This window comes from Scylla paramamosain, chromosome 46, assembly GCF_035594125.1.
Source record: "Scylla paramamosain isolate STU-SP2022 chromosome 46, ASM3559412v1, whole genome shotgun sequence".
Lineage (NCBI taxonomy): Eukaryota > Metazoa > Arthropoda > Malacostraca > Decapoda > Portunidae > Scylla > Scylla paramamosain.
Window position 1 is genome coordinate 1,257,977 of NC_087196.1, and position 144,179 is coordinate 1,402,155.

At 40.3% G+C, this 144,179-nt stretch overlaps 1 protein-coding gene across 1 annotated transcript; it reads right to left on the reverse strand.

The window, feature by feature from the left end:
- Positions 1–4,226: 4,226 nt before the first annotated feature.
- Positions 4,227–79,266, reverse strand: LOC135094758 (glutamate receptor ionotropic, kainate 5-like). Its single transcript, XM_063995116.1, has 11 exons — positions 79,206–79,266; positions 73,427–73,527; positions 73,018–73,108; positions 69,779–69,937; positions 56,390–56,481; positions 56,002–56,177; positions 40,985–41,199; positions 40,396–40,557; positions 40,201–40,307; positions 19,888–20,048; positions 4,227–4,659 (listed from the first exon to the last, which is right to left on the reverse strand). Exons 1-11 carry the CDS (start codon positions 79,251–79,253, stop codon positions 4,541–4,543), a joined length of 1,431 nt encoding a protein of 476 aa, XP_063851186.1. The 5' UTR covers positions 79,254–79,266; the 3' UTR covers positions 4,227–4,540.
- Between the last annotated feature and the right edge of the window lie 64,913 nt (positions 79,267–144,179).

The window sequence follows — 144,179 nt, forward strand, 5'->3', positions numbered from 1 at the left end:
TTTTGGTCAGTTTACAAAATTATCGTTGGTCAGTTTGCAAAACGACCAAGATTTTGGTCAGTTTACAAAATTATCGTTGGTCAGTTTACAAAATGTCCATACAGCAAGCAGGCAGATGAAAAAAAAAGCGAGGGAATGATAAAACGTAGTGAACATAACTAATTTTATTGTGTGTCGACCTTGTTGGAGCAAGAGGCACTGCATTTGCATCTGCTGTTGCATAATACAGAGTTTTTTAAACACTTGCAGCGTCTGGTCATACATGACTTAGTGCAAGAGCATTTAGCGAATCCCTGACCTTGTCCCATTGATTCTGCAATTGCTACTTCCCGCAGACTTACTTCCCGCTCCTGTACAACATCATCAAGAGAAAGGAATTTTTCTAGACATGGAGTAAATTGGTTGCGAGTGTACACTTGTTTAAGCAGGCCGTGTTTTGTACCAAGCTTATATGTGCCATTGTCCAATGCCTGAAAAACAACTGCCTTCACATTAGGAAACTCTGCACGTCCGCGGTCAACTAATGGAACAGGAACCATCACAGTTTCCCCTACCTTGGCTGGTTGAGATCTCTTCACAGAATTATCGATCATTTTTTGGGCTTGTTTCTGTTGTTCTATGTTGGACTTCATTTATTCAGTATGAATACTCTGACTCCGACTGCAGATGGAACAAAGCACAGACTCATCAGCATCGTTATTCCTCATAGAACACGGAGTATTAGAGTGACATGGGTTCTCACACACATTGCACACATTTAAACCAAAATATCTTTTGCCACAGGAGATGCAGTTAATGACAGCAGATGCTTCTTCTTGCTTTTCAACACCTGTCTCTTCCTCCTCTGTGTCTGTGACCTCATTGACAACACCTAGTGTCCATCTGGCTGCTTACTGTATGGAGATTTTGTAAACGGACCAACAAAAATACTGTTTATTTTGTAAACTGACCAAAATCTTGGTCGTTTTGCAAAATGTTGAGAAATTTAGGTCATTTTGCAATGTGACCACGAATTTGGTCTTTTTGCATAATGACCGGCAATTTTGTAAAACGACCAATTTTCCAAAATGGCCGTAACATATATATATATATATATATATATATATATATATATATATATATATATATATATATATATATATATATATATATATATATATATATATATATATATATATATATATATATATATATATATATATATATATATATATATATATATATATATATATATATATATATATATATATATATATATATATATATATATATATATATATATATATATATATATATATATATATATATATATATATATATATATATATATATATATATATATATATATATATATATATATATATATATATATATATATATATATATATATATATATATATATATATATATATATATATAAACAAATCTACATATATACAGGATACTAAAACTCGATGATTAAACCATAGAGTGATAACGAAGTTTCAGTCTGTAAGAAGCTGTGTGTGCGTGGTTAAGCTTGAGTTGTTTTGAGGATCAACTGAATCAGAATGAAGTGTTACCTGATATGCACACCCATCATCAAACCCTTTGTTCACGCTTCAAATGATCGACATGGACGATCATTTGTTTTGAGATCTAGAATTTTTACTTTGTGGTCATGGAGAAATTCAATTACACGATGTGGCCCAGAGAACAATGGATCTAATCTAGAATTGCGATCGTGAACTCTGGTGAAGACAATGTCACCGTCTTCGATGAAAGAATCTGTTTCTCTACGATGTAGTTCAAGCAACATTTCAGTTTGCGATGCAGTGAGGCGATCTGCTAGCATGTGCTAATACGCGATGTTTACCAAGTGAATCCTTTTGTATGAGAACAGCACCGATTCCAAAACCTGAAGCGCCAGTGTATAAGATGAAATTTTCTCAAAATTAGGAAAAGCAAGGACTGGTGCTTGACACAAGGCAGTTTTGAGATGATCAAAGGCATTTTGTTCCTTTTCAGACCAAATGAGTGCATCATTTTTCTCCAGGAAATGAGTGAGAGGCTGAGCTATAAGACTGAGATTTTTGATGAACTGGCGATAAAATCCAGCAAAACCGGTGAATTCCTTGATCTGATCGACATTAGTAGAAATAGGAAAATTTTTCATGTTTACCTTGTCATTTAAAGTGTGAATACCATCTCTGTCGACTTTGTGGCCAAGGAATTTGACTTTCTATTCTGAGAAATGAGCATTTGCTGATCCAGATTTTTAAGCCTAAAAGCATGATAGAACGAGAGACAATGTGTGAAAATGCTCTTATAGAGTCTGTCATGCAATGATAACCTGTTTGAAGATTAATATAGTGAGAAAATTAAGAGAACAGTGAATACATTTTGGATGATTAAAAAGTAAAGAAAAGAGAAAGGAGAAAACAGGAGACCCGGACAGTGAGAAGGCATGTGTCACGGAGTGCGATTCCAAAGACAACACTCCCGACCTTCAACTCAACCCAACTCAATGACACTGACGAAACGAAGCAGCTTAGTTGGCTTTAGTATTTCATGGAGGTCAGATATGGTGGCTGTGAGAGCGGTGTGAGGTTATAAATCAAGTAGATAAAGAGTTAGGATACCCTTGATATATTTTACGGTTAATGTATATTTAAGGGCTAATCAAGTGCTTGTTTACACAGCTCTCTTCCCTCTCATTCTTGCAGATATTTGCTCACTCAGGAGCCTTGTGTGTACGTTTTTATAACCAGTTGTGGCGAGTCAGTCCTCTGGCCACGCAGGATGGTGGAGTTTTGCGTATTGTTATTTCGTCGTTTGAGTCGAGCAGACTCCTTTGCTTTTTTTTTTTTTTTTATGCTACTGGCTTTTTATCTTTGTGAGTGTGATTTAGTAGCTATAGGACTCATTATTATTGTGTGCTGTTCGTATTCTGCCATCTCTTATTTTCTGTCCTGGCCCATTATTTTGTAGGGAACGAGGTGTGGGGGATTTGAGTCAAGTTGAATCTGAATCAGAGTGCTGTAATATTCTGGAGGGCAGTGGGTGGACGCTTTTGCGGGCGATGTGGTTCCAGAATATAAATATTAAGACCTCATTATATGCCAGGAGTTTTGCCTGTTTCTCTTTAGTGCTTGTCTGTTTGATTCCTTTTCAGCAGTTAGGATAAGTTTTGAAGTTGAATATTTCCTCTGCATGCAAGGCCTTGAAGTAGTGGCTGTGTATGATCTACAAGTGACTTGGACTCGTCTATTTTTTTTTTTTTTCTGCACAAAGTTACAAGTATATCCAAAGGGAAGCTTACCTGGGTATAGCGTCAGGTGTTTGAGGGGCTGGTATTTTGAGTTATAACAATATATATATATATATATATATATATATATATATATATATATATATATATATATATATATATATATATATATATATATATATATATATATATATATATATATATATATATATATATATACGAGTATATATATATATATATATATATATATATATATATATATATATATATATATATATATATATATATATATATATATATATATATATATATATATATATATATATATATATATATATATATATATATATATATATATGTATATATATATACGAGTATATATATATATATATATATATATATATATATATATATATATATATATATATATATATATATATATATATATATATATATATATATATATATATATATATATATATATATATATATATATATATATATATATATATATATATATATATATATATTAGAGAGAGAGAGAGAGAGAGAGAGAGAGAGAGAGAGAGAGAGAGAGAGAGAGAGAGAGAGAGAGAGAGAGAGAGAGAGAGAAATTACTTTATTATTGCAGTAATCATATCAGAAGAGGATCCCAAGAATTTGTGGCAATAGCGCTCTATATGAAAAAAAGGAAACCAAAATATATTGAGTAATTAGCTATCATCTCTCTCTCTCTCTCTCTCTCTCTCTCTCTCTCTCTCTCTCTCTCTCTCTCTCTCTCTCTCTCTCTCTCTCTCTCTCTCTCTCTCTCTCTCTCTCTCTCTCTCTCTCTCTCTCTCTCTCTCTCTCTCTCTCTCTCTCTCTCTCTCTCTCTCTCTCTCTCTCTCTCTCTCTCTCTCTCTCTCTATATATATATATATATCTTTGTTGAATAAAATTATACTCATGTCTGTATATTATATTGTAGTCTTTATTGAGTTCAACAAACACGCATGATAAAACTTCCAGTTTGAGTTTTGATTTTTTTCTTTGACACAGAAAAGTCAGGAACAAAACATGCTTGACATTTTATAGCAGTACTGTTTTTCACTGTTGAAAATGAAGTATACTTGATCATAGAAGGAATCAGGAAACCAATAATATATTTCATGAGTTTCTTTGATTTGCGGAATTACGAAAGCATTTTCCAAAAGTCGAACAAGATAAAGATAGGTCCCTGTCATCAGTTTCATGTGTAGCCAAAATTTATTTTATTTTATTGTATTTTATCTTTTTTTTTTTCCTCCCTCCTTATCGTGGTTGCATCTTGAGGTGGTCGCTGGACCAAGGTGTAGGGAAATGTATTTCCTTTAGTCTGCAAGCAACAAAGACCAATTCCACAAGGAAAACATCAGCTGCCAGTAGAAGTCCTGCGTAAAAAATAAATAAATAGATAAATATATATATATATATATATATATATATATATATATATATATATACATATATATATATATATATATATATATATATATATATATATATATATATATATATATATATATATATATATATATATATATATATATATATATATATATATATATATATATATATAAATATATATATATATATATATATATATATATATATATATATATATATATATATATATATATATATATATATATATATATATATATATATATATATATATATATATATATATATATATATATATATATATATATATATATATATATATATATATATATATATATATATATATATATATATATATATATATATATATATATATATATATATATATATATATGCCATGGGGAAAAAAAAACTCCTCTGGAAAAACTTTTGTTAACAATAATTGTACTACTGAAATGAAAAGTTTTTTTAAACTAATCCGCCAGATGTCGTCGCTACTACATGTCCCCTAATGACGAACCAAAATAATGTTAGTGAAGATTGCAGGTGTATACAAATATATAGAACATTGATCATTATGATACTTTCGAAATATCTTGTATGGATGATTTTAAGAGAAGTTGGTCAAAATATAAATATTTTTTCGTGATTATTTAGTAATACTGTTGTCAATATTCTAGATAAGACGTATTACAAGTCTAAAATATATTGATCTGGAAAATGAAAAAAAAAATAAAATTGCACTGCACTATATACTATTCCATTACATACTCAGTAACAGCGTGATATATGAATATAGTTATTTTCGTGGGGATTTTAGCATCTCTTTCACGAAACGAGGGACATGACAAAGATATCGAACACCTAAACAAACATATCTCATATCTTTGGCATAACAGGAGAGTAATACAGGATGCCACAGGTTCATCGAGTAGTGGCATGTACACTGCAGCAGGAATTAGCTGGTTGTCCAACTACGTTTTCGTTAACTTCAACTAAGGAGGGCCAGTTAGTTGTTTGTTTGAGTTAGATATACAGCATTACTGTCGTACACTCGAGTTGCCTAATTTTAATTAAAATTGTTGTTTCTATAACTAGGAAGATGATCTATGTAATTTGAAATTTTAAGAGGCACAGACATGTTGTCATCATTTTTACTCTCGTCTGCATTAATACGCTTCCGATCAATGGTGTACTTTTTTTGGAAACCTCGAGATGACCAAATAAATCTAAATGCCATATTCACTAGAAAATCTACTTAAATACTTTTATTCATGAATAGAGTTCGATTTTACCTGTGTTACTACTTGGAAGGAATTGTGTAGAAAAAAAAAAAAAAACATATTATATAAGCTCATTGCATTTTATGTAAATGAAATAACATTGTGTGAGAACGGGTCATGTCTGGTGCTGCCGCCGGGTGACAATCACTAGTTTACCAAACTCCCCAGTGTATACTAGAAGTATATTTACTTTTTATCCAGAAACTCACCTGCATACCCATTTGCAAAATGATGTTGAGGGTTTCTTACCAGATTTTACTTAATATAAACTTACAATGAAACAAAATCATTAAGATGTTTCATTTCTCCATCACGACAAGAACAACACTACAGGCAAATTAAACACAGCCGCCGCTGTAGTATATACACGCGTAGTCTTTTTCTTCAGCTTTACCAATTTCTGTATGGGGTCGTTCTTCGCCATCAGCCTCCTCCACTCCTGCCTACCTATCCTGTGCCTCTCATTCCGTCATGTTCTCTTGCAGATCAGCTGCGATGCCACCTAAGTCTCGGTCTGCCTCTTTATCTTCGCTCATCCACCTCCATGTTCATGGCCCTTCTGCATACATGGGTCTTTTCCCGACGCTGAAGGTGTTCGAACCATTGCAACCTTCTTCCCTGTACCTTCCTTGCACCACCACCCTCACTGTTCCTTTAATATGCTAATTTTTTACCTTATCTTTCCTCGTACCACCACACATCCATTGCAACATTTTTTTTTTTTTTTTTTTATGTAGGAAGGATACTGGCCAAGGGCAACAAAAATCTAATAAAAAAAAATGCCCACTGAAATGCCAGTCCCTAAAAGGGTCAAAGCAGTGGTCAAAAATTGGTGGATAAGTGTCTTGAAACCTCCCTCTTGAAGGAATTCAAGTCATAGGAAGGTGGAAATACAGAAGCAGGCAAGGAATTCCAGAGTTTACCAGAGAAAGGGATGAATGATTGAGAATACTGGTTAACTCTTGCGTTAGAGAGGTGGACAGAATAGGAGTGAGAGAAAGATGAAAGTCTTGTGCAGCGAGGCCGCGGAAGGAGGGGAGGCATGCAGTTAGCAAGATCAGAAGAGCAGTTAGCATGAAAATAGCGGTAGAAGACAGCTAGAGATGCAACATTGCGGCGGTGAGAGAGAGGCTGAAGACAGTCAGTTAGAGGAGAGGAGTTGATGAGACGAAAAGCTTTTGATTCCACCCTGTCTAGAACAGCAGTATGAGTGGAACCCCCACAGACATGTGAAGCATACTCCATACATGGACGGATAAGGCCCTTGTACAGAGTTAGCAGCTGGGGGGGTGAGAAAAACTGGCGGAGACGTCTCAGAACACCTAACTTCATAGAAGCTGTTTTAGCTAGAGATGAGATGTGAAGTTTCCAGTTCAGATTATAAGTAAAGGACAGACCAAGGATGTTCAGTGTAGAAGAGGGGGATAGTTGAGTGTCATTGAAGAAGAGGGGATAGTTGTCTGGAAGATTGTGTCGAGTTGATAGATGGAGGAATTGAGTTTTTGAGGCATTGAACAATACCAAGTTTGCTCTGCCCCAATCAGAAATTTTAGAAAGATCAGAAGTCAGGCGTTCTGTGGCTTCCCTGCGTGATATGTTTACCTCCTGAAGGGTTGGACGTCTATGAAAAGACGTGGAGAAGTGCAGGGTGGTATCATCAGCATAGGAGTGGATAGGACAAGAAGTTTGGTTTAGAAGATCATTAATGAATAATAAGAAGAGAGTGGGTGACAGGACAGAACCCTGAGGAACACCACTGTTAATAGATTTAGGAGAAGAACAGTGACCGTCTACCACAGCAGCAATAGAACGGTCAGAAAGGAAACTTGAGATGAAGTTACAGAGAGAAGGATAGAAACCGTAGGAGGGTAGTTTGGAAATCAAAGCTTTGTGCCAGACTCTATCAAAGGCTTTTGATATGTCCAAGGCAACAGCAAAAGTTTCACCAAAGTCTCTAAAAGAGGATGACCAAGACTCAGTAAGGAAAGCCAGAAGATCACCAGTAGAGCGGCCTTGACGGAACCCATACTGGCGATCAGATAGAAGGTTGTGAAGTGATAGATGTTTAAGAATCTTCCTGTTGAGGATAGATTCAAAAACTTTAGATAAGCAGGAAATTAAAGCAATAGGACGGTAGTTTGAGGGATTAGAGCGGTCACCCTTTTTAGGAACAGGTTGAATGTAGGCAAACTTCCAGCAAGAAGGAAAGGTAGATGTTGAAAGACAGAGCTGAAAGAGTTTGACTAGGCAAGGTGCAAGCACGGAGGCACAGTTTCGGAGAACAATAGGAGGGACCCCATCAGGTCCATAAGCCTTCTGAGGGTTTAGGCCAGCGAGGGCATGGAAAACATCATTACGAAGAATTTTAATACGAGGCATGAAGTAGTCAGAGGGTGGAGGAGAGGGAGGAACAAGCCCAGAATCGTCCAAGGTAGAGTTTTTAGCAAAGGTTTGAGCAAAGAGTTCAGCTTTAGAAATAGATGAGATATCAGTGGTGCCATCTGGTTGAAGTAGAGGAGGGAAAGAAGAAGAAGCAAAGTTATTGGAGATATTTTTGGCTAGATGCCAGAAATCACGAGGGGAGTTAGATCTTGAAAGGTTTTGACATTTTCTGTTAATGAAGGAGTTTTTGGCTAGTTGGAGAACAGACTTGGCATGGTTCCGGGCAGAAATATAAAGTGCATGAGATTCTGGTGAAGGAAGGCTTAAGTACCTTTTGTGGGCCACCTCTCTATCATGTATAGCACGAGAACAAGCTGTGTTAAACCAAGGTTTAGAAGGTTTAGGACGAGAAAAAGAGTGAGGAATGTACGCCTCCATGCCAGACACTATCACCTCTGTTATGCGCTCAGCACACAAAGACGGGTCTCTGACACGGAAGCAGTAGTCATTCCAAGGAAAATCAGAAAAATACCGCCTCAGGTCCCCCCAACTAGCAGAGGCAAAACGCCAGAGGCACCTTCGCTTTGGGGGATCCTGAGGAGGGATTGGAGTGATAGGACAAGATAAAGATATGAGATTGTGATCGGAGGAGCCCAACGGAGAAGAAAGGGTGACAGCATAAGCAGAAGGATTAGAGGTCAGGAAAAGGTCAAGAATGTTGGGCGTATCTCCAAGACGGTCAGGAATACGAGTAGGGTGTTGCACCAATTGCTCTAGGTCATGGAGGATAGCAAAGTTGTAGGCTAGTTCACCAGGATGGTCAGTGAAGGGAGAGGAAAGCCAAAGCTGGTGGTGAACATTGAAGTCTCCAAGAATGGAGATCTCTGCAAAAGGGAAGAGGGTCAGAATGTGCTCCACTTTGGAAGTTAAGTAGTCAAAGAATTTCTTATAGTCAGAGGAGTTAGGAGAGAGGTATACAGCACAGATAAATTTAGTATGAGAATGACTCTGTAGTCGTAGCCAGATGGTGGAAAACTCGGAAGATTCAAGAGCGTGGGCACGAGAGCAGGTTAAGTCATTGCGCACATAAACGCAGCATCCAGCTTTGGATCGAAAATGAGGATAGAGAAAGTAGGAGGGAACAGAAAAGGGGCTACTGTCAGTTGCCTCAGACACCTGAGTTTCAGTGAGGAAAAGAAGATGAGGTTTAGAAGAGGAGAGGTGGTGTTCTACAGATTGAAAATTAGATCTTAGACCGCGAATGTTGCAGAAGTTAATGAAGAAAAAGTTGAGGGGGGTGTCAAGACACTTAGGGTCGTCGACGGAAAGGCAGTCCGACCTGGGGACATTTATGGTCCCCTCCCCAGATGGGGACTCCGAGGCTGGTGTAGGAGTCGCCATGATTTTAAAATTTTTGGAGTGAAGGGTGTGTGTGTTATTAGGTGCTTGTAGTTTTGTGTGGAGGAAGAGAGTTGTCTTTAGAGGGCAGGCTGTGACTACCCCCTTGTGTTGTGAGACACAAAGGGAAACGTTCAGTGAGGTCACAGCTGGGTTTAATGATAAGTTCACAGCACCCCCTGAACAGTGCTTTAGACCTCACTGGGAGTAATTATCGTTTCGGCAGGTGTCTACTGCCTCCTCCTGCATTTCTGCCACTTCCTTTTCGTTCTTGGGTCATCGCAGTGGAATAAAAAACTTTTCATATTATCAACTCCTCTCCCCTAACTGACTGTCTTCAGCCTCTTTCTCATCGCCATAATGATGTATCTCTTGCTATCTCCTACCGTTATTTTCATGCCAACTGCTTTTCTGATCTTGCTAACTGCATGTCTCCCCTCCTCCCGCGGCCTCGCTTTGCAAGAGTTAACCAGTATTCTCAGTCATTCATCCCTTTCTCTGATAAACTCTAGAACTCCCAGCCTACTTCTGTATTTAATCCTTCCTATGACCTGAACTCCTACAAGAGGGAGGTTTCAAGATACTTATCCTGTAATTTTTGACTGCCACTCTCGACTCTGTTCGGAGACTGGCACCTCAGTGGGCCTCTCTAATGCAAGAAGTAACCAGTATTCTGTCATTCATCCCTTTCTCTGATAAACTCTGGAACTCCCAGCCTACTTCTGTATTTCCTCCTTCCTATAACTTGAACTTCTACAAGAAGGAGGTTTCATGGCACTTATTCTGTAATTTTTTACTTCCGCTTTCGACTCTGTTCGGGGACTGGTACCTCAGTGGGCCTTTATTTTATTGCAATTTTGTTGCCCTTGGCCGGTGCCCCTCCTACAAAAAAAAAAAAAAAAAGGAATATCTTAGCACACATAATACCCGTTGACTGCTTCCAATTTAGCCACGCAATTTGTGTTCTGTGGCTAATTTCAGCCTGCAGGTGCCCGTTTTAGTCCACTTTGGTTCCCATACATTTAAAACTTTTCATTCTCTTCACTTGCTCTCCCTCACTTCCCATCCACAGGCATTCCGTCTTCGTTCTACCGATATTCGTTCCCCTGTCTTTCTCTGTCTCCATCTCCCCAATTTGTACTAAACTCCTTGCCTAGTCAGGTCTACCTGTACGTTGTCATCGGCAAACAAAACGCTCCACGGCATCGGCAACAAACAAAGCGCTCCACGATACCTCCTCTCTGACGTTCGCTGTCACCACATCCATCACCAGATTAAACTTGCATAGGAGCTGAGGGCTGAGACCAACCTCCACTCTGAACTTCTCTGTCATTCCCACAGCGCACTGCACTTGGGTAGTTAACTCTGCATACATGCCTTGTACTATCTTCACATACTCTTCTGAAACCCCTTTTTCTCTCATGCAACGCAACGACTTACTGTCTTGGTATTGTCAAATGCTTTCTCTAAATCGATAAATAGCAGATATAACTCTTTGTTTTCCCATTGTCTGTAAGAAAATATTGCATCCACCGTTCCTTTCTTGAACATAAAACCAAACTGCTATTCACACACACTGGTCTCACCTCGTATTCTCTCTATCACATATTCGTACACATTCACGGGGTGCGACATCAGTTTTATTCCTCGGGAATTACCGCATTCCTGGATGTCAATTCTTATCCTTATAGACAGGGATCAGTGTACTATTTCTATATGCATTTGTCATTCTTCCTTGCCAGAATTCTTGAGCAGACCCCCCCACAGTAAATCTACTTCTCTTCCCAAGCATTTCCAATATTCAACTGGGATTCAATTTGGACCAGCTGCCTTTCCTGTTTTCAATTTCTGTAGTGCTCTCTGTACCTCTTCTCTGTTAACATCATTTACTTCCCTTTGTTATGCATTCCCGTCTTCTGCCATTCCTCGGTCGTTTTCCTTATTTAGTAACTCTTCAAAGTAGTTTTCCACCTTTCTTTTATACTCGTACTTGCTCCGTCTGTTGGTAGTACACTCCCTTGCTCATATTTGACTTGCTTGACGTGTGTTAGGTCTTTGGTCACCTTACTTATGCTCTTCGCCACTTTATACATATTCTTTTGTCCTTCAGTATCCTCCACCTGCTCATAGAAATCCCTCATTGCCGCAACCTTCGCCTGTGTTACTGCCTTCTTTACTTCTTTACGGACCACTTTCCAAGCTTTCTTACTTTCCTCCGATCCATTTAAGTCATAGAATTTCTTGACCTTCTTCCTTTTGATTTTGATCTGCATATCTTTATTTCATCACTATGGTTCCTCATTATTTGGGAGGCCTTTCCCAGATATCTTCCCCAATTACTTCTGCTTTTCCCAGGATAATTTTTCTATTTTCCCCACACTAGCAGATTACGTCGACTTCTAATTTGGCGTTACACGTGCAATACTTTTTGGATACCAGCCTGCTCATATGGTGTCTCATTTATTTATTTTTATTTTTATCATTAATTCTTCCTTTACACTGAAATGCTCTGGAATGCTTGAGTACTTTCTTTCATCCTCTCTTTCATAACTACTACAATGGACTAGTTTCAGGTCCTGTAGAAATTACATAAAATAATAAAATAGACGCTAGTAATCATTGGAATATCGTTATATTTTTTCTGCACTTTGAAATTTCTGAAAAAAAAAAAACGCAATTAAGTTTGAAAATTATCATCAAGCCGTTGACGGTTGCATCTTCCGCTGTGACGACTGGCTAAGGCGCACCTTGCCCACTCAACTTTTTTTTTTTTTTTTTTTTTTAAGAAAGAGGGTCACTGGCCAAAGGCAAAAAAATAAAGTAAATAAATAAATAAATAAATAAATAATAATAATAATAAAAAGAATCCCACTTCGATGCTCGTTCCCAGAGCAATATCAAATAAAATTATCAAATGGCAGATGATAAATTTCTTGAAACCTCCCTCTTGAAAGAGTTCAAGTCATAGAAAGGAGGAAATACAGCAGCAGACAGGGAGTTCCAGAGTTTACCAAAGGCATGAATGATCGAGAATACTGGTTAACTCTTGTATTAGATAGGTGGACAGAATAGGGGTGAGACAAAGAAGGTGCTGCGAGGCCGCGAGAGGGGGGAGGCATGCAGTTATCAAGATCAGCAGAGTAGTTCGCTTGAAAATAGCGGTAGGTAGATATTAAGAGATGCAAAATTGCGACGATGAGAGAGAGGCTGAAGACAGTCAGTTAAAGGAGAGGAATTGATAAAACGACTTAATGACTTTGCCGACTAGATTTCTTTAATTACACCAGTTATTTTCAGTGCTACATGTGTGAAACTTAATATGCTACTCCTCTTAATGATGAAGTATGCTATGTCTGCTTTTGTTGAGATAATTCGTGGTTTTAGGGACTAGTAACAACGGCAAACCTTAAGACAACTATTGTAAGATGATTCGGTAGCAAACAAAAAAAAAAAAAAAAAAAAAAAGAAAAAAAAGAAAAGAAAAGAAAATGTAAATCATAATGAAGTGATTTGTGAACGGAAGCAGGGCGAGTATGTCTGGTAATAATGGTTTCAAGGTATATAGATCCTTGTGATTAAGACGTAATGCACAGGAAAAAAAAATGCCACAAAGGCGAAATGATCTGTTTCAATATACACTGACCTAATTTTTTTACGACAAGATCTCTGCAGATCAACGAAAAACACACATCTTATAGAGCAGGTTAACTATGTGATGTATGTTTAATATAGATTTTATTGTGGCTTTGTCAAGTAAATCATGTCAGATTTGAAAGAAATCAGTTATGGCGTCACCTTCACTTAATCAGCAACTGTTACTGCACGCTTTGCCATAACATGAAGATCAAATATGCCGTTTGATTAGGTTAGTCCCGGCCCTCTGGGGTAGATTGGGGCGGGGGAGTAAGAAGATTAGGTTAGATAAAATTTGATTAGTATACAGTTTGTGGTGGCCCAGGTGGCATTAAGACTTTTTATATTAGCTCTTAAACATTACAACCTGAGATCAGACAGACTTTTCCTAAAACTGTTCAGCAGACTTAGCAGGTAGATTGTTAGAATACTGTGTACATTAGTAGCGGTCAAATGTATTTTACATTTCGGGTGTGCACTCCCTTTATGTTATATTTACATTACTTTAGCGTGGCCTTCTTAGTGATTTCGTGTTTTTAGACATTGTCATGAGTCTTACATTACCGATCTTAGCAAAATAGCTTTACAATTAATCACGCATTAGTGTTTATTAAACTTCTGTTATACTCGGTAATCACAAAGGAAACTCACAATATGTTACAGGTATAATAAATCCAGCGGTGTACTATGATATTCACTCGCTTATACTCGGCTAAAGTGCACCCTCACATAATACAACAATATTACTCACTACTTGACAGCAACATGAGGTGCCTGTGGCGATAGGATCCTGCGCGCCACCACAGCTGTCTAATATTATTTTCTTTAGACAGTAGGTGATTTTTTCTTTTTTTTTCCTGGTGTGGCCTTTGTTGTTGTCGCATCAATGAACGAAACACCAATGCCACCTATGTTCGTAAATGCACGAGATTCCCTGTATAAGTCTATCCTTCGTTAGGCGGCGGTCGCCTGAGTTATGACGTCGGCAGGAGATGATATATATATATATATATATATATATATATATATATATATATATATATATATATATATATATATATATATATATATATATATATATATATATATATATATATGATCGCATAATGTGGGTGCGACTGTCTTTGGATGAATTCCCAGTGAACATCTTCAGTGTGTACGCACCACAAACGGGATGCCCAGAGGAGGAAAAGGAACAGTTTTGGTTGGATCTGCAGGAGGAATTGGAGAAGGTAGACGAAAGTGAAAGGTGCATAGTTGGAGGAGACATGAATGGACATATTGGAAAGGGAAATGATGTTATTAACCGGATCCATGGCGGAAATGCATATGGTGATGGAAATGAAGATGGAGAGAAAATTATAGACTTTGCTTTGGCTTTTGATTTGGTGATAGGAAACACAATATTCTGTAAGAAAAATGAACATCTAATTACGTATCGTAGCGGAGATAGAGCAAGTCAAATAGACTTCCTACTCTATCGCCGGAACAATATCAAGGATATAAGAAATTGCAAGGTCATACCTGGTGACCACGTGACGGCACAACACCGTCTGGTTGTCATGGACCTCTCCATAACTGTTACACGCAGACAGAAAGGGAAAGTAACGACGGAGAGAAGGATTAAGTGGTTCAAACTGAAAGACCAAGATCTTAAACATACCTTTAAAGATAGATTGCTAAGTGATCTGGACATGGAAATAGAAGAGGTAAACGGATGGTGGAATAGAGTGAGTGAAACCATCTTGAGAGTTGGAAAAGAAGTGCTCGGTGAAAGTAGTGGCAAGATATGGGAAAATAAAGAGACATGGTGGTTTAATGGAGAGGTGCAGCAGAAAATACAAGCAAAGAAGATGGCAAAGAAAAGATGGGAAACAACAAGGCTAGATATAGATAAGGAGTATTACAAACTGTGCAGTAAGGAAGCGAAAAGAACTGTAGCAATTGCTAAGTCGGATGGGTATGACAACCTTTATGAAGAGTTGGATACCGAGGAAGGACAACGGAGAGTATTTAAGTTGGCCAAGATGAGAAACAAGAGCACAAAGGACATTACGCATGTTAGACAGGTCAAGGATGAAAGGGGGGTTGTGATACAAAAGGAAAGTGATATTCTAATAAGGTGGAAAGAATATTTTGAGAAGTTGCTAAATGTAGAAAATGAGAGATTCATTAGAGATGATGGAGAACCGAATGAACAATTAGTAGGGGAAGTGACAAGACAAGAGGTTGAAGGAGCACTGAAGAAAATGAAAAATGGCAAAGCAACAGGGCCCGACGGAATACCAGTAGAAGTGTGGAAAGTCTTGGAAGGAGAAGGAGTGGACATGTTGCACCAACTGATCAGAAAAATAATGGAGAAGGAAGTTATACCAGAAAAGTGGAGAGAAAGTACCCTGATACCTATATTTAAGGAGAAGGGAGACATCCAGAGCTGTGAGAACTATCGAGGGATAAAGCTAATGTCTCATACCCTTAAAGTATCTGAAAGGGTGTTGGACAGTAGACTGAGACAAGTGGTGCGTATCGGACGGCAACAGATAGGATTTATGAAGGGATTTGGGACAGTCGACGGAATTTTCGCACTTCGACAGAATATGGAAAAACATCGGGAAAAGCAGAAAGTACTACATATGGTTTTCATTGACTTAGAGAAAGCGTATGATAGGATCCCACGGCAAGAAGTATGGAGAGGCCTGAGAAAAAGAGGAGTGCCAGAAAAGTATGTCAGAATTGTCCAAGAATGCTACAGGAATGTTACAACTAGAGTTCGGAGTACAGTTGGTACAACGGATAGCTTTCAGGTGAAAGTCGGCTTACACCAAGGATCGGCACTAAGCCCACTATTATTCAACATAGTGTTCGATGTCATAACGGAAAATGTCAGAGAGGAACCACCCTGGTGTGTATTATATGCTGATGACATTGTCTTAGTGACCGAAAGGAGAGGACAGCTGGAAAGAAAATTAGAAGAATGGAGAGTTGCTTTGGAAAGCAGAGGAATGAGGATTAGTAGGTCCAAAACTGAATATTTTACGACGGATACAAGGGGCGATCAACAGGCCACAATTAGACTGAATGGTGAAAAGTTGAAGAGAGTGAAAACATTTAAGTACTTGGGATCGATGGTAGACGAGACAGGGGAAATGGAAAAAGAAGTGAACTTCCGGATTCAGTGTGGCTGGAACAATTGGCGGCAAGTTTCGGGTGTGATATGCGATAGAAGGGTACCAGTAAGAGTGAAGGGCAAAGTCCACAAAGCAGTCGTTAGACCTGCTTTGATGTATGGGCTAGAAGCAGCCCCTTTGAAAAAGATTGAAGAGAGGAAGATGGATGTAGCGGAGATGAAGATGTTGAGATGGATGGTGGGAGTCAACAGAACAGACCGAATTAGGAATAAGTACATAAGAGGAACGGTGAAAGTAGTTGAAGTCTCCAAGAAGATCCAGGAGTCAAGGTTGAGGTGGTATGGACACTTGAGAAGAAGAGTTGGCGAAGACCACGTAGGAAGGGAGATCATGGAAATGGAGGTGGACGGAGTTAGAAGAAGAGGACGGCCCAAAAGAAGATGGATTGACTGCATAAACGGAGATCTTGGGGAGAAGAATATAAATCCAGAGATGGCAAACAATAGAAATACGTGGAAAAGGCTCATTCACAACGGCGACCCCGAATAGGGAAAAGCTGGGAAGAAGAAGAAGATATATATATATATATATATATATATATATATATATATATATATATATATATATATATATATATATATATATATATATATATATATATATATATATATATATATATATATATATATATATATATATATATATATATATATATATATATATATATATATATATATATATATATATATATATATATATATATATATATATATATATATATATATATATATATATATATATATATATATATATATATATATATATATATATATATATATATATATATATATATATATATATATATATATATATACTCAGCACATTTACGTTGGTTCATGTTTTTTTGTATATGTAATAGTAAAGAAGGAATGTTACAATTATTAAAAAATTGTGAATAATGTAGTCCCATGAAACTTATTGATCGAGTAAAATACTGATAATGTAAAATACTACAAAGATAATGTTTATACTCGAATCGCGGACTGACTGAGGAAGAATGAAGGCAGCGCCATCAAATCAGTTGTCTGCACTGATTGATACTGCCACAGCCTGTGCCGTGAAAGGTACCTGCGCCAATACGACCGTGCTGTCAGACCTGAAGTACCTTGAACAAAACTAACCATTAACAATATCAAGTACGTGTTGTTCACACGTGATATTCCATAAATGACACAATTTTGATGAGAGGAGAATCTTTCACTATGATTAGTTTGCAAGAAAGTGAGATTAACCTGTGAGTAACTTCCAAAGCTGTAACAAGAAGCGACTTATTCTTTACTATCGTGGCGTATCAGTTAATATCTACCCGAACAGTAGAGTAAATGAACCTGATATTTTCTTTTCATCTGTGATCACTGCTGTTGGTATGCCTATTCGACAAGACATTGACAGACACTGATGGCCATTAATTTTTGACTGCTGGACAACCCTTGTGACAATACTGAGTTAAAAGCGTTTTGGAAAAAGAAAAAAAAAAAAACAATAATGCCATCACCTCTCCTCACTTTCTTATCGAGTCAGTTCTGTGTTCTGAAGCACATGCTCTAATGAAGTGATATCAACCTATCGTGGATGAAGACACTAACTCAGAAGAATTACTACTACAGGTGGAACGATATCAACAACGATCTCATGAAAAGTTTTTTTATTTATTTATTTATTTATTTATTTATTTATTTATTTATATATTATTATTATTATTATTATTATTATTATCATTATTATTATTATTATTATTATTATTATTATTATTATTATTATTATTATTATTATTATTATTGTATTTCATTTTATTTTTTTTTAGATAACATAAGCTTGTGAATTGTGTACAACAAGTAACAAGTGAAAAAATAAAGTGTGAGCTCCAATACAGCCAGAAAATCCAGCAACTCTGTGGGTAATCTCTACTTTCTAGGTCAGGTCACTGACTCGCTAATCACGCGCTTTACCAACAGACGTCTGATCAGAATGAATTTTACTCTCAGACTGACTCATCAGGTCCATGAGCCCTCCGAGAACTGGGGACAGCGAGGGCATGTAAAACATCGTTAAGAGGAAACTTAATGAAAGGCATAAACTTTTCACAGGGTGGAGGAGAGGAAGGAAAAAGAACCTGAATTGTCCGGAGTTTATTTTTTTTTAGTAAAGATTTGAGGTAAGAATGCAGTTGGCAATGATTACATCAGGTTGAAACAGAGCAGTGAAAATTTATGAAGAAAAAAGTTCGTGGAGATACCTTTCGCCAATGTTAGAAGTCAAGGAGAGTTAGATTTGAAAAGGTTTTGACATTTTCTATTTATGAAAGACCTGGTTAATTTAAGAAACAGTCTTGGCCTGATTCTGGGTAGAAACGTAAAGCGCATGATTTTCAGAAGATGGAAGGCTCAAGTACTATTTACAGCCTACCCCTCTGTCATGTATAACACAAGAACAGGCTGGGTTAAAACAAAGTTTAAACTTTAAAGAGTTTAGAGTGAAAGAGGGTGGAAAGTAAGGCAAAGACATCATTACCTCCATTACCCTCTCACCACGCAAAAATGGGTCTCCGACATGGATGTAATGAATCACCATAATACTTATTCAAGTCCCAATAATTAACTGAGGCAAAACGTCAGAGGCATCTGTGTTTCGAAGGACCCTGAGGAGTAATAATTATTTGAACGATAGGAAAAAATACAGAAATTGAGGTTATGGTAAAAGGAACCCAACGGAGAAGACAGAATGACAATAAACAAAATGTTAGGCGTATTTTCAAGATAGTACTCTAGCTTGCGAGGGATATAGCAACGTTAAAAGTTATTTGGCAGGTTCGCCAATGAATGGAAATGGAAACCAAAATTTGTGGCGAACACTGAAGTGTCCGAGAATGGAGATCTCAGCAAAGAAAAAAATGTGGTAGAATGTGCTCTACTTGGAAAAAAAAAACAGTTATTGTTTGGATTAAAATATTTTAAATAAATAATATAGACACGAGACATTTTAATAAACATTTTGCTTCGTGATTTAAAGGCTCCACTGCAAAAATTTTTGTCTTTAAATTCTTAAGAGGATTTTGAAGACTTCATTTATATCCCTTAGCCTGCATTTCGGTTGTCACAATTAATTTGTCTAGTATTTCGATACTGTTCTTGTGATAAAGTGACCGGAATTACGTACCTTATTCGAGATAGGGTGCACAAATGTAGTTGTATAGCGTGACCGGTATGATTCTTAACTGAAAGTTTCATCAGTACAGTGTTGTGCATCAGATGAACTAACTTGAGAAAATTAATAATTAATTGTAAATTGTGCAGCAGTGTCAGCAGTAAGTTTAAAAAGGATGGTGTCTTACCAAGGACGTAGAGCAGCAAAATGCCATAAAAGTCCTTCACCTGAAGTGGACGCTTTGAAGGAATTGCCATGGAGCTCACGGGCGAGATACAGTCAGTGGCATTAATTGTGCGATCAGAGAATGCCTTAGTTATGATGCCCGACTCCCGTAGTCTAACAATTCTGTTGATATAGTGATCACGATATAGTTGTAGATTTGTGTATATATATATATATATATATATATATATATATATATATATATATATATATATATATATATATATATATATATATATATATATATATATATATATATATATATATATATATATATATATATATATATATATATATATATATATATATATATATATATATATATATATATATATATAATGTGTGTGTGTGTGTGTGTGTGTGTGTGTGTTTGATCACCGAACAAAACTTAAAAAAAAAAAATTTACCCTTTTCTTCTTTTGTAGAAAAATTAAGCCGACATGCAACCAAACTTATTGCCGTCTCCAGCGTTGGTCAATAAAAGCTGAAAATTAATAAAGCAAGCAGATTTATTAACAGAGATCTTTTACCTGGTGGGACGGTACAGTGAGTATAGACGGTAAATCAACATTCTTGTGCTAAATGTGTCGCTATGGACGTGAAGGTGCCATGAGAAGGTGGAAGATAATTACTTTAATATTTTTCGTATTGTCAGAGTTTAGTCTCACATCTTGAATCTCCAAATGATTGGTATCTTTGAATGTTGTAATTTTTTTTTAATATAATCTTCCTGTAGGTCAACACACTTCTTCCACTGGTGATGGAGTGCCTGGATCCCGTAGAGAGGTCGAGCCCCGAGATGAGCATTCATGGCCCCATGACCTCACCTTTGGCGTAGCTTTATCCGGCTAGATATTTCTCTCAGGTTCGGGAACGAATGGAAGGCAGAGGGTGCTGATCCAATGGGATCGGAAGATAAGGAACGATCTGGAAGCCATAGTAATAGATTTATGCCATAGCCACCGCCAAAGTTAGGGCTGGAGTATTGTCCTGATAGAGCAATCTTTAGTCACCATTCCTGGCCTCTTTTTGATGTTGTCGTATATGTGTGATATTGTTCAGTGAAGGCGTGGCGTCTTTTTTAGATAATCCACCTAGAACACGCCTCGTGCATCACAGAAAACGAACGCTTGACTTTTCCGCCTTTTTTGGGGAAAGTGATGCCGACACTGCTTCTACTGCCATTTGTTCTCAGGATGGCGGTGATGAAACTAGGACTTCTCCATGGTAAAACAATCAAGCCGGAAAGTTTTCTGAATATGCTTTGAAGAGTTCCAAATTGTTGGTGGAGAGGGTGCACCGTGGGCGCTTTAGTTCCGGGACTAGGAAACTTGGCACCCAGTAGCACAACTTCAACATAACAAGTTTTTCTTCAGAATGCTTCATCCCTGCTCCATGGACATCCCAGACTGTCTATTATTTGACAGATGACAGTCGCCGATCCTCCAAAACAATCCCGAGAACAAGGTGAAGGTTCCCTAGCACTATCACAGTCAATGGCTTCCTTTACTTTGGATCGTTTTCAAAGGCTTCCTTGCTACGTCTTAATTCTCTGACACAACATTTGACCAGACATACAAATTAACGTCTTCTCCCAGTGCTTGATTATGATTTGGTACAAATGAACGTTTTCTCTATTTACTTGACTATGATTTTCTACTTCTCTTGGTTACAGCGATGAGAGACTGTTCCTTGTGGTCTGCTAAGGAGGATGATTGATTGATTGATTTAGTTTCTGACGCCACAATATTGCGACCATATGGAGTCACTGCAAAACTTGAAAGACAACATTGATTGTAGGTTAAAATATTGATATTAAAAACAAAAGTATGATGCGGTAAAAAAAAAAATAAATAAATAAATAAATAAATAAATAAAAAATCACAAAAAATGTGAGTTTGGAAAACGATGATGCGATTTTAAAGAATCTAACATCACTTTCTGTCGCAAATCACTCATTTCTCATTTTGCACCCCCTCCCCCCCGGTACCATACGGCCTTAGAGCCTAGAGGTGAAAATAAGCTAAAATAGAGCCAAATACTGCCTCTTACCAACAAAAATGAATAGCGAGCTGCACTACGGCTGCTATTCTTGTTAGTTAGGTAGTGATGGTCGCCATGTTCTTGATCTTGATCTTGCTGCTAGCATCCTAACCTAACTAAACCTTACCTATTCTAACTAAACATAACTAAACCGGCAAAAAATGAGAGCCGAAAGAAAGCCAATAAATTTTCAAAAAATCGCTGACGTTGTTATTGTTAATTTGCGATATATATATATATATATATATATATATATATATATATATATATATATATATATATATATATATATATATATATATATATATATATATATATATATATATATATATATATATATATATATATATATATATATATATATATATATATATATATATATATATATATATATATATATATATATATATATATATATATATATATATATATATATATATATATATATATATATATATATATATATATATATATATATATATATATATATATATATATATATATATACTCGTATATATATATATGTCTTGTTTTCCAGGGAAGCTCCGAAGTTCAACTTTATTATATAAATTCCTATGTTTCATCTCTTTCTGCAGGCATCTTCAGGCTAAAAAACAATAAACACACTAAGTGAAAGTTGTATGAGATTCACATCTAATGGCAATATACGCAAAGCCAAAACCCCACAAACACCAAGATTACAAACTGGACCAACAGCAAACACACCTTGCCTGTATGGCAACTACAGAAAGACTGAAAAAACTTGGGTTCCTAAACGCTATGATAACAGCATCAGAACGGAGCTCTGAAAGTTATTGTTGCTATGGGGGAATGACGTTGTTAGCACTGTGCCGTGAGTAGGAAAGATGGGCATTGGCAACACTGAAATCAGGAAGGAGTTAGATGGTAATCGAGATGAGATTCGGAGGCGGGAAACTAATTGGCCCGAAGAGCAGCAGCGCGCCAGCCCATCACAGAGGGGTCAACGATAAGGGGCTGTGCCGGTCCCAAGAAGAGAGGAGAAAGCGCCCGTTCCTAGAAGAGAGAGTCTTCGTTCGCCGCCTTTGCCACACTGCGACGCCAGACGAAGAGAAGGAAGAGAGAGACAACACGTTTCCAGCCTACGCAACACCTGTGCCAATAGTCTGCAGCGTGCTATCTTCGTGTGACGCTACGACAATGGTCGCTTGCCACTGCAACGACGTGACTGCACTACGGAGCATGGTGTGAGGTTAGTGTGCCCCGGCAGACTAAGACAGTGAGTACTTGACACTAACTGTGCGACGCGGTGTACACGTTGTGATCTCGTAGTGTGCTGTGCGCCTGGAGCTGTTCTGTGAGGTGAGATGTGCTATCCAGCGACAGAGACGCTTTGTAGAGTGATGGCCGGTGGTGTGACCCTTACTTATGCTGTAGAGTGGTAGTGTGCCTCGTGTACAGCGGTATTGCTCTGTGCGGGTAATAAAGACGTGAATGCTAGTGAGCCTGTGTTTTGTTGCCCCTTTCAGCAGTCTGTTGAGTTTAGACAGGTGCCGCGTGTGCGTGCCTCGCCCCCAGTACCCAAACGAGCCTGACCACAACATCGGTGGTGGATTCCTGTTGTGAGCACTGACCGCCTTGGGCTGTTCCAATGGTAAGTGTGTACCTGAAGGCGACAGAAGGCCGAAAAGGGGCGTGCACAACAGTTTGTTTTCAGGAGACTGGGATTTGTGAGCTGTGCAGCTCATACTTTGGCTAGTGAGGTGCCGGGCGAGCGAGCACGATGACTGACTCAGAGAACATAGCTGCCGAGGGGGTGAAGAACAGTGACCAGCAGTGGCGAGAGGAACTGAAGAACAGACTGTTAGCACACAGGAGAGGAAACTGGATGCGCAGGCACTACAAGCACAGCAAACGGATGAGAAACTGGATGCGGTGCAGGAATGATTGCGAGTTGCGACGCAGAAGGCGAGGCAGTTCACGACAGGAATTGTGGATGGCACTGAGAGAACCTGGCGCAGCAACTGGTTGCAGTGAAGGAGCGTGCCGAAGTCGCTGAGACCAGGGTGGAGCAGCTGAGCGAAAAGGTAGCAGGACTGCAGCGCTCTCTTGAGAAGCAGTCGAACTCCCAACCGGCACCGGCGCAGGTTGTTGATGTTTGGGGGCGGCCCGAGTGTCATGGTTACGCATGAAAGGGCCACCATTACTCCTGGTCGGAGCCTGGAGACACAGAACTCTGTGCAGGTGACAGAGGACAGCATGGTCCTCACCGTGCTCCCAGCCTCCACCTTCCTTGGTCGCGGCTTCTCATCGGGCTGCTGGTGGAGCTTCTGGCCGACACAAACCAGTAGAGTTTGACGGGTAAGTGGCTTGGGAAGCGTACTAGATGCTCGCCCGAGGACAGGGCTGGAGAGCTGAGGACAAGGCGCTACAGCTGGTGGCCAGTCTGTGTGGACCAGAGCTGGAGATCCTGGCACACCTGACGGTGGAGCAGCGGTCGTCCTACAAGAAGGTGGTGGAGGAGCTGAAGAGACGCTTTGGCAGTGTATTCCAGTCGTTGGTGTACCGAGAACGACTGAAGGGCCGAGCGCGTCAGTCAGGTGAGCCGCTCCTGTAGCTGGCTCAAGCTGTGGAGTCGATGGTGCGGCGAGTTTATCCAGCCGCGCCGGAGGACATGTTGGCGGTGTTGGCCCGCGACTTCTTCACAGATGCCCTGGGAAACCAGGTGCAGATCTAAATGAAACAGGCGCACCTATGGAACGTACAGGAGGCATTGACGAAGACCATTGAGTTTGAGGCCTTCCTGTACACTAAGGGGAGAACGGCAGCGTCTAGCCCTGCCTAGGCCACACCCTGCCGCCACTTCCGTGCCCGCCGCACGCAGGTGCAGCCAGCGACACCACGAAAGAAGAGCATCGCCAGCCCTGGTGAGTTCCGTGGCGCTTGCTAGAAATGTGGTCACCGCGGCCACCGCAGGAGTGAGCACCAGAGTGGGCGGAAGACGCGCTCGCTGGATAACTTGCGCACTCGTTTCCCTCCTACGACCTGCTATTGGAACTGCGGATAGCCTGGCCACCGCCGCTATTTCTGCCAGCAGCTGAAGAACGATGTGTTAGTGGGGATAAACGCGACCGGGATGGGGGCGAGGGCCGCTCTTCAGCCGAGTCTTCCAAGGCCCCCATCTGTGTAAAGTGCCGCTGCGCTGCTACACCAGTGGTCCGGGTGCCGGGTGTAAAGGATGGCCGCCCGTGTCGTCTCGTGGTGGACACCGGCACCAAGAGGACGTTCGCCAGGGAGGAGACAGTGGCAGCACAAGACCTTCCTGTATCGGGCCGGCAGTTGTGTGGAGTCACTGGCTACTTTGTGACCCTCCGCGGGCCTGTTTTTTTTTTTTTATGTAGGAAGAACACTGGCCAAAGGCAACAAAAATCCAACAAAATGCCCACTGAAATGCCAGTCCCATAAAAGGGTCAAAGCAGTGGTCAAAAAATTATGAATAAGTGTCTTGAAACCTCCCTCTTGAAGGAATTCAAGTCATAGGAAGGTGGAAATACAGAAGCAGGCGGGGAGTTCCAGAGTTTACCAGAGAAAGGGATTAATAATTCAGAATACTAGTTAACTCTTGCGTTAGAGAGGTGGACAGAATAGGGGTGAGAGAAAGAAGAAAGTCTTGTGCAGCGAGGCCGCGGAAGGAGGGGAGGCATGCAGTTAGCAAGATCAAAAGAGCAGTTAGCATAAAAATAGCGGTAGAAGACAGCTAGATATGCAACATTGTGGCGGTGAGAGAAAGGCTGAAGACAGTCATTTAGAGGAAAAGAGTTGATGAGACGAAAAGCTTTTGATTCCACCCTGTCTAGAAGAGCAGTATGAGTGGAACACCCCCCTGACATGTGAAGCATACTCCATACATAGACGGATAAGGCCCTTGTACAAAGTTAGCAGCTGGGGGAGGTGGTGAGAAAAACTGGCGAAGAAGTCTCAGAATGCCTAACTTCATAGAAGCTATTTTAGCTAGAGATGACATGTGAAGTTTCCAGTTCAGATTATAAGTAAAGGACAGACCGAGGATGTTCAGTGTAGAAGAAGGGGACAGTTGAGTGTCATTGAAGAAGAGGGAATAGTTGTCTGGAAGGTTGTGTCGAGTTGATAGATGTAGGAATTGAGTTTTTGAGGCATTGAACAATACGAAGTTTGCTCTGTCCCAATCAGAAATTTTAGAAAGATCAGAAGTCAAGCGTTCTGTGGCTTCCCTGCGTGATATGTTTACCTCCTGAAGGGTTGTACGTTACACCACTGTGTAACAGTGACCGTCTACCACAGCAGCAATTGAATGGTCAAAAAGGAAACTTGAGATGAAGTTACAGAGAGAAGGATAGAAACCGTAAGAGGGTAGTTTGGAAATCAAAGCTTTGTGCCAGACTCTATCAAAAGCTTTTGATATGTCCAAGGCAACAGAAAAAGTTTCACCAAAACCTCTAAAAGAGGATGACCAAGACTCAGTAAGGAAAGCCAGAAGACCACCAGTAGAGCGGCCTTGACGGAACCCATACTGGCGATCAGATAGAAGGTTGTGAAGTGATAGATGTTTAAGAATATTCCTGTTGAGGATAGATTAAAAAACTTTAGATAGGCAGGAAATTAAAGCAATAGGACGGTAGTTTGAGGGATTAGAACGGTCAACCTTTTTAGGAACAGGTTGAATGTAGACAAACTTCCAGCAAGAAAAAAAGGTAGGTGTTGATAGACAGAGCTGAAAGTGTTTGACTAGGCAAGGTGCAAGCACGGAGGCACAGTTTCGGAGAACAATAGGAGGGATCCCATCAGGTCCATAAGCTTTCCGAGGGTTTAGGCCAACGAGGGCATGGAAAACATCATTGCGAAGAATTTTAATACGTGGCATGAAGTAGTCAGAGGGTGGAGGAGAGGGAGGAACAAGCCCAGAATCATCCGAAGAGTTCAGCTTTAGAAATAGATGTGATAGCAGTGGTGCCATCTGGTTGAAATAGAGAAGGGAAAGAAGAAGGAGAAGCAAAGTTATTGAAGATATTTTTGGCTAGATGCCAGAAATCACGAGGGGAGTTAGATCTTGAAAGGTTTTGACATTTTCTGTTAATGAAGGAGTTTTTGGCTAGTTGGAGAACAGACTTGGCATGGTTCCGGGCAGAAATATATAGTGCATGAGATTCTGGTGATGAAAGGCTTAAGTACCTTTTGTGGGCCACCTCTCTATCATGTATAGCACGAGAACAAGCTGTGTTAAATCAAGGTTTAGAAGGTTTATGACGAGAAAAAAAGTGAGGAATGTACGCCCGGATGCCAGACACTATCACCTCTGTTATGCGCTCAGCACACAAAGACGGGTCTCTGACACGGAAGCAGTAGTCATTCCAAGGAAAACCAGCAAAATACCTCCTCAGGTCCTCCCAACTAGCAGAGGCACAACGCCAGAGGCACCTTCGCTTAGGGGGATCCTGAGGAGGGACTGGAGCGATAGGACAAGATAAAGATATGAGATTGGGATCGGAGGAGCACAACAGAGAAGAAAGGGTGACAGCATAAGCAGAAGGATTAGAGGTCAGGAAAAGATCAAGAATGTTGGGCGTATCTCCAAGACAGTCAGGAATACAAGTAGGGTGCTGCACCAATTGCTCTAGGTCATGGAGGATAGCAAAGTTGTAGGCTAGTTCACCAGGATGGTCAGTGAAGGGAAAGGAAAGCCAAAGCTGGTGGTGAACATTGAAGTCTCCAAGAATGGAGATCTCTGCAAAAGGGAAGAGGGCCAGAATGTGCTCCACTATGGAAGTTAAATAGTCAAAGAATTTCTTATAGTCAGAGGAGTTAGGTGAGAGGTATACAGCACAGAAAAATTTCGTATGAGAGTGACTCTGTAGTCGTAGCCAGATGGTGGAAAACTCGGAAGATTCAAGAGCGTGGGCACGAGAGCTGGTTAAGTCATTGCGCACATAAACGCAACATCCAGCTTTGGATCGAAAATGAGGATAGAAAAAGTAGGAGGGAACAGAAAAGGGGCTACTGTCAGTTGCCTCAGACACCTGAGTTTCAGTGAGGAAAAGAAGATGAGGTTTAGAAGAGGAGAGGTAGTGTTCTATAGATTAAAAATTAGATCTTAGACCGCGAATGTTGCAGAAGTTAATGAAGAAAATTTGAGGGGGATGTCAAGACACTTAGGGTCGTCGACAGAAAGGCAGTCCGACCTAGGGACATTTATGGTTCCCTCCCCAGAGGGGACTCCGAGGCTGGTGTAGGAGTCGCCATGATGATTTTAAAATTTTTGAGAGAAGGGTGTGTGTGTTATTAAGTGCTTGTAGTTTTGTGCGGAGGAAAAGAGTTGTCTTTAGAGGGCAGGCTGTGACTGCCCCCTTGTGTTGTGAGACAGCTGGTCACAGCTGGGTTTAATGATAAGTTCACAACACCCCCTTAACAGTGCTTTAGACCTCACTGGGAGTAATTATCGTTTCGGCAGGTGTCTACTGCCTCCTCCTCCTGTGACATCCAAGATTGCGGTGGGTCGCGTCGAAGAGGAGTTACCAGTCTACGTCGCCGATATGGAGGAACCCTGCTTGCTGGGGTTGGATTTCTTGCTTCAGAGTGCAGCCTGTATCGACTTCGGGAGGATGACGATGAAGGTATGTGGTGAAGACTTGCCTTTGCTCCCTTCAAGCGTTGCTGAACAGGTGGAGGGCCCTATGGTAGGTCCTGTCGTCGACGAGGAAGGACTGGGGATTCGATGCCGAGCCTCGAAGGAAGGAGGCAACGGTAGCGTCACCACATCTGCCCGAGCACACGAGACAGCGGTGAACAGCGGCCCGAGTGGAACGGGCAGCGGCACCGATGAGGTGGAGCGCGCACTGTCATCGCCCTTGGTGGACAGCGGCGAGAAGTGCCGCCAAGCTGACTCCTGGTCAGATGTGGAATGACAGTGAATAGTCGGGACGACTATTTGAAGGGGGAGGATATTGTTGTGAAGGGGGGCGATGACGTTGGTAGCACTGTGCCGTGAGTAGTGAAGATGGGCGTTGAGAGCGCTGAAATCAGGAAGGAGTGAGCTGGTAGTCAAGATGAGACCGGAGGCGGGAAACACTGTAATTGGTCCGAAGAGCACCAGCACGCCGGCCAATCACGGAGGGGTTAACGATATATGAGGGGCTGTGGCGGTCCCAAGAAGAGAGAAGAAAACGCCCGTTCTTAGATGAGAAAGTCCTCGTTCCCCGCCTTCGGCATACTGCGACGCCAGACGAAGTGAAGGAAGAGAGAGACAACACTTTTCCAGCCTACGCAACACCTGTTAGTTAGTTGTTAGTTGTTAGTTAGTTGGTTAGTGTGCCCCGGCACACTGTGTGTGTTAGTGTGCCCCGGCATTCTGATTCCAATATGGACACAGAATTATTAGAGGTTATATATATTAAGCACATAAATCCAGAATAAAATATTACCTTAACATCGAGTTAACTACATGTTGTAAGATAATGCTTCGGAGCTCCTTTCCGATACCATTATCATAGCGTTAGGAACCCAAGTATTTCAGTCACACTCTCTCGTTGCCATACAGGCAAGGTGTGTTTGCTTGTAGATCCACTTTTTAATCTTGGTGTTTGTGGGGATTTGGTTTTGAGTGTAGTGCCATTAGATGTGAATTTTATACAACTTTTACTTAGTGTTTTTTTTTGTTTTATAGCCTGAAGACGCCTGCAGAAAAAGGTGAAACGTAGCAATTGACATAAAATTTAAGTTGAGTTTCCCTGCAAAACAAGCTATCAACACCTTTACAGAATATATATATATATATATATATATATATATATATATATATATATATATATATATATATATATATATATATATATATATATATATATATATATATATACATATCATCTTCATCTGGTCCAGTACCTGCAAACATCATCAAACAGAGAGAAGAACATCATCTAGAACAGTGGTGACAAAAATATCTCTCCGAACAGTGGCTGGCAAAGACTAACTGATGCAGGTCAAGACAACGTGAAACAGTGGTGCCAGCGGTGTTCTGCGAACGAAGGCACACGAACTTCTGACTATCTCAAAAATCCAGTACACACTTATACACGAGTATCATGCCCCATCGGAGGCAAGTTGCGAGGCGTTATCATTCTCACCCTGCTTCAATCCTGGGTCATCACACAACCAACGTGCTTTCTCCCATGCCGCTCCCATCTCATCTTCGCCGCTCCTGACTCATCCCCGTGGCCACACTTGTCTGCTGATACACCTGTCGCCACCTGTTCCTGCTCATCACGCCGAACCTCTTTGCTGGTCGCCGTTACTGCTTCTTCCTGACGTGTGGGTGTCCCTTGGCTCCTTCCGCAAGCCACTCCCACCCAACACCCTCTTTAATCCGAATATTCGCGGTCAAGCCTTTATCGCAAATTTAAGTAAATTTAAGTGATCCAGATTATTCTTGTCTTTCCACTCTTCCTTCTTCTGATAGTAACTGGTATCTATCTGTCTATCTATCTATCTATTTATCTATCTATCTATCTATCTATCTATCTATCTAACTATTCATCTATCTGTCTGTCTGTCTGTCTGTCTTTTTGTCTATAAGTGTATGTATTATTCCCTTCTGCCTTTAATTATTAGTGTGTGATATTCTCTGTTATCATGTTGTGTGCTATTCTGTGTTCTCATAGTGTGTGCCATTCTGTGTGTTTTATATCTCTCTGCATATTATTCATTGATTATCTGTGCGCTTTACATCGCTTATGAAAACACACTCACAGTCTGCACTATCTACATCACTACCTGCCACAATGTCTACGGACACCACCGCAACTCCTCACATCACCTTCATTCACGAATATCATGAACTTTCAATTTTTTTCTGGAGCTGGCACAGAAGCTGCTCATCAATTTATTTTGAGGATTGAGGAGGAATGTACTAGACGTTCAGCAACATCCAATAATGACAGAATATCCATTTTGAAATCACGAATCACGAATCTGTCACGAGCCCTCGAGTCTCGCTGGCCTGTTGGTGAACCAGGTATATTTGCTTCTCTCACTTCTTTTGATGACTTTACCACTCACCTCAGAAAACATTTCCAGAGTCACTCCAAGCTTGGAGCCACCCATTCTCTTCTCAAACTCTCAAAATCTATCACACAGCACGTCCGCTCACACAATATTCCTTACAAGGCAGACAACATTGCTTCCTCTCTAAGCTCGGAAATGATCGCTTAGCTCCAGGACTCACATTGGTTTACTAGTTTTTCATTGTCAAAAGAATGAGTTAAAAAGACTCATAGTTTATCTCTTGTTCACCATCTTCCTTGATGCTCCCAATTTCCAGGTCGCAAGTGACATCGAATTCAACAAAACATATTACATATATATTATGCCTGCAAAGTCATATCTGATAAGCGTCCTCTTCCCAACTCTAAGCCTCTTCAGGTACTCGATGCCTTTTCACCTGACTTTCTCACCTCACCTCATTATCCACCTTCAGTTCTTCTCTCCTTCTCATGGACGTTACACTAGACGTACATCCCCTTCGCCTAGTTATCAGTACACTCGATCGAAATCGAGATCAAAAAATGTCACCTGCAGCCGTTACAAGCTGCCTGTTCTCGCGCAGTGTAGGGTTGTTCTTGATGGCTCAGGAAGACACTCATTTAATCCTGATGCATTTTGTTCCTTCCACAAAAGGGTAGGTCATTTCTTGCAAGACTGTAGGCATTATCATGCACAGTCTCAGGTAGCTCAGCAAACATCGTCGGAAAACTCTTCGCGCTCTTCTCTGGTCAATCCATCATAACATCATCATGAATCCTCAAATCTTTACCTTCTTATGTACCTAAAAATCGACAAAAAAAAACACAAGGTATGATACCTCAGTCATCCTCCTAACTCAGCACTTCCTTCAATTAACATTAGATATACTGGATTATTCAGTGGCATTGTCATAGATGTTACGTGTCACTCTGCATCATACAAAGCTTTCTTTGACATGGGTGTTCCGGTTAACTTTATCAAGATGGATATATTTAGGAGACTCTCTTCTTTTCCTCAGAATCACATCACTGCATTACCTCCTGATATTAATCACAATGGTATATCTGGGAATATGATCTTACCTCACAGAAAAGTATTCTTGTCAATGTCTTTATTGCCCCAGGAACCAGACATTACGTGATTATTTCTATAGACATTATATCAAATGTATATTTCAATGCTGATCTTCTCATAGGCTTCAATACCATGTGCAAGTGTGACATCAGCCTTTTCCCTGCCATCAATGACATCGCTCAAGGGGATACTAATATTCTTACTGTTCTTCCTTCTGATAATTCCTCTCTTGCTAGTGCAGTAATGTCTGTAGCAGCTCTTCCTTCTACTGGCGATCAGATATTATCTACACGGTATTCTTGTGTTACATCATCTAGTTTGTCTGTTTCACAGTCTCATTCTCAGTCATCTTCCCAGTCAGACCACTCGCAACACCTTTACATGGAGATTGTTGTGCATAACAGAGGATATCAGTACCTGATACAGCAGACTTAACCTTAGCGTTTACAACATGTAAAGCACATTCAGAAAGCGTTATCGGCTCTGCTAGCAAAATGTGTTTACAAGGAGTTACACCGTGGTCTGACTGGGAAGATGATTGAGAATGAAGCTGTAAGACAGGTAAACTAGTCTGTGTGAAGTTTGGTTTAGAAGATCATTGATTAATAATATAGAGAGAGTGGGTGACAGGACAGAACTCCGAAGAACACCGTGACCGTGTACCATAGCAGCATTAGAATGGTCAGAAAGGAAACTTGAGATAAAGTTACAGAGAGAAGGATAGAAGCTGTAGGAGGATATTTTGGAAATCAAAGTTTTGTGCCAGACTCTATCAAAACCTTTTGATATGTCTAAGACAATGGCAAAATTTGCACCAAAATCTCTAAAAGAGGATGACCAAGACTCAGTAAGGAAAGACAGAAGATCACCAGTAGAGCAGCCTTGATGGGAGCCATACCGGCTATCAGATAGGAGGTTGTGAAGTGATAGATGTTTAAAAATCTTTTGTTGAGGATAAATTCAAAAACTTTACATAGGCAGGAAATTAAAGCAATAGGACGGTAGTTTAAGGGATTAGGACGGTCACTCTTTTTAGGAACAGGCTAAATGTAGGCAAACTTCCAACAAGAAGGTAAGGCAGATGTTAGCAGACAGAGTTAAAAGAGTTTGACTAAGAAAGGTGCAAGGATGGAGGTGCAGTTTCGCAGAACAATAGAAGGAACTCCATCAGGTCCATGAGCCTTCCGAGGGTTTAGGCCAGTGAGGACATGGAAAACATCATTGCGAAGAACTGTAATAGGTAGCATGAAGTAGTCAGAGAGTGGACGAGGCAGGAACAATCCGTAAACCGTCCAAGGTAGAGTTTTTGGCAAAGATTTGAGCGAAGATTTCAACTTTAGAAATACATGTGATAGCAGTGGTGCCATATGGTTAAAATATAGAAGGGAAAGAGGAGGAAGCAAAGTTATTGGAGAAGTCACGAGGGAGTTAAATCTTGAAAGATTTTGACACTTTCTATTAATGAATGAGTTTTTTGGCTAGTTGGTGAACAGATTTAGCGTGGTTCCGGGCAGAAATATGAGGTGCATGAGATTTTGGTGATGGAAGGTTCAAGTACCTTTTGTGGGCCATCTCTCTATCATGTATAGCACGAGAACAGGCTGTGTTAAACCAAGGTTTGGAAGGTTTAGGTCGAGAAAAAGAGTGAGGAATGTACGCCTCTATTCCAGACACTGTCACCTCTGTTATGCTCTCGGTACACAGAAATGGGTCTCTGTCACGGAAACAATAGTCATTCTAAGGAAAATCATGAAAATGATTTCTCAAGTCCATCCAAATAGTAGAGGCAAAACGCCAGAGGCACCTCCGCTTAGGGGATCCTGAGGAGGGATTGGAGTGATAGGACAAGATACAGATATAAGATTGTGATCAGAGGAGCCCAATGGAGAAAAGAGGGTAACAATATAAGCAGAAGGATCAGAGGTTAGGATAAGGTCAAGAATATTGGGCGTATATCCGATCAGGAATGCGAGTAGGGTATTACACCAGTTGCTCTAGGTCGCGGATGATAGCAAAGTTAAGGCTAGTATACTGGGATGGTCAGTGAAGGGAGATAAAAGCCAAAGCTGGTGGTGAATATTGAAGTCTTCAAGAATGGAGATATTCGCAAAAGGGAAGCGAGTGAGAATATGGTCCACTGTGGAAGTTAAGTAGACAAGGAATTTCTTATAGTCAAAGGAATTAGGTGAGAGGTATACAGCACAGATAAAGTTAGTTTTAGAGTGACTCTGTACTCGTAAACAGATGGTGGAAAATTTGGAAGATTCAAGAGCGTGGGCACGAGAGCAGGTTAAGTCATTGTGCACATAAAAGCAACATTCAGCTTTAGATTGAAAATAAGGATAAAGTAAGAGGGAACAGAAACGGGGATACTGTCAGTTGCCTCAGACACCTATGTTTCATTGAGGGAAAGAAGATGAGGTTTAGTAGAGGAGAGGTGGTGTTCTACGGATTGGAAATTAGATCCAAGACCGCGAATGTTGCATAATTTAATGGAGAAAAAGTTGAGGGGGGGTTTCAAGACACTTAGGCTCAATACCAGAAGAGCAGTCCAAACTGGGGACATTTCTGGTCCCCTACCAAGATGGGACTTCGAGGCCGAGGAAGAGTTTCCATGATAATTTTGAATTTTGAGTGAAGTGTGTGTGTAATTAGGTGCATGTAGTTTTGTGTGAAGGAAGAGTTGTCTTTAAAGGGCAGGCTTTTACTGCCCGTTTGTATTGTGAGACACAAAGAGAAACGTTCAGTGAGGTCACAGCTGTGTTTAATGATAAGTTCAGAACACCCCCTTATCCAGGGGTTTAGATCTCACTAGGAATAATATATATAAGGAGGAGGCAGTAGGCATATATATATATATATATATATATATATATATATATATATATATATATATATATATATATATATATATATATATATATATATATATATATATATATATATATATTGCTACGTACTTTATAGGATAATCACGAAAGAAACGAAACAGAAAAATAAAACAAGGGAAGGTGGAAGAGGCCATCAGGCATACAGCAGGTAACAGTATATATGAAACATACTTTACATCTACCATTTCCATCCATGAATTTGTTTAGTCTTTTAAAATTCCATTTTGATCCAGCACCAACAATCTGATAACTAAGTTTACTCGATTAACCTATCACCCAATTTATTTATTTATTCTCTCTCTCTCTCTCTCTCTCTCTCTCTCTCTCTCTCTCTCTCTCTCTCTCTCTCTCTCTCTCTCTCTCTCTCTCTCTCTCTCTCTCTCTCTCTCTCTCTCTCTCTCTCTCTCCTCTCTCTCTCTCTCTCTCTCTCTCTCTCTCTCTCTCTCTCTCTCTCTCTCTCTCTCTCTCTCTCTCTCTCTCTCTCTCTCTCTCTCTCTCTCTCTCTCTCTCTCTCTCTCTCTCTCTCTCTCTCTCTCTCTCTCTCTCTCTCTCTCGCTTGAACCCATAATTTCTTGCCTGATATCCTGATCACTGATCATAAGGATTTTCTTTGTCATTCATGTTATATCCCTCATACCTCTTAATTTACGCTTCAGTCTCTTTATTTAAGGAATATTTATCATCCTTCACATATTTTCCGTAAATTTCCTTTGTAATGACCATAATAAACCTATACTCTTCCTATAATATGGGGACTGGAATAATCTAGATGACGTAGGAACAGTGCCAAATATAATTAGTTTTACTTTAAGACTTCATCTTTCAACGCTCTCAAAGATTAATCCTTATAAACAATTTGATTTATTTCTGACATTGTTTTTCTTTGACTGAGATGAGAGTTAACTTTAACTCCTAAATCTATTTCGCCTTTTGACCTTACCATAGATATGTTCTTTACTGTGTAGGTACCTAATTATGTTGACTTCCACTAGAAAGCTGAATACTATGCATTTGCTGATGGTAAATTATATGTGTCATCTATTTGTCCATTTGTTCTTCTGATCTGACGTAATTATCTGACGTAATTATCTTTCTGCCAATTCCATTTTGTGGCTTATTAACATATGTTTCTATAACTGATCTCTGTGCTACTCAGTAATTACTTCCGTCTCTCGAATTTAACAACATTAATTGTCCTATAACAAGGAGGACCAGTAGACACCTGCCGAAACGATAATTACTCCCAGTGAGGTCTAAAGCACTGTTCAGGGGGTGCTGTGAACTTATCATTAAACCCAGCTGTGACCTCACTGAACGTTTCCCTTTGTAACTCACAACACAAGGGGACAGTCACAGCCTGCCCTCTAAAGACAAATCTCTTCCTCCACACAAAACTACAAGCACCTAATAACACACACACCATTCACTCAAAAATTTCAAAATTATCATCGCGACTCCTACACCACCCTCGGAGTCCCCATCTGGGGAGGGGACCACAAGTGTCTTTAGGTCGGACTGCCTTTCTGTTGACGACCCTAAGTGTCTTGACACCCCCCTGAACTTTTTCTTCATTAACTTCTGCAACATTCGCGGTCTAAGATCTAATTTTCAATCTGTAGAATACATCTTTTCCTCACTGAAACTCAGGTGTCTGAGGCAGCTAACAGTAGCCCCTTTTCTGTTCCCTCATACTTTTTCTATCATCATTTTCGACCCAAAGCTGGATGTTGCGTTTATGTGCGCAATGACTTAACCTGCTCTCGTGCTCACGCTCTTGAATCTTCCGAGTTTTCCACCATCTGGCTACGACTACAGAGTCACTCTCAAACTAAATTTATCTGTGCTGTATACCTCTCACCTAACTCCTCTGACTATAAGAAATTCTTTGACTACTTAACTTCCAAAGTGGACCATATTCTCACTCGCTTCCCTTTTGCGAATATCTCCATTCTTGAAGACTTTGCTTGAAGGTTTTGCTGCTTTTATGTTACTGTATCAGTATCTTGGCCACCTCTGGTCGGATAGATATTTTTGTTACGACTGTTTTGATGATGTGTTTCTTACCGCTCTGTTGAGATGATGAATGCCACTACTGAATCAGATGAGGAGGCTTGGTGTGGTGATGTCTGATCTGGAGGACCAGGTAGTAGCTTGATATTATTGGTAGCGTGGAGGTCGTAGGTAGTGGTTTGATATTGCTGTTCGTTCGGGTAAAGGACACAGTTTATAAGAGTTCTTCTTGATTTAAAAATGGACAAAAAGTACACGTGTGATACCGACACACATTTGATTACACACGCAACGATACTGACGTGCTCTCTCTCTCTTTCAATTGATATGAACTGAACTGATGGTGGTCTGTTCATGAACTTAACAGGCTGATATGAACTGACTCTCTCAGCAGATTGATATGAACTGACTCTCTCAACAGTTTGATACTCTAGCTACGCGAACGGTTCTATTTACGTGAGAGAAACGGATCAGGATACAACCTCTGAAATGAAGAAATGACCAGTGAGATGCTTGGAAATAGGGTGAAAGGACGAATGGTAGCGGTCTTTATTTTGGCCAATGATCAGGAAGGAAGACAAGAAGACGATTGAAGGAGACTTCAATGTTCACCACCAGCTTTGGCTTTCCTCTCCCTTCACTGACCATCCTGGTAAACTATCCTTCAACTTTGCTATCCTCCATGACCTAGAGCAATTGGTGTAACACCTTACTCGTATTTCTTACCGTCTTGGAGATATGCCCAACATTCTTGACCTTTTCCTGACCTCTAATCCTTCTGCTTATGCTGTCACCCTTTCTTCTTCATTGGGCTCCTCCTATCACAATCTCATATCTGTATCTTGTCCTATCGCTCCAATCCCTCCTCAGGATACCCCTAAGCAAAGGTGCCTCTGGCGTTTTGCCTCTGCTAGTTGTGGGGACCAGAGGAGGTATTTTGCTGGTTTTCCTTGGAATGACTACTGCTTCCGAGTCGGAGATCCGTCTTTGTGTCCTGAGCGCATAACAAGGGTCATAGTGTCTGTCATGGAGACGTACATTATTCACTCTTTCTCGACCTAAACCTTCCAAACCTTGGTTTAACACAGCTTGTTCTCGTACTATACGTGATAGAGAGGTGGCTCACAAAAGGTACTTAAGCCTTCCATCACCAGAATCTCATGCACTTTATATTTCTGCCCGGAACCATGCCAAGTCTGTTCTCCAACTATCCATAAACGCCTTCATTATCAGAAAGTGTAAAAACCTTCCAAGATCAAACTCCCGTCGTGACTTCTGGCATCTAGCCAAAAAATATCTTCAATAACTTTGCTTCTTCTTCTTTCCTTCCTCTACTTCAACCAGATGGCACCAGTGCTATCACATCTATTTCTAAAGCTGAACTCTTCGCTCAAACCTTTTCTAAAAACTCTACCTTGGACGATTCTGGGCTTGTTCCTCCCTCTCCTCCACTCTGACTACTTCATGCTACCTATTAAAATTCTTCGCAATGATATTTTCATGGCATCGCAGGCCTAAATCCTCGGAAGGCTTATGTACCTAATGAGTTCCCTCCTATTGTTCTCCGAAACTGTGCCTCCGTGCTTGCACATTGCCTAGTCTAAATCTTTCAGCTCTGTCTGTCAACATCTACCTTTCTTTCTTCCTGGAAGTTTGCCTACATTCAGCTTGTTCCTAAAGAGGGTGAGCATTCTAATTCCTCAAACTGCCGTCCTATTACTTTAATTTCCTGCCTATCTAAAGTTTTTTAATCTATCCTCAACAGGAAGATTCTTAAACATCTATCACTTCACAACCTTCTATCTCATCGCCAGTATGGGTTCCGTCAAAGCCGCTACACTGGTGGTCTTCTGGCTTTCCATACTGAGTCTTGGTCCTCCTCTTTTAGAGATTTTGGTGAAACTTTTGCTGTTGCCTTGGACATATCAAAAGCTTTTGATAGAGTGTGGCACAAGGCTTTGATTTCCAAACTATCCTCCTACGGCTTCTATCCTTCTCTCTGTAACTTCATCTCAAGTTTCCTTTCTGACCGTTCTATTGCTGCTGTGGTAGACGGTCACTGTTCTTTTCCTAAATCTATTAACAGTGGTGTTCCTCAGGGCTCTGTCCTGTCACCCACTTTGTTCTTATTATTCATTAATGATCTTCTAAACCAAACTTCTTGTCCTATCCACTCCTACTCTGATGATACCACCTTGCACTTTTTCATGTCTTTTCATAGACGACCAACCCTTCAGGAAGTAAACATTTCACGCAGGGAAGCCGCAGAACGCTTGACTTCTGATCTTTCTAAAATTTCTGATTGGGGCAGATTAAACTTGGTATTGTTCAATGCCTCAAAATCTCAATTCCTCCATCTATCAACTCGACACAACTTTCCAGACAACTCTCTCCTCTTCTTCAGTGACACTCAACTGTCCCCCTCTTCTACACTGAACATCCTCAGTCTGTCCTTTACTTACAATACGAACTGGAAACTTCACATCTTATCTCTAGCTAAAACAGCTTCTATGAAGTTAGGTGTTCTGAGACGTCTCCGCCAGTTTTCCTCACCCCCTCAGCTTCTAAATATGTGAAATCAAAAGCTTTTCGTCTCATCAACTCCTCTCCTCTAACTGACTGTCTTCAGCCTCTCTCTCACCGCCGCAATGTTGCATATCTAGCTGTCTTCTACCGCTATTTTCATGCCAACTGCTCTTCTGATCTTGTTAACTGCATGCCTCCCCTCCTTCCGCGACTTCGCTGCACAAGACTTTCTTCTTTCTCTCACCCCTATTCTGTCCACCTCTCTAACGCAAGAGTTAACCAGTATTCTCAATCATTCATCCCTTTCTCTGGTAAACTCTGGAACTCCCTGACTGCTTCTGTATTTCCACCTTCCTATGACTTGAATTCCTTCAAGAGGGAAGTTTCATGACACTTATCCTTCAATTTTTGACTACCACTTTGGACCCTTTTATGGGACTGGCATTTCAGTGGGCATTTTTTTTATTGGACTTTTGTTGCCCTTGGCCAGTGTCCCTCCTACATAGAAAAAAAAATAATAATAATAATAATGACGTTTATCCAACCTAAAACCTTCAAATCAATCCCATGTCCACTAACTTTCTTCAGTAACCTTTTGTGGAGCATCTATTCAACGCCTTTAAGAATTCCTGGTTTATCATCTCGCAACAATGCCTGTTATCCGTTGAACAATAAATATAAGAAGAACCAATGATACATACACTTGATTAAATCTGCTTCGTAAAGGGGAGCCCTTTGGAAAGGCTAGACTGAGAGTTACAGGACCAAGGAAACCTCGAGGCATTAAATAAACAATGCACCTGCCCGTCTGTAATAGAGAAAGATCGTTAGTCTAATGACATAATCCCATCTTTTGTCATATAACCTTCATAGATGAATATATATTGTCGATTTACCATAGAAAAAATAGCATGCATGCCGCCCCGAAGCACCATGTCAAAAGATATACCAGCGTGTCTGCCCCTAAATGTTTCCTCCTTTATGAAGTGTGATTGGTCACTGTAGTACAAGCGCATTTGATCTCTGAGTTTGCCAAGGCTGGAACTGTTATCTGCATTCTGAAAGGAAAGGGAAAGAAAAATGGGAAATCATTATATATATATATATATATATATATATATATATATATATATATATATATATATATATATATATATATATATATATATATATATATATATATATATATATATATATATATATATATATATATATATATATATATATATATATATATATATATATATATATATAACATCTCAAATGTACCAGAATTGTAATAACATATCAAATTATCAAGAAAATACTTTGGAATTTGACTATTATTACAGACATTTCTATTAAAAGAAAAAAAAAAAAGAACTTGTTGGTTAACTTACTAAAGAGGAAATCAAAGCTGCACTGCCATACACCACTAGTGTCTCATATCTAGTGCAAATACTGGGAATGTGTAGTTAAGTGATAAAACTAGGTTCAGTGTCTTACTATAATTTGCTGATGCATTACAGAACTGGTAGTAACCGCAGTTGGGATGTTGGAGTTCGCCAGTTCCTCTAAATTGGTGAAGGGGAAATGAATCCTGGGGTAGATGAGCATAGCCTTGAGGTTAGAGCGATACACCGACCCCAGTGTGAAGGACATCAGCAACCACAAACCCACCAGGCTCTGCGCCAAACCTCCCGATGGTACCCACGTTACACCTATAAACATAAACGGTTGGCATCTGAAAGTTCGGTCTCGATCAGTTTTTTCTCATCTGAATATTGTCCAATTAACCATGCTGGGATATACAAACAAGAAACAGTTGGCTTTGTTAATATTTCATGAAAGTTCGTAGATCAAATGTTCACTCAACGACATTTAAGTGACAATCAGTAATAGGATGTTTGCCTTGTTCCATTTATAATTCCTAGAAAGATTAGAAGATAGGTCATCCGTGACTTCTCTTTGTTGGATGTAAATTCCTATTGCTTTAGCGGCCTACCAGTCCTTCGTTAAGAAGTGCAGACTAGCGTCATCTGAAAAGGAGTGGCTAGGAAAAGAGGTTTCATTGATAAGATCTATCATGAATAAGAGAAGAGACAAGACATTAGAACAGAGCCCTGCCAAACATCACTCTTAATAGGTTTCGAAGAAAAAAAAGATTTCTGGTGCAGAGAAATGGATAGGCACAGAAAGAGGTTTCGGAAATCTAAGAGAAAGCAGTAGTAGACACCTGACGAAACGGTCATTGCACTGGAGTACGAGTAAGTCAGTGCTATGAACTTCTGTCCTTCCTATGATTTCTGAATGTTTCCCGTTGCCTCTCACAACACAAGATGGCAGTCACAGTCAATTTTTAACTCAAATTTAAAAATGATTATTAAAAATGACCAGCCCGTCTGGGGAAGTGACTATAAATGTTTCTAAATCGGAATGCACTTCTGATATAGGCCAAAAGTGTCTCGACACAAGAGTCAACTTTTTTTAACTGCAATTCAACTTTTTTTTTACTGCAACATTCGAGAATGAACAACTTGGTTAAGATACATAACACATATCAATTTAGTTAGAGAATGATATTATAGTTTAATGTTAATAATTGAAAATTCAGAGTACTCAAGAGGGTCGGCACGAGGAAAAGTCCAGTCGTTGCGGACAAATGCAACAGTCAAATTTGATTCCAAAATGAGAGTAAAATAGAAGTGAAAAGATGGACCACTGTCAGTGAACTGGGTTTCAGTGAGGCGTGGAACGTGACGACTATAGAAGGTACCTCCAGGGAGCGAACTGACAAGACACAGAAAGCGAAAATCAGGTGTAGTCCTGAGAAGTGGCTAGGGAAGACAGCTGGGTGTGGAAATTAAAATTAGGTGTGAAGGAATGACCAAGGACTTTTCGCTACTATAGAAGTGAAGATTACGTTGAGACAAAGACAAGGTGATGTGTGATGATGTGGTGAAGGATAACAAGTAGGATATGAGAGGTAGGGTTATGTGTAAGAGAATAATGAGGGAACTAGGCCAAGCTGAGATTGGAGCGAAACAAGGGCCGAGTGTTTATGTGCGGAGAGGGCAAGATAAAGGCATTAAAACTCAGTGCTGATAATGCTGATGAGTCGTACGAATATTTCATTTGTAGATTACATACAGGCAAGATAGAAAATATCTCATAATAAAATCAAAGAAGAGTGACTTTTAAGTGAATGACAGGTAGGTTAAAACATTATATTCTTCAACCTTCAAGAAACTTTTGATGAATTCATGTACTCTTTCGCTCAGGACAATCCATTACAAAAAGAATTATATTAATAGTTTAATTTTTTTTTTTTTAGTTTCAGGACATTAAAAATAGACGTAAGACTTGGGTCCCTATTTCAAATATAGGAAATAACTATTCGGCCCTAATGAATTGTTATATAGGCGCTAAATGAATAAGAGAGCAAAATGTCACGTCTCAAATTCGTGATGAGCGAGTTGCGTCAGAGTGGAATGCACTAATATAAATTTGTGATGTTTTAACCTCAACTAAAATTAATTTCTTATTTAATGCAATTTTCTTCCTAAAAAAAAAAAAAAATCGTACTGTGTACGTCTATGCAGGAGATTCTGGTCAGGCAAAGACAGATGCAATTTTTTTTTTTTTTTTTTACGTATACAGAAGAAGAATAGAGAGTGTATAGACCTATAAAAGGTATCTGGTAGAGACTTTAATTTTTGGAAAGGCATGACTACAACTTCAAGCGACTGTTTTTAACTGTTCTAATTCAGGAAAGAGAGAGAAAAAAAAAAAAAGGAAGTACATGAAAATGAATAGCTGTTGGCAATATATTCAGCTAGACGCAAGAGGCCATGCAGGGATTTACATTTGAAAAAGTTTGACATTTTCTACTGATGAATACTTTTAGGCGTCTGATGAACAGTTTTAGCATGTTATCAGACATAAATATAAAATGAGCTTTACGAGATGAAAGACTCAGGTATCATTAATGTGCTCAGGCACCTCATGTGCAGTAAGAAAATGGGCTCAATTAAAAGAACATTTAGAAGGTTTAAGGAGTGAGAGAGTGTGGAATGTACATTTGCATACAAGGGACAATAATCTCTGCTTAATTACGGTCAACACACATGAAAAATTACAATAACACCCCCTCATGCTCACCCAACTAACATAGGAAAAAGGCCAAAACTATGGAGGATCATGAGGAAAAGCAGAAATGATAGGGCAAAGTTATGAATGGAGGGGTCCAAGAGAGAGCACAGAATGACAAAATATGAAGGAGATTAAATGTTAGAAAAGCGTAGGAAATCTTCTTTCCCTTCTTCTGTAAAGTGCCAATTGCCAATTGACAACTGGCTCTCATATGTAGTTGTGTTAACTGAGTGATTCTTGTGTTGGGCAACTTTCTCCCTAGTTTCCTATTAATACCATTTTGAATTTCATTGTACCTCATTTAGCCTACTTACTTTCATAAATAAAAGAATAGGCTCTTGGTGCTCTACAAATCCTTATTTTAATCCCCGCTACACTCACATCATAGTGCAACTGAATATAACCCACAAAACTAATTCTTTCCATTTACTTGCTAAGGGTGCCTCACTCCAAGTAACATATATTTAACCACTGCTGCCCGTGACACAAGGGGTGGGGGAAAGGAGCAAGATTTTGTGGTGCTTTTTTTTTTCTGTTTTAGTTAATAGGTTTAATTTAAAATTGGTTATTGATTTAAAGTTAGTATTGAAGTTCTTTTGCTTTGGTTAAGTATAAAGTTCACCTTAAATTCTAGTTGCTGTTAGAAAAAAAGAAAAAAAAGAGTAGCTGCCACTAATCATCTTTTTTGTCAAATATTTTTTTTATCTTGTGTTATGACAGCGTTTAGCCGGAGGTCTATAAGGCACTGGAAAATTCCATGAGAACCAGACTGATTTTTATTGATGGTCTTTTTCTCAGTAACAAGTAAAGATTTCATATAATTTTCCTTTCTGAATATACACTGATATCTAAAAAAATAATCTCTGTTATCTTGAAGATGTGGGATCCTTCAACAGGAAACAATGTTACTTAATCAGTTCATAACTTTAAAAAAAAAATTCAAACAATTAATTTGATTGTGACCACGGATTTACCTAAACTTTTGGTAAATGGCATCCTTAAAATAGTGTAGATGTTACATCAATATATGTATGTATCACTGTTGTATTACTATTCCATAAAAAAACAAATAAATAAATAAATAAATCCGAAACATTATATATATATATATATATATATATATATATATATATATATATATATATATATATATATATATATATATATATATATATATATATATATATATATATATATATATATATATATATATATATATATATATATATATATATATATATATATATATATATATATATATATATATATATATATATATATATATATATATATATATATATATATATATATATATATATATATATATATATATATATATATATATATATATATATATATATATATATATATATATATATATATTTCTTTTTTATGTAGGAAAGACACTGGCCAAGGGCAACAAAAATCCAATAAAAAAAATATGCCCACTGAAATGCCAGTCCCATAAAAGATTCAAAGCAGTGGTCAAAAATTGATGAACAAGTGTCTTGAAACCTCCCTCTTGAAGGAATTCAAGACATAGGAAGGTGGAAATACAGAAGCAGGCAGGGAGTTCCAGAGTTTACCAGAGAAAGGGATGAATGATTGAGAATACTGGTTAACTCTTGCGTTAGAGAGGTGGACGTAATAGGGGTGAGAGAAAGAAGAAAGTCTTGTGCAGCGAGGATGCGGAAGGAGGGGAGGCATGCAGTTAGCAAGATCAGAAGAGCAGTTAGCATGAAAATAGCGGTAAAAGACAGCTAGATATGCAACATTGCGGCGGTGAGAGAGAGGCTGAAGACAGTCAGTTAAAGGAGAGGAGTCGATGAGACGAAAAGCTTTTGATTCCACCCTGTCTAGAAGAGCAGTATGAGTGGAACTCTCCCAGACATGTGAAGCATACTCCATACATGGACAGATAGGCCCTTGTACAGAGTTAGCAGCTTGGGGGGTGAGAAAAACTGGCGGAGACGTCTCAGAACACCTAACTTCATAGAAGATGTTTTAGCTAGAGATGAGATGTGAAGTTTCCAGTTCAGATTATAAGTAATGGACAGACTGAGGATGTTCAATGTAGAAGAGGGGGACAGTTGAGTGTCATTGAAGAAGAGGGGATAGTTGTCTGGAAGGTTGTGTCGAGTTGATAGATGGAGGAATTGAGTTTTTGAGGCATTGAACAATACCAAGTTTGCTCTGCCCCAATCAGAAATTTTAGAAAGATCAGAAGTCAAGCGTTCTGTGGCTTCCCTGCGTGATATGTTTACCTCCTGAAGGGTTGGACGTCTATGAAAAGACGTGGAAAAGTGCAGGGTGGTATCATCAGCATAAGAGTGGATAGGACAAGAAGTTTGGTTTAGAAGATCATTAATGAATAATAAGAAGAGAGTGGGTTACAGGACAGAACCCTGAGGAACACCACTGTTAATAGATTTAGGAGAAGAACAGTGACCGTCTACCACAGCAGCAATAGAACGGTCAAAAAGGAAACTTGAGATGAAGTTACTGAGAGAAGGATAGAAACCGTAGGAGGGTAGTTTGGAAATCAAAGCTTTGTGCCAGACTCTATCAAAAGATTTTGATATGTCCAAGGCAACAGCAAAAGTTTCATCAAAATCTCTAAAAGAGAATGACCAAGACTCAGTAAGGAAAGCCAGAAGATCACCAGTAGAGCGGCCTTGACGGAACCCATACTGGGGATCAGATAGAAGGTTGTGAAGTGATAGATGTTTAAGAATCTTCCTGTTGAGGATAGATTGAAAAACTTTAGATAGGCAGGATATTAAAGCAATAGGACGGTAGTTTGAGTTATTAGAACGGTCACTCTTTTTAGGAACAGGTTGAATATATATATATATATATATATATATAGAGAGAGAGAGAGAGAGAGAGAGAGAGAGAGAGAGAGAGAGAGAGAGAGAGAGAGAGAGAGAGAGAGAGAGAGAGAGAGAGAGAGAGAGAGAGAGAGAGAGAGAGAGAGAGAGAGAGAGAGAGAGAGAGAGAGAGAGAGAGAGAGAGAGAGAGAGAGAGAGAGAGAGAGAGAGAGAGAGAGAGAGAGAGAGAGAGAGAGAGAGAGAGAGAGAGAGAGAGAGAGAGAGAGAGAGAGAGAGAGAGAGAGAGAGAGAGAGAGAGAGAGAGAGAGAGAGAGAGAGAGAGAGAGAGAGAGAGAGAGAGGCACAATATTTTTATTTTCATCTGAACATCACATGTAATTAATATATATAGGCACCAATGAGTATTCCCATATGTCCAAAGTGACACGGTGAATCTTGAAGGAAGGAGTATGAAGGAATCTTCCATTCCTTAGGATGGAAGATTCCTTCATACTCAAAGCTGCCACCCTTTTGGATCCAAGATTTCTGAACATACAAATACCAAAGTTGTAGAAAAACGCATAGTCAACCAAATGCATTCAGAGGATGCTCCAAACGCTATAAGTACATTTTACACTGCAGCAAAACCACTCAGCACTATGGTGCCTAAAGAAAAAAAAAAATCTCTTCAGACTCATTTTGATGCCAAAGATGAGAAAATTGTGCAGGTATCATCACATCCATCAACAGGTCGATATATCGAGCTAAAATGATATCTAGAAGAACCTTACATCTCTAGAGAAGATCCTATAATAGAGAAGATAGCGCCATTCAAATAATATTCTTACGATTTTTTTTTTATTATTAACCTAAAGGAATAATCATGAACATAAAAAATAATTTTCTTCTTGGCTATGAAACTCAAATTTTGTATATACTTTTGCAATTAGTAAAACTTTCGAACAAGAAAATTAAGTGATAAATGTAAGGCAGAAGTTGTTAAATTAGATGGTGGTATATGGAGATGAAGGAGGCGCGCACGGAAGAATATATTCCTTGTTTACAAGGCAACTGTAAAAAAAAAAAAAAAAAAAAAAAAGTCACATGAAAAATCCCAATCACAAAATGTTGTAGATTAAGGAAAGATATGTTAGAAATTATATTATTATGTATTTGTAGAAAAAGTTTTTGTTAATATTTAGATAAAAAAAAATATCAATAGACAGTGTTAGAATCCGGAGTACACGGGGCCAGTAGCAAAAATTTTCAAAACTAATTTGTGAATGTAGAAGCGTAATAAACCTTGATCATCAAGGTGACAGTTTAAACGAACGAACAAATCGGAGGCGTCAGACGCTGCCTGAGGCCTTGGTGACAGGTATGTAAGTTGCGCTGTTCAGAAAGCCTTATTATTAAACACTTTGGACATATGGGAATACTCATTGGTGCCTATTTATATTAATTACATGTGATGTTCAGATGAAAATAATCATTTTATGCCTCTCTCTCTCTCTCTCTCTCTCTCTCTCTCTCTCTCTCTCTCTCTCTCTCTCTCTCTCTCTCTCTCTCTCTCTGTATATATATACATACATATATATATATATATATATATATATATATATATATATATATATATATATATATATATATATATATATATATATGTGTGTGTGTGTGTAATGAGTGCAGAACTAGGGCACAGTTAACCTACCTTAATTAGACTCACCAAGCACTCACCACAAGAACCCACTGATTAATTTAAACCTCCTGCTTAGGTTCACAGAAACCCGGGCCACAATTTAAAAATTTAATGGTTGAGTACATAATAAAGAAAGCACAAATGAGTACATAATAAAGAAAACACAAATAAAATATGAGTGCTTAACACTCTTAGAGGCCACACTGCTGGCACTCCAAAATACCTGATCCCATGAGAAAATGGGTAAATCCACATACAAGTAAACAGGAGAAATAAACACTTCACGCACCAACACAAGAAATGTTATATGCCACTGACACTGTCCCACCCTAACCAGTACCCCCAGGACCCTCACACCCTATAGGCCCAACCGCACACCGACCCAACGCGCTGAAGGTACACCACTACCACTACCCTGAAGTACTGCAGCTCTTCCTCCATGCACGGCGGTACTAACACCATAGCAGCCAGGGACAGCAAGTTCCTCACTGCAGCCTCCTTAGTTCACAGTATCTGCTACGGTGCCACCTCACTGACGTCCCACAGCACACTGCCAAGATCAAACTCCTGCAAATCAAATGGCAAATCCACCACTACTCTGCACCCTGTCTCTCTCTAGCTCGCCTCTCCCGCCAAAATCCCCACAACAACAAACCTTCAGGGCCTTAAGACTCGTTTTGGCGGGACTCGCTGACTAGTCTGTGAGCCTCTCGCAGGCGCGCCCACTTCAACTTCTTACATATATATTAATTACAAGACGCTGACTGAGGCCTTGTTGGCAGGTACAAGAGCGAAACATTTAAATTCCCAGGTCAAATTTACTTAGCTCTCTTATTTTTTTATTTATTTATTTATCTATTTATTTTATTTTATTATTTTTCTTTTTTGCGGAATGAGAACCAAAATATTAAAATGTAACATTTACGGTGTTTTTTTTCTTATTTTATTTTATTTATTTATTTTTATTTATTTATTTATTTTTTTGAAAGGTAAATGAAATATGAAAATTAGTTTACTTAGGTGTTTAGGGGAGAAGAGCCCAAAATATAAAATGTATTTTTTTTTTATGCAATAGTAATACAACAGTGATACATACACATATTGATGTAATACCTACACTATTTTAGGAATGCTTTTTACCAAAAGTTAAGACAAACCCCTGGGCACAATCAAATTAATTGTTTGATTTGTTTTTATTTTTTTTTATTATGAACTGATTAGGTAACATTGTTTCCTGTAGCAGGGTACCACATCTTCAAGGTAACAGGGATTATTTTTTTGGATATCAGTGTATATTCAGAGAGGAAAATTATATGAAATCTTTACTTGTTACTGAGGAAACGACCATCAATAAAAATCAATCTGGTTCTCATAGAATTTTCCAGTGCCATATAGGCCTCCGGCTAAACGCTGTCATACCACAGCTTAATTAAAAAAGCAGCAGCACGCAAACTAAATTGTGAAATTAGTCAGAGACATGCCACGAACCTCCTGAGACAAGTAACAGAACACCCTTAAGAATACAGGGTTCAGTGTGGTTGAATATGGATTGGAACATGGATGGAAAAGATGGATTCCCGTAGTGCCAGACAGCTATCTGAAATTGGAGCTGTTGTTGGGTAGTGATGTTCTGGGAAAAGAACTGACTTGGGATTATAAGGAACAAACTTCAGTATGGGGAAATGAGCTCTATCCCATCAGTTTTGTTCAGAAAAGAGGACGAGTAGAGAGAGTGACTCATTCCTGGTAAACCTAATACCATTAACCAGCTCAGGGCTGACCAAAAAGTAAATCTGCCCCCTTACCATACAAAATTAATTTCGATCTATGTTAAGGAAAACCAAGGAGCTACAATAATTGTCCACCCAAAAAAGAATATCAATGTACTCCATTCCCATTTTGCACCACAGTTAATAAGCAACAACAAATATACTTCCCAGGTGAAAATCCAAATAAAACCCATATCAGACTTTCTCCAGGAACTTCTTATTTAAGGTCTTTTGAAGCACGAGTGGTAGATGAGGCAAAGGTATTTTCAACTAATCCCATATAAAATGATTTAATGCCATACATGAACCAAACCTCACTGAACGTTTCCCTTTCTGTCTCACAACACAAGGGGGCAGTCACAGCCTGCCCTCTAAAGACAAAACTACAAGCACCTAATAACACAAACACACTTCACTCAAAAAATTTAAAATCGTCATGGCGAATCCTACACCAGCCTCGGAGTCCCCATCTGGGGAGGGGACCATAAATGTCCCCAGGTCGGACTGTCTTTCTGTCGACGACCCTAAGTGTCTTGACACCCCCCTCAACTTTTTCTTCATTAACTTCTGCAACATTCACGGTCTAAGATCTAATTTTCAATCTGTAGAACACCACCTCTCCTCTTCTAAACCTCATCTTCTTTTCCTCACTGAAACTCAGGTGTCTGAGGCAACTGACAGTAGCCCCTTTTCTGTTGCCTCTTACTTTCTCTATCCTCATTTTCGATCCAAAGCTGGATGCTGCGTTTATGTGTGCAATGACTTAACCTGCTCTCGTGCCCACGCTCTTGAATCTTCCGAGTTTTCCACCATCTGGCTACGACTACAGAGTCACTTTCATACTAAATTTATCTGTGCTGTATACTTCTCACCTAACTCCTCTGACTATAAGAAATTCTTTGACTACTTAACTTCCAAAGTGGAGCACATTCTGACCCTCTTCCCTTTTGCAGAGATCTCCATTCTTGGAGACTTCAATGTTCACCACCAGCTTTGGCTTTCCTCTCCCTTCACTGACCATCCTGGTGAACTAGCCTACAACTTTGCTATCCTCCATGACCTAGAGTAATTGGTGCAACACCTTACTCGTATTCTTGACCGTCTTGGAGATACGCCCAACATTCTTGACCTTTTCCTGACCTCTAATCCTTCTGCTTATGCTGTCACCCTTTCTTCTCCGTTGGGCTCCTCCGATCACAATCTCATATCTTTATCTTGTCCTATCACCCCAATCCCTCCTCAGGATCTCCCTAAGCGAAGGTGCCTCTGGCGTTTTGCCTCTGCTAGTTGGGGGGCCCTGAAGAGGTATTTTGCAGATTTTCCTTGGAATGACTACTGCTTCCGTGTCAGAGACCCGTCTTTGTGTGCTGAGCGCATAACAGAGGGGATAATGTCTGGCATGCAGGCGTACATTCGTCACTCTTCCTCTCGTCCTAAACCTTCTAAACTTGGGTTTAACACAGCTTGTTCTCGTGCTATACATGATAGAGAGGTGGCCCACAAAAGGTACTTAAACCTTCCATCACCAGAATCTCATGCACTTTATATTTCTGCCCGGAACCATGCCAAGTCTGTTCTCCAACTAGCCAAAACTCCTTCATTAACAGAAAATGTCAAAACCTTTCAAGATCTAAGTCCCCTCGTGAATTCCGGCATCTAGCCAAAAATATCTCCAATATCTTTGCTTCTTCTTCTTTTCCCCCTCTATTTCAACCAGATGGCACCACTGCTATCACATCTATTTCTAAAGCTGAACTCTTCCCTCAAACCTTTGCTAAAAACTCTACCTTGGACGATACTGGGGGTTGTTCCTCCCTCTCCTCCACCCTCTGACTACTTCATGCCACGTATTAAAATTCTTCGCAATGATGTCTTCCATGCCCTCGCTGGCCTAAACCCTCGGAAGGCTTATGGACCTGATGGGGTCCCTCCTATTGTTCTCCGAAATTGTGCCTCCGTGCTTGCACCTTGCCTAGTCAAACTCTTTCAGATCTGTCTTTCAACATCTACCTTTCCTTCTTGCTGGAAGTTTGCCTATATTCAACCTGTTCCTAAAAAGGGTGACCGTTCTAATCCTTCAAACTACCGTCCTATTGCTTTAATTTCCAGCCTATCTAAAGTTTTTGAATCTATCCTCAACAGGAAGATTCTTAAACATCTATCACTTCACATCCTTCTATCTGATCCCCAGTATGGGTTCCGTCAAGGCCGCTCTACTGGTGATCTTCTGGCTTTCCTTACTGAGTCTTGGTTACCCTCTTTTAGAAATTTTGGTGAAACTTTTGCTGTTGCCTTGGACATATCAAAAGCTTTTGATAGAGTCTGGCACAAAGCTTTGATTTCCAAACTACCCTCCTACGGTTTCTATCCTTCTCTCTGTAACTTCATCTCAAGTTTCCTTTTTGACCGTTCTATTGCTGCTGTGGTAGACGGTCACTGTTCTTTTCCTAAATCTATTAACAGTGGTGTTCCTCAGGATTCTGTTCTGTCACCCACTCTCTTCTTATCATTCATTAATGATCTTCTAAACCAAACTTCTTGTCCTATCCACTCCTATGCTGATGATACCACCTTGCACTTTTCCACGTCTTTTCATAGACGTCCAACCATTCAGGAGGTAAACATTTCACACAGGGAAGCCACAGAACGCTTGAATTCTGATCTTTCTAAAATTTCTGATTGGGGCAGAACAAACTTGGTATTGTTCAATGCCTCAAAAACTCAATTCCTACATCTATCAACTCGACACAACCTTCCAGACAACTATCCCCTCTTCTTCAATGACACTCAACTGTCCCCCTCTTCTACACTGAACATCCTCGGTCTGTCTTTTACTTATAATCTGAACTGGAAACTTCATATCTCATCTCTAGCTAAAACAGCTTCTATGAAGTTAGGTATTCTGGCCATTGTGTTCTGGCCATTGGCAAGGCCATTGTGGAGCGCCAGCATAAGATACTGAAGACGATGCTGACTGGCCTCTGCAAGGGTACCCTCTCCGCTGGCCCAAGGTGCTGGTCCATTGCCAGACAACACTCAACATGGCCATCAACATTACCATAACCCAACAACCATACTTCACCTTCTTTTTCAGCTATCCTACTAGGTTAGCCGGTTGGTGCTTGCCTAGCATAGAGGGAGATGAAGAAAGAGTGGCAGAAACACAATATCTGATAAGGGAGACACATGAGAAAATATGCTGCTGAGGTAGGCAAGTCTGAAGGGAAAGAATGAAAATATAGAAGTGAACTCCCTAGTGTGGGTAAGAAATGAGACTTCTTTGCTAGGTACGTGTAAGAAATTCAGTATGAACTGGGTCAGTCCATATTGAGTGGCAGAAGTGTTGAGGAATGGTGATGGTTATATTCTTATAAAGTTATTTCCTTGTAAACTTGTTTAGTGGGCAGACTCTCCAGTGCCCTGCAGAGAAAGTAAAAAACATATTGGGGAAGGGGTAGGTGGGTGATGGAACCTCAGGAAATTAGAGTGCCAGAGATTCGGCAGGAGGAAGAAACTGCCAGAATGAGGAGATCTCCCAGAAGGTATATAGAAGAGTGTCATATCAGTTTTAAGCTGTAAGAGTAGGTGGTGGTGGTTGTTAAGTTTGGGTGCATCTCAGCAGACTCCAACCTTAAGAGAAACAAAGAGAAAAAGGGACAAAAAGAAAGAAAAAGAAATCATAGAGGAAAGGTCATAGACCTTGTCTTTTACTGAGATAGAGGCAAAGTGCCAAAACATACATCTCCCCAAGGGTGCATTAGTGAGTGCGTCTTTAGGACGGGTGGACCACTAGGCCAAAATTCTGAGAGATTGCCTGTTGGGGATTAATAGTTGAGTAGAAAAATAATGATCAGTTAATTATATATTTATATATATATATATATATATATATATATATATATATATATATATATATATATATATATATATATATATATATATATATATATATATATATATATATATATATATATATATATATATATATATATATATATATATATATATATAAGAGGGACACTGGCCAAGGGCGACAAAAAAAAAAAAAAAAAAAAAAAGCCCACTGCGATGCAAGACCTAGAACAGGGTCCACAGTAGTAGTAAAAAATTGAAGGATAAGTGTCTTTAAATCTCCCTCTTGAAGAAATTCAAGTCATAGGAAGATGGAAATATAGAAGCAGGAAGGGAGTTCCAGAGTTTACCAGAGAAAGGAATGAATGATTGAGAATACTGGTTAACTTTTGCATTAAAGAGGTGGACAGAATAGGGATGAGAGAAAGAAGAAAGTCTTGTGCAGCAAGGCCGCGGGAGGAAGGGAGGCATGAAGTTAGCAAGATTAGAAGAGCAGTTAGCATGAAAATAGCGGTAGAAGATAGCAAAAGATACAACACTGCAGCGATGAGAAAAAGGATGAAGACAGGAGTTGAAGAGACGAGAAGCCTTTGATGCCACCCTGTCCAAAAAAAAGCGGTATGAGTGGAACCACCCCAGATATGTAAAGCATACTCCATACATGAACGGATAAGGCTCTTGTACAAAGTTAGCAGCGGGGGATTAGAAAAACTGGCGGAGACGTCTCAGAACACCTAATTTTATAGAAGCTGTTTTAACTAGAGATGATACGTGAAGTTTCCAGTTTAGATTGTAAGAAAAGGACAGACTGAGGATGTCCAGTATATAAAAGGGGATAGTTGTCTGGAAGGTTGTGTCGAGTGATAGATGAGAGAATTGAGTTTTTGATCCATTAAACAATAACAAGTTTGCTCTGCCCAAATCAGAAATTTTTGAAAGATCATAAATCAGGTGTTCTGTGGCTTCCCTGCGTAAATTGTTTACTTTCTGAGGGGTTGGACATCTATGAAAAGACGTGGAAAAGTGTAGGGTGGTTAGGTCAGCGTAGGAGTGGATAAGGCAAGAAGTTTGGTTTAGAAAATCATTAATGAATAAAAGGAAGAGAGTGGGTGACAGGACAGAATCCTGAGGAACGCCACTGTTAATATATTTAGGAGAACTGTGACCGTCTACCACAGCAGCAATAGAACGATGAAAAAGGAAACTTGAGTTGAAGTTGAAGAGAGAATGATAGAAGCGATAAGATAGTATTTTGGAAATCAAAGCTTTGTGCCAGACGCTAGCAAAAGCTTTTGATATGTCTAAGGCAACAGCAAAAGTTTCACCAAAATCTCTAAAAGAGGATGACCAAGGCTCAGTAAGGAAAGCCAGATCACCAGTTGAGCGGCCTTGATGGAAGCCATATTGGCGATGAGATGGAAGATTGCGAAGTGATAGATGATTAAGAATCTTCCTATTGAAGTCAGATTAAAAACTTTAGATAGGCAGAAAATTAAAGAAATAGGACGGTAGTTTGAGGAATTAGAACGGTCACCCTTTTTTAAGAAAAGAAAAAGTACTTTTTATGGGCCACTTCTCTATCATGTGTAGCACGAGAACATGTTGTGTTAAACCAAGGTTTGGAAGGTTTAGGTCGAGAAAAAGAGTGAGGAATGTACGCCTACATGCAAGGCACTATCACCTCTGTTATGCGCTCGGCACATAGAGATGGATCTCAGTCACGGAAGCAGTAGTCATTCCAAGGAAAATCGGCAAAATACTTTCCCAGGTACTCCCAAACTAGCAGAGGCAAAACGCCAGAGGCACCTTTGCTTGGAGGGATCCAAACACACACACACACACACACACACACACACACACACACACACACACACACACACACACACACACACACACACACACACACACACAGAGAAAGAGTGTCCCTTAAGTTTCCATACATATGGTATCACGAACGCCATTACAAGCATAAATCGTGATGTGTTTGAACGTGTTTTTCAGCAGTGAAGGACACGCATTAAAATGTGTTTTCAACACAAAGGCATTCATGTAGAGCATATTATATAAATTTTTTTTTCTATATTTCCATAACGTATATATATATATATATATATATATATATATATATATATATATATATATATATATATATATATATATATATATATATATATATATATATATATATATATATATATATATATATATATATATATATATATATATAAAGCTGATACCAACTCTGGGATAGCAGGACGGGCCATGTCCACATGGCAGACCTCTCAACGGTTTTAAGGCATTGGTCGATTGTCAAGGGCATTCCTGCTATCACTTTTTTACCTCCATCCTCTGAGACATCCTGTGTTTCGTCACCCATATGAATATTTGAATCCATGGAGGAAAGTTTTTGTTTTCGTCTTGAAAATAGAAAAAAAAAGTAATGTTTCTTAAGTTGTAACAGAATGACAAGACTACTATTTTAGCATGATAAGATTTTTAGTCTGATTTTGGAGTGTTTCATGCTAACAGAGTTCATGTTAAGATTTAAATATATACTTGGTCTCATTTGAAAAGACTCTGTAACATGTGTTAAAAGCAAAATGTTGATTCAGATTAGTTGGTAACTTACGTAGAAGATCTTTGCACAAAATCGACGCCCCACAGCACAGCCTGAGTGCCAGCAAACACTAGGAGGGTTGTAAGCAACAGCAACAGCCACACCTAAGAAAATGACACTGTGGATTTACATTATAATTGAAGGTAGTTTATCCATTCTTTTATATGTTTATCTATTTATTGGCCTACCTTCGTTGTTCAATATTATTATTCATAATCTACTCACATGCACGAAAACTTTTAAACTACATTGTCATAGAAAGAGAAGGAAAAGCTAACATCATCCCAAAAATAATACAGCTGTTAATAATACAACTGATTCAGAGAAATATAAACAACATTATTAGCTTCGGGGAGAGAGAGAGAGAGAGAGAGAGAGAGAGAGAGAGAGAGAGAGAGAGAGAGAGAGAGAGAGAGAGAGAGAGAGAGAGAGAGAGAGAGAGAGAGAGAGAGAGAGAGAGAGAGAGAGAGAGAGAGAGAGAGAGCTGCCAATGAAATGACCTTTCCTATAGAGTAAACATATTCCATCCAGCTTTTCTAATTTGCTCACCATAATTTTTGAAAAATAGTCGCCCTGCTAATTATGAGTAAAGCGAGGGTGGACTGCGGTGTGTCAACCCCCTCTTTCCCTTCCCTTGTACCCCCTCCATGACAAGAACTTCCCAGCTCGCGCCTTCCTTCCATGAACCACGTTCAGTTAGGTTTCTGGTTGCAGGTGGGACAGACGTATTGTTGCAGGAACGGAATATATATATATTCCATGAAAGAGTTTGCCTAGTCAAACTCTTTCATGCCTAGTCAAACTCTTTCAGCTCTGTCTGTCAACATCTACCTTTCCTTCTTGCTGGAAGTTTGCCTACATTCAACCTGTTCCTAAAAAGGGTGACCGTTCTAATCCCTCAAACTACCGTCCTATTGCTTTAATTTCCTGCCTATCTAAAGTTTTTGAATCTATCCTCAACAGGAAGATTCTTAAACATCTATCACTTCACAACCTTCTATCTGATCGCCAGTATGGGTTCCGTCAAGGCCGCTCTACTGGTGATCTTCTGGCTTTCCTTACTGAGTCCTGGTCATCCTCTTTTAGAGATTTTGGTGAAACTTTTGCTGTTGCCTTGGACATATCAAAAGCTTTTGATAAAGTCTGGCACAAAGCTTTGATTTCCAAACTATCCTCCTACGGTTTCTATCCTTCTCTCTGTAACTTCATCTCAAGTTTCCTTTCTGACCGTTCTATTGCTGCTGTGGTAGACGGTCACTGTTCTTCTCCTAAATCTATTAACAGTGGTGTTCCACAGAGTTCTGTCCTGTCACCCACTCTTTTCTTATTATTCATTAATGATCTTCTAAACCAAACTTCTTGTCCTATCCACTCCTATGCTGATCATACCACCCTGCACTTTTCCACGTCTTTTCATAGACGTCCAACCCTTCAGGAAGTAAACATATCACGCAGGGAAGCCACAGAACGCCTGACTTCTTTCTAAAATTTCTGATTGGGGCAGAGCAAACTTGGTATTGTTCAATGCCTCAAAAACTCAATTCCTCCATCTATCAACTCGACATAACCTTCCAGATAACTATCCCCTCTTCTTCAATGACACTCAACTGTCCCCCTCTTCAACACTGAACATCCTCGGTCTGTCCTTTACTTATAATCTGAACTGGAAACTTCACATCTCATCTCTAGCTAAAACAGCTTCTATGAAGTTAGGTGTTCTGAGACGTCTCCGCCAGTTTTTCTCACCCCCCCAGCTGCTAACTCTGTACAAGGGCCTTATCCATCCATGTATGGAGTATGTTTCACATGTCTGGGGGGTTTCCACTCATACTGCTCTTCAAGACAGAGATTGAATCAAAAGCTTTTCGTCTCATCAACTCCTCTCCTCTAACTGACTGTCTTCAGCCTCTCTCTCTCCGCCGCAATGTTGCATATCTAGCTGTCTTCTACCGCTATTTTCATGCTAACTGCTCTTCTGATCTTGCTAACTGCATGCTTCCCCTCCTTCCGCGGCCTCGCTGCACAAGACTTTTTTCTTTCTCTCACCCCTATTCTGTCCACCTCTCTAACGCAAGAGTTAACCAGTATTCTCAATGATTCATCCCTTTTTCTGGTAAAGTCTGGAACTCCCTGCCTGCTTCTGTATTTCCACCTTCCTATGACTTGAATTCCTTCAAGAGGGAGGTTTCAAGACACTTATCTATCAATTTTAGACCACTGCTTTGACCCTTTTATGGGACTGGCATTTCAGTGGGCATTTTTTTCATTAGATTTTTGTTGCCCTTGGCCAGTGCCCTTCCTACATAAAAAAATGTATATATATATATATATATATATATATATATATATATATATATATATATATATATATATATATATATATATATATATATATATATATATATATATATATATATATATATATATATATATATATATATATATATATATATATATATATATATATATATATATATATATATATATATATATATATATATATATATATATATATATATATATATATATATATATATATATATATATATATATATATATATATATATATATATATATATATATATATATATTAGAGGGCCTTTATTAATTAGTATTACATATGAGTTAGCGGCAGCCACGTCCCTGTTGATTAAGTAGGAGAAACACCAGTTACAGGGCTTGACTGAGTGTTGTGCCAGTTACATTAGTGGTAATAGGAAGCCCCCTTACTCATCCCATTCTGTTGTCTAGTACTTGGTTTATTGTCGTTCATGCCATTAAATGCTACTGGAATTCAAAGTTCCATTGAGAGCTTTAGGAACAGAGAATATAGAGACTCTCTGTTGTGCAGTAGTTATTACTCCATTCCTGGCTTTACCGCGTCTGGGTGGTACTGGGCTGTCATCCAGGAGGCGGAAATTATTACTGTCCAGCAGAAGGATGTAAAGTTCTGTGAGTGTGGCACTAAAAGTTGAAACATTCACCAACTCCAACAGCGGACTCATTAACAATAAAATACAATCAATACAAAACCTATTGCCTAGTGACGACTCATGAAATAAAAGTTACATGAGAAGTAGATAATGGTGGACGCAACAAGTTTTCATCATTCAGAAATCTACATAAGAGATCAGCGTTATGAGATGATCTATTAAAATCAACCTCACTGATAATACTATAACCATCATACATGTTTACCAAGGCTGATAATTCATTTAAGACACCACCATAAATATCAAAATTCATGTCAGTATCTTTATCAAGCATGTACGCTGATATAGTAAATAATTTGGCAGAGTGATTCTGAGCAACAATAGCACACGGGCACCTGGAAGTGAAGGCGAGGGGGCGGGCGGTCAGCAACAGGCCAAGGTCCCACCCCACTGCACACCCGCCATACAGCCTACCAACACGAGAAGAATCACACTCATCCATGGCAGACACCGCATAATGCTCACTGTCAACCAAGAGATTTCTAATTTGTTCATGCTGAAAAGCATGCAGCTACTTCTCTTGAATTAATAAAATATCACACTTTCTAAAAAATATCTTGCAAATAATTATTGTAGTTCCTAAATTTATAACCTGAAGAATCTGAAACAATCTTAAGACTTTTGCCACTGTTAAAGTAAGACTAAAAAAATAAAATAAAATAAACAAATAAATAGATAGAAAATAAAAGCAATAGATGCAATAAAATCGTATTATTCTATGCACTATGAGGTGAATCAGTCGCACTATCATTGCTATTGCAAACACTATCAAGCCCGTGACTGGTGGCTGGTGTACAGATGATTTGTACATTACAGTCCCTCTGTGACGAAGGAGGTGCGACAAACTGCACTGCTCCTGGTGCGCTCTCGCCAGAGTTAACACTGCACTCCTTATGGCTAGAAAGAGTCTTCTGACAAGTAATTTTTCGATATACGTATTTTAAAGTAATCAAACTCTCCATTTTCATGAGAAACTTTTTTTCATTATGATAAACCTTTATTTATTTTTCAATGAAAGTATAAAGGGCGTCAACTGATCCACGTTGTACTCTCGACATTGTTACGACCACAAATCTCTTCCCTTCCCATAGCTGCCTCAAATGGACTAGCTTCCTTCAAGTCACCACCTACATGACTAGGTGCAGGTTACAAGGTCCTTTTTTGACGGTCATAACACCAGGTTACTCACACATGAGGTCTCCAGTTTGTTTCTCTCATCAACAGACAAGGAGGTAATCCACTAACTACTAACTCCAACAGCTGAAAAAAATCGCCAGCCACGTTCTAAGGGAAACCCAGTTACAACAAACGACAGACACATGTAAGGATTATAGTGTTCTACATTATACCACCCTCACTAACAAGAAGACAAAGGCCTCTCACTTTTGCAGAACACTATATCCTCCTGTCCATCTTCCCAGAAGACGAACTCTGCCCCCTGAGAAGAATGACAGCTCGGGGAAGAAAGATACTCTACTGCAAGGCAACATATACTAATCCTGTACGTGCTATTTCTATAATGGATCCTGGCATCATAGTACCATGTAACAACCACAATACACAAAGACAAATGGCCCACAAAACAAACAGGAGGCTAATTCACCTCATATTGTAACCAAACTCGGTTTGCTTTAGTTTCACCAAAGAGTCATATCCGAATATGTAGGAAGTGCGTTTCAGATAACTACACTCCATGGGAAGCTGATATGGAGACTCTTACACTACCTATACATACATATATACATACATACATACATGGGGCGTATAGCCGGTAATTACTCAATTATTCCTTTACAGCAGGGGTTCCCAACTTTATTGTTCCTCTGTACCCCTTGGACATTTTTATAGGTTCTTGTGTACCCATAAAAAAAAATATTAATAAAAAGACGAAATTGTAATATTTTGATGTTATTATATTATGAAATTTGTATGTGTAGGTTGCATGGGAATCTTTAAGGTGACAACATCAATAAAGTAAATTCAAGTAATTTACAATATATTTTAATCGATCACATATATATCTTATAATTACTCATAATGATCATTACGTCCCATATCTGATCATTTCAGGCACAGTACAGATTGTGGCTACGGTTAGTTCCATAATAGTGAAAGCCAAATGGTATTCACCCTATTCTTGATATAATTTAGATGAAAGTTTGCTTACCAAAATGAGGAAATTGTAAAAAACACGACATTGTGCAATCTGACTGTAGATTACAACCCCATGAATTGCAAAATAGTGGTAATTCTTTGAGACCCAATGTAACCCCTTAAAAGTGCTAATGTACCACTGGGGTTACATGTAATCCATGTTGAAAACCCTTACCTCTGAGCAACTGGCCCATCTAACTGTAAAACCTTCCCAGTCTCCTCCACGCTCTCTGCGTTTGTAAGTCTACCTCATGTGGTGGCTGGACGGTGACTGACTCGTGGGTACACCTCACTCACAGCCATCACAAGACTGAGTCACGCAGGAGGGGAGGAGAGGGACGCGGTGCACTCCTCACGCCGCTGCCTCGCCTCACTCAGCGCTGGCTTACATGAATAAAACACTTTTCTTCTGAAAATTCTGGTGACTAAACTACAGGGCGTGGATGACTTCATCGTCAAGGGCAACTCTTCTGCTATAATCTACGTGAAACTCAAACTGAATGAACAACGGGAAATAACAAAAATTACGGGGGGAATACGAGTGACTGAGCTGGTAATGTTATATTAACTTTTTTTTTTTTATGTAGGAAGGACACTAGCCAAGGGCAACAAAAATCCAATAAAAAAATATGCCCACTGAAATGCCATTCCCATAAAAGGGTCAAAGCAGTGGTCAAAAATTGATGAATAAGTGTCTTGAAACCTCCCTCTTGAAGGAATTCAAGTCATAGGAAAGTAGAAATACAGAAGCAGGCAGGGAGTTCCAGAGTTTACCAGAGAAAGGGATGAATGACTGAGAATACTAGTTAACTCTTGCATTAGAGAGGTGGACAGAATAGGGGTGTGAGAAAGAAGAAAGTCTTGTGCAGCGAGGACGCGGAAGCACGGGAGGCATGCAGTTACCAAGATCAGAAGAGCAGTTAGCATGAAAATAGCGGTAGAAGACAGCTAGATATGCAACATTGCGGCGGTGAGAGAGAGGCTGAAGACAGTCAGTTAGAGGAGAGGAGTTGATGAGACGAAAAGCTTTGGATTCCACCCCGTCTAGAAGAGCAATATGAGTGGAAGCCCCCCATACATGTGAAGCATACTCCATACATGGACGGATAAGGCCCTTGTACAGAGTTAGCAGCTGCGGGGGGGTGAGAAAAATTGGCGGAGAGGTCTCAGAACGCCTAACTTCATAAAAGCTGTTTTAGCTAGGCTTCCCTGCGTGATATATTTATCTCCTGAAGGGTTGGACGTCTATGAAAAGACGTGGAAAAGTGCAGGGTGGTATCATCAGCATAAGAGTGGATAGGACAAGAAGTTTGGTTTAGAAGATCATTAATGAATAATAAGAACAAAGTGGGTGACAGGACAGAACCCTGAGGAACACCACTGTTAAAAGATTTAGGAGAAGAACAGTGACAATCTACCACAGCAGCAATAGAACGGTCAGAAAAGAAACTTGAGATGAAGTTATCGAGAGAAGGATAGAAACCATAGGAGGTTAGTTTGGAAATCAAAGCTTTGTGCCAGACTCTATCAAAAGCTTTTGATATGTCCAAGGCAACAGCAAAAGTTTCACCAAAATCTCTAAAAGAGGATGACCAAGACTCAGTAAGGAAAACCAGAGGATCACCAGTAGAGCGGCCTTGACGGAACCCATACTGGCGATCAGATAGAAGGTTGTGAAGTGATAGATGTTTAAGAATCTTCCTATTGAGGATAGATTCAAAAACTTTAGATAGGCAGGAAATTAAAGCAATAGGACGGTAGTTTGAGGGATTAGAACGGTCACCCTTTTTAGGAACAGGTTGAATGTATGCAAACTTCCAGCAAGAAGGAAAGGTAGATGTTGACAAACAGAGCTGAAAGAGTTTGACTAGGCAAGGTGCAAGCACGGAGGCACAGTTTCGGAGAACAATAGTAGGGAACCCATCAGGTCCATAAGCCTTCCGAGGATTTAGGCCAGCGAGGGCATGGGAAACATCATTGCGAAGAATTTTAATATGTGGCATGAAGTAGTCAGAGGGTGGAGGAGAGGGAGGAACAAGCCCAGATTCGTCCAAGGTAGAATTTTTAGTAAAGGTTTCAGCGAAGAGTTCAGCTTTAGAAATAGATGTGATAGCAGTGGTGCCATCTGGTTGAAGTAGAGGAGGGAAAGAAGAAGAAGCAAAGTTATTGGAGATATTTTTGGCTAGATGCCAGAAATCACGAGGGGAGTTAGATCTTGAAAGGTTTTGACATTTTCTGTTAATGAAGGAGTTTTTGGCTAGTTGGAGAACAGACTTGGCATGATTCCGGGCAGAAATATAAAGTGCATGAGATTCTGGTGATGGAAGGCTTAAGTACCTTTTGTGGGTCTTGCCTATTCCTCAGAGACGTGTCAAAGTCTCGTCCCCAGCCTGTCTCTCTTCTTTCTTCTTTCTCTCTCTTTTCTCCTTCCTTCATTCGTTCTTACTTCTTCCCTTTGTTTTTACATCGCTGCACGCAACAATACCATTATGTGTGTGAGAGGTTTTGGTGCGCCCTCCAAGCTCGTCATCGACGCTACTCCACACCGCATCGCTCACCGTTTCCGCCGCAACATCACTGGCTCAAAACCATCATCAGGCTGAACTTGTCCCCTCATACTCTTGCTTTTTAATGTTCATGCCTACGCATCTGACTGTGTCCCCCTAGCAAGAGATTCAACATTGCAATGAAGAAAGTGAGGCTGAAGACAAAATGCTTTTGATTTCGCCCTGTCCAGATCGTTATGAATTGAACCCCCATATATATGAAGCGTACTTCATACATGGATGGATAAAGCCCATGTATAGAGTTAGTAGCTGTAGGGTGAGAAAAACTGGCGGAAACTTAAAATGCCTTACTTCATAAAAGCTGCTTTTAGCAATAGATCAAATGTGAAGTTCCCATTTTAGATTATTAGTAGAGGACAGAGCGAGGATGTTCAGTGTAACTGAAGAAGATGTGGCAGCCATCTTGAAGATTCTATTTACATCTTGCTTGATCTGGATTTACCCTGATCTCAGTGATCCGGATCATGATCTGGGTCCGGAGGTGGGTTATAGCAGACTACAGTTCCTGAAGCTGCTGGCAGCGGCCATATTAGCGGCTGAGCAGCTTCTACTGGGGACTTATTTAGGGAAATACACAGCAAGAAAAAGACTGATATGTCTGAGGAGGAAAGTGAATGGTTATGAATCATTGTAGAATGCTGCTGTGGGCACAGAATGTGAATAGTTGTGGATAAAGATGCCAGAAACAAGGGATACATTACAAGCCTCACCAAGCATTGGTTTAATATCTTCCGATTATAATAATGTGGCCATTATCGCCTCTTTCTACGCCTGCATGAATAGGCAAAAGAAAATAATACTTATTCAGTCGAAAATAATACATCTCTACTTAAGAAGTGCCTTAGTAATGGTGTCAACTGTGTCAGCACGTGGGCCAGGCTAGCCTCACCTTACGTCCAAATATATTCTAATTTTACCATTCTGTACTTCACCACAGCGAGTACTTTCAGCGTGTTGTGTGTAAAGAGAGCTTTGAGTGAAACTTAATTATACAATGTTCATGGCCAGGCACGGAAACCTGGGTAGGCGTTTGGCTGGGACTCACTGGTGGCCTTCTTGAACCAAATTTCTCAGGAAATTTACAGTAGGCTGTAGTCCTCGTTGTCACTTTCTTAGAGTACAGTGGTGAGCATCAACAGTTTGCTGCTTGTGAATGCTGGACAGCGACATGCTCGTGTTGTTATTGTTTTGATCATAAATGGTCGCGAGCGTTCTTTTATCCCAAGCGAATCCAAATCAGATCCAGATCCAGATCAATACTCTAGAGCTGATCAGAATTGTAAACAGTAGACGCTTTTAATAAACTTAGAAGAACAATAGCTGTTTACCACAACAGTAATAGAACACTCAGATGAAATGAAGTTAAATAGAAGGATAGAAATAGTAGGGAACTAAATTAAAGCTTTGTACCAGACTCTATAAAATGTTTTTCATGTCTATAGCGAAACTTTCACTAAAATCCCTAAAAGAGGATGACCACGACTCAATAAGGAAGGCCAGATCACTGGTAGAGCGGCCACGACGGAACCCATACTGGCGATCATATATAACGATAGTGATATATGTTTAAGAAATTTCCGGCTCATTTTAGATAAAAAAAAAAAAGAAAGAAAGAAAGACAGAAAGAAAGGCAGCATATTAAAGCAACGTAGGCAAGCTTCCAGCAAGAAGGAAAGGTAGGTAGGCAGTAGACACCTGCCGAAACGATAATTACTCCCAGTGAGGTCTAAAGCACTGTTCAGGGGGTGCTGTGAACTTATCATTAAACCCAGCTGTGACCTCACTGAACGTTTCCCTTTGTGTCTCACAACACAAGGGGGTAGTCACAGCCTGCCCTCTAAAGAGAACTCTCTTCCTCCACACAAAACTACAAGCACCTAATAACACACATACCCTTCACTCAAAAAATTTTAAAATCATGGCGACTCCTACACCAGCCTCGGAGTCCCCATCTGGGGAGGGGACCATAAATGTCCCCAGGTCGGACTGCCTTTCCGTCGACGACCCTAAGTGTCTTGACACCCCCCTCAACTTTTTCTTCATTAACTTCTGCAACATTCGCGGTCTAAGATCTAATTTTCAATCTGTAGAACACCACCTCTCCTCTTCTAAACCTCATCTTCTTTTCCTCACTGAAACTCAGGTGTCTGAGGCAACTGACAGTAGCCCCTTTTCTGTTCCCTCCTACTTTCTCTATCCTCATTTTCGATCCAAAGCTGGATGCTGCGTTTATGTGCGCAATGACTTAACCTACTCTCGTGACCACGCTCTTGAATCTTCCGAGTTTTCCACCATCTGGCTATGACTACAGAGTCATTCTCATACTAAATTTATCTGTGCTGTATACCTCTCTCCTAACTCCTCTGACTATAAGAAATTCTTTGACTACTTAACTTCCAAAGTGGAGCACATTCTGACCCTCTTCCCTTTTGCAGAGATCTCCATTCTTGGAGACTTCAATGTTCACCACCAGCTTTGGCTTTCCTCTCCCTTCACTGACCATCCTGGTGAACTAGCCTACAACTTTGCTATCCTTCATGACCTAGAGCAATTGGTGCAACACCCTACTCGTATTCCTGACCGTCTTGGAGATACGCCCAACATTCTTGACCTTTTCCTGACCTCTAATCCTTCTGCTTATGCTGTCACCCTTTCTTCTCCGTTGGGCTCCTCCGATCACAATCTCCTATCTTTATCTTGTCCTATCACTCCAATCCCTCCTCAGGATCCCCCTAAGCGAAGGTGCCTCTGGCGTTTTGCCTCTGCTAGTTGGGGGGACCTGAGGCGGTATTTTGCTGATTTTCCTTGGAATGACTACTGCTTCCGTGTCAGAGACCCATCTTTGTGTGCTGAGCGCATAACAGAGGTGATAGTGTCTGGCATGGAGGCGTACATTCCTCACTCTTTTTCTCGTCCTAAACCTTCTAAACCTTGGTTTAACACAGCTTGTTCTCGTGCTATACATGATAGAGAGGTGGCCCACAAAAGGTACTTAAGCCTTCCTTCACCAGAATCTCATGCACTTTATATTTCAGCCCGGAACCATGCCAAGTCTGTTCTCCAACTAGCCAAAAACTCCTTCATTAACAGAAAATGTCAAAACCTTTCAAGATCTAACTCCCCTCGTGATTTCTGGCATCTAGCCAAAAATATCTCCAATAACTTTGCTTCTTCTTCTTTCCCTCCTCTACTTCAACCAGATGGCACCACTGCTATCACATCTATTTCTAAAGCTGAACTCTTTGCTCAAACCTTTGCTAAAAACTCTACCTTGGACGATTCTGGGCTTGTTCCTCCCTCTCCTCCACCCTCTGACTACTTCATGCCTCGTATTAAAATTCTTCGTAATGATGTTTTCCATGCCCTCGCTGGCCTAAACCCTCGGAAGGCTTATGGACCTGATGGGGTCCCTCCTATTGTTCTCCGAAACTGTGCCTCCGTGGTTGCACCTTGCCTAGTCAAACTCTTTCAGCTCTGTCTGTCAACATCTACCTTTCCTTCTTGCTGGAAGTTTGCCTACATTCAACCTGTTCCTAGAAAGGGTGACCGCTCTAATCCCTCAAACTACCGTCCTATTGCTTTAATTTCCTGCTTATCTAAAGTTTTTGAATCTATCCTCAACAGGAAGATTCTTAAACATCTATCACTTCACAACCTTCTATCTGATCGCCAGTATGGGTTCCGTCAAGGCCGCTCTACTGGTGATCTGGCTTTCCTTACTGAGTCTTGGTCATCCTCTTTTAGAGACTTTGGTGAAACTTTTGCTGTTGCCTTGGACATATCAAAAGCCTTTGATAGAGTCTGGCACAAAGCTTTGATTTCCAAACTACCCTCCTACGGTTTCTATCCTTCTCTCTGTAACTTCATCTCAAGTTTCCTTTCTGACCGTTCTATTGCTGCTGTGGTAGACGGTCACTGTTCTTCTCCTAAATCTATTAACAGTGGTGTTCCTCAGGGTTCTGTCCTGTCACCCACTCTCTTCTTATTATTCATTAATGATCTTCTAAACCAAACTTCTTGTCCTATCCACTCCTATGCTGATCATACCACCCTGCACTTTTCCACGTCTTTTCATAGACGTCCAACCCTTCAGGAAGTAAACATATCACGCAGGGAAGCCACAGAACGCCTGACTTCTTTCTAAAATTTCTGATTGGGGCAGAGCAAACTTGGTATTGTTCAATGCCTCAAAAACTCAATTCCTCCATCTATCAACTCGACACAATCTTCCAGACAACTATCCCCTCTTCTTCAATGACACTCAACTGTCCCCCTCTTCTACACTGAACATCCTCGGTCTGTCCTTTACTTATAATCTGAACTGGAAACTTCACATCTCATCTCTAGCTAAAACAGCTTCTATGAAGTTAGGTGTTCTGAGACGTCTCCGCCAGTTTTTCTCACCCCCCAGCTGCTAACTCTGTACAAGGGCCTTATCCGTCCATGTATGGAGTATGCTTCACATGTCTGGGGGGGTTCCACTCATACTGCTGTTCTAGACAGGGTGGAATCAAAAGCTTTTCGTCTCATCAACTCCTCTCCTCTAACTGACTGTCTTCAGCCTCTCTCTCACCGCCGCAATGTTGCATCTCTAGCTGTCTTCTACCGCTATTTTCATGCTAACTGCTCTTCTGATCTTGCTAACTGCATGCCTCCCCTCCTTCCGCGGCCTCGCTGCACAAGACTTTCTTCTTTCTCTCACTCCTATTCTGTCCACCTTTCTAACGCAAGAGTTAACCAGTATTCTCAATCATTCATCCCTTTCTCTGGTAAACTCTGGAACTCCTTGCCTGCTTCTGTATTTCCACCTTCCTATGACTTGAATTCTTTCAAGAGGGAGGTTTCAAGACACTTATCCACCAATTTTTGACCACTGCTTTGACCCTTTTAAGGGACTGGCATTTCAGTGGGCATTTTTTTTTTATTAGATTTTTGTTGCCCTTGGCCAGTATCCTTCCTACATAAAAAAAAAAAAAAAAAAGGTAGGAAAGGACACGGTAGGTAGAGTTTGGTCAGTGAAGATGCAAGCATGGAGGCACAGTTTTGGAAAATAGGAGGATACCCATAAACCTTCTGATAGTTAAGGCCAACGAGGACATGGAGCTCTGAATCATCCTAGGTAGAGTTCTTACCAATTATTTGAGCGGAGAGCTCTGCTTTAGACATAGATGTAATGGCAGTGGTGCCTTCAGGTTGAAACAGAACAGGCAATGCTGAAGGAGAGTTAGAATTTGAAATATTTTTACATTTTCTGTTGATGAAGGGGTAAGGTGTTGCACTAATTTCTGTAGGTCGTGCAGGATAACCGAGTTAAAGGCTAGTTCACCGGGTTGGTCAGTTAAGAGAGAGGAAACCCAAAGCTGGCAGTGGACATTGAAGTCTCCAAGAATGCAGATCTTGCCCAAGGTTTCCTACACTTTTTGACTTCAGAGTTAGTTCTACCATAGAGGCCTTATCTATACTTTCTCTGTAGTTCTCTCTCTCTCTCTCTCTCTCTCTCTCTCTCTCTCTCTCTCTCTCTCTCTCTCTCTCTCTCTCTCTCTCTCTCTCTCTCTCTCTCTCTCTCTCTCTCTCTCTCTCTCTCTCTCATGTCGACGTGATTACTTGGGTTATTAACGACGCTTTTTATCTGCAAATATGAAATCTCGGTGGAAAGAGTGTAATGAACACCATGTACCGCCACTCACCAGCGGTGTGTAGGGCTTGATGAATCCCGCCACGTCGGGACTGACACCCGGGCGCGCATACATTACATTCATTTCGTCGAGATAAATCGCCTCGCTAAAATCTAAGGTAGCAATTCTTTCCGGTGTTGGCGTGAAGAGTGTACCGGAACAATCCATCTCCTGCAACAGACCAAAAGATGGAGACTATATATGCGCAATAAGAAAAGTGGACGATTGTGAAGAAAAAGTAAGAATTAAATTACTTATCTGCATAGTGGGATACTGAAATCTAGCAAACATCGCGCCTCATGGAAATATACCATTTAACGCTGAACAACTTTACTCTTTATTCTTACTATTTTTTTTTTTTTTTTGTGAAAGAAAATAGAAATAACAACAACAACAACAACAACAACAACAACAACAATAATAATAATAATAATAATAATAATAATAATAATAATAATAACAATAATGATAATAATAATAATAATAATAATAATAATAATAACAATAATGATAATGATAATAATAATAATAATAATAATAATAACAATAATAATAATAATAATAATAGTAATAATAATAACAATAATAATAACGTTGCATGCGTTGGTTGAACATTTAGTGTTTATTGTAAGATGATGACTGATTATAATTTTTCATCTCAGTGCGCAACAATTTTAGGAACCTGGTAAAAAAAAAAAGAGAGACTCGCGTTTTAGAGTCAAGACTGCAAATTATGTTTATCTCTTGGCCACGTGAAAGTAAATAGTATTTAAAAAAAAAAAAAATAGATATAACCAAACGATAAGTCTTCTAGTAGGGGCATGGAGCACACAAGAAAATAACATAAGGTATAAGAAACTAAACATAACACAACTAATCACAAAAACCGTCCTTTGTTTCCTCATTGTATCAGGACGGTCTTCACACACACACACACACACACACACACACACACACACACACACACACACACACACACACACACACACACACTGTGTGTGGACACCCACACCCACCACCTCGATACCCCCCGGTCAGCTGTCACCAGGACCCACCGCCCCATGCCCGACTCAGCCATGAGGGAGTTTGGGCAGTGGATGACACAACACCAGTGGACCGAGGTGCTGGATGTGGAGGACGTCCACTTAAAATGGCAAAATTACGTCGCCACCACCACAGAAGCTTTCCACCGCTATTTCCCAGCCAAGAGCGTCACAGCGCACCCGTCTGATGCCCCCTGGATGACCCCCGCATTAAAAAGACTCATGCGTCAGCGGACCTGGGGGTTCCACTCCTGCCTGGTCCTATACAGGAAACTAAGAAACAGACTGATCAGGGAGATTAAGGCTGCCAAGGCAAGTTATTACCCAGACAAGATACACCACCTCAAGCTGGCCAACAACAGACAGTGGTACGCTGAGATCAAAGCTTTGTGTGGCCTACAAAAGCACACTTCATCTCTTCCTTGCACCTCACACCTTCCTGCTAATCTCGCGGCTCAGGAGATGTACGATCACTTTGCTGCTATATGACAAACCTTTCCTCCCCTCCACATCACTCCGCTTCCTGCCTATCTTCCCACTCCCTCCCCTCCCCCCATTGTGCAGGCGATGGATGTTTTTAAGAAAATACTCAAATTCAAACCAAGATCAACCACACCCACTGACCTCCCCATAAAGATTTACAAGGAGTTTGCTGTAATAAACGCATCTCTCTCCCAACACTCTTGCCCCGCGGACTGGAAGACATCTTATGTCACCCCCATCCCCAAAACTTCCAGTCCACAGTCACTAGGTGACCTCAGGCCAGTCTCTATTACCCCCATCCCTAGCCTTATTTGTGAAGATTTTGTGTATGACTGGGCCTACACCAAAATTTGTAATACCGTAGAAATCAGACAGTTTGGAATTATTAAAGCCACCTCCACCTCCTATTACCTGACCAGCTTCCTTGAATTCATCCACAGCCACCTGGACAAGCGAAACACCTCTCTAGCTGTTGCTTTCATGGACTTCAAAACAGCCTTTGATCTTGTTGATCACACTGTTGTCGTCAGCAAGGCAATAAGTCTGGGTCTCTCTCCTAACCTGGTAGCGTGGCTAACCAACTTCCTCACAGGGATGCGTCAGGCCGTTCGCTATCAGGGCTCTGTCTCTAATTTCCAACAGCTGACATGTGGGGTCCCCCAGGGGACCAAGATGGGTCCACTATGCTTCCTCCTCCTCATTAACGACGCCCTCACTGACACCCACCATCGCTGGAAGGATGTGGATGACTGCACCGTGGGCGTCCCAGTTTCCAACAAGAACCCGGACTACTCACCACTACAAGCAATTCTGGAGCGACTGCAGACGTGGACGGAGGAGAGCAGGATGACCATCAACCACAGCAAAACTGTGGTGATGCATTTCTCTACCTCCTCTGTACCAGTGCCCCTTCCCTAGCTCACAGTGGGCCCTCACCCCCTCCAGGTGGTCCGATGTGCCAAGTTTATCGGAGTCACGGTGGACGACCAGCTGACCTGGAAGCAGCCTGTCCCCAGCACCGTAAAATCAGCTACCTACAGGCTGTACATGCTGCGCACACTCAGGTCGCTGGGGACGCCGACAGACGAGTTAAGGGGGGTGTACCTCACCTTCATCCTCCCCAAACTCATGTATGCCTCTCCAGCATGGTCCTCCTCCCTCACACACACTCAACAGCTACAGCTGGAAAGTGTGCAGAAAAGGGCGTGCAGGGTCATCCTTGGCCCTGCCTACACCACCTATGAAGAAGCCCTGATTATCCTGAGTTTGTCCAGACTATGCACCAGGTACCGAGAGGCTCTGGAGAAGTTTGGAAGGGGACTACTGCATCATCCACGTCTCAGACACATGCTGCCGCCTGACGCGCCTCGCCCGGTCCGTGCCACCAGACACCACAACAAGATAACGCCCTTAAGGCGAGCCATCAATCCAATAGTCCCTTCTAGATTTGACTTACCTTTAGGATTAATGTTAAGTATTTCCCCACCCCCTCTGTACATTTTCAGTTTGTTAACTACCTAAATGATAAACCGTTTATTATTATTATTATCATCACACACACACACACACACACACACACACACACACACACACACACACATAGAGAAAGAGAGAGAGAGAGAGAGAGAGAGAGAGAGAGAGAGAGAGAGAGAGAGAGAGAGAGAGAGAGAGAGAGAGAGAGAGAGAGAGAGAGAGAGAGAGACGCAACTAGGAGTGGATACTTACTTGTCGCTGCAGCAGACCCATGATGCCTGTCCACGAACCGTTGGGAAGGAGACGCCCATACTCTCGATGTTTCGATCTCATCAATTGGAAACTAAAACACATGCGTAGATTATCTCACCAAATAAATCTTTCACATGATTGTATGGTGTGAACTTTCAGCATGAAACTAAATATTTGTTCGTCCCTACAGCAAATTATTTTTATATTAGTTTCAGAAGCATGAAGCCGTCTTCTCTTCCTACGGTATAGGTTCAAACATTTTCCGTTATCTTGTTATTAACCTAGAAAAAAAGAAAAATCATTCTTATATAGTTAACGCTTACAATGTACATGTTATTTGTATGTGCGTCTGTCCCATGCTTCTGAACACACAGAGACAATCTGTAACGTTCAAAGAAGGCCAACCTACCACAGACCAAGATGCTTCTCTATGATGTGAAGAATTGTCACCATTGGACCACTGAACGTGTAGTTACCTGGTGTTCCAGAGATGTCCAAGGCATAGATGAACTGTAAAGAATACTATTAGTAGGTGTACAGGACAGCGGAACAGTGAATAAGAAAAAAAAAATGCCACTGAATAGTAGCCGAAAAGTTTGCAAATTAGGAAAACTTCTTTATCGTAGACAATCTACAAGTTCTAAAACACTTCAGCGATGAATACAGTCATTGGGTTCTCGTCATTTCAGTTCACGGACTGAGATCCTATGTTTTCCTCCTAAGACAGCCTGTTTCTTCACAACTGTAATAATCCGTTAATAACATTTTCAAATTTAACTGGCAAGTTGGCGATAATAAAATGTGTATAGGAAATATTTCTCTCAATTAAGATAAACAGAATAATACATAAATAAGTATGGGCATAGTATTTGCGAGTAATTGACTTTTAACTGGCTTTTAACATTACGTGAACCCTTTAGCAAACTGCAATCAATAACGTGAGGAAAACTAAATTTGCTCTATAAACTAATATATATATATATATATATATATATATATATATATATATATATATATATATATATATATATATATATATATATATATATATATATATATATATATATATATATATATATATATATATATATATATATATATATATATATATATATATATATATATATATATATATATATATATATATATATATATATATATATATATATATATATATATATATATATATATATATATATATATATATATATAAACGCGATATAGCCATTGTTTTCTGTGTTGTATGTGAATTTAATATTGGGATGTTTTTAATTAATGATAGTTGTGTAATTTAGGTATGTGTTGAGATTATTAGAATAAAAGAAAGGTGTCTTCAACGTATCTTCTGTAAAACATAGGTTTGTATTCACTAGGGTAATCATTCAGCCAGTTGGTTTCATGGTGACATATGAAAGCATTAGGAAGAGTGGGGCCAAGACAAGAAACCGCGGCCACGCAATCAACTTGAACATATAATTTATTATTAAACAAAAAAAAGTGGAGTTTTGAATTGCTAAGTATAATAAGCTGACAAATTGCTTTTTAGTGTAATTAAGATTAGTGTTATGGTCCTTAAATAGTTCATTGCAGATTACCTGAATGGTTTCATCAAGGGGGATATTACTAAATAGTGACTTTACATAATAACTTGCATTGACAGTATTATTAATTTCTAATTTATTTATTTCTTTAATGAAATAGTAAGAAATTTTCAAGGTGAATCTATTTGATGTTAAAGGTTCAAATATAGGGACAAAATATTTAGCTAATTTATAATTAAAAGTATTAATGGTACTGAGGATGAGCCTAATAGGATTGTCAGCTTTGTGAGTTTTCGGAAGGCCATAAAGGATGCCCTGGGACGAACCATTAGTGAACAGGTTATTAAAGTTATCTTTAGTGATAACATTTAGTTTAAGGAGACTTCTTAGCAGTCTTGCTAATTTACGATAAAATCAATTGTCTTAATTATTAGTTATTATACACGACTAAGACGTATTAATGACTCAAAATTAATACATGATAAAATAAATCAGAATAAAAAAAAATTTGCAGCTCCAGGTATCTTGATCAACAATGGAGTGAAAAAAACAAAAAAAAAAAACAACATCAACCAGAAACTGATGTACTTTCACTGGGAATCTTACACACAAAATTAGTGAACATAAAGGTAATTTGACACGTACTCAGAAACAACTATCTCATCCCCCTTTATCTGCGATAAGAACACGCTCACACGAACATGACCACCCCTTCAGAATATTACATAAAGCAGATGCACATAGACATTAAAATATTAGAAGCTATTTATATTAAACACTCAAAATCTGAATTAACTAACCAGTTATCATCATTATAGCTGTACATTTTATAAACCTTTCCTCAGAACTTTGATTCCTGAGTTAGTAGTCAATCTATCTCTCACAACATAACCCTCTGTCATTTCTCACCTTTCTAATATATATATATATATATATATATATATATATATATATATATATATATATATATATATATATATATATATATATATATATATATATATATGTATATATATATATATATATATATATATATATATATATATATTAGAGAGAGAGAGAGAGAGAGAGAGAGAGAGAGAGAGAGAGAGAGAGAGAGAGAGAGAGAGAGAGAGAGAGAGAGAGAGAGAGAGAGAGAGAGAGAGAGAGACAGGTTGTGTCTCAAGTTAAGATACATACATCGGGATTTGATAGTTCAAATAATTCTAATTTTGCGAGAAATTAACGTGTAATTTGTGTATTGCGGGAATCGCTTCCTGGGGTGGGCCTCTGCTTCCTTCTTTCCTTCCTTGACTGGCTATGTGAGTGGCGACGCGCAGCTTTAAACGATAATTTTCTTTGTACAATCTACACAGTCAAAGCCTTACAGGAAATAGTTTGTGAATGACAGATTAAATTTTTTGTAAGTGTCAATGAGGAAACTGTACAGATAACACAGCAATGCAATATTCGTTAAGGAGGGAGGAGAGGAGATCTAAGCGTGAGTAATGGAACAGGTTTGAATAGTTCATTAGGAGTTGCCATGCCGGTCAACTTGAGCTAAGGTATGCAGGGTGGTGGACATGTAAATTATGGACGGTTGGCCTAGCCTAGAACACTAGCTCAAGAGTTTAGTCTGTTGAGTTTCTGTCGCTTTAAGTCACACTACGGGATTGGGTTGTGTAGCAAGTGGCAAGTGGCTGCATGATAGGTGACAGCAACAAAAGTTCAAGATTGAAAATTTACAGGTTTGGTGAACAAAACAACAACGAAAGACACCACACAATTTCCCTAAAGCCTGTGTTCAAGCTGGAACAGAATGATGACTCTGGGCTCATCGTTGGTTTAGTGACCTGACATATCAGTAGGATCAAAAGTATGTATCCGGTGCCAACCCAGACGGCTGGCCTAAACACTCGGAAGGTTTATGGACCTGATGGAGTCCCTCCTATTGTTCTCCGATACTGCGCCTCCGTGCTGGCACCTTGCCTAGTCAAACTCTTTCAACTTTGTCAACATCTACCTTTCCTTTTCGCTGGAAGTTTGCCTACATTCAGCCTGTTCCTAAAACGGGTGACTGTTCTAATCCCTCAAACTACCGTCCTATTTCTTTAATTTCCTGCCTATCTAAGTTTTTTTTTTCAATCTATTCTCAACAGAAAGATTCTTAAACAACTATCACTTCACAACCTTCTATCTGAACGCCAGTATGGGTTCGTCAAGGCCGCTCTACTGGTGATCTTTTGGCTTTCCTTACTGAGTCTTGGTCATCCTCTTTTAGAGATTTTGGTGAAACTTTTGCTGTTGCCCTAGACATACCAAAAGCTTTATGAAGAGTCTGGCACAAAGCTTTGATTTCCAAACTACTCTCCTACAGCTCCTATCCTTCTCTCTGTAACTTCATCTCAAGTTTCCTTTTTGACTGTTCTGTCGATGCTGTGATAGATGGTCACTGTTCTTCTCCTAAATCTATTAATAGTGGTGTTCCTAGGGGTTCTGTACTGTCATCCAGTCTCTTCCTATTATTCATCAATGATCTTTTAAAGCAAACTTCTTGCCCTATCCACTCCTACGCTGATGATACCACACTGCACTTTTCCACATCTTTTAACAGATATCCAACCCTTCAGGAAGTAAACAATTCACGCTGGTAAGCCAAAGAACGCCTGACTTCTGATCTCTCTCTAAAATTTCTGATTGGGCCGGAGCAAACTTAGTTCAACGCTTCAAAAACTCAATTGCTTCATCTTTTAACTCGACACAACCTTCCAGACAACCTTCCTCTCTTCTTCAATGACACTCAAATGGGCCCGTCTTCTATGCTAAACATCCTCAGTCTGTCCTTTTCTTATAATCTAAACTTGAAATTTCACATCTCATCTTTAGCTAAAACAGCTTCTATGAATTTAGGTCTTCTGAGACGTCTCCGCCAGTTTTTCTCACCTCCCCAGCTGCTAACTCTGTACAAGGGCCTTATCCGTCCATGTATTGAGTATGCTTCACATGTCTGGGGGGGTTCCACTCATACAGCTCTTTCAGACAAGGTGGAATCAAAAGCTTTTCGTCTCATCAATTCCTCTCCTTTCTTCAGTCTCTTTCTCATCGCCGCAGTGTCGTATCTCTTGCTATCTTCTATTGCTATTTTCATGGTAACTTCTCTTCTGATCTTGCTAGCTACATGCCTCCCCTCCTCCCGCGGCTTCGCTGTACAATACCTTCTTTCCCTCACCCCTATTCTGTTCACCTCTCTAATGCAAGAGTTAACCAGTATTCCGTATCATTCATCCCCTTCTCTGGTACACTCTGGAACTCCCATCCTGCTTCTGTATTTCCACCTTCCTATGAATTGAACTCCTTTAAGAGGGAGGTTTCAAGACACTTATCCTTTAAATTTTGACCACCACTTCGTACCCTTTTCGGGACCGGCATCTCAGTGGACTTTTTTATATTTTATTTTTATTAGATTTTTGTTACCCTTGGTCGGTGTCCCTCCTACATAAAAAAAAAAAAATCTTTTAGCACGTCGTCAGGTGAAACACTTGGAAAAGGACTGACACGATCTCTTATTTAAACACAAGATTATGAAAAGAGAATAGTTGGTTTCAACTACTCGCTTGTCAATTTCAACGGTTTCATGACTCAAAACCGGGAAGCTATCTACTTACAAAGTTTCAATGTATGTACTTTAATTATTCTGGTGATGTCTCAGTGAAAAGATTATTATAACCTGTTGAGTTAGAGAAATATAATTTCTTCGAAGATAGAAGGATAATGGTAAAAAAAAAAAAGATGTACCTCATGGTAATTAGTGCCCATAGAGAAAAGAGCTGTAGTTTAGGCCGCACATGTGCTTCTTTTTAATATCTTCTTGAAGTTTTAGCTCAAGACCAACACTATATTACAGTGCGTCATTAGAATTGCAAAAATTTAATTATTTCCTTGTCCTTGCCCTTATGTGATCGGTTTTGTAATGGAATTTTGTAATGCAATTAATTAATGCATTAAGTAATGTAGTTAATTAATGCAATAATAAAGAATGCAACTGTTAATGACAAGAAGGAATTAATATATTCCATATTTGTTTCTGATTCTTATTGTCTACTTTTTTATTTTGCTTCCTCTCCTGTTATCATTAATAAAGAAGTTACCATTGTCTATTACAGTATGAAAACTATGATTTTCATGTTTGCTCCCGGAATCATGCAAGTCATTCACACAGAAATAAATAAAAAAAAAAAAATTATATATAATATATATATATACAGTATATATATATATATATATATATATATATATATATATATATATATATATATATATATATATATATATATATATATATATATAATCAGCAACCCTGACACTTCGTGTAACATACTGAACGTACTGAGGACTTACACAAGTACTATGCATCGCAATTATTCACGCAATATCCATTCCGTTTAGCCATTAAACCAGTCAAGAACTGAAATAATAATAGAACGACAAAAACACCTAAAATATTCCATCTGAGCACACACCACCAATATCCTTTCCTCCTATTTAAAGTGTTGATCATCGTCAGCATTATCATCGCTACACACGACAGTGGAAGAGTCTGAAAACAAGTTTTCATACACATAAGAATTCTTGTTGATGAGATTAAATATTACAATTGTAGGGACTTACTATTTCCACGACTACTTTAAGGCATCTTGTAGGGTTAGTTGCGTCCATTGTTCTATCAGTAATGTTCTGTCTGGTTGTGGTTGCTGTCCGTCGACAGATAAATAGAACGCGGTTCATATATTCACTAGTTTAAGTTCCGCCCCTTTTGCTGCACGCTCCCAGAAGGCCGCGCTATTGGCTGGTGAAATACACGTATGACTTTGAATGGCCAATCAATGAAATCCACTTTGTGTAAAGGAAGTAAACTATAGTTTTCTCACCTAAATGTCAGGATCCATATTCACAAAGATTCTTAGAATTATGTTTAGAGCTACGCATAAAGCTGTGCTGATATTAAGACGGTGCTAAAGTCTGGGTTAAGCATAAAGCAGTGGTGTGTGAATGGTGTCGGTGTAAAAAAAAAAATAAAATAAAATAAATCTTAAATTTCTTTATTTCGTGTTATAAGTGCAGTATTTTTGGTGGGTAAATTATATAAAAAATATTTTTGATTTTGTAAGTATATGAGTCATTTTGGTCTGTTTATGTGTAAATTAGATTCCGCGCAAGGTGCGAGTATTTTGCCTCATTGTGTAAACCAGTGCTTCCATATATGATCAATCTTTTGGTTTACGTTCGTCTTATATATAAAGACACAGTTCAAGAAGCAATTTTGTTTTGTCGCCTCTACCCAACTGCACAACAGGAGAAGACATTTTTTATTTGATCAACAGTTTAATGAAAGACCATGAGACTGAATGGGAGTGCTACGTGGGAATAAGTACTGATGCAGCGATGTCATGGAGCGATGATGGAGCGAGGAGAAACATTAAGGACTTTTAGCTCTTATTAGGATTTTTTTCTCTCAGTTTCCTGGATTCACTGCTGCTTTCACATAATATCTGTTGCCTAAAAAAAAAAAAAAAAGCCAGCTAAGCTGGTCTGTTCTTAATGATTAAGGGGAAATTGTCAACTTTAATGCTAACCTAATAAATTCTAGGATTTTAACAGTTCTGTGCAGCGAAATGGGCAATGAACATAAAATACTATTTTTTGCACACAAAAGTACAATAGTTGTCCAGGGTCAAAGTTCTGCTATGAATTTTTCGAGATTCGATGTGAAGTTCAATAGCTTTTTTTGTGGATCACCCATTCGATTTTTCTTCTCGCCTCTGTGATGATAACTAGATACAGAAACACATGTAATTGGTAGACATTTTAAATTTTGAACGAGATGAACCTTAGTCCGCAGGGTATCAGAAGCACAACGTTCAATACACAAGACAAGGTAGAAGCAATGACTAAAAAAAATGTTTACTATATATAAACGTAGGATTTAAAGAAAAGGTGTCAACTGGGGAGTTCACAGTGTGCTGCGTTGTCAGTGGTCGTTGGCTGTTTAATGTAGGACTTGGTATACGCTCCCACAGTTCTCTGGAGATGCATCATTCTAAAATCATTCTCATGGTACATCTTGATGCACTGCGACTATATCCTACAAAACATTAATCGTAAGAGTTTAAGCTAACAGTTTCCACGTGATTCGGTGGTGTACACTCTACAGAATAGTATTATGAGTTAAATACCGCATCTAGGCTCTCAATGTTTTCACATTTTTTTTTCTATTCTCCTGCTATATATTTAGTTTCAAATATTTTGCCAATGGTTTCTATGGAATTAATGTTTTATCTGGCAAATCCCGAAGATAATCGAGCTAGTATTAATTATGATGCAGGGATGTTGTGACGGCCGAAAACATGCCAAACCGAAAAAAAAACCGACGTTTATCAGGCACACCCACTTCTCAAGAGGGTGAGGGAAAAAAAAAAAAAATGAGGCATGAGGATAGAGTTTGCAATGGTGTTGTTAAAACCCCGGTCTATATATGTGCTGTGGCTGACTGCACGTACATATCACGAAAGAAGAACCAAGGTGTGAGAGGATGGGATTTATTTCCAAAGAAGAAAACGGCAACTCAGAGAAGACATTGGGAGACACGATGCCAACAGGCAATTTTCACCGGTGTCCTGCTAGGATTTCACATCAAATCATGGTTGTTTCTTTAATATGTGCCAGGATTTATAAAGTTGAAAGCTAAATGTATAACTTGAATGAATAAACTAAATTTACATAGGAAAGAAATTGCATTTTTCTCAAACCCAAGATAATGTGCGTTGCATTTACCTTGTTTAGCCACATTTCTTGCTCTCCGCTTGATGAAGGTTACTAAAAATTTCCCCAACATTTTACTAGTCCGTATAATAAACACAAATGACGTATTTTTTTTCCACCATATATATTAGTTTATCTAGGAAAGATGGCCGGGTACACACCTACATAGATGTACAATAATTAACACAGGAGCAACATAAGGTATAATAAATACTCATCATTGCATCTGTTGTGATATGATTTTGTACTTTGTATAACACACCGCATGTTCTGTAAAGTTTCAAACTTTCTTCTTTAATGTGATGGTTCCAAATTAAGTATTCATCGATGTATACACTGAGAAATTTTGTATAAGGAACTCGTGCTATTATTCCATCGTGTAGCATTACCGACGGCAAATAACTTTTCAATATATATATATATATTATATATATATATATATATATATGATATATATATATATATATATATATATATATATATATATATAATTATATATATATATATATATATATATATATATATATATATATATATATATATATATATATATATATATATATATAATATATATATATATATATATAATTGGTCTTACAAATATTAAGCTTTAGTCAATTATATTTAATCCATTCACGTAAAGAGTGCAAATTCAGAACAAATTTAAATACAAAGGAGGAATTTTATATTATTTTATTTTTTTTATCAGATATTAGAAGAGTGGTGCCATCTGCGTATAACGTAAACCTGAATTTAATGCTGGAGTAAATAATTTCGTTAATATATTACGAGAAATAAAACTGGTCCCAAAACAGATTCTTGTGAAATACCTGTAGATATCAATTAAGTATTTAAATATTATGGATTACAGTAAACAGATTGTTCTATTATTAATGTAACTTAAATAGTTGTAATGGCAGTCCTCTGATACCAACGTTTTCTAATTTTCTAAGAAGAATATTATGATTGAGGGAATCGAAAGCTTTAGAAAAATCAATAAATAACCTAATAACATAATATTTCTCACCTAGTAGTTTGTTAACACTGGAAACAAATTAAAGAATTGCTGTTTCTGTGGAATGATTAGGTCGAAAACCATACTGACAAACATAAAGTATATAATTGTCTATATTATTATTTAGAAGTCTTTTAAATAATTATTTAGAAGACAATAATATGTTTTATTATTACTAAACGATGAGTAATAATTTTTCTAGTATCTTACTAAAAGCTGATAGAATGGAGATAGACCTACAGTTGTTATTGTTAGTTTTATTTCCAGACTTGTGTAAATGAATTATTTTAGCTTATTCTGTTTTTTTTAGGGAAAAATTTCTGTTTTCAAGGACAGATTAAATATATGCGACAAGGAAAGTGAAAGCAAAAAGGAAGTATGTTTTAAAACTATCGGCGTGTGTGTGTGTGTGTGTGAGAGAGAGAGAGAGAGAGAGAGAGAGAGAGAGAGAGAGAGAGAGAGAGAGAGCTGTGTGTGCACTATACCAGGAAATTTCATATTGGGGCCCAGAGATTCATTACAAAGCGAGCTAGCCAATGTACCACAGACGCGCAGTTGCCTTTTAACTTAAAAAAAAAAAAAAATGACGAAACCATTGTTTTCTATTGGATGATGAAAGGTAAAAAGATGAAGAAGAATATAATCAATTACTCATGGTTAGTAAGGTATTTTTAAAATAAAGTATTGAAAATGTCACTTAATTTCAATTCCACATTTTATTTTTGTTAGCAAATGGCATCTTTGTAATTGAGAGAGAGAGAGAGAGAGAGTGAGAGAGAGAGAGGAGAGAGAGAGAGAGAGAGAGAGGAGAGAGAGAGAGAGGAGTGAGAGAGAGAGAGAGAGAGAAAAAGAGAGAGATTTAAGATGAATACTTGAGACTTCTGTTGATGAGAGAGAGGAACAGTCTCTGGAGTCTTTGTTCTTTATGAATAAGATGTACAGATTCTACAGAGATATGTACAAAAATCCGAGACTCTGGGGATGAGTTGCTCTCCAATACAAGCCGGTTCGTCACTTTACTTTATCGTGTAAGAGAAGTATGTACCTGGATATTTAATTAAACACTTCTTGTCTTTTAAGAAATCAAAATATCGTGTGGTTATTATTTTTTTTTCGTTTTATTAAATTTATTTTATATGTTCATTATCATTATTATTTTTATTCATTTACTTATTAATTTATATTTTTTATTTCATCTTTATTTATTTCTCTATTTATTTTTTTATATTTTTTTTTATTCTTCATGCAAACATTCTTGTTATTTTTTCAATTCATGTTATTTTTTCAATTCAGACGTTGGCCGCACGTTAATAAGTATATAAATTATAACATAACAGAGAGAGAGAGAGAGAGAGAGAGAGAGAGAGAGAGAGAGAGAGAGAGAGAGAGAGATAAGAAGGCGGAAGCAAATCGGAAGTTAAATATCAATAAATGAGACATGAATAATTAAGTAGACATTAACGGACAGGCAATTGAATCACACACACACACACACACACACACACACACACACACACACACACACACACACACACACACACACACACACACAGACACATGCTGCCGCCTGTCGCCTCTCGCCCGGTCCGTGCCACCAGACACCACAACAAGATAACGCCCCTAAAGGCGCAGCGCACGGACTGGTACAGAGTCAGCGCGATTCCCATCATGGTGCGAGACATCCGTCAATAGTATTTCCGTTCTACATTAGACTTACTTTTAGAATTAATGTTAAGTATTTCCCCACCCCCTCTGTACATTTTCAGTTTGTTAACTGCCAGAATAATAAACCGTTTATTATTATTATTAATACTATTATTACACACACACACACACACACACACACACACACACACACACACACACATATATATATATATATATATATATATATATATATATATATATATATATATATATATATATATATATATATATATATATATATATATATATATATATATATATATATATATATATATATATATATATATATATATATATATATATATATATATATATATATATATATATATATATATATATATATATATATATATATATATATATATATATATATATATATATATATATATATATATATATATATATATATATATATATATATATATATATATATATATATATATATATATATATATATATATATATATATATATATATATATATATATATATATATATATATATATATATATATATATATATATATATATATATATATATATATATATATATAAACATATTATTATTACTATTATTATACACACACACACACACACACACACACACACACACACACACACACACACACACACACACACACACACACAAACAAACACACATACACACACACATGATTTTATATATATATATATATATATAGAGAGAGAGAGAGAGAGAGAGAGAGAGAGAGAGAGAGAGAGAGAGAGAGAGAGAGAGAGAGAGAGAGAGAGAGATGAAGAAGTTCCGAGAGACAATAGAGGTGAGCAGGGAAAGTATCCAGAGTTCTTTCTTTTCTTCACTTTATTACTTGCAACGTTTCACCTTTAACCAAGGCATCTTCAGGCTAAAATATATGATTATATTTAATGCAATATAAAAATATATAATTTAAAAAAAAATAACATGCAAGGGACACAACAAAAAAAAGGTAAAAAAAGAAAAACCGGCATACATATGTTGGTTTCTCGGTTTTACTTCATTATTTTGCCCTTTATGTGTTTTTATTATTTTTTAAATTTTATTTTTAAAATTACGTTTTTTTTTCTTTTTAATATAATCATATATTTTACCTTAAAAATACTTATTGTGAAGATTAAACATTGCAAATAATAAAGTGAAGAAAACAAAGAGCTTTGAATGCTTTCCCTTCTTATCTCTCTCTCTCTCTCTCTCTCTCTCTCTCTCTCTCTCTCTCTCTCTCTCTCTCTCTCTCTCTCTCTCTCTCTCTCTCTCTCTCTCTCTCTCTCTCTCTCTCTCTCTCTCTCTCTCTCTCTCTCTCTCTCTCTCTCTCTCTCTCTCTCTCTCTCTCTCTCTCTCTCTCTCTCTCTCTCTCTCTCTCTCTCTCTCATAAATCGTAGTGTATTCATTAGTTGTAATGATGGGTGACGCTGGAGTAGTAATGATTAATAAGAAAAATATTGCATCATAATGTATAATCATAGGTACCCAATAATATTAAGCACCTATATATTATACTTAAATAGGCGCATTATGTATATATTATATAAAGAATGCACTTAATGCCGTAACCTGTTTGCGTACTTTGATTATAGCAAAAAGGAAACTTTAATCATGGAAAATGTTTTGGAAAAAAATATGATATATACATAAGGTAAAATAATAGTGATAGCAATAGCAAAATTGTGGTGGGATAAAAACAAGTCACTTAAAATGACACGGCACAAGAGGAAGTATAATTAAATCTTAAAATAATGTCGCACGTTCCCCCAAATATATTTCAATAAATGATCAATTGGGACGTTAGGAATGGTTAGATAAATTCATTTCATAAAAAAAAAAAAATAACAATAAAAAAAAAAAAATATATATTTTTTTTTATGTCATCAATGTTCTTTTTTTTTTCTTTTATCTAATTTCATATATAGTAACACAAAAGAAAATTTTTGGATGTACATTTTTTATTGGAAAATTAGATTAGAATTTTGAAACTCAATCTTCTTAATTCGTAGACAGACAACACAGTACAAGAGGCAATGGCAATAATCTGGTGTCCACGCTGTAACACAACACTCTTTAAAAATAGTATCATGTGTAAAGATCCTCAAACATGGAACACTTTAACAACAAATGTTAAGCGTGTTAATGAGAGTTCTTAGGCCTTCTCCTTTTGATATTTCACTTGACCTTATTTTTGTAATGTAATGCTACTGTATTAAAATATAAGGTGCTTTTGTAGATTATTTAAACACGTATTATCGTTATTATTATTATTGTTATTATTATTATTATTTTTATTATTACCATTATTTTATTATTATTATTATTATTATTATTATTATTATTATTATTATTATTATTATTATTATTATTATTATTATTATTATTAGTTATAATTATTATTAAGAACTGTGAATTTAAATTACTGTAATTATTCAAAATATTAATTATAATAATTACTAATTATTAAATATTGTACTTGGTTGTCTGTAATACATATTGTATGTTTACGTATAAATCCGTCTGTCAGGAAGCTGCTACTTGACAGACTGTGCCTCAATTCGGTATTTATATCAATCTTGTGTTAATGTTATTTGGTGATGGCAATCAAAATTATTTTACTTTGCTTTACTTACTTTACATACACACACACACACACACACACACACACACACACACACACACACACACACACACACACACACACACACACACACACTGTATAAATAGAGAGAGAGAGAGAGAGAGAGAGAGAGAGAGAGAGAGAGAGAGAGAGAGAGAGAGAGAGAGAGAGAGAGAGAGAGAGAGAGAGAGTGAGAGAGAAAGAGATAAGGGAAGCTGCAAGAAGCGACCAGGCTTACACGTGGCACTCCCTGTATGAAATATACCTACCTATTTCCATTTATCATCCCTATACATAAACCTGTCTAATCTTCTCTTAAAGCTCTCTAATGTCCTAGCACTAACAACGTGATTATTGAGTCCGTTTCACTCATCTACCACTCTATTTGTGAACCAATTTTTTTTCATATCTCTTTCCTAAACCTAAATTTTTCGAGCTTGAACCTGTTATTTCTTGTTCTACCCTGGCTGATGATCCTAAGAATTTTGCGTACATCCCCCTTGTTATAGCCCTCATACCACTTAAAGATTTCTATCAGGTTCCTTCTTAACCTACGTCTTTCTAAAGAATGTAAATTTAACAACTGATTCTAATAGACCTATATCTTTCCTGTAATGTGGGGACCAGAACTGCACAGCGTAGTCTAGATGAGGTCTGACCAGCGCCAAGTATAAGTGTAATATTACTTCAGGCCTTCTACTTTTAACACTCCTAAAAATGAATCCTAGTACACTATTTGCCCTGTTTCTGTCCTCTATGCATTGTTTTCCTAGACGGAGCTCAGAGCTAACTATAACTTCTAAATCTTTCTTGTACCCCGTACCTACCAGAGCTTGGTTGTTTAATGTGTACTTACTGTGCGGGTTTCCTCTACCTACGCTAAGTACTTTGCATTTATTGATATTAAATTGCATTTGCCATCTGTCCGTCCATTCATTCATCCTATCTAAATCTGCCTGAAAGGCGATGGCATTCTGACCTAATTAATCTACCTATCTTTCTGTCAGCCGCAAATTTACTAACATCACTACTAATTCCACTATCCAAGTCATTGATATATAATAGAAATAACAATGGCCCTAATACTGATCTCTGTGGCACCCCATTAATTACATGATCCCACTCGGATTTCAAGCCGTTTATTACAACTCTCTGTCGCCTGTCGCTAAGCCATGACCCTATCCAGCCTAACACCTTCCCATCTATCCCGTGTGCCCTAACCTTACTCAGGAGCCTTTGATGAGGTACCTTGTCACATGCTTTACTAAAATCCAGATATAAGATATCATAATTATCTCCATTATCTACTGCCTCGTACACTTTACTGTAAGAACTTAACAAGTTTGTCAGGCAAGACTTCCCCTTCGTGAAGCCATGCTGTGACTGATTTATCAAGTTATGTTTGTCTAAATGTTCCCTAATGTTCCTCGCTATTTTTGACAACTGAAGTTAAGCTGACAGGTCTATAGTTAGACGCAAAAGTTTTATACCCTTTCTTAAAGATGGGTACTACATTAGCCTGCCTTCACATTACTGGTACCTCACCTGACTCAAGTGATTTCCTAAAGATAGAAACTAACGGCTCACTGATAACTTCTTAGCATTCCTTAAGTACTCTTGGATATATTTCATCTGGTCCTGGTGTCTTGAACTTTTTCAGCCCATCTATATCTTGTTCCACTATCTCCCTAGTTATGGAAATATCTGTCATTTTCTCATTCTCATCTGCTCTAAACATCTGTTCACTATCTGGCATATCCTGCATGTTTCTTTTTTTTTTTATGGGTAAAGACAGTTAAAAAATAATCATTTAGAATTTTACTAATCTCCTCCCCAGAACTAACCAGCTCTCCATCTGCTGCCTTTAATGGACCTATAGTATTCTTATTCTTCGTCCTGTATACCTGATAAAATCCCTTGAGGTCCGTCCTCGCCTGGCTGGCTACCTTTAATTCATAATTGCCCTTTGCTTTCCTCGTTAACTTCTTGACTGTTCTAACTAATTCTTTATATTGTGACCTTAAAACTTCTTCACCTGCCCTTAATCTCTTATATATACTTCTCTTACGCTCTATATAATCCTATATAATATCTAATATAATGTAATGTTAAATAAATAAATAAATAAATATATATATATATATATATATATATATATATATATATATATATATATATATATATATATATATATATATATATATATATATATATATATATATATATATATTGTCAAGATCCCGGTTATCTTACCGAGAAAGTGGACGGTACATTGATCCCGGAAACTTTTAAAAGTCTGGATTTTTAAAGGCTTATCTGAAATCGTCAGTTATTAAACCGTCTCACAAAACCCTTACCTTGGCACAGCATATCAGGAATCATCTTAATGCCGGATCAGTGTTGGGGTAGAAAACACAATTATTCTATATAATAACAGAATATATTGATAATAATGTTAACTTACAAATTTGTTGAGGTGATACACATTAAAGGAAATTAGGGAACAAATTTATATCCTAGACCACCACAAGGTAATTCCCACACTCAGTCACAATACGTTCCTCCTAACTCAGGCTCTTATATCGCCTCCCTTATTGCTTAAAGGTTGTACACACAAATATATGACATTGCCACGACCCTAACCACAAAAAGGCTGCCTCTCACCCTATTGCTATCCCCTCAGCATTACGTCACCGATACAGCTCACCAACCAAATTTCAGCGAACAAAAGCTCTTGGTACCACAAAAGACTCACCAACTTGATCCTGGATATCAGTGTTATCCCACCACATCGCTGATACTTCCATACACTCGCTCAATTACCACGACACTATCCAAATTTACCTCGTGAGAATGCCACCCCTTGTTCTACCTCTGGGCTCCTATGTATCCTGAAATTCTACTGACTCAGATATGAGAGGCAGACACGTATCACCCCTCGCCTCAACACACTTCACCTCAAATACGCCTTTCCCCTTACATATACATATGTAGAATTTAAATTTTTACATATAAAATGAGTAAACAAGCCTTATAACAACTTATAACTAAAAATAAAGATATGTTTTAAAAGGAAAACGGAACACAGGGGACACTAAGAAAAGTGTTCCTTTTCAGGGTTAACTCAGCAAATAATATGACAAAATATAAAAAAAAAATATATATATATATATATATATATATATATATATATATATATATATATATATATATATATATATATATATATATATATATATATATATATATATATATATATATATATATATATATATATATATAGTTTGTTACTTGTTTCGTTGTCTTTTCTCTGCCCGCATTCAGCTTATGACATGGAGGGCAAGGGTGGTAGCTGAGGTGACAAGCATCACAAGCCTCCTGGTGCCGTACTTATAAAACTCTACTAAGGTGCCATCCAAGTTAGGAAAAGAACTTAACCTACGAGACGTAAGCGCTAAGTAACCGTCCTACCAGGAGGCTTTGTTAAGTAACCGTCTTAAGTCACTGACATCGCTAACCGCTAACATGAGCAGACGTTGTGTAATGTTTTTAGATAAATCTCGCAAAAAAACGGGTGAAAATGCGTAAAAATGATATCTAAAAAAAAAAAAAAAAAGATCTAGTTAGTTTTCAACAATCATCTGTTCATTTTAAACTTAATAATTAAGGATATCTATTTGCCACTGTTGTTGTCATCTTGTCAAAGCAACAATCAGTTGCCGCCAACTTCGACAGCGCAACATGACGACTCAAGTCACCACGGAGAAGAGGATTAGGAAGGCAAACTGGATGCCAGATGAGACCCTTCATCTGGCCCAGTTATACTAGATACACGCAAAATTAGTTCGCAGTGATTTCTCAACTGCAAGCAGTGTTCCAAGCAAGCAAGGAACACTGTGTGGAGCACCATCATTCAGGAGGTGTCTGCTGAGTGCGGCATTTCTCGTACTGAGAAGGAGTGCCGTAAGAGATGGCAGATCATCAAGTCTGAGGCGCAACAGAATGTGTCCAAGCAAAGAGAAGGTGACTACCACAGGTAAGAGTTATTCATTTCGTAGCAGTTTTTTTTGTTATGTTTGTGTTTGAGTTGTCTCAAGATTTATTGTAACATTTTAGGCTAGATAGAAATTTCGTACTTCCATCCTACCAACAAATTTCTGATGCATCTTGTTTCTCCTTTTAGGTAATGAATTGGAGAGGCAAGGCAATTTCACTTAAAAAAAAAAAAAACCTAATAATAATAATCTTCTGTTGATAGCTATAACAAGAAATGAAGTAGTAAGTAGAGCTGGGTTATTTGCATACATTTCCAGTGCGCTAAATCTCTTCTGAATTATTCACCTAATGTAATTCAACTGAATACAGAGAATATATATATATATATATATATATATATATATATATATATATATATATATATATATATATATATATATATATATATATATATATATATATATATATATATATATATATATAAGTAATGAGTGCAGAACTAGGACACAGTTAACCTACCTTTATTAGGCTCACCAAGCACTCACCACAAGAACCCACTGATTAATTTAAACCTCCTGCTTAGGTTCACAGAAACCCAGGCCACAATTTAAAAATTTAATGGTTGAGTACATAATAAAGAAAACACAAATGAGTACATAATAAAGAAAACACAAATAAAATATGAGTGCTTAACACTCTTAGAGGCCACACTGCTGGCACTCCAACATACCTGATCCCATGAGAAAATGGGTAAATCCACATACAAATAAACAGGAGAAATAAACACTTCACGCACCAACACAAGAAATGTTATATGCCACTGACACTGTCCCACCCTAACCAGTACCCCAGGACCCTCACACCCTATAGGCCCAACCGCACACCGACCCAATGCGCTGAAGGTACGCCACTACCACTACCCTGAAGTACTGCAGCTCTTCCTCCATGCACGGCGGTATTAACACCATAGCAACCAGGGACAGCAAGTTCCTCACTGCAGCCTCCTTAGTTCACAGTATCTGCTACGGTGCCACCTCACTGACGTCCCACAGCACACTGCCAAGACCAAACTCCTGCCAACCAAGCATACAAATCACCACCCTATCTCCCAATAATGTCCCCCAATGTACACTGTTTCACCATGAAAGAATACAACAAATCCCAATAACATACCTGCAAATCAAATGGCAAATCCACCACTACTCTGCACCCTGTCTCTCTCTCACTCGCCTCTCCCGCCAAAATCCCCACAACAACAAACCTTCAGGGCCTTAAGACTCGTTTTGGCGGGACTCGCTGACTAGTCTGTGAGCCTCTCGCAGGCGCGCCCACTTCAACTTCTTACACTCACCCCCCCCTGAACTTTGTGCATGCCCTCATGCACAATCCCCACAGCCAACACAAGACGAACCCGTTGCACCCCTTTCAGCAATCCTACTAGACCTCCTGAGTTGAGGGGCCTGAACCCCCTTAACCTGCTCTGAGCCTTCACCACTCTGTCCATCTGGCTCTTCACCAGGCCCTAGGGCATCCTCTCCCTCCTGCTCAACCACTGAGTCCACTTGTTTCTCTGAGTCCGGTTCTGGAAACCCAAAGCGCTTTAACACTTCTGTCATATCTGGCATTTCTACTTCTTCCTCCTCTGGTGGCCCTTCATTACTTGTCCCTGCTGGCACTTCATTACTTGTCCCTGCATTGCCCTCACTGCCATTCCAAGGACGCAAGTTACTGCGATGTAACACCTTACTACAGCCGGACTCACCTTCTGGTCTGACCCTATACACCCCACTCACCCCATCCAACACCTCCTCAACTTCCCACACCTCAGCTGCAAACTTAGGCTGAATCTTCCTCCTACCTAGTACTGCATTGTCCCTTAGCAACACTTTTTGTCCCACCCTCAATGGCTCTGCTTTTCCTTGCTCCTGACGCTTCCACCTATTGGTATTGTGGAAACTCTTGATGTTCAACTTAGCTGCTTTCCAAGCAGCCTCCTGTGTCTCTCTGAGCTTCCTAATCCACATGCTGTGGTTAGTAGGCTCACTATCAGTTTCCTCACAGAACCTATCCAAAGGTAAATGGGGCTCCACACCAAACAACAAATAATGGGATGAAAAACCAGTGACAGCATGGGGTGTGGTATTATAGATGGCAGTGAGGCTTGACAAGTGCCTAGGCCAATGCTCCCGCTGTTCCTGACCAAGGGTAACTAACATCCCATGTAAGGTGCGGTTAAACCTCTCACAGATCCCATTTCCTTGAGGGTGATACAGGGTGGTACGAGACTTGGCTACATGGTAATACTTGCATAGTTCCTGCACTAACTTTCCCTCAAAATTCCTACCCTGGTCACTATGTACCCTTTCTGGGCAACCAAAACGGTGAAAAATCTCCTCCACCAAGATCTTGGCTACTGTGCTTGCCTTTGGGTTTTTAGTAGGAAAGGCCAGGGCAAACTTGCTAAACACATCCGTCACCACCAATACATTTTCCTTGCCATCCCTGGCCGGATCCAGCAAAGTGAAGTCAACAGCCAACACTTCCCAGGGGCGGTTGGCTTCCAACGTACCCAACTTAGTCTTGGCCCGCACACCCTCCTCCTTCCCCATGACACAGACTTTGCACTTTGCCACATACAATTTGATGTCTTCATGTAGTCCTGGCCAAGCAAACCTATCCTTCACTAGTGACGTTGTTCTAGCAACCCCTTGATGACCCCACTGATCATGAGCGGCTTTAAGCACTTCTTGTCTCTGATTCACTGACAACACCACTTTCCACTTCCTAGAATCTGTCTCCCTTCCACGCCAGTAGATCACCCCATGCCTCATAATGAAGGACCCTCTCACTCTCCACCATTGTCTAAACTCCTCTACTTGTAGCAACTGCCTTAGTTCTGCTGGCCTCACTCTACCAATCATTTGTCTCCACAACTTCCCTACAACTGGACAAGACTGTTGCATATCCCTAAGCTGCTCCTTACTGGCACCACGCCATACCTGCATCACAGCCACCCCTTTCACCGAGGTGTTAGGACTGGTTTCCCATATCTCCTTCTCTTCCTCCCCTCCCTCAATCAATTCCTGGGGCCTCCTCGACAATCCATCCGCGTTACCATTCTCCTTCCCTGGCCGGTATTTCACCTCAAAATCAAACCTTCCCAAGTCACCCAGCCACCTACTCTCCACTGCCCCAAGCTTGGCAGAGTTCAAATGTGCCAATGGATTATTATCCGTCAGCACTATAAAATGTCCACCCACCAGATAGTGCTTAAACTGCTCTGTCACAGCCCACTTCAGAGCCAACAGCTCCAACTTCCTAGAGCTGTAATTGCTCATGTTCCGCTCTGACTTTCTGAGACCTCTACTTGCAAAAGCCACCGGATGCAACCTCCCATCATGCTCCTGAGATAAAACTGCTCCCAGTCCTTCAAAGCTAGCATCTGTCTCCACCACAAACTGCTTGCTGTAATCCGAATGTCCATCCCATAGATCACAGCTTGCTTGGGGAGGAGGTGCTGTTTGTACCATTCCTCTGTCACCAGACTGACCTCAGCACCAGAATCAGCCATAGCACTTACAGGTATACCATTCACCAACGCATCTATCCTCAGAGTCTTTCCAAACAACTTAACTTTCCCTCTTTTTACATCATTCCGTTCCTCGGTCACATTAGTCACACTCCTTATCTGAGCTGTAGTGGGGGTCCTGTCGTCAGGCCTTGAGAGCTGGCCCCTTGTTCTCAAGGACTCCCGTTTCCCGCTGTCTTGGACACCAACTCCTTGAACAGTTCACACTGATATCCCAAGTGTCCATGTTGTCCACACAAGGAGCAAGATGGTGAAGAAAGGGTACTCCTCACAACTCTCTCTGGCTTTTTCCCACTCACTAACTCTGCTTCTTCCTTCACAATCCGCTCAGCCTCACTCACTTGGTCTGCTGCTCGCTGAGCCATGTCCTCCCACTTCACAGGCTGGTGCTTTTCCCACCATTTTCCCAACTTCACTCCTACTTTTCTGTCTCTCAAACTCCTACAGAACCATGTAGTTAACAGCCATTGCCGTTCTTTATCTCCCTTGTCTCTCACTTTGTACATTTTATCCACAATAACACCCAGAGAATCAGCAAATTCCCACACTCCTTCACCCGGCTGTTGAACCCGAGCATGCAGCTGTTTTTCTAAGTCTGTATAATTCAGTTCTGGTCCAAAAGCAGACCTCAAACAATCAAAAAGGTCAGACACAGTCTTCACAGTACTGTTGCGGACCCTTCGACGGGCTGGGCCTTCCAAGAACCCACACAGGTATGACACTCCCTCAGAGCCCTGTAATCCCAGCTGCTTTATTTTCTCTGTGGCATCCTCTACCCAGTCATCCAACTCACTGGCCCTCCGTACCCTTCCAGAGTATTTTCCAATAGTGGGGACAGGACGTGACCACACCATGTTTTGCATGTGCCCCATTTGGTCAAACTTGTTACACAGTTGTGCCACTGCTTGGGATAACTGAGCATTGGTACTGATTAAGTTATCAACTACCTCTGGGGTCACTTCCACCTCCCTGCTCTCCTCCTTACACTTAACTTTAACCCCAGCTACACCTTGGCCATCAACATCACCCAAACACAACAAATCCTCCATTGTGCAGGAGTAGTGCCACACTAACACTTAAGTGGATTTTGCCAAAAGCACTGGACCCAAGCAGGAGTTTGAAACAATTTCCCCAAAAGGGCATAAAACTACGCACTGTTACCAATTGTAATGAGTGCAGAACTAGGGCACAGTTAACCTACCTTTATTAGGCTCACCAAGCACTCACCACAAGAACCCACTGATTAATTTAAACCTCCTGCTTAGGTTCACAGAAACCCAGGCCACAATTTAAAAATTTAATGGTTGAGTACATAATAAAGAAAACACAAATGAATACATAATAAAGAAAACACAAATAAAATATGAGTGCTTAACACTCTTAGAGGCCACACTGCTGGCACTCCAACATACCTGATCCCATGAGAAAATGGGTAAATCCACATACAAATAAACAGGAGAAATAAACACTTCACGCACCAACACAAGAAATGTTATATGCCACTGACACTGTCCCACCCTAACCAGTACCCCAGGACCCTCACACCCTATAGGCCCAACCGCACACCGACCCAATGCGCTGAAGGTACGCCACTACCACTACCCTGAAGTACTGCAGCTCTTCCTCCATGCACGGCGGTACTAACACCATAGCAGCCAGGGACAGCAAGTTCCTCACTGCAGCCTCCTTAGTTCACAGTATCTGCTACGGTGCCACCTCACTGATGTCTCACAGCACACTGCCAAGACCAAACTCCTGCCAACCAAGCGTACAAATCACCACCCTATCTCCCAATAATGTCCCCCAATGTACACTGTTTCACCATGAAAGAATACAACAAATCCCAATAACATACCTGCAAATCAAATGGCAAATCCACCACTACTCTGCACCCTGTCTCTCTCTCGCTCGCCTCTCCCGCCAAAATCCCCACAACCACAAACCTTCAGGGCCTTAAGACTCGTTTTGGCGGGACTCGCTGACTAGTCTGTGAGCCTCTCGCAGGCGCGCCCACTTCAACTTCTTACATATATATTTAATATATATATATATATATATATATATATATATATATATATATATATATATATATATATATATATATATATATATATATATATATATATATATATATATAGTGATAGTGTCTGGCATGGAGGCGTACATTCCTAACTCTTTCTCTCGACCTAAACCTTCCAAACCTTGGTTTAACACAGCTTGTTCTCGTGCTCTACATGATAGAGAGGTGGCCCACAAAAGGTACTTAAACCTTCCATCACCAGGATCTCAAGCACTTTATATTTCTGCTCGGAACCATGCCAAGTCTGTTCTCCACTGCTATCACATCTATTTCTAAAGCTGAACTCTTCGCTCAAACCTTTGCTACCTTGGACGATTCTGGGTTTGTTCCTCCCTCTCCTCCACCCTCTGACTACTTCATGCTACCTAATAAAATTCTTCGCAATGATGTTTTCCATGCCCTTGCTTGGAAGGCTTATGGACCTGATGGGTCCCTCCTATTGTTCTCCGAAACTGTGCCTTGCCTAGTCAAACTCTTTCAGCTCTGTCTGTCAACATCTACCTTTCCTTCTTGCTGAAAGTTTGCCTATGTTCAGCCTGTTCCTAAAAAGGGTGACCGTTCTAATCCCTCAAATTACCGTCCTATTACTTTAATTTCTTGCCTATCTAAAGTTTTTGAATCTATCCTCAACAGGAAGATTCTTAAACATCTATCACTTCACAACCTTCTATCTGATTGCCAGTATGGGTTCCATCAAGGCCGCTCTACTGGTGATCTTCTGGCTTTCCTTACTGAGTCTTGGTCATCCTGTTTTAGAGATTTTGGTGAAACTTTTGCTGTTGCCTTGGACATATCAAAAGCTTTTGATAGAGTCTGGCACAAAGCTTTGATTTTAAAACTACCCTCTTACGGCTTCTATCCTTCTCTCTGTAACTTCATCGCAAGTTTCCTTTCTGACCGTTCAATTGCTGCTGTGGTAGACGGTCACTGTTCTTCTCCTAAATCTATTAACAGTGGTGTTCCTCAAGGTTCTGTCCTGTCATCCACTCTCTTCTTATTATTCATTGATGATCTTCTAAACGAAACTTCTTGTCCTATCCACTCCTACGCTGATGATACCACCCTGCATTTTTCCACGTCTTTTCATAGACGTCCAACCCTTCAGGAGTTAAACATTTCACGCAGGGGAGCCACAGAACGCTTGACTTCTCATCTTTCTAGAATTTCTTATTGTGGCAGAACAAACTTGGTATTGTGCAATGCCTCAAAAACTCAATTCCTTCATATATCAACTCGACACAACCTTTCAGACAACTATCCCCTCTTTTTCAATAACACTCAACTGTCCCCCTCTTCTACACTGAACATCCTCGGTCTGTCCTTTATTTATAATCTGAATAAGAAACTTCACATTTCATATCTAGCTAAAACACCTTCTATGAAGGTGTTGTGAGATGTCTCCGCCAGTTTTTCTCATCCCCCCCAGCTGCTAACTCTGTACAAGTATGTATGTATGTATGTACAATGTATGTATGTACAATGTATGGAGTATGCTTCATATGTCTGGGGGGTTCCACTCATACTGCTCTTCTAGACATGGTGGAATAAACAGCATTTAGTCTCCTCAACTCCTCTCCTCTAACTGACTGTCTTCAGCCTCTCTCTCACCGCCGCAATGTTGCATCGTTGCATGCCTCCCCTCCTCCCGTGGCCTCGCTGCACAAGGCTTTCTTCTTTTTCTCACCCCTATTCTGTCCACCTCTCTAATGCAAGAGTTAACCAGTATTCTCAATCATTCATTCCTTTCTCTGGTAAACTCTGGAACTCCCTGCCTGCTTCTGTATTTCCACCTTGCTATGACTTGAATCCCTTCAAGAGGGAAGTTTCAGGACACTTATCCACCAATTTTTGACTGCTGCATTGACCCTTTTATGGGACTGGCATTTCAGTGGACTTTTTTTTTTTTATTGAATTTTTGTTGCCCTTGGTCATTGTCCCTCCTACATAAAAAAAACTATATATATATATATATATATATATATATATATATATATATATATATATATATATATATATATATATATATATATATATATATATATATATATATATATATATATATATATATATATATATATATATATATATATATATATATATATATATATATATATATATATATATATATATTGACTGTTTATTTATTTTTTCTCGTCTTCAAGGAAGCAAACAAGTGGTATTCATGTAAACAGTTTTATTGTTGAGGTTAATTGAGATTTAGATCATGGAACCTACCTGCTTTTTTAATTAATTTTAGTAAACTGTTAGTGCTGTAAGTGGAGCAGCAACATTCAATGTTTTGTTTTAGTATCTAACACTTAGGTATTTATTTATTTTTTGTCCCCTATATAAATGTTTATTTGCCAGTCACATTTTTATTTTTTTCTGGTACTTTAATCATATAATATCTACGTTTTAGAAATGATTTATTTATTTATATCCATCTGCATTTCATTAACATCATTAACATCATTATCATTGCTTATACTTCTTAGGTGGTGGACCTGCTGATCCTCCCCTATCTCAGCTAGATGAGTTAAATCATCGAGATTCTAGATCCCAAGAATGTCTCCATGCATGGGTGCACTAACAAGGAGACACTCAAAGACTACACCGTCCTTAACAAAAGGTAAAGTACTTGCAGGTATAGCAATATTAGGCCATAACGTTGTCTTAAATTTCTGCAATAAAAAATATATTTATGCTCCCAATTCAGAGTTTACAACTTAAAAGTTTAAACAGAATGATAATTTGTTATTAAAAAAGTGTTAGGAACATTGTATATATATATATATATATATATATATATATATATATATATATATATATATATATATATATATATATATATATATATATATATATATATATATATATATATATATATTTTTTTTTTTTTCATTCTTCAACCAAACAACAATAAGAACAATAAACAGGAAGGAAAAAACTGATGGTGTTAACTTAATTGCTACCTCTTTTTCCCCTTACTAAGTTTGCTGTTGTGGTGGGTGGATGTGATAATCGGTCGTACTTACCTCAGTTACTTCCTCCCATAGCATATACCTATTTGTATTTTATCATAGGAAACTGCAACTTAAACACAAGATCTAAGTTAAACACATTGTATCCTTATCTAGATTTACTGGTTTCTGTTACTTTTGTTCTTACCACTAAAACCAAAAAAAAACTCTATTAGCTTAATTTTTGAAATAAGAAATAAGAATAATGCTGAAGAAGTGGCAGAGGCAGCCTACAAAGGGGAAGAAGTGGGAACTTGCAAAAGAAAAGGAAGCTTGAGCTTGCACTCCTGGAAAAATTTAAAAAAAAAAAAAACACACACATGCAAAAAAAAAAAAAAAAAAAAAAAAAAAAAAAAAAAAAAAAAACAGGAAGCAGAACAGGCTAAGTATAATTACTACACTTAGAAACTGGAGCACTTCATAGTAACAAACATAGTAATAAAAGTATATGTAATATTTGATCTTGTGTTTTATCCTATTTTTATTAGCAGTTTTGATGCGTTGTGATATAATATGATATATTTATCACTGGAAATCTTTTACTCGGATAAGTGGATGAAATTTAGATTATTAATGATTTAGCATATTATTTCACTTCTCATGAAATCTTGGAATGAAAAAGAACAAAGACAAATATTTGAGCATTTTCTTAAAAAAAAAAAAAAAATGTTTATTAGTCTGACACTTTAAATAACTAAACTTATAAGACAAAGTGTAACCATGGAAGGTAAATTAGCTGTGAGTTTTGTGTGATATGGAATCATTGATTACGTAATTTTATTTATATATTGTATTACTTAGCCTACTAGTGACTTACCTGTTATAGGAAGACTCCTCCAGGCTGTGGTCGGAGGTATGGAGTCAACAGCCACTTCTTGCTGGGATAGCCACAATCTCCCAGTAAGTGACACCCAGCTGGAACTATGTCGATGTCAAATATTTTGCTGAGCCCACTTTGACTCAGCATCCGAGCATCGTGAACCTATCCCGGCCACTTGGCAACCATATCAATAATGTGCTAACGAGCACAAAAAATAAACTGCACATTGATGCTATGATACCTCTTCCTGTTCACATAATCGGCTTCGTTCTCTCTTGGTGCCACAATCCACACGTGCGTCCCATCAATGGCACCAATCACTTCAGGGAAGCCACCAATCCGCCTGAACTCCTCCTTCCTCTTCTGAGTTTCCAGTGGGGTGACTGGAAATCTTATGAACTATGAGAGGATGGTATTGTCTGAGAGGGCTTCAACTTTCCACTGATGATTCTGCTGATGGTCTGCTATGAAGGCCCCAAGTCATCAGCGCTGCACTGCTGAATCTTGCCTGTAGCGAGGTACGGCAGAGTGATGATCACTTGCATCTCGGGGGAGACGGTCTTGTTCCTTGTTGTTAATATCTTCAGTCTTTCCCGTATCAGATCAGTCACGGAGATGATCCCAGCACGGTCCAGCCGACACCTTTTCCTCCATCTTACGAAACGTCCGTCTCTGTCGCAGGTGGTGGCGATGAGAGTCCTCTAGAGCGACCATGTTTAGTGTTAGAATTAAATCTTAGGAGCGCGCGGGCTGCTATACCACCTCGTGAGGTGTTTTAGCAGTAAGACGCATCTTTATGGCTTAAGACTCTGTCTTAAGGATTTTAGACTCGAGTTCCGCCATTTTGATGGCTTAAGACGATTCTTTGACGTTAAGACGGCATCTTAGTGTTTATAAGTACAAGCCCTGTACACTAATCCCAGTATTACTGACTGTGATCTTTCCTTAATATCTATCCATATCGACTCTGTTTTGGTATCTGTTTTAATTCGATTGTTAATACAACATTGTAATCTGTTCCTAAAGTACAGCTCGACACCTCCTCCTCGCCTGTTTTCCCTGTTTCTATAGAACAGTGTATAACCATCGATCTTAACCTCTGGATTAAATACTTTTCCTGACATATCTAACTAAGTTTCTGTTAAAGCAATGATATGAAGGTTCTATACAAACACCATTCCTCTAAGCCAGTCTATTTTATTCAAAATACTTCTTCAATTTGTCTAGTAAAGACTTAAGCTATTCCCCGTCTTCTCTGAGTTAGTTACCTTTCTAGATTTAACTAATTTGTTCTTCATTTCGTCCTCACAACCCCTTCCTTCTTCCTGATTAACGAAAAAATCGCTCGAGTGCTCCAACCAAAACTCGAGCAACCTGTCGTGATAAATGCATTCCATCCATGGCACACAAGGTGTCCCTGCCATAGGGGAGGTCCCAGTTGTTGATGAACGTCCACCCACTACTCTTGCAATGATTCGTGAGCCTGCAATTCACTATAATATGAATGGACAGTCACTCAGCACCAACTCCTCCTCTCGGCAAGATATCACATACCACAGGGATCCTTCCCTTTTTCCTAATCTTACCCAAAGCCTGCCTAAAGTGCTTGAACATTTCCTTACTCCTGAGCTTACCAAGGTCATTCCCTTCCGCGCTGAGAAAACACCTTACCAAGGTCATTCTCTCACACTCTAAGAAAAACAATGTGCTTGGTCCCATAATTTTTCAAGCACGTGTCTACCCTGTCTGCTACCTTTCCTATCCCAGGCCCCGGCAAACACACTACGGTTCCTATGTCTGGTACAAAACGCACTAAGTGCCTAACCTGACTATCAGCGAGAATAAACACTACCTTGGGGCAGGGTAAGTGTGTCTACCATCTCTTTCTTCTCCTTGTCTCCACCCGCCACGTCCACCTCCTCCTCCATCACTCCCTCAAGTACACTGAAGAGATTCCTCATCTCCAAGTAGCACGCCTCCAGGCGAGGCGCCTTGAGGACCTTCAAACTTTTGGCGCCCCTGCACATAACCGATAAGGCGACCATCGCCTTATCAGATAAGGTGACGACGGGACACGACCCTTCCTCAGGTACTGAGATCTTCTCAAAAAACTCAGTATATAGGTTTGAGATCCTCTCACGAAACTCAGGCTGCACCTCCCCTATCCTTCAATGGAACTTAGCCTCCATCTCTGAGACCTTCACAACGAAGGCTTCTAGAACAGGAAAAATAACACAACCAGACGACTCAGCAACACAAGGTGCCACGTGTACACTAGCCAGCTATAGCGTTAGGTAATTGCTCACTAAACACGTTCGTTCGCTAGGAACAGAGGTTCGTTGCTCCGTTTTGGTGTGCCATCAACAGTCAAGGAGGCACGGTTGCTAATAACGTGTACCGGCCTGGTATTTGGCTGTTTTGGAGTCAGAATGACTTGGGAGCGTGTGGCTTGGTTCTGGGGGCTGGGTGTGGTCCCGTTGGTTGGGTGTAATCCCGTGTGTCAGGGTGGCAAGCCTGATGACCTCTTGTCTGTGGGCCCTCTCCTTTGTGTTATGGCTAGTGTTGTTTCCCCTGGTGTGGGGATTGTGAGTTGTTGTGTGATGTTGCTCGCCCGATTCCTCCTTCCGGTGTAAGTTATGATGATGTAGTTGGCGCGAGCGTTATGGCACAGAGTCGGGAGGTAGCGCTGAGTGAGGCTGATGGTGATAATGTGTTGCTTGCGGCTCGGGAAGCACCCTCAGTGATGCTGAAGGCTTCGTTTGACCAAGATGTTGTTGATTATCAGGCGCTGGGCCTTAGCAGTGTAGTGTTTGATAATGGATGTCGGCTACTTCGAAGCGACAAGGAATGACAAGGTATCGGGCTTGATAAGAGGGGTGTGAAAGGGCTTGATGAGAGGGATTTGCTCACGGGAGCAGTTGTTGGGACTAGTGGGGATAGCCCAGAGGCATACTGGCCGGACTCATGTTGGAGCCGGGGTTTGTAGTGTTGTGATGGCCATGTGTGTTTGTTTTGCTCAGTGTGTGGAAATAAGTGTGGAGGGGACCATTCGTTAGCTCGTTTTGGCGATACCTGTCTCATTGAGGGATTGGCCAGAGGACCTTAATGTGTTAGTATCGCTGTAACTGACAGTGAGAAGCAGGCTTGGCTGTATCACACTCAAAAGTACTATTTTGTTTGATTAAGAGCGGCCAGAAGGCACCTCTTATTTTTGCCAAGGAAGTGTCACTTTTGTTTTATTTGTTTTATAGGTGTGACATGGTGGCTCCAAGAAGTCAGGATGTTCCAGTGGGGTTGAATTATCAATTACCCCTGGACACTGTTCATTAATTTCTTATTTAATTTTCAATTGTCCCTGGACACTATTCTTACCTTTATGGAGTAGGTAATATACACAGCTCTGAGAGAAGGGTGTGGCGTGTACAGGACAACGGATGTCCTCTACATGGTACAACATTGCATCTTGGCAAGAGAATGCTGGAGACAGCTCAAGGGACACTTAGCCCCTTCAAAAAGTGCTGACATTGGCGGGTTGACCGCACTCATAGTACATGAATATATTCATAGTTATAGTTCTCTACTTACATAAATAAGGCAAGGGAGAAACTATTTATGGCTAAGAATAGTACATGCCAAAATACTTTAGAGAGAGATTAACTATGGAGAATACTTAGATAATATAATGTAGGTGTTACCGATTATTTTATCGATGGCAATAAAAGGGCTATGGAAAATCCCATTGTGTGTTTGTGTGTGACGTAGGGTGGCGTGATCATGTCTGCCCCACCCTTATCCGCCAAGACCCATTATCTATAATTATACTTAAATTGATAACTAAGCAAAGTATTATAAATAAAATACATATTATTATTAATTATGTGACACCGTTACATCGCTCGGTCACCTACTTGACGAGTCCCCGCGAATACAGTGTACCCAATCGTGTTATGTGTATGAAACTCCACCACTAATAGTTGCAGGAGGAAGACGTTTAAGTCTACTATCAAGATATACATACAAATTTATGGCTTTCCTAACATACACATATAAGAGTACTATCAAGAAAATCACTAAAATAAGGAAAGGTGTCAGGACACTTGGTTAGAGAAATCTAGGTTTCAAATATACTGGTAAAGATGTCTCTAAAGCCCTTGAAAACTCCTGTGTTTGAGAAGGAAAGAGTTGATAAGGAGTTTGTTATAAAAGAAGTCCTTGACTTTGTCAAATTCTTCAGTGAAGTTACAGGGAATACTTTATAAGAAAGCTCTGTCGTGGAAGCTAAATGAAACTGAAAAGGGTAAGTGGTTAATTTATTAGAACGTATATGACAAACATCTTTTTACCGCATAATGCCCTATGACATCCTCATATGTGGTCCCTTCTGGGCATTGAGACATAAAAGTAATGATATCCATGGTCTTAAAACCACATGCTAGTATGGACAGTGATAGAACCGTAGACGGCTCTGAACGTGTCAAGGCAACTTCACAAATTAAATTTACTATAGATAAGAAAGCAAAATGGATATTTGAACAATGGTACAAATGTAAGTATGAAGATTTAAAACGTCTCAATTTACCTAAATCTCCAATTGTATATAATGAAAAATCCATGGCTATTAGCACTAAAGAAGGACTCACATCCAGTGCCATTACCAAATTATTATCGGAGAATGGAAAAGGTTTAATCTCATAGGCTTCAAAATGATTCAAAAATTTAAAAGATATCTTTACATCTGCATCTGTGGTCAAGGTAGCTTCTAGCAATGGGTAGTAATAATGTATCATGTCCGTTGCATACAATGGTGTCAATTTGTATGATGACTGACCAATTTCTAGTATGAGAAGGAAATCCTCCACACGAAACAAGGAAGTTGTTATACTTTCAATGACAGCATCCACCATGTTGCAAATTATCGCTTCATTAGAACTGATCTCAAGGAATCTTCACATACATGCAAAACTTGATCTATTTATCTCATCTAAGCTATGTAAGGTATTATCAAGCACAGTTGTTAAGTCATTTGAGTACTGCAATAACTCATTGAGATTGGACTCTGATTTAACCAATTTATTGTGATGCAGGTTCAGGACCTTTTTATTAGTAGCTCCAACCGTTATTAGTTGGTCATAATTTTTCCTCAAATCCTATACATTCTCATTCAAGGCAGTGCCAAAGAGGTACTGAGAAAGTTGTCCCTATCCATTTATGTGTCATCTTTTGATATGAGCATGCACTGGATGAAGGTTGTAGTGATGGTGAGATTGGTTCAGTTTGCCATGCAAAAATTCTACTCTTGTTGCTAAAACTTTGATTATAATTTAAGAGAAAACTTGCGTCTGTTCATGCCTTTCATCAGCAGGTAAGGATTCCAATTCCTGTAAGGAATTATCCAAAGTTTTTGAGACCTTTTCAAGGTCCGAAGGTATGGAAAGTGAGGTAGAAAAGGGATATCAAACCAGAAGAACATCTTCTATTGAGGTTTGACATGCAACTCAGTGGACGTTTGTAGCACTTGCAGCATGCTCAAGCAGATAACCAGGAAGCCCAGTGCCATCTGTAAGTAATGCAGGCAATTAGGTACAAGAGCCTAGGTTATAACTATGTGTCTTTGTAGTGTTAGTAGAATTATTGTTTGTAACCTTATCAATAGTACTCTCTGATGATGAGTTGATCTGAGCATTAGTCTTCACAAGCCAATCATTATGTTCTATCTCAAGTGTTAAGAAGAGGGTCGTAAACCTCAAATTTGCTACCATGTAACTAGTGAACAACCGAGTGAGGACCACTAAATTTTAGGAAAAGTTTGGAGGTCCTGTCTGGATGATAAGTCTTAACTGTGTCTCCAACCAGTATCGTGATAGAGGTCGCACGTTTGTATTGTAGAGCTTTCATTTATGCCCTAGAAGCCTGTAGTCTACTTAGGACTTTAGCATGAATATCCTTCAAAACATGCATATGTTGTTTAACATAGTCATCTGCGTTGTAGACTGTAGTTTATGAATTTGCCAACAAATTATAAGGAAAATTTTTATCTTTACCATATAATATATAGTGTGGGGTTTTCACAGTACTTACACACATTAAACTGTTAATGTAGGCACCAACATGTGGTAACCAATCCTTCCAGTCGTCATGCAGACTGTTTATAACTGGACAAAGAGCCTTCAGGATTTTTCTCTTTCTACCAATCAGTTTGAAGGAGGACGGTAAGCCACCATATAGGTGTTCTGTGAACATATACCTTGTTGGATTTTCTTGCAAAATTCGGTTCCATTATCATTTAACAACACTCGTGGTGTTGAGTATGGGCAGAATAATTTAGTTATTAGTAAATTAGTAAATTAGTGCATGTGCTACATATCTTGCAGATTTTTCCTTTAAAGGTGAGAGAGCAACAAACCTTGAAAAATGGTCTACGCACACAAGTAGGTACTGCGTGCCATTTTGACTTTTGGGTAGTTGAAGAAGACCAGTGGAGTCAATGTCCCACGGTCACTCAGGCAGTCGATATTCCAATACTGGGGCTGCTCCTTTTATAGCACCCTTGTGATTTGCACTTGATATACATCTGGCGACAAAAGTTTCTATGCCAATGCGCATTGTAGGCCAATAGTAGCTTTTACGCGCTGCTTGTAGCGTTCGCTCTCTTCCTGGATGTCCCACACTTGGCATGTCGTGTACTAAGGTAAGTATGATTGGGACTAAACTCTCAGGAATGATGTGTTGTTTACTAGAACGTCCCTTTTGGAGATTGTGTCGACACAGAACATTGTCTGGTGATATGAAAAATTGAGAGAATGGTATATACAGACCTGGAAGATTATCTTCTTCACCTGACTCCAAAGCATGTATGACCTTAGCCTATATTTTATGCTCTCATTGCGCTTTACCTAATTCCCTCAGGGTGAAGTGTTTTACAGGAATCGAGTCACTGACAGCTCAAGCCAGCTGATGGTTACTACATTAGCATGACCCAACAAGTACTTGACTACTGGAGCAAATTCCTGCATTGTACAGTACCATCTTGCCACTCGTCCAGTCAAATCTTTCCCTTTGAAGAATTCAATTACGGTTGCATGATCCATGTAGACTATAATTGGATATCCAAGGATAATGCCCTTAAAATGTTTTAAAGCCCAAACTATGGGAAGTGTAGTAGTAGGGAAAATGCTACCAGGGTCCCCCATTCTTAAATGGCATGCCACTGTGGTCCCCATGGGGACCTCAGTGGCATGCCATTTCAGGATGGGGACCCCTGTTAGTAATCTAGCCATGGGGACTCAGTGGCATGCCATTTCAGGATGGGGACCCTGGTGGCAATTTAGCCATGGGGACCTCAGTGGTATGCCATTTCTTGATGGGGACCCTGGTGGCAATTTAGCCATGGGGACCTCAGTGGTATGCCATTTCATGATGGGGAACCCTGGAGGTAAATTAACGCCAGGGGGTAAGTGGATATTTCATGGAGACGTCACCAGGGTCCATGTAACAGGGGAGCGACGGTGATGGTGGCGGTGACGGGGAAGAGGCGGGGTCATCCGTCCCCCCATCCGTGGTGGTGGAAGTAATTGAATGGTAAGGGGGCGAAGCCTGAACCCCGTCAGGCGAGGTGATCACTGACAGCTTGCCACCAGGGTCCCTATCAAGAAAGGCTTGCCAAGATGGTCCCCGTCACATGCGAGGTGGGTGGCGACGGTGGCTGTCGCTGACGGCATGCCACCAGGGTGTCCATCAAGAAAAGTCTTGCCACCAGGGTCCCTGTCACTCGCGCGGCGGGTGGCGGCGATGGTGGATAGAGGAGGAGCCGTGCATCCTTATCATTTGGCGACTATTAAATCACTAAATGAATCAATAACGTTGGCTGGGAAGTAATTGAATGGTAATGGGGGCGGAGCCTGAACGCATCAGGCGAGGTGATCGCTGACGGCTTACCACCAGGGTCCCCATCAAGAAATGGCTTGCCACCCTGGTCCCCGTCACATGCGCACGGTGGGTGGCAGCTGTGGCGGCATGCCACCAGAGTCCCCATCACACCCATGGGTCTTGGGCGGGCAGGGTAGTTGAGTCTTGCCACCACATGTTCCCTTTGACACCTCAGTACATTCTAGTGTCTCCCATCACTCGAGGTCAAGGTCTGCCACACTGTACCATTATAACCTCCTGCCTGTCGATGTATATATGACATGAAAAAAAGAAGTTTAAAGTCAGTCTGTTAGTTGAAAGGGCATAAAAAACATGTCGTTCAGAGATAGTGATGATATATATATATATATATATATATATATATATATATATATATATATATATATATATATATATATATATATATATATATATATATATATATATATATATATGCCTCGCATATAGCTCGCATTCTGGGTTTCAATCCAAATTTTCGCTACACTGTCTATTTTCAAAGACCTGTCGATGCCATTTCACCTTCCAATGCAAGTGAAGCTTCCCCCTCAGGACCCAGAAAATTATTCGCTCAATACCTACCGCGAGCTGATGTAGGGACAAATTATATGTACATTTTTACCGACATCATTTTTCCCACACGATTTGGGAACCAACTATTTAATATATTAGACATCATACCACTTCCTGGCGACAGCACCAGTAAAGGTATGAATCCAGTTACGTATAAGTCACTTTCCATATCAACTATAGAGAGTGTGGCCATCAAAATTGCCAATCAAAGAGGCAAACCTATTCAGTCTAAAGATGGCGAAAACAGTGTTACTTGTGTGTTACATATAAGACCACGTTGACTTTTGCTTCTCGGACGTATATTTTTGAAGAGAATCGATCAAGGCAGGATAAGGGGAGGGACAGAGAAAATGAAACAGCCAGGTGTTACCTACTTTCGAGTCAAGCCACATGCCTCGCGGTCATCTGCACAGGAAACTTCAGTGTTTCCGCCTTGCCCCTCATGTGTGGAAGACCAGTGTGCTTTATGCGAGCGGCGTGGTGTTCTGTTTCCACATCCTCCACCAGAACACACCCACGGAGTTGGAGATCCTGATTCCTCTGATAAGCATTATGACTTATATTGGTGAGAATGTATAATAATAAAGATGAAATGACTGTCAATCTTTACAAGCTTGAGCAATGAGTACATCTTCCTGTACAGGTTCACACTCGATTGAGCAGAGTGGTGACGTAGAACACACATGTTGGCAAGCGTCACAAACTAACATCCCCCGCGGAGGTGGGGGAAGAGGTGAGGGAAAAAAAATCTACTAGTAATAATAAATTAATAAATATGGTACCACCCCCAGAACTACTAGCTACTACTAATATTCTTTTTTTTTAAGACTCGCCACATCCAGGGCCGAGTGGATTATCGGAGAATGTATTAAATTCTTCCGAGACTTCAAGTCCCCCACTACCTACACAAGGTAAATATCAATTTAATAATAATAATAATAATAATAATAATAATAATAATAATAATAATAATAATAATAATAATAATAATAAATAATAATAATAAAAATAATAACAATAATAATAATAAACTGTCATTGCTACTTCTATATTTTTCTCCAGACACGCCACGAGCAAAAGCAGACCATAATCAGCGTGGGCCGCCGGCAGAACCGAGCTTAATTGATTCGAGGAAAAAATTTATGAGGAGCTTCACCAGACATAAATATGACATACCTGAACATGTAAGCATAGATCCACTCAGTCTACTTACCGAATACAGGAAGTTCTTTATACGGGAAATTAGATCATATTTTATGTCACATGGTTCGCCATTCCCTACCACCCTGAAAATATTTTCAAACATTTCTCTGTTACTAGTTAAATTCTCTACCTTAGGCGAAGATGAAGATCGAGTCATTTATATTGCTTTTAGAGCACGTCTGATTACTTATCAAGATGTGCCTAACCTTGTTGATTTAAGGGTCCATCAGCTGAACAGTCGGTTGGAAAGCCTTACCAGCGAGACTGAAGGATCTGGTTTTATCATTTCAAGAGTAGATAACTTTTTTCATCAACTATTGTTTGTATGCCGCATGCAGTGGCACAGGAGATTATACTGGATATTCTAGAGGTGTGCGAGGTGGGAATGAAATTTTCAATCCTGATGGCAGACATTCATCCTGCGCTAATCAGTGTTTGGCGGCGTTTAGGAGATTATGCTGGATATCCTAGAGAAATTAAATCATATTTCATGTCACATGGTTCGCCATTCCCTACCACCCTGAAAATATTTTCAAACATTTCTCTGTTACTAGTTAAATTCTCTACCTTAGGCGAGGATGAAGATCGACTCATTCATATTGCTTTTAGAGCAAGTCTGATTACTTATCAAGATGTGCCTGACCTTGTTGATTTATGGGTCCATCAGCTGAACAGTCGCTTGGAAAGCCTTACCAGCGAGACTGAAGGATCTGATTTTATCATTTCAAGAGTAGAGAACTTTTCATCAACTATTGTTTGTATGCCGCGTGCAGTGGCACAGGAGATTATGCTGGATATTCTAGAGGTGTGGGAGGTGGGAATGAAATTTTCAATCCTGATGGCAGACATTCATCCTGCGCTAATCAGTGTTTGGCGGCGTTTAGACTTCGCGTCCGAGGTGTACCTTGGAAAAGAATTCCAAAAAATATTACGGAGACGGAATGGCGGAGAGAAATACGTCACGTGCAGAAAACTAGAGTCCCGTGACTTGGAAGAGCTTGAGTCAGTTAGAAAGGTTAAATCGCTTGTCTCTGGAAAAGTGTAATGCAAGTATAAAACTGTCATTCCATTCCTTTTACTAGGTGGTCGACACATGGCACTCATTAAAGACGTGAAGAAGCTGCACTGGAAATTGACGAGAAGCCCTCCCACCCTACAGGGATATCAGTTTTGCAAAATATGTTTTAGCTCAGTTCCCAATCACGAGTGCCATTGTGACTTCACTCAAACTCTTCTCCTTGCAGGTGATACTGTAAAAGTATTCCCTGCTGTTGGAAGATAACAAGCAAGTATCTCGAGGTAAAGGTATTCCAACTCACCATTAGCAAAATATATCGCATCAACAGTAGAGGGAAACACTTAATAATAATAATGCATGTGGGATGGTGGATTGCTGTAATATCAGGAATGTAAAAGGACAAATTTGTACCACTCGCAAGCGAAAGCGTACGTTGTCACATTTTGACGACAAGCGCTTTCACATCGATGGCTATACTTCAATGTCTTATTTTCACCCTGACAATGATCAGCGGGAAAGAGATGTGGAGGATGAGGTGGATGATGAGGTGGTGGTGGATGAGGAGGAGGAGGTGGAGGTGGATGAGGAAGAAGAGGATGAGGAGGAGGAGGAGGAGAAGGAGGAGGAGGAGGAGGAGGAGGAGGAGGAGGAGGAGGAAGAGGAGGAGGAGGAGGAGGAGGAGGAGGAGTAGGGGGAGGAAGAGGAGGGGGAGGATGGGTTAATGAGTGGGCTGTGACGTGATCGGGAGAGACTTTCCATGACATTATTCACATCATAATTAAGGGGTAGAGAAGGAGAGGATGCCGCTGCTAGCAGTTGCCGTTCATGTAATGTAAAAAAATATTTGCACTGAACACGTAGGCTAAGGAAGAGGAGGAGGAGGATGGGTTAATGAGTGGGTTGTGACGTAACTGGGAGGGACTTTCCATGATATTATTCACGTCATAATTAGGGGTGGAGAGAAACTGCCGCAGCTAACGTTGTTGTTGTACATGTAATGTAACAACATTTGTACTGTCCACGTGGGTTAAGGAGGAGGAGGAGGAGGAGGAGGAGGACGAAGAGGAGGAGGTAATGTAAGAACATTTTTACTGAAGCTAAGGAGAAGGAAGAGTAGGTTGAGGAAGATGCATGAGTTGGGAGAGATCCATTTCATAATTAGAGGGTAGGGATGAGGATGCAGCTGGTAGGCTAGTTATACTGTTACCTACATGACCATGTAAATAAAGGTTATGGAATAAACACTGTAAACATATCGTAGTGTGTTTTAATGACCCTCTGAACTTAACATGGACAAGACATTTAGCGAAGAGATGCTGAAATTCTTCAGATATCCTGCTCACATAATTATCGCAGGTTATACAAATTCCGGCAAAACACACCTCTGCAACAAAATTATAAAGAAATATCAGCTTGGATTTAACAGAGTTATTATTTGTGGCGTCTCATCGCATTCGCTGCAGCAGAATTCCGCATTTCAAGATAAGGTCGAAGTGCATGAGAAAATTATTGATTCGTGATGGATGACAATCCATATGCCGATCCACTACCGCACATGCTCTCGATATTAGATGATAATTTCCTCACGGCTGGCAATTCTCAAACGATTGCAGAGGCCTTTACCAAAGGGAGACATAAAAACTTGTCAGTTAAAATGATAGCGCAGAATGTCTTTTCCATGGAAAGTATGCTAGAACGATAACTTTAAATGCTTCGCATTACATTCTTATGAAAAAACAGAGATATTTATCAAATCGAATGTCTGGGCAGGCAACTTTACGGAAAGGAGTGCGCCAAACACTTCGTGGAAATTTATAGAAATGTTGTGTCTAGACGAGATCACGGTTATTTGTTGTGTGATTTATCCCCAAACACACCCGAAGAAATTCAACTGCGCACGAATATTATGAATGAACCACCCTGTGAGAAAGTCTATCTGCTCTGAACGCCGTTTTGGACGAACTTTATCGGGATATAACGAATCCTGTGGATTTAGGTGTGCAAGCATTCTACAGAGAGGGAAAGAATAGGGATAAGAATCTAACACTCCGCAATGTGAGGGTATTTATGCAGAGCGTCCGCACTTATACGCTTCACAAGCCAACACTGAAACGTTTTCCACGGCGAAAAATTCTCGCTCCTAAACCGTCTGTCATTTTTACTTACAATTTGGCAGATTTTACGAAGCTGCACAGACACAATGGCGGCGTTCGATACATCATGTTTTGCCCGGACGTTTTCAGCAGGTACTTGTAAGTGGCAACGCTGACAAGTAAATCCAGTCACTGTAGCCTGCAAGCGCTGAAAAAAAAAAAAATTAAACTCGGGAAGTTTTATAGGCGTGTCACGTTTTTTTTTTACCGATCAGGGATTCGAATTTTATAATCAAGCAGTGAAAATATCAAACTTTGAAAGGTATTACCTTGTATTCCAATTGCTCGTGGGAAACAAAGGCAAGTTTGGCAGGAAGGGTCATCCGAACCATAAATATATAAATATCTCACTCTGAACAATACAGTGACATATGTTAACAATACAGTGACATATATTAAACACGTACAATTACACTCCACACCGCGGTTTGGGTGATAACCAAACACCAGCCCAGGTTCACTGCCTCCGCGACTTGCCAGAAGTCAGGAGACAATTTAAACGAATGTATTTAAATCAGCCAAGAGGAAAGAAAGTCATCAGTCATAAATTAAAAGTAGAAGACATTTTACGCCCACAACGTGCTTCCCGAACGCAATGTGAATTCAATTAGGGTTATACCGTCAACAATACCGAGGAGCTTTTTAAGATAAGTCGTGTGGATTACTCACATAAAATCCTTATTTATTACATAAGGGATCTGGCAGGTGAGGAAGTGACCGGTGCATTCTACAAGGAAGAATTAATCAAGTCCTATCTTCTGGTACATTACCAGGTCAGTATATTAAGATCGAAGGTCGAGCGAGGTATTTAGTCCACTGGTGTGGAAGCTAGAAAGAGACTCTACTCGATTCATCGGGCCACGGCGGACACGAAAGATGAACGTATCATTATCCACGCGCCTTCCAAAGGAGGAGTAAATCTACCTCGCTGGTTGCCTGTGTGACTCAGTATGGTTGGGGTGAGGCTGTGGAGGGTAACGAGAAGGCATGACAGGCAATTGCGACATCAAAGGAATACGAATGAATGGATACAAGCGTGAACCGATGTCAACACTTCCAGAATTGCCTGAAAAAAGATTGCCCTGCTAGCAATGGCGAACAATGAAGTGGAGCAGATTATCATCCCGGAAAGAATGGGATCCAGAGGTCGCTGCCAGGATGAGTGGACGAATAATTACCTGCCTATGGTGGAAGGGTTGGCGATGCGACTTCAACCTTTTGGAGTTGAAACTATTCTGGTGAGGAAGCCTGAATAAACTATATCATGTAAAATTTTTAAATAAATTTGATGTATACGACGAAACGATTATAAATGTATTCCTTAACTGGGATGGGCGTTATTATTTATTTTGATCATGGCAGGAGCGGAGCATTATCTGTATTTGACGAATATGGACTACACTGATCTCTACCCCCATAAACAGCCTCATCGCTTTGAAAATATAATCACTCCCCCCATCCATCTTGATCTAAATAAGGAATATGAAGTAGGTCTGATAAACTGCTTTTATCCAAAACAGTTCTTGGGTCTAGTGGCAGGAGATTATGCTTGCAGGATTAAGATTTGGGCCATAGCCCACATCGATGAAACATGCATGTATAAACTCCATACATACACACCTCGAACGAGCACGGAGGAAGGCGATACTGGGTAAATGGATGACGTCATTAATATCGAATTGGCTGAAGAATTAAAAAGCAATATGAAAACTGAGTATGACCGATATTTTGAGGCTGATCAATTTTTTTAATTATAATGAAAAAAACGCGAAGGGTGGAACGCGTCCTTCGAAATGCCCCGCAATGCAACAACAATGGTAATTTCTGCTACTTGACTGCGAAATTTGGATCCAGGATGGCTCAAGTCTTGGGCTTTGATTATCGCACCAAGTATAATTAATACAATTCATACACCGAAAACGAGTCCACCTTCATTCCTGTCCCTTTCCCGCCTCGAATTGATGAGGGAATAGATTTCACACTATTTTATGCAGACTATGCATTACCTACGATATATGGTGGTCAACATGTCAACTTATTACAAGTCATTAGCATGGGATCCACTGGCGGTAAAGATTTTCATCAGATTGCGTATAAATTGCTCAGTAAAACTATTATCGATTCGATTGCGATTCAACTCGCGGATCAAGTTGGCCAGCCCATTCACTTTGGGAGGGGTAAATGAATTACAGTCTTACTGCATATCAGACAAAAATAAATAGCCGGTGATTATGCTCGGTGTCTTATTCGTGACGTGGCGGTCATCATGACAAGAGCGTTCACACCTCCCACTCGAGCGGAATATGACTTGCTTTTTTATGAAAAGCAAAGGAGGTGGGTTAGATGACATCTGGGTTTTCATTCCAGATGGTGGTCTATTTTCCGTGTTGAGCGGCTTTGCTAAAAGAGCAATTTCCTTTCTCATACGCACTGTGGCACGCGAAGCGCTCCAAATGGGAAAAGGTTTATTATCAGATGTTTTAGAGGGAAAATGACTTCGTGAATCATTAAGAAATAGAGGCGTCACCACCGTGAACGGTGTGGGCGAAAGGATAAATCGAAGTGGACGAGTAATGAAAAAGAGGAAAGTTGGAGTCAGAAAAAAAAGGAGAAAACAGCCAACCAGGCAACTGAAAAGAAAGACTTGTTATAAAGCAGATATCTTCAATCTTCAACTTAATCGTAAAGATGACTCGGACCGGACCACTCGGACCGGACCGGACTACGGACCAGATGTACAGGGGGTAAAGCGACCTGCACCCCTTTCAGCAATTATCTGATGGCTGTGAGTGAGAATTTCCTGCTGGTAAATCGCCTGCACACCATTGAATCGTCAGTCGCTGCGAGGTGAAAGTTGGACGTATTACCCATTAATTTAGACGCTATTGCTAATAATTATGCGGGGATTAACGACCCTTACATTGAATTTAGACTGTCTGGCATTCTAGGACAATATATGGATCTATCAACGCTGTTTCTAGAATTGCGAGTTAATGTATGCAGGTAACGGAACCGCGTGGGTAGTCACGACGACCTTGACCATCAGGTAGTGGCAGGGCATTGGAATGTATTGGTCCATCCTGAGATGGCCGGGCGGAGCCAGTAGCAGCAGTAAGATCCACCCACGCTTACTTGACCACCCTGCCTAGTGTGTGACAGGCGTGTGACAGCCCATCCTATAACTCTCAACTTCCCAATCCCACTCAAATCAAAGGCCGCATGGTCCCTGGCCATGTCGCCACCCACTTTCCTGATGTGTTCAGTCCTCCTCCCCTTTCCTTCCACTGACCTTGACCATCGAGTTTTGGGAGACATTGGAATGTATTGAAATGTCGGAGGGAACACGTGGTGGCAAGACCCAACCACCCTGACCGCCCACGACCCGCGCTTGTGATGGGGAGCCTGGTGGCAAGCCATTTCTTGATGGGGACCCTGGTTGCATGCCGCGACCGCCGCAACCCACTGTGCGTGTGACAGGACCCTGGTGGCAAGCCATATCTTGATGGGGTCCCTGGTGGCATGCCATCAATGATCACCTTACCTGATGCGTTCAGGCTCTGCCCCCTTAGCATTCAACTACTTCCTACCTACCATTATTGATTCATTTAGTCATTTCATAGTCGCCAAAGGATAAGGACGCATGCCCCCACCTCTCTCCGCGACCGCCATCACCCACCACACATGAGGGACCCTGGTGGCATGCCGCCACCGTTGCCACCCGCAGTGTGTGTGACAGGGACCCTGGTGGCAAGCCGTCAGCATCGCCTGATGTGTTCAGGCTCCGCCCAACCTTTACCATTCAATTACTTCTCACCCACCATTATTGATTCATTTAGTTATTTCATAGTTGCTGAAGGATAATGACGCCTGCCCCTGCCTCTCCCCGTCACTAAAAAAAAAAAAAAAATTAACTAAATAAAACTTGTACACCTCAAAACTTCCAGCTGAGGGACACGATGGTTAACCCTCGTTCAGAGCAACGCTTCCCCTGCTGACAGTGATGACAGGCGTCTCCCTCTTGTTACCACAACTTGATTGGGCTCAGGGTGGCCACACAGTACACCACTCCTCCAGTAGACAGACACACACTGGTGACCACGGCTGCAGCTACAGCTCTTAAGCATCACCGTGAAACTCCTGCAACACACCCATGGTGCACTCTAATCATCCTCTCTTCCGCTCCCTACATTTCATTAACATCCAACAATTTGCCCAACAATATCTTCACATTGAAATACACTACTACTGAAATCACATACCTGCTATGCTGATGAAGCCACACAGTCCAGACCTCTAAACCAAAGCCTCAAGTGTCCATGTTCTGTGCCTAAATCCCTCCCATTCCAAAACAAACACTTCCCATCAAACCCCACGCTAAGCGGTTGAACATTGCGGTGTGTCTAGCTCTGCCTGACTTCTCACTCAAATACAGGTGCATTTGTTAGTGAAGATTTTAGTTAATTGAAACTTTGTTTATGAGCAGCCTTCCACTGGAAAGCAATGTCCTTTTTAAGGAGTTTATTAACTGGGGATGCAATTGCCGCAAAATTCTTGATGAAAGAACGGTAATACTCCGCAAGACCTAAGAAAAATCTGACATTCTCTACAGATTTAGGTTGAGGAAACTTCTGTACAGCCATGACCTTTGTGATTTCCTTCACCATCGACTATTATGTCCATAAATTTTATTTCGGCATTTTGCATTTCGAAAGCTTTGCTTTAAGTCCAGCTTTCTCAGGCTTCTGATTGACTAGTTTTAAACTCCATATGATATTCTTGATCCTTACTAGTTTCGGCAGTAGACATCTGCCGAAACGATAATTACTCCCAGTGAGGTCTAAAGCACTGTTCAGGGGGTGCTGTGAACTTATCATTAAACCCAGCTGTGACCTCACTGAACGTTTCCCTTTGTGTCTCACAACACAAGGGGGTAGTCACAGCCTGCCCTCTAAAGACAACTCTCTTCCTCCACACAAAACTACAAGCACCTAATAACACACACACCCTTCACTCCAAAAATTTTAAAATCATGGCGACTCCTACACCAGCCTCGGAGTCCCCATCTGGGGAGGGGACCATAAATGTCCCCAGGTCGGACTGCCTTTCCGTCGACGACCCTAAGTGTCTTGACACCCCCCTCAACTTTTTCTTCATTAACTTCTGCAACATTCGCGGTCTAAGATCTAATTTTCAATCTGTAGAACACCACCTCTCCTCTTCTAAACCTCATCTTCTTTTCCTCACTGAAACTCAGGTGTCTGAGGCAACTGACAGTAGCCCCTTTTCTGTTCCCTCCTACTTTCTCTATCCTCATTTTCGATCCAAAGCTGGATGCTGCGTTTATGTGCGCAATGACTTAACCTGCTCTCGTGCCCACGCTCTTGAATCTTCCGAGTTTTCCACCATCTGGCTACGACTACAGAGTCATTCTCATACTAAATTTATCTGTGCTGTATACCTCTCTCCTAACTCCTCTGACTATAAGAAATTCTTTGACTACCTAACTTCCAAAGTGGAGCACATTCTGACCCTCTTCCCTTTTGCAGAGATCTCCATTCTTGGAGACTTCAATGTTCACCACCAGCTTTGGCTTTCCTCTCCCTTCACTGACCATCCTGGTGAACTAGCCTACAACTTTGCTATCCTCCATGACCTAGAGCAATTGGTGCAACACCCTACTCGTATTCCTGACCGTCTTGGAGATACGCCCAACATTCTTGACCTTTTCCTGACCTCTAATCCTTTTGCTTATGCTGTCACCCTTTCTTCTCCGTTGGGCTCCTCCGATCACAATCTCATATCTTTATCTTGTCCTATCACTCCAATCCCTCCTCAGGATCCCCCTAAGCGAAGGTGCCTCTGGCGTTTTGCCTCTGCTAGTTGGGGGGACCTGAGGCGGTATTTTTCTGATTTTCCTTGGAATGACTACTGCTTCCGTGTCAGAGACCCGTCTTTGTGTGCTGAGCGCATAACAGAGGTGATAGTGTCTGGCATGGAGGCGTACATTCCTCACTCTTTTTCTCGTCCTAAACCTTCTAAACCTTGGTTTAACACAGCTTGTTCTCGTGCTATACATGATAGAGAGGTGGCCCACAAAAGGTACTTAAGCCTTCCTTCACCAGAATCTCATGCACTTTATATTTCTGCCCGGAACCATGCCAAGTCTGTTCTCCAACTAGCCAAAAACTCCTTCATTAACAGAAAATGTCAAAACCTTTCAAGATCTAACTCCCCTCGTGATTTCTGGCATCTAGCCAAAAATATCTCCAATAACTTTGCTTCTTCTTCTTTCCCTCCTCTACTTCAACCAGATGGCACCACTGCTATCACATCTATTTCTAAAGCTGAACTCTTTGCTCAAACCTTTGCTAAAAACTCTACCTTGGACGATTCTGGGCTTGTTCCTCCCTCTCCTCCACCCTCTGACTACTTCATGCCTCGTATTAAAATTCTTCGTAATGATGTTTTCCATGCCCTCGCTGGCCTAAACCCTCAGAAGGCTTATGGACCTGATGGGGTCCCTCCTATTGTTCTACGAAACTGTGCCTCCGTGCTTGCACCTTGCCTAGTCAAACTCTTTCAGCTCTGTCTGTCAACATCTACCTTTCCTTCTTGCTGGAAGTTTGCCTACATTCAACCTGTTCCTAAAAAGGGTGACCGCTCTAATCCCTCAAACTACCGTCCTATTGCTTTAATTTCCTGCTTATCTAAAGTTTTTGAATCTATCCTCAACAGGAAGATTCTTAAACATCTATCACTTCACAACCTTCTATCTGATCGCCAGTATGGGTTCCGTCAAGGCCGCTCTACTGGTGATCTTCTGGCTTTCCTTACTGAGTCCTGGTCATCCTCTTTTAGAGACTTTGGTGAAACTTTTGCTGTTGCCTTGGACATATCAAAAGCCTTTGATAGAGTCTGGCACAAAGCTTTGATTTCCAAACTACCCTCCTACGGTTTCTATCCTTCTCCCTGTAACTTCATCTCAAGTTTCCTTTCTGACCGTTCTATTGCTGCTGTGGTAGACGGTCACTGTTCTTCTCCTAAATCTATTAACAGTGGTGTTCCTCAGGGTTCTGTCCTGTCACCCACTCTCTTCTTATTATTCATTAATGATCTTCTAAACCAAACTTCTTGTCCTATCCACTCCTATGCTGATGATACCACCCTGCACTTTTCCACGTCTTTTCATAGACGTCCAACCCTTCAGGAGGTAAACATATCACGCAGGGAAGCCACAGAACGCCTGACTTCTGATCTTTCTAAAATTTCTGATTGGGGCAGAGCAAACTTGGTATTGTTCAATGCCTCAAAAACTCAATTCCTCCATCTATCAACTCGACACAATATTCCAGACAACTATCCCCTCTTCTTCAATGACACTCAACTATCCCCCTCTTCTACACTGAACATCCTCAGTCTGTCCTTTACTTATAATCTGAACTGGAAACTTCACATCTCATCTCTAGCTAAAACAGCTTCTATGAAGTTAGGTGTTCTGAGACGTCTCCGCCAGTTTTTCTCACCCCCCCAGCTGCTAACTCTGTACAAGGGCCTTATCCGTCCATGTATGGAGTATGCTTCACATGTCTGGGGGGGTTCCACTCATACTGCTGTTCTAGACAGGGTGGAATCAAAAGCTTTTCGTCTCATCAACTCCTCTCCTCTAACTGACTGTCTTCAGCCTCTCTCTCACCGCCGCAATGTTGCATCTCTAGCTGTCTTCTACCGCTATTTTCATGCTAACTGCTCTTCTGATCTTGCTAACTGCATGCCTCCCCTTCTTCCGCGGCCTCGCTGCACAAGACTTTCATCTTTCTCTCACTCCTATTCTGTCCACCTCTCTAACGCAAGAGTTAACCAGTATTCTCAATCATTCATCCCTTTCTCTGGTAAACTCTGGAATTCCTTGCCTGCTTCTGTATTTCCACCTTCCTATGACTTGAATTCCTTCAAGAGGGAGGTTTCAAGACACTTATCCATCAATTTTTGACCACTGCTTTGACCCTTTTAGGGACTGGCATTTCAGTGGGCATTTTTTTTTATTAGATTTTTGTTGCCCTTGGCCAGTATCCTTCCTACATAAAAAAAAAAAAAAAAAAAAAAAAAAAAAAAACACGATTTTGACAAATAAACCAGCGAAAATACTGTTAATCATTCTCTGGAATGTCAACGGAGCGGACTTTAATCCAAAAGGTATGCGCAACCATTCGTAATGGCCGCTAGGCATACTGAACGCCGTTATTTCCCGTGAAGTGGGTGCCAAAGGAACCTACCAGCATCCTAACAACAGGTCCAAACTGGAAAAGATATTGTTTCTGCAACCCAAAGACATTAGAAAGTCGCTCAGGACGTGTAGTGGATAATGATCATTCATAGTGACATCACTGACCAGCCAGAAATTGATTACCAGCCGGAAAGATTAATCTTTCTTGGGAACCAAAAAGATTGGTTAATTCCAAGGAAAGCACGATTCTTGAATTACTCCTTTGTCAATCATCTCATGAATCATGTCATCTACAGGCGCCCTCTGACTATAAGGAAGACGATACACTGGTAAATATACTGGCCCAGTGTTTGTTTTTTAACATTATGTGGTGTTCCTCTCAATCGGTCACATCTAAGAGTTCTCTAGTTAGTGCAAGGACATTGCGATGTTTCCCCAATGAGTCCAAGAGCGCGGACCTCATTTCGGGGTAGTCTGCAACATTGACAAACGAACATAGGGTTGGCACCTGCCCCAGCTCGGTGTCAACAGTAAACTGACTCACCGAGGAGACGCAGGCTCCAGGCAGAATACTGTGTTCTGTTACTACTTTCTTGACATATACCAGGCACTTTGTTTGGTTGTTGGCAGCATTTATAGCTGAATACATCGACATGTCAGAAGAATTTGCTGCCTCAGCGTCTTGCATATTTGGATGTTTTAGTTGGGTTTGTTTACTACAGTGCGCTGGTCTTCCCCTAATTGCTTTTCACTGCTCGTGCTAGCTCTTGCCTGTTTTCCAATTCTCATATTGATTATACCCTTACACTGCTCTGGCAAGTATTTACACTGGCCGTGTGTGAGGCAGTATTGGATACCAACGGCCCTATAGGATCTTGTCCTACCTGTGTTCACATGGGGCGATGTACCTGTTTTTGGTCTAACAGAGAGGTTCCTCCCTTTTGTTTTGTTCTTTGACTCGGATTTATTTAATGCCAGTTTCTGGTTCTTTTGTTTCTTAAAGCATCTTTTTTCAACATGACCTATTTTATGGCAATGTGTACAAACATTTCCAGGCTTTGCCATGGCTGCCGCACAAGGTTGGGATTAATCGTCATCTTTGGGTGGAGTGACCAAAGAGGTTTAAGTTTCTGGGGAGGTAACAGGTTGACCGCTTTTTTTTCTATAGCCAATACTGCAAGGTCAGCTACCGTGTCTCTCAGCTTAAAACTGAAGTAATTTGCGTTTTTCCTCACTTCCTCATTTACCAATGGCATGTAAAAGATGAATTCCAGAAGTTTTCTGGAATTTGTTTCTGTCATGCTGTCTCCTTGGAACTAGTTGTTAAGCTGCAAGACGTCCATGTAGTCTGTTACGAACTGGTGCGTCGGGATTAAGGCCTTCGTCTCGTAATGAAAGCTAGCTTCAGCTGTTAACCTAACATCCACCTTGGATGCTAATGCCACAAGATCATTTTGGCTCTTACCCCCAAAAATATTCAAGAAATTTTTCTTGAAAATAGCATAACTAGTCCCTATTTCAAGCCGACTAAAAGCGCTGGTATTCATCACGCTTGATGCTTCTCCAGTCAGTTTGGACTTGACGAAAAAAAAATATATTGCCTTCATCTATGATAGTATTTGATCTCATAACGTCCTCACACAAACGGATGAAGTCATGAGCATGTGCTTGCCGGGTTTCTCCACGAAATTCTAATATTCATTCAGGAATAGAAATTACCTCAAGTGTAGCATATGCATGCAAGGCATTAGGAGAGCCATTAAAGGCAGAAGCAGAAGCATTAGCTTTAGACATAGTTGCTACTGACAATAATGGGTATTTAATCACTGATTTTGTAATCAACACGTTCTCGTCCTCATGAGACACGGTATTTACCATTGTAGTGAGCTTTTGTTCCGTTGATAATTCTTTTAATTAGGTAGTATCACTATTCTCCGCTTGGAAATGGCAATTCACTTCATAGATTTCAGCTAACTTTTCAGCTTTTGCCATAAATGTGGTATTATTAATCTGTTTTCCGTTTCCTCCGTTCTGTTTCCTTTCACCACTTCACTTTTAACAACTATTTATTGATATTGCACATGGGATTGGAGTTAATTATTCATATCTCATTAAGCTGCTACCAAATGTTCCAATGGGGTTAAATGATTTGACAACCAATTCCGGTCCTTAAATAATATATATATATATATATATATATATATATATATATATATATATATATATATATATATATATATATATATATATATATATATATATATATATATATATATATATATATATATATATATATATATATATATATATATATATATATATATATATATATATATATATATATATATATATATATATATATATATATATATATATATATATATATATATATATATATATATATATATATATATATATATATATATTGAAGGAATTCAAGTCATAAGAAGGTGGAAATACAAAAGCAGACAGGGAGTTCCAGAGTTTATCAGAGAAAGGAATGAATGATTGAGAATACATGTTAAATCTTTCATTAGAGACGTGGACAGAATAGTCTTGTGGAGCGAGGCCGCGGGAGGAGGGAAGGCATGCAGTTAGCAAGATCAGAGGAGTCGTCAGCATGAAGATATTGGTAGACAGTTAGACATTGCAGCGATGAGATAGAGGCTGAAGGCAGACAGTTACAGGAGAGGAGTTGATGAGCCGAAAAGCTTTTAATTCCACCTTGTCTAGAAGAGCGGTATGAGCGGAACACCCCCCGACATGTGAAGCATACCCTATACATGGACGGATAAAGCCCTTGTACAGAGTTAGCAGGTTGGGGTGTGGGGGTTTGAGAAAAAACTAGCAAAGACGTCTCAGTTCAGAGAAACTCTATTAGCTAGAGATGAGATGCGAAGTTTCCAGTTCAAATTATAAGTACAGGACAGATCGAGGATGTCCAACGTAGAAGAGGGGTAGAGTTGAGTGTTGTTGAAGAAGAGGTGATAGTTGTCTGGAAGGTTGTGTCGAACTGATAGACGGAGGAATTCAGTTTTTGAGGAATTGAACAATACCAAGTTTGTTCTGCCCAAATCAAAAATTTTAGAAAGATCAGAAGTCAAGCGTTCTGTGGCTTCCCTGCGTAAAATGTTTACTTCCTGAAGGTTTGGACGTCTATGAATAGACGTAGAAAAGTGCAGGGTGTTATCATCAGCGAAGGAGTGAATAGGACAAGAAGTTTGGTTTAGGTCATTGATGAATAATAAGAATAGAATGGGTGACAGGACAGAACCCTGAGTAATACCAGAGTTAATAGATTTAGGAGGAGAACAGTGACCGTCTACCACAGCAGCAATAAAACGGTCAGAAAGGAAACTTGAGATGAAGTTACAGAGAGAAGGATAGAAGCCGTAGGAGGGTAGTTTGGAAATCAAAGCTTTGTGCCAGACTCTATCAAAATATTTTGATATGTCCATGGCAACAGCAAAAGCTTCACCAAAATCTCTAAAAGAGGATGACCAAGACTCAGTAAGGAAACCGAGATCACCAGTAGAGCGGCCTTGACAGAACATATACTGGCGATCATATAGAAGGTAGTTAAATGATAGATGTTTAAGAATCTTCCTGTTGAGGATAGATTCAAAAACTTTAGATTGGCTGGAAATTAAAGCAATAGGAGGGTAGTTTGAGAGATTAGAACGGTTACCCTTTTTAGGAACAGGCTGAATGTAGGCAAGAAGGAAAGGTACATGTTGATAGACAGCTGAAAGAGTTTGACTAGGCAAGCTGCAAGCACAGAGGCACAGTTTCGGAGAACAATATGAAGGAATCCATCAGCTCCATAAGCTTTCCGAAGATTTAGGCCAGCGAGGACATGGAAAACATCATTGCAATGAATTTTAATAGATAGCATAAAGCAGAGGGTGTAGGAGAGGGAGTAATAAGCCCAGAATCGTCCAAGGTAGAGTTATTACCAAAGATTTGAGCGAAGAGTTCAGCTTTAGAAATAGACGTGATAGCATTGGTGCCATCTGGTTGAAATAAAGTAGGTAAACAAGAAGAAGCAAAGTTATTGGAGATATTTTTGGTTAGATGCCAGAATTCACAAGGGGAGTTAGATTTTGAAAGATTTAGACACTTTCTATTTATGAAGGTATTTTTAGCTAGTTCAAAAATAGACTTGACATGGTTCCGGGCAGAAATATAAAAGTGCATGAGATTCTGGTGATGAAAGGCTTAAGTACCTTTTTTGGGCCACCTGTCTATCATGTATAGCACGAGAACAAGCTGTGTTAAACCAAGATGTGGAAGGTTTAGGTCGAGAAAAAGAGTGAGGAATGTACCTCCATGCCAGATACCATCACCTCTGTTATGCGGTCAGCACACAAAGACGGGTCTCTGACATGGAAGTAGTATCCATTACAAGGAAAATCCGTAAAATACCTCCTCAGGTCCCCCAAACTCACACAGGCAAATCGCCAGAGGCACCTTCACTTAGGCGGATCTTGAGGGGGGATTGAGCGATACGATAAGATAGAGATATGAAATTGTGATCGAAAGAGCCCAAAGGAGAAGAGAGGGTAACAGCATAAGCAAAAGGATTAGAGGTTAGGAAAAGGTCAAGAATGTTGGGCGTATCTTCAAGACAGGAATATGAGTAGGGTATTGCACCAGTTCCTCTAGGTCGTGCAAGATAGTAAAATTGAAGGTTAGTTTACCAGGATGGTCAGTTAAGGGAGAGCACAGCCAAAGCTAGTGGTGAACATTTAAGTCTCCAAGAATGGAGATCTCTGTAAAAGGCAAGATAGTCAGAATGTGTTCCACTTTGGAAGTAGTCAAAGAATTTCTTGTAGTCAGAAGAGTTATGTGAGAGGTATACAGGACAGATATATTTAGTTTGAGAGTGATTCTGTAGTCGTAGTGAGATGGTGGAAAACTCGGAAGTTCAGGAGCGTATGCACAAGAGCAGGTTAAGTCATTGCGCAGATAAACGCTACATCCATATATATATATATATATATATATATATATATATATATATATATATATATATATATATATATATATATATATATATATATATATATATATATATATATATATATATATATATATATATATATATATATATATATATATATATATATATATATATTGTGCTCAATAAGGATAATTACACATTAACATTAATGGATGAGGTCATTTTGTTTATTGATCATAATGGACAAACTAAACTGTCCACTTAGAATAAATTGCCCATTAACGTTAGTGGACAATCAGTAACGTTAATGGCCAATTTTAGAGGGTGGGTGGGGTGTGCGCGAGCGTGTGTGTGTGGGGCGTTCGGGTTGTATATAAAAGTATATATAGTTGGAACAGATAGTTGGGTGCCGTCGCTGCTGCTGTTGTGTGCACTGCCGCTGCCACTTATTGTGAGGTTAAAAAGACCGTTGCCAACGTGACCCGGGAACAAGTTGCCCTGTTTTTATTCTATTGTGTAACATGCGAGGAGAAGAGGTCGATCAAGAAAAATAAGAGAGTTGTAACCAATCACAAGTAGCGGCTACAGCGAAAGGGGGCAAGTGGATTTAATAGACATGAGATCTTGCAAGACCACAGATAATTACTGCTTCATATTACATTATCAAGATCATATTACAAAGTTTTGCGTATTAAAGGCTTTGTATTCAAAGCAAACTTCTGAAGATTCACACCATCTTTATGATATATTTACTCTCATAGGGGCTCCAAAAATTCTTCAAAGCGATAACAGCAACGAGTTCGTTGGAGCCCCACTAACAACAATGATGCATACATTTTGGCCTAAGACAGATCTTATCAGGGGATCCCCCAGATATCCTCAAAGCCAGGCATCTGTGGAAAAGGCCAACGGCAACAAAAAAATGATGTTATGGGGATTGATGCGGGAAAAGAACACGTGCAACTGGGTGGACTTGCTCAAGCAGGTGCAATGGGCCAAAAAACACTGTCAACCATACAATAATTGGAATGTCTCCTTACGAAGCAATGTTCATCACCTATGAAAATAACAGAACAGGTAAGAAATTAGTTTTTAGCTTAATCATGAAATTCATTTTGACAGATTAGAGACTTTTGGTAGGTTTATTGCTTTACACAAGTAACCCAAACTATTTTTTTTCCAGAAAACTGACTACGAAGGGACTGAACAGCAACAACAGCAACACAACAAGAACAACAACCAAAGGATGAACAGGTTTGTTTCTTGTACATCTTTGGTAAAGAATTGCTTTGTTTCTTAGATGAAGTGAGTCCTTTACACGTTATTCAGCTAGGCAGTTTACAAATGTGAACGAAATATTACAATTTTTCATAGATGGAGATTGAGGAAGAAGACGGAGCGGTGATACAACAGCAGCAGTAGCAACAAAAACCATCATGGGATGAACAGGTTTGTTTTTCGTACATCTTTGCTCATGAATTGCTTGGTTTCATAGATAAAGTGATCCCTTTATACATTATTCGGCTTGGCAATTTACAGACGTGAACAAAACGTCACAATTTCTTTTTCATAGATGGGTCCCAGGGAAAAAGACGGAGACGGAGTACAACAGCAGAAAGAGCATCAGCAACAAAAACCATCATGGGATGAACAGGTTTGTTTCTCGTACATCTTCGCTCATGAATTGCTTTGTTTCATAGATGAGTCCTTTGTACATTATTCGGCTTGGCAATTTACAGAAGTGAACAAAACCTTATATATATATATTTTTTTTTTCATAGATGGGTCCCAGGGAAAAAGACAGAGACGGAGTACAACAGCAGCAAGAGCAGCAGCAGCAACAACAACAACAATTATGGGATGAACAGGTTTGTTTTTCTTACATCTTTGCTCATGAATTGCTTTGTTTGTGCTGGGCGATGCGTCACTATTCTCTCCCCTCGTTCATCTTTACTGTGTAGCCCGATAATACAGCGGTGCCTTAAGTGAGAAGTGTTTATATTTCCCCTGCCTAAGCCTTCCTAAGTGTCTATGATTCTGTCGAGCAGTAACCTTTATAACACAACAAACGGACCCGTGATAAGTTTTCGTGTGTTTAGCACGTCCAGCTACGATGTGTGTGTAATGAAACAGGTATACAGATCTGAGGACGTGGTTACTCAGACCGTAAGGTAAGTACGTTGAGAAAAAAATTGTCTAAGAAGTACCGGAATATTTATTTTATGGATGTCGAGAGGGAGAGAATCAGTGAAGGTCGCGGGATTAGGGCGGCTGGCAGCACGGTTGGTATAGCCCCACTCTGGGAAAAATGAGTATGCATGGAGGACAAACTGGGTAGTAGTGGAAGCATCCATCTGATGAAGGAGAGTGAGTCAGGTGTGACAAAGTATGGGTGGAAACTCGCTGAGAACAATAATCGTATTGCTATAGATGACACTACCGATTCTATAGATAACTCATTGCGCCGTCGTATTGTAACGTAGGCGCAGTAGCGACACCAAAGTGTTTTATTAACTAATTCTTGACAGGCTAAAACCTACAAAAGTTCATTAGGACCCATGGAATTCAATTTCTACAACGACAATCAGAATGCTAGCAATCTCAGTGGATTCATACTTATATTATTGAAAATTTAAATTGAAAGGAAAAATGAAACAAATGCATACATTTAAACGACTTTTACTAACAAAACTAAGCAGAAAAGTCAAATTCGTCATCATTACAATCCCTTCTAGAGTCCGGCGATGCCGCTACTTTTGTTGTTGCAATCGTGTCAAGAGACGTTCTCTGAGATTTCACAGGTAACTCTTTAGTTTCATCCTCCTCGTCTTCTCTCTTTCTCTTCATTCTTCCCTCTTTCATCTCCTCCTCTATTTCGTAGTCTTCTTCAAGAAGGAAATCTTTGGCAGAAAGAGACAAAAACATGTCTAGTTCACGCTTCTTGCCCTTTTTAATAACCTTTCCTTCGACCTCTTCATCGTCGTCGTCCATTACGATGAACGCCGCCTGCTCGTCCTTGCTCTTGTCGCCGAAGGTCGAGTAGTAGTCTCCGCACACCACGGCCGAATTGATTGAAGAGATAAATTGATGAATGTTCACCTCCTTGTAGTTTAAACCGCTAAACCTGAACTCGTTTAGGTTGTAAACTACAGAGTAGAATGTCTTTTTGTTAATGCCCATCAGGAAAGCCACATTTTTATTTTCCAGGTAGTACTGGGCGTACTTTCTCTTCATCATTCTAGACTCTTTGGAAGCGCTGATCGAAGAGATGCCAGGGTTGATTGTCGTATCGCTTTTCTTGTAGTGCTCTAACGCTTTTGCGATCAGTGGGCTGTTTATCAGCTCTCCAATGTCTGTCATGAGACCGGCTACTTTGTTCTTGAACACCTGCATTGTTACCATCGGATGATGCTCGCTACGATCCATCTCTTTGTTGCGTTCGTTGATGCGCATGGGCAGCGCGGCGATCCTAGCGGAGTACTTCCTAATCGAGCAGCCCCTGCCGTTGGCGTTGGACAACATTCCGTCACACGGCTTCAACACCAGGTTCTCCTTGCTAAATTCGAACGCCTTCTCAGAGTTGCCGGCTTCCATGGCAGTAATGGCCTTGATCCTCTTTTCTTTGTTGTGGGGGCTGCTTACTCGCCCCTGAATGGCAAACTTTTCGCATTTAAAGTGTGTAGGTGTAGGTGCTAGGTGCTACCGATTACTTATCGATGGCAATAAAAGGAGTATGGAAAGTTCCATGGTGTGTGTGTGTGACGTAGGGTGGCGTGATCATATCCGCCCCACTCTTATCCGCCAACACCCACTATCTACACTTATGCATATAAGTATACATACATTTATATTGTTAATCAGGCAAGGCATTATAAATACAATACATATTATTATTAATTATTTGACACCGTTACAAGCCGAGCAGTCGCAATAGTTTTGGCACTCGCAGTTGGTCTTGTCCAATCTATACCTGCAGTTGGTAAAGGGGGAGTAGGAAATATTCGTCTCCGACTCATACTCGTACTTGTTGTTGGTGCCTGCCAACAGACGGATGAGCTTCGACATATTTCTCAGGCACAAGCAGACCAAGTTGGTAAAGAGACCGGTAACCACCCTGTATAGATTGACCAGATTGGACATGATCATGTTGTTGGCCAGCTCCGAGGAGATGTTGAATCAAGTGGCTTGATCGTCCCTGATAGATTTGGTATCGTCGAGCTCGATAAAGTCTTGGATCTCCTCGCATCTAGCGTTTATGAACCGCACCATGTCTTCCATCAGTTTGCCGTTTTCGTATCCTTTACAGGGCACCAGAGCAGCCAGCGAGTCCATAATGTCATAGACAGACTCTTTTTTGTAGCAGACAAACATGTTCTCGTAGCCACAGCAGCGCCCTTGTCTTTACAGTCGCTGTGACCGGTACCCGATATTTTGTCGTTAAGGAGGTCGTCAAACGTATTGCTGTTGTTGTTAGTTTTGATCGAAGCCAATACGGGATTCACGAGCACCTCACTCACGCCAGTACTGGTGATCCCAAGGTTGACCATGTCGGCTTACGCCCGATTGAAAAAATAGTGGAAGATGTTGAATTGTATGCAAGCCAGCTGGCGAATGTGGAATCTAAAGTACAGCGTCCCATTCACTTTATCGGCGTAGTCCTTGGCGGCACCATTGTCGACCGAGACGCCCTCACGGTAAAAGTTCTCTAGAAGCTCTTCTGAAGGTGTGGACCAAGAAGCAATCGAACCCGCCGGGAGCGCCGATCTCTCGTTGTTGCTCTCCGTTAGTCGCGAAGAGAGTACGGCATGCTCTTGATGTGGGCGTCTTCGTCTTCAGTTTTTTGCTTAATCTTCAAGCTAAACTTCCATTGTCATCTTTCTTTGCGTCATTGCCCGAACCGCAGCCGCCGGTACCACCGCCGACGCTGCCCATTGTCTGGAACAACAGGTCGTTGTTGCCTCCATTGGCTCCCGAGCCGGCCACATCGCCTCCCTTCTTCTTTGCTTCCAACAATTCCAAGTTCTTTTTCTTAATGTTGACGTTTATCTTGAGGTTACCTTCCGTTAGGACATTTCCCTTCCTTTTGTTTAGACAATGGAAAAGCTCTTGTATCTGCTCCGTACTCAAGAATTGAAGCGCTTCGTCGTCCTTCTTGGCAACCTTAGAGAACATTACTGCAAAGTAGTTGGGGGCCCCGTTGGGTGATGGTCCAGGCAACACTTCTTGAAGAGAACCTGAAGAGATATCTTCTAGAACAAGCAATTTATTGTTGCTCGATTCTCTCTGTCCAGCGAAGACGTAATAATGTCTTTAGAGATGGAAACTTTGAAACCTAATGTGCTGATCCTCTACAGCGTCGAGTTTATATCGGGGTATATGCTCGCCTCCGTGTTGACCCTTTCTGCTGTTATTTACAAGAATGGAGGATTGATGAGTCTGCTGATTGGAGGCCTGAGAAGGGAAAAGAACAGCAATAACACTCTTAGGAGGAACGCCAAAGAAAATTATAGTATACCAGAGGCTGTGGTCAGGACGCCATGTTCCAGAGACTTGAGGAGTTTGTGGATCGCAGGGAAAATTCAAGAAACAGCGAGGAAAGGATGATGAAGGCGCCTGCAGGGAGACCTGCCGAGGAGGAGAAGGGTGACAAAAGAGGGTATGATAAGCTTAGATCGCCGCCTCTTAGAGTGATGATTCCTATAGAAATAGAGCCGAAGAGAACAGAACCGGAGGTGACAGAGGACAAGAAGAAGAACAAATAAATATATTTGGATATGTCCTCGTCATCATCATCAGCCAACAGCAATAGTAGACCATCACTGTATAGCAACAAGTCTGCCGTCAACTACGCCAACTGTCGTCGAGGCGCCATGTTCCTTCCTACGCCTCCTCCCTTCTTTAAGTAGAAGCAGCAGTATAGGAGATAGGAATACGAGAACCTGGAGCACATTTACAAATCCATCGAAAGATGTGAAAGATTGACCAGCATGGTTCGACCTCCGATCTGTCCTCCACCACCAACGCCTCTGTCAGTGGCCCTGATGGAGTGTTTCCGCTCCTCGCAGATGGATGAAGCAGAAAAGAAGAATAGTACCGGGCGAGTGCCAGAGGAGCAATCGAAAGACAAGATCAGGTGCGTGCATGAAGAGCAGTCGGAAGACGAGATCGGGCGTTCCTGATGTGTATTCGTATCGAAAGGAATATTTTTATATTTTTAAATAAAAATATTTGCAATTTACACTACTTTTTTCTTTTCCTTAACAGTTTTTGTTAGAAATTCTTCTGAAAAGTCCAACGATACCGGCGACACCTCTTGAAGCGGGCTGGAGCCAGAGGACCTGTACCCTCTCCCCCTTCCAGCCACTCAGTTGAATTCGTTGGGTCACCCTTAGCTCAAGCCTGGTTCAAGAGGTGTCGCCGGTATCTTTTCAGAAGATTCATATCATATCTATCAAAAAGCTGCACAGCATTTTTTAACATGATAAGGTAAATCCTTAAAAATTTCTAAAAAGCCCAACGATACCGGCGACACCTCTTGAGCCGGCCCGGGGATGGAGGTACACCGCTGAATATAACTGCGCGCTCGTAGTGGGCTGGGGGGGACCTCGCTGTTCGCACCATATATATATATATATATATATATATATATATATATATATATATATATATATATATATATATATATACTCGTATATATGTACATTTTTTTTTTTTTTTTTTTTTTTTTTTAACGTCTAGTTTTCCCTAGTCTGTTAGGGCTGAGACGGTGCCTCCTGATGAAGGACTTTTGGATTTGGCATTTGGGAACCGTTACCCCGAGTGGATGCCCTTCCTACCCTCGGACCGTAGCCAGGATTCGAACCCGTGCGCCTGATGACCACTTGGCCCCCAAAGCGCGCGCGGTGCCACTGTACCACGGCGGCTCCCATATATATATATATGTACATATATATATATATATATATATATATATATATATATATATATATATATATATATATATATATATATATATATATATATATATATATATATATATATATATATATATATATATATATATATATATATATATATATATATATATATATATATATATATCTCATCTCTGATCATCTTCTGATGTCCTGTTAGGTGTGTTGCAAGATATTGCCAACAAGAAGCAAGAAGACGCTGTCGCCAGCGCGGTATCGAGGGCTGAGAGCTTGTCAAAGGACGCATCTTTTTCGATAATCGTGCCTGGAAACTTTTACAAAACTTGCGGTAACGTGACGATAATTTTTAAGGATCCCTCTGATGGCAAGAAAAGAAACTCTAAACACGTTATTGACAACACCAGAACTCGGGGTGCTGTTGACTCGTCTTCGGAGTACGCCGTCCCTCGCACTCTTACTATGGAATACAACAACGATGAAGGTTTCAAGACATTGTTGGACAATAACGATCTCAATTCGGTACTAAACAAGATTAATAATAAGAAGATGGTATCTTTCATAGGCGCCGCGGGCATGCAATAGAAGAGCAACCTTCTATTGCGCACAACATTGGTCGGACTTCTTTGAGCGGACACGACAAACTAGAACATATCGTAGTCTTTCTGCCAGGCTTCGGTACCGAAGATCTCATGACGGCTATGGGGACCAAGACATCATGTATTCAAATCAAAGATGCTAACACCGAAGCCGTGTTCTGGGATCCCCTAATCTCGATATCTTCGCTCAGAGAGAAGCCTCATCAGAGACCCGACAGATACCATGTTGAAGAAGACGTTCAACATTCAACAAATTTTAAATGACGGAAAGATTGAAATCAACGCAAACGGCATGTCTTCGCCCGGCTTTGCTTGGTTGTGGAAGAGGTTCGACAGATCATCGTCGTCATCGGAAGAGAGCGAAGAAGTAACAACGGTGACAGAAAGAGAAGAAGACGAAGAGGATGCCAGAAAGAACATGTTAAAGTTCTTTGCCACTAGGTTCGGACCTGCGAATGCGCGTAGCAGAAGACAGAAGACAGAACGAATTCAATAGACTCGATAGTGGCCGGCGGCCTGTTCAATAGTATCAGAATCTTTCTTCTACTTCTTATTCTTGTTTTGCACCGGCAGAAAGGGCTTCGGTGCCGATACCAAGGCTTTCCTGCAACAGGATCTATCCAACATACTGACCTTGTTGTTAACGTGCTTCATGATCGTAGTTAGCAAGAACGAACTACCCTTCATCAAAAAGATTAGTAGCAATGTAGCTAAAACGATGTTAAACAGCCTACAAGTCGCGCTCGACCCGGCTCGCAACCTAAAAGACGTAATGGACAGAGTCGTCGTAGATAGCAATGGTAACGGCATGTTTAAAGACAGTAGAGTTGTAGACAGTTGTTCAGGCCAATGTCCGAGCTCGGTTCAGCGGAAAGTGGCAGCAACAATAATGGGTTGGAGACAACGATGAGAATGGCCGCACTCACTACGATAGGTGGCAATCTATACTCTTTACTGGACAGACTCAACAATAACAAAAGCACTAGAGGAGGGGGCGTAAGAGGCGTTGCGCCTTCTTCTTTCGGCTTAGATAGCCGTTCCATTGATTCGTCTATACGATTGATAGATCTAGTACAAAACAACAAGAACAACGCAAGAATGATTCAAAACAAACGTCTTTAAGAACAAAAGAACCAAATGTTTCCGAGGTTTGTTCTAAACGACATGCCCAAACCTGGACCCGGTAAAGACAACACCCGAGAGGAATACTATGTTCCTGGTTACCTTGACTATGGCATTAGTGGATTCTAGTAAGTATTGCTCTACGTGAGAAGTGTCTGCGGAAGACATGATTTTGTATTTTCTTTTTCTTTCTCATAATAACATTAATACAAAGATGTCGTTATTAGATTTATATCCACATCTTTCCTCTCAACCTTCCAAGAGCGTGCTAATAGGGCCAGTTGTAGGTGAATCTGCCGTCTTCTTCTTCTGTCGCCATCGCCTTGTCCGTAGAACCAAACAAAATCGTTAGGGACATCTTCTTTGTCTTTTAATGCGCAGTTGTTGTTTGTGGAGCACATGGTGTAATCCACGGGACTCAAAATTAGGTGTTTAACCTTGACCATCCTTTATGATAATGAGGAAGGAACCATCCCATTGCAAATAATGGGTAGGGCCGCCCGTGATTGGTGGTTCAAATATCCAAGGAGTCATGCAAATTCCGGGTCGTTGGTGTCATTCAGCAAGAACTTTTGAAGTATACCACATCAACATAAATAAAAGTGTGTAGCTTTTTTTTATTTTGATATAAAACTTCTGAAAATCTCAACGATACCGGCGTTAGGGATGGAGTGTCACGCGCGGATACAACCGATGGCAGCTCCGGCTCGAGCCGGACTCTCAGACTTTTCAATAAATAAGATTTACATCCCACAGTAGAGCGTCGTCCTTACTCACCGGAGATGTGTTTGACATGAAGGGAGGCAAGTACGAGAATCAGGCCCTGAGACTCACCAGCCATATCTGGACGATCCCGACGCCGAACTCTTGCTGATCAGCAAACCCAAAGATGACGAGTTCGGAGTATTCCAAACTATGGTGCTCGTCTCCAGAACCAAAGGCTTCTGTGTCACCAGAGGGTGACGTTCTACGACCAAAGAAGGCTGTCAACGCCAATGACCTAACCCTGTCTGATCTCGTGCTCTATTGCATAGAAAACGACGAGACTTTGTGGTCAGATCGGCCGAAGAGTACCAGAACGTCGTAGGTGTTTTCCGCGAAGCCGGCAAGAGACAGCAGTCACACTACTAGAGTCAAGCATTCGGTCTACGGCCACCTAACCACCCGCTACTCTGCGATTAACGACAATTATAACGCCAGGAATATTTTAATGCTCATTAGACGCGTGGACAGAACCGCAGTCGAGAACGCAGCGACCAATAACAACAACAAGAACAAATCAGACGAAGAAAAGAACAAAGGAGCCGACGATCTCTCGCTGAGGTACATCTTGGGGTTTTACAGAGGCTACTACTTCTATGCGGATGACTCCCCCTCTGAACAGAAGCACATCAACCACCTGACCTTGCTAAAGAAGTGTTTCGGGTAATCCAAGACAAAAACGTCAATGACTTTGTTATATTCTCCAAAGAATGGTTCGCGCTGTCCATTATCCTTGTGATTACAAGAAGCGCCAGAATGGCCTCCAAAATAAAATCCAGTATCAGAATCGACAGAAGAATAGACATTGGCTCCGACATCACGTTCGATGACCTCGCGTCGAAGAACAAGAACACGAATCTGAGAAGGTTCATCAACAGGAGTGACGCTTCTGTCGGATTTGAAAAGAGAGGCATGTCGTTCTTGGCCAACCCAGTCGTGTCATCTGCGCCTGTTGTGCACGAACTTTGGCATCGCCTCGCTCTCCAACTTCATGAGCAATAGAGAGAACAAAAGTTACCTGGCTACCATGCTCAAAATGAAAAGAGCCATGAATTCTTGTATAAGCGTGGATAACAAGAGATTTTTCTTAATTGGGGCTCGTATGTCCTAGGAGGGAGACTGGAAGGAATCAACCTGATTACGGACTTGTTTGTGCGTTGCAAACTACAAACCGAGAAGCAGATTGTCCACGAAGCATTGTTTGACGCCAACGTGACTACCGCGTTCCTGGCCGCGTGTATGGAGGGGACGGCTATCACCAGAAGCATCTTCATGATAGAGCACATCTCTAGGCTAACGAATGTCACAGCAGGTGACTGGAAGAGCAAGAACTTTTGGTTGCTTTCGTCGCCACACAACAGAAAGAAAGAAGAGACTCTGAATAATGCTATGTCTGAATACTGCTATGCGAGAGATGCATCGACGACGACAACTACTTTTTGCTCATGTTGTACTCTGTGGTATCTGAAATGGAGGACAAGAAACGAGCCATGACGGCATCCAAAGTGGACAGTCATGTGGCCGCGGCCATTAAGAAGAGTTATGTCGAGGTGCTGAATCAAAAGTACAGTCTTCCCAACATGCACTCCCTGTTCCATCTGCGTTCCATCATAAACTTTTGTGGATTTATCAACAGCATATGCACCGGAGACGGTGAGAAATCTCATCATTTGATGTACACGTTGTCGGCCGTCGGGATCAACATGACGCAATCAAGTCATCTTTGGTTAATATTCTCAAAGCCGGGTGTGTGACTTGTATACTGATCTGAGTGAAGACCCTCTGGTCGGGAAGGGAGTGTCGTCCTCTACTGACGCTAAGTTTACCTATGTGGCTGGCAGAAAGAACATTTTCATCATGAAAGAGGTTGGTTATTAAGGATCTGTTAAGGAAAAGAAGAGCCATCAAAGCTGAGCTGGAGCTAGTGGTGGTTGTGCTGATGCAACAGAAGACAAGATATCCTCTCTAGATTTTGTCAACACTAGAAACAGAAAAGTTGCTTCTAGTCTCTCGGACAGGATATCTAAGAGGCTTAGGAATAACAACATCCGTCTGTGTGAGTCGCAAACCGCCCATATCGGATCTTTGATGGCTCTTGGGAAAAAACGAACTAAAGATGAAGAAAAGAATAAGAAAGAAGAAGCCATGGTTGCAGAACCCGATACGGACAAAGAAGAAGTTATATTTTCTACTGAAAAGAGAACGAACAATAAGAAGACGAAAAAGGATAAGAAGTCAACGATGATTAATATGTTTTCAAACAAAGTAGGTTGGTGGAGTCACATCAAGGGACCGGTGTTCTCCGAAATTGGCAGAGAAAAGGCGATCTCGTGCATAAATTTAAACACTGAAGCTACGTTCTGCACTTGGTCGAAGAATATCATCGACAGCTCTCCTTAGGTGAGAGAAACTGACAGTATGCTACTGAACCATTGAGACATTGCGAACAAACTAACCCTCTTCACGCCCATTCTAACCCCGCCTTCCCCAGTGGGGAAGGGGGCCAAAGTAGGAGAAGGAGAAGAGGACATGGATGTTTTAGATCTCACCTCTGCTTCTGCATCGTCGTCCTCTTCCTCTTCATACCTATCGACGTTAAATGCTTCAAAAATCAAACCTGATAAAGACAGAGCCGTCAAATAATTCTTTTAGACCGTTTTCAAAGATGAAAGAGTTGTTAATGTCTGTAGGGTACAATGAAGGCAATGAGTGGTTTATCGATGAGAACAGATGTGTCCTAACACCAAGAAGAACGTCGGCAGGCGAAGCAGCTGCCAACGCTGCCAGGGCTTCTACGAAGCCTATCATCAGCTTCTGCGAAAGCCTATCATCAGCTAGGAAAGTTGATATCATCAACTTTCCTAGCAGATACAGCTTTCCTGCGATGACGGTTGATTGTTCTGATCTATTCCCTATCAAACCTGAGGCTTCAAGGAGGATTACAGAAAAGTTCGTCAGACTAAATAAAACCAACCTAAAAGGAGGCAAGATATGCAAAGAGATCGCAGCCATATCCGAGCTCGCCTCCTCCTCTTCTAGCAACTGACAGCAGCAGTCGTCTTCTTCTGTGTTATCTCCGGACTCGTCAAGGGACATCAATAAGGGTATATACGAGACTAACGGAGCCGATGTTGACTTTTTGGATATCATGAGGTACACCGGACCCCACAACAACAACAACAAACTCAACGTAATAGAGCGCACGTTTGCCGCAGCACTAGAAAACTGCGACAACTGTAAGACCAGCTAGAACATAACCCAAGAGTCGAACCTGACATCCTCCAAGATGAACTTCTTCCAGTCTGGTCAAACAAATCGCCTCTACAGACTTGATCATGTCGGTCAGAGGTCTGCACGGGAGACCCATTACATGCAGCATAAGCGCCAAACCTGTCATGCCTTCTACCTCGTTTCTACTCAGATATTACGTGGACATGGCCATGTACAAGAGGATGATAATCTTCCCATTCGATACCAATTTTGCACCAAGAAATATACAACCTAACGTCGAACTGGGTGACAAGATCGTCAAAACAGGACTGAAGGTCATACACGCCAGTCTGCTGTGCAAGAGATCGAACGTAAGGAGTATAAATGATAATAAGAAGTATGCGAGAGTGTTAAAAAAAAAACTAGACAAGTGGAATGGTCTGACAGGTTGCTGTTATGGCCTCCACCAAGTCGATCTCCTTGTATCTCTGTTCCCTTCTGTGTTCCTGAAACATGTTATGAAGACCTAAGTATTCGAACTGAGCGATAACAACAATCAAGCTAGAAGAGGCTTGCAATACATTTTTTTTTTTTCAGTTGCACGCCTCGATCATGCTGTCTAGGCCAAACACTCTCATAAAGGAAAAAAACAAACAAAACAGATCTGCACCATCAACTCGAAAACTATGGACACTCTCCAGGTGTACATAGACAGAGCCAAGTAGGGCGACGTGTGGGGGTTGGTGAACTCGGCTTTGCGTTCTGTTTTATTTGTAAACGCACTGTTTGTAGACATGAAGGAGCTGTACGGAGAGGGGTGTATAGACAAGATGATGCTCGATGATGAGACATCGTCCACCATCAACATGAGTTTGGGCCTGCGTCTTCCGGACTCGGATGGCATTGGAAGGAACGGAACGATCGGGGATGGCGATGCTCTGATAAGACAGCTGGTCGGTTCGTGGGACACAACCAACATCAAGAACTCATTTGCATACAATGTTTGAACTTTTGATGCAAGACATATTGAAGATATGTCTTCTGATTACATGTCAAATGTTGCATTCCTGCTGATTTCTTCTGTGTATATTGAGATGTTTGAGATGTTTGGGGTGTTTGCCAGCAACAGGGACAGAGGAGCCAAGAGGATGAGATTCAGCGTCTCTGCCAAAGAAGATCCCGTTAATGCCGATGGCTTATCGACGTATCCTATGTTCATGTCCGTGATTGTTAACAAAAGCATCGGTGACTTGAACTTTTTGACCTATTTGGCTGACGCTGAGGAGAAAACGCTGAGGAGATAATGCATGCCATACGAGAAGGATCGCGCAAGTGCTCAGCGTGCTTGGTAAACGACTGAATACTATGTGCCTGTGTCCTCTTTGTAGTGGTTCAGTATATTAATAATATGAGAAACACGAGTTTTTTGTTTGGATTGTTACCTAATGTTTGCTAAAAAGTAGCTCTCGGCTAAAGGGCACACACCCTGGCTAAACTAGTTAGACCCACATACTTCAAGATCGAGCCCCCTCTCGATCCGTGCGTGAGTCTGAGTTTCTTTGGCGCGTGTGAACCCCCCTCTTCTCTTGTTACCGGCCCAAACCGGCTCCAGACCCAACGATACCGGCGAAGCCGGCTGAACCGGGTCTGAGACGGTATCGCACTGTTGAATTCAATTGAGCGTCCGAGTCCAAGTGGGAGTGCTCAAGGTCGAGCTCTTTGGCTTCGTAAGTTTCCAAGGTGAATTCAGTGAGTCAACCTCGGCCGGAGCCCGGCTCAACTCGCCGGTATCGTTAGGCTATTCCAAAGTTTAGTTAGTAACGTTCTTGTTGAAGGGAGTGAAAACATTTCTTCGACACATTTTTGTTGGTCCTCTACACCAAACAACAATTCCTTTTGAAAAACCGCTAACTTCATATTCCTTTTAGGCAGCTTGTCCACTACGTCATGCTCGTACCTATCAGTCGGCGGATCTAGCCATTAGCACCGTCTACACCGGCGGGAGTACTAAATAGAGCGACCATTGCTGGAACTTTCGTACCTTCCGTTGCCTGCCGTCGAGAAGGAAGAAGACATTAGATAAACTAGAGCTATCGCGTTAGAAGACGATGCGATGGCTTCCTTCCCGACGACCGCCAACGGCAACCTGTCCGAGGACGCGATCTCTATCGACGGTTTAGAGCTTTGCGTCGGATTGCTGATTGCCGCTATAGCGGAACGAAAAAAGAACGGCGGCAGCGGTTCGACGAGTGAGTGAGCCAAAATGACATCCTCTTATTTTCCTATTGGCTTCACACCGGACACTCCGGTGGACAAGGTCGTCAAGAACGATCCAGAGCGAATCGATCTAGTCGTTAAACGCCTTCGAGAAGAGCTAAACTACTGGAGAAGATCAATTTTACCCGACATTGGTAAGACGGGACAGCTAGAGACCATGATCAAGATGTGGATGCTGCGCATTGTGAGCGCCGCGCTGGGTGTGCCCTTCAACGCTCAGTGGTCGCTCGAAGAGCTTAGTTATTGCAAGATAGACGCATCAAAGGACAAAGTATTGAACAGATTGATCATGCTGGGAAGAAAAATATTTCGTCATCTACGCCTCACCCTACAGTCGTCAAAGCAGTCATCAATTGTTCGTCGCTGCACTTTAAAATCTGGCAAACTTATATGAAGATCGCTAACAGGCTCTGCACTGGAGGGTCGACCAACAACAGGTTTTATCCTCTGTACCGACTCATAGACTTTTGGGACAAGATCATCAATAACTGGTATGCCAACAATCACGATAACATCAAACGAGACTGTATGTTGACGTTCGTGTGTAGCGGAGCAATGTAAGGGAGACGGGACCGTTTCAGCTCTGCGCAGCTCTCTTCTGGGGCTTTGGCAAGTCCGAAAGCCTCCACAATCGGTCGAGTACGCTCTTATCACCCCTGAGTGTTCAGCAGCATTAACGCTGCTTATTCTTCTTCAAAAGTGGCGGATTCGATATCCCTCAGGTCTCTAACGGTTCTAACAGGGTTAAAGAACCCTTCTACGCGTCGATGGATAGAAGAAGGGAGCGTATTGATGTTTAACAACGGTTTCCAACGCTCCGGTGGGTTATGGATGGCGGACAATCACCAATTGGAAGTTTAAGGGTTCGTTCGTGTCGAGTATAATCAGTTCTATCACCACTTCGAGAAGAAGAAGGCGAAACGCTCATGATAAAGGCAGCAGATCGTCCGATCTCTTGTCAGAAGGGAACGGAACGGTCCTGTTCAACTGCAAGAGCGAACTGGACGACATCTCTGGCAACCATCTGTTTCACAAGATCCTTTCGTTCGAAGGCGATCTGTTGGGCGGCGCAATCACAAAATAACAGCTGGAAAAGTACGATACGGTCAATGTTTGCTTCCCTAGACTGTCGGAAGAATGTTCTTTATTAGATGCAGAAGCTTCAAACCAACCACCGGCGAGGCTGTAATCTACTCGGGTAACAGCAAATCTAGGCAAAAGGTCAACTCGGAAACGGATTTGGAATACTTGAGCGTGATCACCGCCGTCAGCGACGCTCTCGTATCGGACTACAGTATCGCCAATCCAAAATACAAAGGAACAGTAGTAGTTAACAAAAATATAGTCTCTTTCTCTAACAAAGCGGCCGATGTCTGCGTCAAGATTGAAAGTCGGCTAATTCGCCCCTCTGAGGCCATAGAGAGGATAGTCAGGTGCTCTGCTGTCGATCTAAGACGCCAATACACTTGTTTCCTTAACAGCCCAGCCGAGAACGCGTCGTCGTTCAAAGAAGCCCTGGACACCAACGTACAAACGGCTTCTACGGTAGGAGTGACCGTCAGGACAGACGTTGGTGACAAAAGGTACACTTTTTACAACAAGAATGCTTCGATGTGATTCAACATGTTCAACAGCCACCCTCTGTCCATAGAGGCCCACACGGACGCAGACGTGATGATCCTGATGGCGATCTTCTTTGGCACAACAATGGAGGATTAATGTACAACCAGTTCGATTACGCCAAGATGTTCTTTAGGCGCGACATGGCAACAGACACTCCGTTCGTTGCCTACGAGCTGGCGTCCTGCATGGCCGTCAGCGAAGTAGAGGATAACGACAACGGAAAGAAAGGGAAGAAAAAGGCCGTCGTTGAAGAAACAGCAAACAAGTCATCAATCAACTTTGAAGCTGCCAACAACCTACTTGGTTTGCAACCTCACCCCCTCTTATATCAATCTCTACAGCGACGGCAAGCAGCCTTACTGAGTGTCGTGCTTCTGTTCCATAATCTTTGTCGCCAGTGGAACTGTTCCTTTCAAGGACAAGAAGGAACTCCAAGAGTGGATGCATGAGGTGAACAAGCACTCCGCTGATGGACGTTTCATTGAGCATTTGAACGCGCTTTCTTCCGTCGAGTGTTCCTCAAAGATAAAACACGATTACAAGTTTTGGAATCTGATTAACTCGCTAGACGTTCGGCGTAAAAAGCTGCTGCTCACCATGGACACTGGCCTATTGTTTGCGAACATGAACCCCTTTGGCAAGATGTTGCTCGTTATGATGCAAGGGAAGTGGTTCGACCTGGACTATATGGGCCATAACCTGTGGAAATTTCAAATAACGAGCTTCCTTTTCCTACTTTCACAGAGGGTGTGCGAGAAGTCATCACCCGAGGGAAAAGAAATCGTCTAAAATCATGCAAAAAATTTATTCTCAAAAAAATGAATCACATTCTACAACATCTGATCTAGATCCCTGCCTGTCTTTCACTCAGTCATTTGCTCTCTCGCTAGCTCACTTCATACCGGTGCTTCCAAAAGCCACGTTCCTCTCTTTTGCGTATCCAAGTCGGTCATGCGCATCAGAGAGACTCCTTCCTTTGGAGAAGAGCAGACGTAGACCTGAGCTAGCACTTCTCCTTGTCTCGCGTGCTTATCACCGCCGCTCTTCGACCTGACCAACATTATCTCGGCAGTGCCGCTGTCATCCTTCCAGTTTATTACGTGGGCTACAGAATCGGGCGTCGTTTGAACCCCGAAAACCAACTCTTTCAACTCTTGTTCATGCAAACGCCCGTTCTGACCATTCGCGCTCTGTTCTTATCCATCTTGAAGTCTTTTTGAACGTACATGAGAAAGGACGAAGCACACTTTCTAATCACAAAAAGGTCCCAGTAACAGCTCTTGCTGTTAATAAACCTGGGACTCCTTTCATCAATTTCGTTCCTCCCGTCGTCGATACTGATAAGGTTTTCGATGGTGCCTGTCGCGTCAATTAGGGGCGTCACTGGACACGCCA

What these genes read in the sequence shown, in the direction of transcription:
- LOC135094758 (XM_063995116.1), bottom strand. Translation starts at nt 79,253, where the DNA reads ATGGACGCAACTAACCCTACAAGATGCCTTAAAGTAGTCGTGGAAATA. An exon ending in TGGGTCTGCTGCAGCGACAA is followed by an intron (nt 69,938 to 73,017) that starts GTAAGTATCCAC and finishes GGTCTGTTGCAG; the next exon opens with GAGATGGATTGTTCCGGTAC. An exon ending in TTTGCTGCTCTACGTCCTTG is followed by an intron (nt 4,660 to 19,887) that starts GTAAGACACCAT and finishes TTTTTTACGCAG; the next exon opens with GACTTCTACTGGCAGCTGAT.